This window comes from Mustelus asterias, chromosome 10, assembly GCF_964213995.1.
Source record: "Mustelus asterias chromosome 10, sMusAst1.hap1.1, whole genome shotgun sequence".
Classification (NCBI taxonomy): domain Eukaryota; kingdom Metazoa; phylum Chordata; class Chondrichthyes; order Carcharhiniformes; family Triakidae; genus Mustelus; species Mustelus asterias.
In genome coordinates, this window is record NC_135810.1 from 99,293,073 (window position 1) to 99,437,251 (window position 144,179).

At 44.5% G+C, this 144,179-nt stretch overlaps 1 protein-coding gene and 1 pseudogene across 2 annotated transcripts; both read left to right on the forward strand.

Moving 5' to 3' along the window:
* The first annotated feature begins 8,014 nt into the window (after positions 1–8,014).
* On the forward strand, positions 8,015–8,234 carry LOC144500121 (U2 spliceosomal RNA; annotated as a pseudogene).
* A 475-nt stretch (positions 8,235–8,709) lies between these two features.
* On the forward strand, positions 8,710–73,249 carry ufm1 (ubiquitin-fold modifier 1). 2 transcript variants are annotated; one of them, XM_078222300.1, is made up of 6 exons: positions 8,710–8,844; positions 10,568–10,624; positions 12,051–12,108; positions 43,974–44,013; positions 48,424–48,456; positions 72,683–73,249. In XM_078222300.1, coding segments are annotated over exons 1-6 (258 nt in total). In that variant the 5' UTR covers positions 8,710–8,842; the 3' UTR covers positions 72,751–73,249. The 2 variants fall into 2 exon arrangements, with proteins under 2 accessions (XP_078078426.1, XP_078078425.1); XM_078222299.1 differs by having other exon boundaries at positions 8,802–9,044.
* The last annotated feature ends 70,930 nt before the right edge of the window (positions 73,250–144,179 follow it).

Genomic DNA, 144,179 nt, shown 5'->3' on the forward strand with positions numbered 1-144,179 from the left:
CTGAAGGGGTCCTGCCGGAGCAGAGGGTCTTATACCTCGCCACCGGAGGCGGGACCCCACTGGAATGTGCCATGATAACACTTATAACAGGTAAACACCCTAACCCAACAACATTGTACAACCCCCACAGTAACAACACCCTAGCCCAACAGTAACATAATAACAACCCCCAGTGGTGAACCAACAATGGTTCACCACACCCCCTTCCCCTCCACTCATCTCAGGCAGAGTGGCAGCGGACCCCCCCCTTCCCCCTCACTGATCAAAGGCTTAGTGGTAGCAGACCCCCCCTTCCCCCTCACTGGTCTCAGGCAGAGTGGCAGCAGACCCCCCCTTCCCCCTCACTGATCTCAGGCAGAGTGGCAGCAGACCCCCCTTCCCCCTCACTGATCACAGGCAGAGTGGCAGCAGACCCCCCCCCTTCCGCCCCCCACCACCGCCCCCCCCCACCACCCTTCCCCCCGCCTGACCAATGCCAAGCAGAGATCCATCGGACACTCGGCACTTACCTCCTCACTAACTGGAGCGCCCGAATCGGAATTTTGTGGAGCATGTCTATTTCGCGCTGATTCCAGATGGGCGAACACGTTGGTAAAGGGGGAAGTGCCGATAAGATTGGGTGTACAGCCCATTAAATCAATTTAATTGTATGCAAACGCGGTCCTGATCGCAGCCATTTTTAGACCTTGGTAAAGGGGAAACTGGCGCAGAGGCGGGCACGGATCGCGCTACTCGCCTCACGCCCAACTCTACCAAGTTTTCGTGCCCAAAAACGGGGGTAACTTGATGGTAAAATTGGGCCCACAGTGTCCTTCCCCGACATCGCAATCATTTCACAGCCATTTCACATTGGTTTCATGTCAAACCCTGATCGTTCGCTGTTCTGAATTGAGTGCGGGGAGAGGCATTCGTTTGTGTTTGCGATTTCTTTTTCAAGGCTCTGAAACAAACCTTTCCAAGAGGGCCATCCAAAGGAGGGGTTGCTTCTGGAAGGAAGAGGTTGAAGGCAGGGTTACTTATTGCTGTGAAGAAAAGGCTCATTTCTTGACTCTTTAATTATTTTTTTAACTTTGGAGGCCCACTCCCCCAGCCCCACCCATTGTGCCTGCTGCATACATGTTAGGTGAGGTAGGGAGGCCATTATAAAGCCTCTGAGAGAAGCATTTGCTATTCTTTGTCTTAGGCATGTTTGGGTGAAAATTCTGTTTGTGAACAGAATTCCCACTCACCTGAAGAAGGAGCTTAAGGCTCCGAAAGCTTGTGGCTTTTGCTACCAAATAAACCTGTTGGACTTTAACCTGGTGTTGTTAAACTTCTTACTGGGTGAAAAGGATGCAGTATTTAACCCTTAGGAGCCTGACCCAGTAATTTTCTGATTACTTTCGAAGCCTCAAGTCTAGTTCTTGTTCAACTCGGTAGTAATTGAGTTGGAGAACTCATTTTAAACACACGAGAGACCTCAACACGGAGGTGCACATCACTCAAAGCCACCTCCACTGAAGCAGATTAGGGGTGTCACCAAAGCATCACCGGAGAGGTCAGACATCTCGACCGATTCATGGTGACCAACCATAATCTGAGAGGTTTCTTTCAAGAAGGTATCCTGCCAGCACCTTCTCAGGGCACCTAAGGAAAGACAATAATTGGTGACCTTGGCAACAATGCCCACATCTTCAGAATTAATTAAAGCAAAGATCAGGCTTTATGGAGAGTGGTTTGTGGTGTGCATCCAACTGAAAGGGCATGTGGGAAATTGGATCCTTAAGGCAAACTCAAGAGACAGAAAACAAGATAAAGAGAGAACCATTGTTCCTGCCTATTATAAAATATAGTCTATGTTTGCAACTAACCAGCCTCCCATCCATTGACTCTGTCTGCACTTCCTGCTGCCTCAGAAAATCAGCCAGCATAATCAAGGACCCCATGCAACCCGGACATTCTCTCTTCCACCTTCTTCCGTAAGGAAAAAGCTACAAAAGTCTGAGGACACGTACCAACCAACAGCTTCCTTCCTGCTACCATCAGACTTTCGAATGGACCTACCACCTATTAAGTTGATCTTTCTCTACACCCTAGCTATGACTGTAACACTACATTCTGTACCTTCTCCTTTCCTTCGCTATGTAGGGCATGCTTTGTCTGTATAGCTTACAAGATGTGGAGATGCCGGCGTTTGGACTGGGGTAAGCACAGTAAAAAGTCTCACAACACCAGGTTAAAGTCCAACAGGTTTATTTGGTAGCACAAGCTTTTGGAGTGTCGCTCCTTCTTCAGGTGAGTGGGAATTGTGTTCACAAACAGGGCATATATAGACACAGACTCAATTTACAAGATAATGGTTGGAATGCGAGTCTTACAGGTAATCAAGTCTTAAAGGTACAGACAATGTGAGTGGAGAGAGGGTTAAGCACAGGTTAAAGAGATGTGTATTGTCTCCAGCCAGGACAGTTAGTGAGATTTTGCAAGCCCAGGCAAGTCGTGGGGGTTACAGATAGTGTGACATGAACCCAAGATCCCGGTTGAGGCCGTCCTCATGTGTGCGGAGCTTGGTTATCAGTTTCTGCTCAGCAATCCTGCGTTGTCGTGTGTCAAAGACTATTTCCTCGGGTGAATGGAGCGGTAACTAGGGGGCATAACTATAAGGTTCATGGTGGGAGATATAGGAAGGATGTCCGAGGTAGGTTCTTTACGCAGAGAGTGGTTGGGGTGTGGAATGGACTGTCTGCAGGGATAGTGGAGTCAGAAACTTTAGGAACATTTAAGAAGCTATTGGATAGGCACATGGAGTACTTCGGGATGATAGGGAGGAAATAGCTTGATCTGGGTTTCAGACAAAGCTCGGCACAACATCGTGGGCCGAAGGGCCTGTTCTGTGCTGTACTGTTCTGTGTTCTATGTTCTGGTGTTGTGGGACTTCTTACTAGCTTACAAGAAACAATATTTTTCACTGTATACTGATACGTGCGACAATAATAAATCAAATCAAATCAAATGTTGAATATTCTGCTATCTGATGTAGATGTGGCTGGTCACAATTGCAAATCTGAGAAAATCATTTGCCTTTTCATTCATTCATTCATTCATACATTCATTCATTCAATAAATTCATGTGATTACTTGTCTAATTTGCCTTGTATTTGCTAGATGTGAATGCAATATGACACTCAGTGAGTTTTTTTATCAGAACATTGTGGACTGATGGTGCACACGTTCTTGATGCCTTCTAGTCATGTGCTGAATGTGCTGAAGTGATGTGTTTCCCCTGCAGCACCAAGTATTTTTTCCACTTTGTCAATCCTTCAAGCTTGGAAGAATTACATGTTTCTGGAGGAACTCTAACACTATGAACTTCTGTCATATCTAATTTCACTTGACAATCAACTTGGGTTCCAGAACATGTTGGTATGTGTTCATTTTTATTTAATTGCTGGAAATACTTCAGCAGCTCAGGTTGTCAGCTTTCTTTTGTTTACAGTGGTTGGGAGTTAGATTTTGACACCTAATAAGATTTTTAAAGGTTGGTACGTAGATGGATTCCACCTTCAAGTGAAGGGAAATCATGGGCAAAAATATGCGGCTTTAATTACAAGAAAACTGAAATGATTGGAGACAGGTCAGTCTGATCCAGCGTATCACAGACTTAATGATAAATCCAGTGGAGCTTCAGAGTGACTTAAAGGCAACTGCTGATTGTGGAGGGAGGAGTTAGCGTGTAGGGGTAGTTGAAGCAGATTAATTGGGTCGGCTAATAACTGTGAAAACATTGAAATTGAGACCAAAGATTTAGGCAACTTGTCAATCAGCTCGGTAGCAGTTGAGGTGGAGAGGCCATTTTGAAACCAATGAGAGACCTCAGCACGGAGGTGCACATCGCTCAAAGCCACCTCCACTGAAACGGTTTCGAGGTGTCAGTAAAGCATCACTGGAGAGGTCAAACATCTCTAAAAATTCATGTTGGCCAACCAAAATGCGAGGGGGTTCATTTGGGAAGGCCCCCAGCACAGAGAGACTTCATTGGATTTCTCAATAGGTCTGTGATCCATTGGATTAGTTCAGTTTTCTTGCAATAAAGCCATATATTTTTGCCAATGATTTCCCTTTACTTGAAGGTGGAATCCATCTACGTACCGACCTCTAAAAATCTTATATGGTGTCAAAATCTAACTCCCAGCCACTGGAAGGTGCAGAGGCAAAATGTCAAGGGGGTGGAGAGAATCACAAACAGACAGCCACTTGGGGCCAATGATTTGAGTGAAGGGAATGCATGGTTCATGGTGTTGTAAACGAGTTAGTTTGTGAAGGATGGAAGTAGAAAGATTTGAAAGGAGACACTCAAAGTTGCAACTTCAGATAACAAAGAAACACAAAGTGACAATTTTGAGGGAATGTGAGCCATTTCTCAGAGGTAGATGAAATAAAGTTTTGTGAACAGTTTGGATGTGGGGAGTAAAGCCAGAGGAATGCAGGTGCTGGAAGTTAGGATGGGTTCAGTTTTTGCCAAGAATAAACAATATATAGATCAACTGGAAGAGCCACGTACAGTTGTTAACCAGAAATTGGACTGGTTGGTAACAGTTGGCCACAACATAAAGGGGGTAAGTTTGCAGAGCTATGGGGAAAGAGCAAGGGTTCGGGACCAATTGTATTGCTCTTCAAGCACCCATGAAAACATAATGGGTCAAATGGCTTCCTTCTGTGTTGATTCATTAGGAACAGGAGGAGGCCATTCAGCCCATCAAACCTGCTCCACCATTCAATACAATCATGGCTGATCAGAAACTTCAATGCCTTCTACACACACTTTTTAATTCATTCATTTGTGGGACATGGGCATCGCTGGCTGGCCAGAATTTATGGCCCATTCCTAGTTGCCCTTGAGAAGGTGGTGGTGAGCTGCCTTCTTGAATCGCTGCAGTCCATGTGCTGTGGGTTGACCCACAATGCTATTAGGGAGGGAATTCCAGGATTTTGACCCAGCGACTGTGAAGGAACGGCGATGTATTTCCAAGTCAGGATGGTGAGTGGTTGGAAGGGGAATTTGCAGGTGGTGGTGTTCCCATGTATCTGCTGCCTTTGTCCTACTAGATGGAAGTGGTTGTTGGTTTGGAAGGTGCTGTCTAAGGATCTTTGGTGAATTGCTGCAATGCATCTTGTAGATAGTACACACTGCTGAGTATTGATGGTGGAGGGATTGAATATTTGTAGTTGCGGTGCCAATCAAGCGGGCTGCTTTGTCCTGGATGGTGTCAAACTTCTTGAGTGTTGGAGCTGCACCCATCCAGGCAAGTGGGGAGTATTCCATCACACTCCTGACTTGTGCCATGTCAGCTTTGGGGAGTCAGGAGGTGAGATACTCACCACAATATTCCTAGCCTCTGACCTGCTCTTGTAGCCACTGTGTTTATGTGGCGAGTCCAGTTGAGTTTCTGGTCAATGGTAACCCCGAGGAAGTTGACAGTGGGGGATTCAGTGATGGTTACACCATTGAATGTCAAGGGGCGGTGGTTAGAGTGTCTCTTATTGGTGATGGTCATTGCCTGGCATTTGTGTGGCACTAATGTTACTTGCCACTTGTCAGCCCAGACCTGGATATTGTCCAGATCTTGTTGCATTTGAACACGGACTGCTTCAGTATCTGAGGAGTCGCGAATGGTGCTAAACATTGTGCAATCATCGACAAACATCCCCACTTCTCACCTTATGACAGAGGTAAGGTTGTTGACGAAGCAGCTGAAGATGGTTGGGCCGAGGACACTACCCTGAGGGACTCCTGCAATGATGTCCTGGAGCCGAGATGATTGACCCTCCACAACCATAACTATCTTCCTATGTGCCATGTATGACCATAAGACCATAAGACTTAGGAGCAGAATTAGGCCACTCGGCCCATCGAGACTGCTCTGCCATTCAATCATGGCTGATATTTTTCTCATCCCCATTCTTCTGCCTTTTCCCTATAACCCCTGATCCCCATTGATTCCAGTTTTGCTGGGGCTCCTTGATGCCAAACTCAGTCGAATGTGGCCTTGGTGTCAAGGACTGTCACTCTCACTTCACCCCACTATCCCCAAAGCTCTTTAGTTATTTTATCTCTGTGACCTCGCTTTATGTTGGTTTGGACTGTTTAAGAATTATTGAAGAGATACAAATATGTCTAAACAATAACTGGTTTACTGGATGAACATCAGTATATAAAAGACTATAGCTGCTTATCAGTCTGAATTATGAGCTTTCTCTTTCCTGACTCTTCGTCATGCACCTCTCTTTTACATCATTATGTGGGGGATACTTCTTCTCCAGTCCCACACACTAACCCTTTCAACCTTAAACACCCTAATACCACGATGGAGTCAAAGGTAAGCCCAACGAAAATGGAAAACATCATATGATCACATCACACATTGACTATAGTGTGGGTGGCTGGGTGAAACCGGATTTATAAACTCGGCAACAAAGAATAGAAGTGCATAGATAAGGCAAGGACGCACCAAGGGCGGACTTTTACCAGCTCTCGTGATTTTAGGAGAGCCAGATGTCCGGTGAGAGGCTGAATAATTTATTTAAATATATTATAATGCTGATTTGCATGTGTTTAGTGAGCCTGGCGCACAATCATCCGGGCTCACTTGCTTTTATGACCTCGCTGGGAGAGGTTCTCTCCGGCGAAGAAAACACCTGCTTCCCATGAATGGGATATAGTTGTGTTGGCCTCGCCGGTGGAATTGGAGACTATTGAGGCCCCCGTGTGGAGGCCAAGGGCAAGGGGTGGGGCCTCTTGGGCAGTGCCAGCCTGGCGGTGCAACACTGGCACCTTGGCATTGCCAGCCTAGCAGTTGGGCAATGCCCACAGGGCACCTGGGAAATGCCCACTCGGCAGCAGGGCAATGCCCACTATGGGGGGATGAAGGGGCTGGGAATGAAGGGGGAAGGCATGAAGAGGGCGGGGCATGAAGGAGGTGGCCTGATCAGGGGGGGAAGGTGGGCCTGCTGCCACTCTGCTACGGGATAGGATCATGGGGCAGTGCATGATCGATCTGGGCAGTGGTGGGAGCTGTGGGGGCTCAATGCCCATGCATTGTGGGGCTCACGATTGACTGCGGGCCCCCACGATTGCAGGGGGGGAGCTGGTTGAGGCTGCCTGCAGCAGCAGAGGCCAGACAGCTCTCTCTCTGTCTGTCAGACTCCTGCTGTTACAGTTGTGCGTATGCAGCATCAGAGATCTGCACTTGCGCAATAGCTCCCTCTACAGGCTGGCTGGCGAGTTAAGCCCAGCAGTAGTGGGAAGCAGTCTAGCCCATTTTTTCAATGACTAATTGCACAAGATTGGGCGTGGAAACTTGCCCAAAAAATGGATCAAGAACTCTCCCACTTTCACGCTATTGGACACTTGGAATCATTCTTGTGAAATTCTGCCCCAGGACTCTGGAGGAAAAGGAAAGGGCAATAATGGAGGGCTGGGAGCCGAATGGCTGGCTTCTGCACTGTAGGATTCTATTATTCTATGGGAGTGTTCTGGTGGAGGTTTTTTTTTATTCATTCGTGTGACATGGGTGGCGTTTGCTGGCCAGCATTTATTGCCCATTCCTAACTGCTCTTGGAGGGCAGTTGAGAGGCAATCACATTGCTGTGAGTCACATATAGGCCAGACCAGAGGACCAGAGGACAGCGGATTTCCTTTCCTAAGGGACATTAGTGAACCATAGTTTTTTCTGTCAATCGACAAAATTGTTCGATGGTCAATAGTAGATTCTTAATTCCAGATTTCTTTTGTTATTGAATTCAAATTTAACCATCTACTATGGTGGGATTCAAACTCAGGTCACCAGAACAATAGCTGAGTTTCTGGATTAATAGTTTAGCGATAATGCTACTAGGCCGATGCCTCTCTAAATACTGCAGGTGTGAAGGGAGTGGTCGCAAGTTTGAAGGAAAAGAGGGGATTGATGGAGTTGAAAAATGGTATGGCTAAGAGTGGTGAAACGGTGCTGGCGGAGTTGAGGTGTGAGTAGATCAAATCGCTTCTCGGCCTTTTGGCTAAGATCAAGTGTAGTATGGTCGGCAGCCCATGGTCGGCCGCACTTGGTCGAGGTCATTAGGTCACACTGAAGCTTCATATGTTTCATATGAAGCAATTTTTTAAAGCGGCATCTCGGCCTTTTGGCTAAGATGCAAATGAGCTCAAGTCTTGGAGGAGGAGCCTCCCCCTTCTCCATTCAGCTTGGCTCATGTAGATCAGGCCCAGGACAGGGTGGTTTGGTCGCTCGCCCTGTCTTGTCAGCCTGGATCTGAAATGTCTCAACTTGTTGAGACTCTGAATTGGATTTGATTTGATTGAATTGGAAAAGTATAAAAAAAAGAAGCAGATTGTCGGTTGTAGTTCTGGCCAGTTGCGAGGCAACATCTGGAACATGGGGGGAAAGGGAGAACTGGCTAAAGAAGCAAGAGGGTGGAGGTACCCTGATTTTACAAGTCCATGTGGGTGAGTGCTGTGATGTAAGGAGGCCAGTGAACAATGAGGAACCATCCAAACTCTCCTCAATGTCACCTTGCCCTCCAGGAGGCCATTACTGTTAGCTACCTACAGAGATGCCTGCTGAATATGGGAGTTGGGGAGAAGAACACAGCAAATAAACCAAGGCGATTTTTTAAAAAATGAGGCTAACTGAATGGGTAATGTTGTTTTAACTGGCAGCATTGTTAACTCCACCCAGGTCATTCCTGTCAGGAGTTAGGGTGGACAGCTCCAAAGGGCCGGTCCTTTCTCTGAACGGTGACGTGGGCTAGCGCGTCCACTTCCGGGTGAGGCGGCGGTGGCTGCAGCAGCGGGAGCTCAGGAGGGACAATGTGAGCTGAGGGGGAGCGGGCCGGCGGGGAGCGGGACTCCGGGGAGGGGGACTCCGGGGAGGGTAGGCCGGGCGGGCCAGGGTGCTGTAGCTGCCCTGACTTTACTCAGTGATTATATTCCCGGGAGAATCCATCCTGTTGCCAGTCACAGGGATGCGCAGAGCAGTCACATCATTGCAGCAGGTTCATCAGTGCGGCAGGCAAGGTGTTAACGTGGCTGTTTGTCCCTGTCCCTCTAACCCGTGTCCCACTCTATAACCAGCCCAGGCTCATCCTGTCCATGAGATTCCCCCCCTTCCCCAGACCTGTCACCCTCCCTGCTGCCTGTACCAGCTGCTGTTGGCAGCTTAACCCCCTTCTCTGCTACTACTGCACCACTTCCAAATGGAATTGTCATCTACCCCACCCACCCCGTCCTCAACAGCCCCCTCTCTCCAGATTCCCCCCCCTCTCTCCAGATTTCCCCCCCTCTCTGTTCTCTGCTGCTGTCCCTGTCATGACCCACATTCTTGACCCTGACCATCACCTCTGGGCTCAGCTGTTCCACCCTCTACAAAAGCAATAGCAAAAACAGAAAATTCTGGACAATCTGGGCAGGTCTGACAACATCTGTGGAGAGAGAATAGAGCCAACGTCTGGAGTCGGGATGTCCCTTCATCAGCGCTGGCCAATGTTTTGAGTCAGGATGACCCTTCATCGGAGCTGTTTCAAAAACAATAGACTCCCTGTGTTGGAAATCAGAAATAAAACTAAACGTATGGATACTTGACACCCTTTTGAAAGGTCACACATGTGAAACATTAACTCTGTTTCTCTCTCCATGAGTGCTGCCTGATCTGTATTTCTTGCATTTTGTTTTGTGACTTCTTGACCTGGCCTGTCCGGCATCCCTGATAAACTTTGACTGTAACAAAACTCTGCCACCTGTCTCCTATCTCCTGTCCTTAGCTTATCCCATTTATCTCTTACTCTTCTCTTGACTGATGTACTCGTGACTCCTCACCTCCTAGTGCATTCATATTCTAATCTTTTGTTTAAATCTTTGACCAAGAAGGACCATTCTTAATTGTTATTTGCACAATTACTTGTCATCTGTGTCGATATAGCAGTGCTTAAGTATGGCCTGGGAATGAGAAGGCGCTATGTAAATGCAACCACACATTTGTGATTATTTAAAAACCATCAACAGAAATATAGATGCTAAAGCATTGTTAATAGATGCTAAAACAGTATTAACTTAAAGCATGCCACAAAAAAATTAATAAAGGAGGATACAAAAGTCTTGAGGCCACGTACCAACCGACTCAAGAACAGCTTCTTCTCTGCTGCCATCAAACTTTTGAATGGACCTACCTTGTATTAAGTTGATCTTTCTCAACACCCTAGCTATGACTGTAACACTACATTCTGCACCCTCTCCTCTATGTATAGTATGCTTTGTATAGTGTGCAGGAAACAATACTTTTCACTATATACTAATACATGTGAACTAAATCAAATTGAAATGTTATTAGCAGTAGTGTTAATATTGGTCATTGTGCAGAATGGGATCTTTCCTATAACTGATAGTTATAGGAAAGCACCAATATCAGTAACTTAACATAGATAACTCATTAAGTTAACAACTTTAACAATAATATGAATAACCTGATCATTGTAATTTAATAATGTGACCTACAGTAGCTGATGAAGACTGGCTAATTCTGTATTAATTTTTTTTAAGGTCAAAAGTCACATTTAAAATCACGCTGACATCGGATCCAAAGTTGCCCTACAAAGTGTAAGTAAGTGTGGCTGAGAATAGTCAATGGGAGCTGCTGCTCCAAAGCCTTGATACACTTTTTCATCTTCTTAGTGAATGCTTGTCGATCCATCACTGATTCATAAAATGTTTGGAGCTGTTTTTAAAAACAGTCTCCATTGACAGTGGTTTGGGGAATGGTTTATCTTTTTAAGTTACTATTTTTATAAACAAGAGCACTATTTGTAACTTTTGTCCTTTTTAAAGTATTTATGTCAGTAATTGTGCTATGGAAATGTTTTTGTTTTGAACATGTAAACACTATTGATCATTTTGAACACATTATCATGCTTTTCTTTAAATTGAAGGACAAGCTTTTAATTTAAAAGCACTATTTGTATTTCAGTAAGAACATTAAAATTCATAACCAGTGGGCTATTGGGTCTCTTTGTAGTCCATGTGTTGGGTTAAGTGTTCAGGCAATGGATGGCTGTGATAGTGGTTGTAATACCCATTTATATTTATATTATATATATCTTTTATACAAATACATTTAATTCTAATTTGCAGTACATTATAACCTTGTGTATTCTGGTAAGGTGCTGTTAGTATAATTTTCTCTGGGATTTAAAACACTCAGAAATTATTAATAAAGGACAGTTTTATGATTTTCTAACACGTACCCGACAGAGAAAATCTCCATATCCCCCCAACAGCTGCTGCTGCTGCACTGTCTTCAGTTTTAGCCACTCTACATTCAAAGTTGTCAGAGAGATTTAGTAAGTAACAGGTAACTCCAGAATTCTGCTCTTATGTTATGCTAGTGCAGAAAAGAAGAAATAATAGGAAAGTAAAACAGATCAAAAATGTGGGAACTGGTAGATGTAAACCGCTAATTTTGTATGATTGTGTGTGTGAAACTGGATGATGTGGGGTGTGAGCACTTTGAGTCATGCCATACACTAAGTGTAGTGTTCTTGGGGGTAGCAGCTGCCTTTGGACCTCTGGTTCCCAAAACTTTCCACCACCAGGGTTTACTCTGACCTCGTCCTTGTCTGTTTTAAGCTAATTGATAGAGATTGATTGATTGTTATCATTCATCAACATTTTTCAAATCTGATGACAAAAACGAGAATAGCCGCAAAACTTAAATTTTTTAGAATGTCCTCTGCATTAATTTTAGTTGAGTCAAGAAAAACTTAACTGGACAATTTGGCTTCAGCGCTGGTGTATTCCCATACTCTGAATGATCTTTGATTCCACCCAAAATTCAGCAAGATCCAAAATCCGGCACGGCCTGGGTTCCGAGGGTTGCTGGTTTGGAGACACTGTTCCTGGATTGTAAACCTTTCCCCCTTGTTCATTTCCATGCATAAACTGTCTCAGTCCAGCTACTTGAAAAATAAGTGGAATTTTAGTCCTGTTCTGGTAGTAAGACAGAATTAATGATTGGTTGTGTTTTCAGATTGAGTGTACCGGAAGTCACACCTTTCACGGCAGTTTTGAAGTTTGCAGCCGAAGAGGTAAGCAGATCAGTGCGTGCGTGATAGAATCATCAAACCGTGCAGCACAGACGGAGGCCATCTGGGACATCGTGCCTGTGCCAGCTCTTTACAAGAACTGTGCAGTGGTCTTATTCTCTTGTCCTTACTCCGTAATTCTGCAAATGTTCCCTTTTGAAGTGCATGTCTAATTATCTTTTGAAATTTTCTATTGAATCTGCTTCCATCACCAATTTAGACACAATAACTGGATTGTCAGATTCCTGCTGTAGTTTATTTATGGACAGAGAACACTTCAATACTTTTTTATATACTGATCAATTTTGTATTGGAAAAGCACAGTTTTCCATCATGCTTCATTTTTTAATGTAAATGTGCTCTCTCAGTCACTGTGACATTATACCCTCATTTGTGATTGTTTTGAAATCACCTAAATATCTGCTCTAATTGCATAACCTTTAGGAATCCCTTCACTTTCTCCCCTCCCCTGCACCCCCCAGATTTCATGTCTCTTCTACCCTGAAAAGATTAGCTGTTGCTGTTAATGTAAGTATTTAAATCAGGGTAATGTACAAATCTGTAATCTTACAAAGTGAAATTTTACTAATTATATCCTGAATTATGCAACATAGTTTGTTATTGCAATACATTTTAGAATCATAGAATCCCTACAGTGCAGAAGGAGGCCATTTGGCCCTTCGAGTCTGCACCAACAACAATCCCACCCAGGCCCTATCTCCATAACCACAAGTATTTACCCTGCTAATTCCCCTGACACTAAGGGACAATTTAGCATGGCCGGCCAACCAACCTAACCCGCACGTCTTTGGACTGAGGGAGGAAACCGGAGCACCGGAGGAAACCCACAAAGACACTGGGAGAATGTGCAAACTCCATGCGAGACAGTGACCCGAAGGCTGAAATTGAACCCAGGTCCCTGGCGCTGAGGCAGCATTGCTAACCACTGTACCACAGTGCTGACCATGACCTTGAGGTCAATTAATATAATGTGTTTGCATATTACCCTTTCAAATATCAGACTTGGGTCTAATCCTCTCCAAGCAGCTGAGCTGGGAATTTTCCATGGTTGTAAGGTTCAAGAACGAAAAGAGTTCCAGCATCTCTCCTGCAACCCTGGATAGGTTATAAGATAAAACTTGTCACCCTATCAGTAGTTCCTCCCACATCTCCAGCTCCTTTATCACTAGTTCCCTTTTTATTTTATCCCCATCAGTGTTCCTCTGACCATTCCTCTGATTGCTTCTAAACTTCAAATATGCCTTTGAAGCTTAGCCTTGACTGATTTTCACCTGAGCCAGAGGTCATGGGTTCAAGCATTTCTCCAAAAAACAGACTGTAGTACAGAGAGAGTGCTGCGTTGTTGGGGCTGCTGTTTTTCAGACAAATCCTTATGCGGAGGTTCCACTTCTCCACTCAGGCAGATGTAAAACATTACGTAGCTCTGCTCAAAGAAGAACGGGGGAGGTTTGTAATGTCTTGGCCAACATTTATCCCTCAACAAATACGATGAAAATAGATTATCGGATGATTTATTTCACTGCTGTTGTGGGTCTTATAGTTTGGTTGCTGAATTTCCCCATGTTATAACACTTTGAAAGTGCTTCACCAGCTTGAAGTGCTTCGGGATGTCCAGAGGTTATAAAAGGCAGTATCTTATGAGGAGTGGTTGAGAAGGTTGGACCCAGACTCATTGGAGTTTAATCTTATTGAAACAAAAAGGTTCTAAGGACATTTGACAGGATTGGTACTGAGAGGATGTTTCCCCTCGGGGAATCTAGAGCTATGGGGCACCATTAAAAATAAGCATTTGTGATGGAGATGATGAGGATTTTTTTGTCTTGGAGAGGTGTTAGCCTTTGGATATCTCTTGTCTTGGAATTGAAAGGTGGAGCAAAGCCTTGCTCTGCTCCTATTTCTTAAGTGCATATGGTGTTCTGTTGTTTTAACCTAAGATCTTCACCTTAGTTTATGTACAAAATAGACATATTTAGGACTTCAGTGCATGAATGACTCCTTTATGGTAAACTTTTGCTCTCCCTGAACTTAATATTACAGAATATCTAGAAGTTCAGGAACAGACCATTCAGCTTTCATAGCCTTTGGATAACAGAAGAATGATCCTCTTAACAGACCTTGTAGTTGATGTTGAAAGAAAAAAATAAATAGTGGCAAAAGATTAATAAGCTATTATCGCTTGATGACAGAAAATTTAACTTTCACCTCCCGAATGCAAAAAATGAAGGTTATGACACTTGACTAGCTTGTTGAATAACTCTTATCTGTACCAGAATTCATAACACACAACTTAAATGTGTAGTTGAGTCCCCATCCATCGGCACTTCTACGTAGGTTGTGGCAGAATTAAAGAGAAAGAACTGAGCTGTGAGCTGCTGAATATGTTTCTCTGTTCAGACATGAGACTGTCCATCAACCCTTAGCTCTAGAGATGACTTGAGGATCTTAATGCGGTTGATATGTCGATTAACAACCAAAAGATGAGTCTAATTACATGCTAATTAGATTAAAACAAACTTTGATAATCCAACCATTAAGAATGATGATACCTGTTACTTAGGCTTGTAACATTCTGCAGTGTGCAATCTCCACACAGTCACCTGGGTCCCTGGCGCTTTGAGGCAGCTGTGCTGACCACTGTGCCTCTGTGCTGCCCATGTAGTGTAGTGTTACGCTGGGACAAGAAAAATAGAAGATGATGTGCACTGGTATTTTTTGGAGAGCATAGTATATCTTACATAGCAATCAGCTACTTTACAGGTTGATGATGTGGGCACCTTTAAAACATTTGTTTCTGATGGCCGTGGGCCAAATGGATTGCTATGGTGAAAGATGGTACTTTAATGTTGCTCGCTGAACTGTAATCTGCAAGGTATTGTATAAATTCTCCACCAGTAATCTGCCCCTTCGCTTGATAAACATGTCTGATTAATTCTGGGGCAAACAACTTGCAGAGGTGACTACAACACAAGTTAGAGATTTTAAAGAATATCTACACTAATAACAATTGGCATATTTGTTCTGTACATTCTGTACAGAACGTTAGAATATTTTGTTCCATATACAGGTCCTGATGTTGAATTCACTACTAGATGGTAGAGTAATTTATACATGAAGCTGATCATTACTCACTGACCCAATTACAAAAGGATTAAGGTTGTTAATATCTTGTTAGTGTGAAATCTTTCTAATTATTAATATACAAAAAGCAAAGGGATCCTTTATTTCAAACAGCTGTACATTTAAGACCTGCATGTATAGACATCAGGTCTGATGGGATTGGGCGATTGTCAATTGTACATTTTGTACTGATTATTTTGTTAAAGTCTTGAAATGTCACCTGTGCCATGCAGCAAGCAATCACCAATTCCAATGTACAGAGGATAAGAGATGGCTATACTTGAATGAGTCATTATATAGTCCACGACTTTTAAGTCAAAAGTTCAAACATAATTTCCACCTGACATTTCAGACCTGAAATTTTTAAATGTTCATTTTGTAATAGCTGAAGTAGAAATGGAAGAATACTTAATTTCAAAACAAAGCCCTAGAAACACTGTTTGTGGGACCAGGGCAGGAAGATTACGCTCAAGTATAATTAGCATATGTGGACTTAGATGTTAACTAAATAATACTTCAAGTTCCCTGCCCAGTACAGGCATCTTGTGTTGTAAACTTCCAGGCAACGCTTTTAAAAATTGGACATAAAGACGCTGTTGAAGTGTTTGCTGCATATCCTGGTGACTTTTGACATTTGAACTACAGACTGTGTCAGGTCTCTGGTGTATACTTACTTAAATAGGACGTAGGTGAAAGTACTGCTCAGCCATCTGTGGAATTCGCACGTCTCGTTGTTTAAAGGTGGGCCAACACTTTAAGACTATGGAGCATCCAGACTGCCCGTCTCCATGTTTCATACTGGAAGAAGAGATCGAAACTCCATTACTATCAACTGCTCATTATATCACAATGTAATGTGATATCTGAACTAGACTGGGTGGGACTTGATGTTAATCCACCAGTCATGTGATTGAAGCTGGTTTCAGAGACTGCACCTTTATTACTCCAGGACCCAGCAGATCCACACAACCCATCAGTTGTCAGCCAGTCTGAGAACAAGACTCTGAAGTTGGAACAGGTCAAGTACTTTGGCTTTTTGATGACTTGCAGCTAGTTTTAAAGTTCACTTGAGAATCAACCTCCTAGATATACGACCACAAGAAACTTTGCAACCTGCTGTGAACACTTTGCTTTACAAGGTCCTCACTTCAACTGTAAATCGTCAAATCAGTTCCAGAAACCACAGGCCTGTTCAAGGTTTTGAGGTATAAAACCCTTCTAACTAAAAAAAACTCTGGGTCCTCAGTTGTGCTTGACCTACAAGGTATGCAGAACAAGTATTTATGAATCTAGTAGAATTTAATAAGTAAGATTTTACATTATACTTAACAAGAAGCAGTGCAGACAACATTGAAGTTTCTCATCTCTCAAGATTCCAGTTCTTGATATTGCCTTCACAGACAATATCCTCCTCTTTGTCTTAGAAGCAATGTTGAAATGTGTCCAGAAGACTCATACCCCAGAAGCCATGGTATCACTGCCAACAAAGACTGATTTTCCAACTTTTATCCCTCAGTCTCTGATTCCTCCTCCTTTATTTGGGAGCAGTCCAAGTTCGTCTCTTCTGTTGGCTATAGGGTAGAAATCATCTGTTGTCACCCAACCTCTATAACTAGAGTCATATAGACCAAAGACAGGTATTCATCCCTTTTTCCCTGATTTACCTCGGAGTGCATCCCAGGGTACTGAAAGAAATGTCAGTGGTAAAGTGGATGCGTTAGTGGTTATTTATCAAAATTCGTTGGATTCTGGGGTAGTGCCGGCGGATTGGAAAACGGCTAATGTTACGCCGCTGTTTAAAAAAGGAAATAGACAAAAGGCGGGTAACTACAGGCCGGTTAGCTTAACGTCTGTAGTTGGGAAAATGCTGGAATCCATCATTAAAGAAGAAATAGCAGGCCATCTGGATAAGAATGGTTCGATTAAGCAGACGCAGCATGGATTCATGAGGGGAAAGTCGTGCTTGACGAACTTGTTGGATTTTTATGAAGATATGACTAGTGCGGTTGGCAGAGGGGAACGGTGGATGCGGTGTTTTTGGATTTCCAAAAGGCATTTGATAAGGTGCCTCACAAAAGGTTGCTGAAGAAGATTGGGTCACACGGAGTTGGGGGTAGGGTGTTAGCGTGGATTGAGGATTGGCTATCCGACAGGAAGCAGAGAGTCGGAATAAATGGGTGCTTTTCTGGTTGGCAGTTGGTAACTAGTGGCGTGCCGCAGGGATCGGTACTGGGGCCTCAACTATTTACCATTTATATAGACGATCTGGAGGAGGGGACTGAGTGTAGGGTAACAAAGTTTGCAGATGACACAAAGATAAGTGGAAAAGTGAATCGTGTGGAGGGCGTAGAAGATCTGCAGAGAGATTTGGACAGGCTGAGTGAGTGGGCGAGGATCTGGCAGATGGAGTATAACGTTAACAAATGCGAGGTTATTCACTTTGGAAGAAATAATAGCAAATTGGATTATTATCTAAATGGAAAGAAATTACAACATGCTGCAGTGCAGAGGGACCTGAGGGTCCTTGTGCATGAGACGCAAGAACCCAGTCTGCAGGTGCAACAGGTGATCAAGAAGGCAAATGGGATGTTGGCCTATATCGCAAGGGGGATAGAATATAAAAGCAGAGATGTCTTGCTGCATCTGTTCAGGGCATTGGTGAGTCCGCAGCTGGAATACTGTATGCAGTATTGGTCCCCTTATTTGCGAAAGGATATATTGGCCTTGGAGGGAGTGCAGAGAAGGTTCACCAGATTGATACCAGAGATGAGGGGTGTTGATTATGAGGAGAGACTGAGCAGCTTGGGTTTGTACTCGTTGGAATTTAGAAGGCTGAGGGGGGATCTTATAGAGACCTATAATAATGAAGGGGCTGGATAGGGTAGAGGTGGAGAGACTCTTTCCACTTAGAAAGGAAACTAGAACTAGAGGGCACAGCCTCAAAATAAAGGGGGGTCAGTTTAAGACAGAGTTGAGGAGGAACTTCTCTCTGAGGGTGGTGAATCTCTGGAATTCTCTGCCCACTGAAGTGGTGGAGGCTACCTCGTTGAATATGTTTAAATCACGGATAGATGGATTCCTGATCGGTAAGGGAATTAGGGGTTACAGGGATCAGGTAGGTATGTGGAACTGATCCACTTCAGATCAGCTATGATCTTATTGAATGGCAGGGCAGGCTCGAGGGGCTAGATGGCCTACTCCTGCTCCTATTTCTTATGTTCTTATGTTTGCGTTCCATTGCAAATTGTATTGTGAAAATCCACACTCGTCGGAACACTGTTCAGGTACACTGAGGGAGAATTTTAGCATGGTCAACGCACCTAACCAGCACATGTTTTGGACTGTGAGAGGAAACTGGAGCACCTGGAGAAAACCCACGCCGACACGGGGAGAACGTGCAGTTTCCACACACCTGGGTCCCTGGTGCTGTGAGACAGCAGTACTAACCGCTGTGCCATTGTACTGTCCTTTCCTGAACACCACTGCATTTATCATGCCTGATTGACTATTTTGACTTCAGGAACTGATTTTGAATTTCATCCACTCATTAGTTTTTCAGAAAAAAAATGACATTCATGTAAGTTCTGTAAAATTGTATCATTATCCAAATTCAATTGTCTGAGTTTACGAAAGATGTTGTCACTATCAAACTCTTGAGAATTCACATATCTTTTTCAGAATGTGAGTTCATGGAGTTTTGTTAGTAAGTGTGTTGATTGAATACTTTGCTGTGTCTTAAACTTCTGTGTATAAAAAAATCTACCAAATAATTTAGCCTTTTGCATTGGATGATCAGTGTTCCAATTTTCACATTCAACAGAGACAAAAAATGTGTTGGGCAATCTGCATGATCGCCTGGTGCTCCGGTTTCCTCCCACAGTCCAAAGATGTGCGGGTTAGGTGCATTGGCCTTGTTAGATTGCCCCTTAGTGTCCCGGGATGTGTAAGTTAGAGAGATTAGTAAGGTAAATATGTGGGATTGCGGGGATAGGGCCTGGGTGTGATTGTTGTCCGTGCAGACTCGATGGACTGAATGGCCTCCTGCACTGTAGGTTTTTGTGTTTCAATCCACAGTTAGGAGACAGTTCTTTTTCTTCAGCATGTTAACACAACAAGAGGAGGGTTTATTCTAAATAGCCATGATTTTTCCACTCACTTCTGGTCTGTAAGCAGGCATTTCTGATTAGATTTCCCAGTTTTATAAATGGTTTCGTTTTTTCCAACCCCTCCGTTTTGGTATGATCCAGTTTCTATTAATAACCGCATAGCAAACTTCAGATGGGGTAAGCTCAAAGGGTTAGTTTATTTGCGCACACGCAAACATGGGAGGACGATAGCGACATTGTCTCTGTTTCATTCGTACATTAAAAGAGGGGATAGAAAGAAAGATTTCCAGGACAAAGAACACAGAGTAAAGAATTATTGTTTCACATGAGTCCTTAATTAAAGTCCAATGGTGCTGATTTTGACAACCAATGGTGAATAATTCACTTTCTAATAGTTTTGACGTCTACGATGAGGGAGGCATGCTGAAATGAATCTGTCTTATAGGCAATGGTACAAAAGATCTCGCAGTGCCAGTAGAAACAGTGTAGATGGGGCCAGGCAGTCAAACCTGGGCAGAGCCCCGTTTCTGTGCTGCTGCTCGGTAGATGGAAAGATGGCAGACCAAGCTTTGCAATCAAGTAGGACACGATAACTAATTCTCCCAGCTAGAAATTCAAGTTGCGTGAATCGCATCTCTCCACACCACCTTTGACATGTATTCCATGTCTGACTCTCAGGTTGTTGAACGCCCCAGCCATTAAGAATTGAAGGGAATGTTGCAGGGCGCTTTGTCCTAGCAGACTAGACGACTCCGGTTGGTCAGCCTGGGTTCTGAAATGCAGATGGCCTTTATGGGAGGGTCGGTAGCAGCTGGAAGGATTGGCACCAGGGAAGGCTGATGGGAAGGTCGATGAGCGGGAATGTCGGCATCAATGGGAGGGTCCACAAGAGGGAAGGCTGGCAGCGACCAGAAGCATCAGCGAGAGGAAGAGGCTGCTCCAAAATACCAATCCGATCACATGACCCTACAGATATGGCGCAAAATGACATTAAAACAACTCCTGATGCTAAAAAGAAAATACTGGAAAATCTCAGCAGGTCTGGCAGCAGCTGAGCTTTGACAAAGGGTCATCTGGACTCAAAACATCAGCTCTTACTCTCTCCTTACAGACCTGCTGAGATTTTCCAGCATTTTCTCTCTGGTTTCAGATTCCAGTAATTTGCTTTTAACTCCTGACACTAAATGCGAATAACCGACCATATTATAGCAGAACAAATTAAAACAGGGCAGTGCAAAGCAGGGACTTGCTATATTTGGAAATTTAAAATCCTGTGCTTGGTTAATTAAAATGCTGAGAATACAAGATGTTAAAATACTCTTAAAAGTTATGCCAGCTCATTTTTAAAAAGTGATTCTGTTTCACTGCCTGGTTCAAGTCGATTAAAACATGGTTTTATGTAAAACCAAACTGCTGGCTTCAAACTCAGTAGCGAAGTTCAGACCAGTGATGATTTCAAACACAAACACACAGGGTGCTGGTTATCAATTTAAAAGAAAATCAAAGCACATATAGCTGGCAACACGCATCATAAGATTGTAGAGTAAATTCAATAAATAGGATGATGCCTATTATTTTAAAATTCCATTTTATCAAACACTTGTGAAGATAGTTCAATGAAGAAAGTTAAGGATCGATGTTGCACAGAATTTCAATCCCAAAGTAACAGCTTTGCTTCAGAAAGTGTGTGTGGAGATTTTAAAATCCGACGAGTTGAATTTCAAGGTCGCAAAAACAGAAAATGCTGGAAAAACTCTGGGCTAACAGCATCTGTGGAGAGAGAAAATAAGACCATAAGACTATAAAACCATAAGCAATAGGAACAAGAGTAGGCCATTCAGCCCTTTAAGATCATGGCTCATCTAACACTCACTAAGTCCACTTTCCTGCCTCATTTCAATAGTTTTATAAAAATTCATTTATGGGATGTGGGCATTGCTGGCTAGGTCAGCATATATTGCCCATTCCTAGTTGATCCTGAGAAGGTGATGGTGAACTGCCTTCTTGAACCCCTGCAGTCCCTGAGGTGTGGACGCACCCACAGTTCCAGAATTTTGAGTCAGCGACAATGAATGAATGGTGATATATTTCCAAGTTAGAATAGTGAGCAACTGGGTTCATGGTCATTAGACTTCCTAATTCTAGATGTTATTGTTTTTAAATTCCACCATCTACCGTGGTGGGATTCGAACCCAAGTCCCCTCAGCATTATCCTGGGCCTCTGGATTACTAGTTAAGCGACAATACCACTATGCCACTGCCTCCCCCTAATCATATCGCCCCTCTATTTAAATAGAGTTAACTTTTCAAGTCTGCATGACTCGTCAGACCTAAGGAGAGGGAAAAAAAGTTTTGGATTTATATACTGTATAAGAGTGGATGGAGTCGCTGGAGCATAATAGAAGGTTTGATTGGTGAGAGCTAGGAGAGATTGCAACAAAGATGTGTAAGTCACAAGACGGAGGAGACATTAATGGCAGGAGAAGGTGCTAATAGTTAAAGTTAAGATATCTAAGTGTGTTAGAATAAAGGTCACTGCTCAGTAAAAGCAAAACTAAGAACAAGTAACAGATGGTCTAGTTTGCATTGAGACAATAGAATGTTTGGCATATAAAAAAGGTCAAGATGGAGGAGAAAGGTCACAATCCAAAGTTGCTGAACTCCATGTTGAGTATTGAGAGTTGTAATGTGCTGCACCTCTGATTGGTGTTGGGCCTCACTGGAGCATTGCAAGGACTGGCATGTGGGCATGAGAGCAAGATGCTGGGTTGGGGTCACATCTTATGTGAGGTACATATAATTAACAAGCAAACTGCACGATAAATGGCAGATATAACAGGGCATATTCCAGGATTGCTCTACAGACCATTCAAGCATCAGTAAACACTGAGTTAACGAATCTTGTTGAAATTTTGTCTCCTTCACAAGGGATCCTAACTTTTAAAGATCAAGCCTCCAAATTACCTCGCAACTGCTCCAGCCCGGACTGCCTCAATGAATGCACATCTCCCAGGGTTTCAGTTTCATTCTCCTGGATTGCCGAGTCTATACTCCAGCCTCTATTTTCTCAATTTTTGCTCTGTAATAACTGACTAACTTCAATGGCACTATCCCTGGACTTCAAAGCACCAATGCTCCCAGTTATACCAAGAGATAAATGGCTCGCCGGGCTTCTCCTGAGGCTCAACCTTTTCCAGCTAAGAGCCAATGATTTTCTGTCACCGCTCTAGAACTTCTCCTGGGCCCCAACTGTATGGAACTATTGAACAGCTCCTGGGACTTCTGAGCCCCAATTACACAAAGCAACCTAACAGCAGCACATTTGTTGCCTGGAGCAGCGCCTTTCTCCCTACTGCAAGATGCTCAGGAACCCCTGCCCGAACCTTCTTAAGCTCTGCCGTTTCCATGGCACATTGCCTTTCAAGGCTGACTTTTTAAATTAAATGTAGTTCTAATTTCCAAAACAAACCAAATCTCCATCATTTCTTTGCCAGCAGTGTAGACCCCTTGTTTTCAATTCTCCAGCTAAGTAGGCCCACCTGCTGTTTTATGAACCCCTTTCCTAGCTGTTAAGTCAACATAGCCCAAACCTTTCAGTGCAGTAGACTTCAAGCTGCTTTAGTTACATTTGCTACAGTTAATTTTAATCTTTGCAGAATTAAAAAAAAACCTCTAAACTATTACTATGAACTAGGTATTTATGACAAGATGGACACCACTTATTGCTTCCCAGAATGCTGCAGAGCAGACTTCAGGTAGGACATGCAGGAGACATTAAATAGCATGAGGCAGCAAAAAGTTTGGCAATCTTGTCTGATGCAGAACAGGCTCTGGCTTGCAACAACTCCCTCCATTTTTGGTATTAATGCCACAGAAAGAAAATAAATGGAACTTGTATATATCCTTGAAGAAACTTTCCAGACCTGCTACCAATTATTACCTAAGGTCATCTTGCCTCACTCCATGATTCTTTAGAACTATATTGCTCAGATTATGCAAGACGCTAACCATTTTACTCCATGCAATTCACTTTGCACCATGTGGCTAACTTCAAAATAAAATAAATCCGTCGCAAGAACACAATTATTAGGAGCAGAGCTAAGCCATTTGGCTCCTCGGGCTGCTCTGCCATTTGTTAAGATTATGGCTGATCTGATTGTGGGCTCAACACTTCTTTCCTGCCTGAACCCATAACTCTTGATTCCCTTGTTGATTAAAAGTTTTATCTCACTCAACCCTAAAAATATTCAGTTACCCAGCTGCACTGTGCAAGAGAATTTCACAGATTAACAACCCTCTGAGAGAAAACATTCTCCTCATCTCCATCTTAAATGGGAGACTCCATAATTTTTAAACTGTGTTCCCATGTTCGAGACTCCTCCTGTCCTTCTGGAGCAGTTGCACCCCAGCAGGACTAATATCATCGCAGGAGTATTATTTGCTAATACTTTTGGGCAGGGGAATGGGAAGCTGAGTTTGTTGAGAGGGGGGGGAACAAAGATAGCAATGAAAGACCAAAAAGTAGACAGCAAAAATGGAAGGCAGAAGAAATGAGGGTTAGCAGCAAACAGGGCCATAGTACAAAAAGAGGAACCAACTCGGACACTGTCCTAGATTTGACATTGTGCAGTGAGAAGATGTTAATTGATAATCTTGTGTGGGATCTTTTAGGGAAGAGTGGCCATAACATTAAAAGTTTTCATTAGAGTGTAGAGAAGTCTGATCCAAAGCTAGGGTCCTAAATTTAAACAAATGATCTATGAAGGAAAGATTTTTAAAAGGCACTATCTGAATGTACAGGGCATTCGCAATAAGCTGATAGATATAAAAGGGTATTCGATATTTAGGGAAAACAAGCAAAATGGAAAAGGAGGTAGAGTGGCGTTGTTAGTAAAAGATGACATCATTCTGATAGTGAGAGGATGGCTTAGAAAATCAAGATGTGGAATTGGCCTGGGTGGAGTTAAGAAGCAACAAGGGGCGAAAAACATTTGTGGGAGTTGTCTATCGACCTCCAAACAGTAGTGGTATGGTAGGGGACAGTGTTAAACAGGAAATTAGAGATGCTTTAACAAGGGTGTTGCAGTAATCATGGGTGACTTAAACTACTGGGCAAACCCATATTAGCAATAAAACTAGGCAGATGAATTCCTGGAAATTGATATTTTTTGACCATAATATTGAGGAACCAACTAGGGAACTATTCTAGATATTGTGCAATGAAAAGGAGTTAATTGATAATTTTGTGCGGGGTCTTTTAGGGAAGAGTGGCCATAACATAGAAGTTTTCATTAGGGTGGAAAGTAAAGAAGTCTGATCTGAAGCTAGGGTCCTAAATGTAAATAGGGATCAATGAAGGTGAGCTGACTAAAATAGATTGTGAGACTTCATTAACAGGCATAACAGTGGATAGGCAATGGCTTATGTGTAGCGAGCCTGAGGATTGAAAGCAGTTTAGAATTCAGCAAAGAAGAACCAAGAGATTGATTAAGAGGGGGAAGAGTAAAGTATGTGAGTAAATTTGCAAGTAACATAAAAGCAGACCATAAAAGCTTCTGTAAGCTTCTGTTCTGTCTTCATGGAAGACATGAATAACTTCCCAGAAGTGCTGGAGATCCAAGAGTCTAGTGAGAAGGAGGAATTGAAGGAAATTAGTATTAGTAAAAAAGGTAGTGCTGGAGAAATGAATGGGACTAAAAGTCGATAATCTACAGCCCAGGGTACTAAAGGAGGTGGAGAGAAGATGGTGGATATGCTGGTTGTCATCATCAAAATTCTGTAGATTCTGGAACAGTCACAGGAGGTTGGACAGAGACCAACGTAACCTTGCTCCTTAAAAAAGGAGGAAGGGAGAAAACAGGGAATTACAGACCAATTAGCCTAACATCAGTAGTAGGGAAAATGCTAGAATCTATTATAAAAGATGTGATAACAGGACACTTTGAAAATATCAGTGGGATTAGTCAAATTTGACATGGATTTAAGAAAAGGAAATCATTTTTGACAAATCTTCTGGAGTCTTTTGAGGCTTTAACTAGCAGAATAAATAAGGGGGAACCAATGCATGTGGTGTACTTGGATTTTCAGAAAGCTTTTGAGAGTTCCACATTAGAAGTTAGTGTAGAAAATTTAAGTACGTGGGACTGGTGGTAATATACTGGTACGGGTTTAAATTGGTTAGCAGACAGTAAATAAATAGTGTAGGAAATGGCAGAGGGTGACTAGTGGGGTCCCACAGGGATCGCTGCTTGGGCCCCAGCTATTCACAATATACATCAATAATTTGGGTAGGAGAGCCAATTGTATATTTCCTAGTTTGCTGATGCCATGAAACTTAGTGGACATGTGAGTGGTGAGGAGGGATGGTCTCAAGTTGTGATTGTCCAGTGAGTGGGCAAATACATGGCAGATGCAATATTACGTGGATAAGTGTGACATTATCCACTTCAGTGGGAAAAACAGAATGGTAGAATATTATTTATATGGTGATAGATTTGGAAAAGGTACAAAGGGACCAGGGAGGAAAGGAAACATCCCTCACATTATCTACCCTGTCAAGTCTCCGCAAGATTGTTTTTGATAAGACCGCCTTTCATTCTTCTAAACTCTAGCTGGTACAGGCCTAGCCTGCTCAACCTTACCTCATAAGCTAACTCCTTTAACACAGGAATCAGTCCGGTGAATCTTCTCTGAACTGCTTCTAGTGCAGTTATATCCTTAAGTATAGAGATCAAAACTGCCCACTGTACTCCAGATATAGTCTCCATAAGCCCCTGTGCAGCTGTAGCAACACATGCCACCTTTTATATTCCATTTCCCTGGCACTTAACACCAACATTCCATTTGCCTTCCTAATTACTTGTACCTACATACTAATCTTTAGTGATTCATATACCAGGACAGCCAGATCCTGATGTGCCATAGAGTCCCAAAGCGACTCTCCATTTAAATAATTTTCTTTTTAATCTTCCTGCCAAGTGGACAAGTTCACATTTTTCCACATTATACTCCATCTGCCAATTTTCTGCCCACTCACTTAACCTACTTTGGCAGTTCATCTTGATATTCTTGTGTTTCTGAATAGAAACCATAGTTGTTTCCTTTAAGCTATACATATTTGAAAAAAAAAATCAAGGTACAGAATGATTGAGTACAATTTAGCACAAGTGAATGGAAAGGTAAATGTCACTCTGTCAGACAGTAGTGAAATTCTGTACCAGAAAGATGATCATTCCCAAAACTGCACAGTTTTACAGCTAGGGAGGAGGACTAAGCAAAATTATACCTCCTAATAATTCCAAAATTTTGAAACATAGGAGGGGTTTATGAGCAAATTAATAGCTCTTCTAATTTTCAAAGAATTGGACCATTTGTGAGTCAATGTTGGGCCATAACTTTTTCGGAGGCAATCAGCGTTAAATTGTCACTCTGTACTGATTTAACTGTACTAAAATTCTTTAAGTGCCTGTCTCACCCGACCTTCCTGACTCAGGCTGGTGAGATTTGGGCAGTACACCGGGTCCCCGGCTCCAGCATCGAAGTGTGAAAGTGGGGTGAAGGGGGTCAGCACTAGCTGACGTCAAGCAGGTGCTTTTAAAGGTATCATTAAATTAACAGGCCAGGGAGAAAGTAAGTATCTAAGGTAAGTTGTGGGAGTCAGGCATTCAGAGGGGTGTAGGGATTCAGATGTTTGGGGGGGTGGGCACGGCGAGGTGGCGCTGGACCTCTGGGGGTTGGGCGGTTCGACCATTTGGGAAGGTGAGTGGGCGAATTGGCCATTCAGGAAGGGTGGGTCGGCCATTTGGGAAGGGGGTGGGGGGTGGGGGGGTTGTCATTCAGAAATGGGGTGGGGGAAGCCACCATTCAGAATGGGATTGGGGGCTCAAGTGGGATTGGGTTGGCCATTCAGGAACGCGGGTGGGGTGGGTCGGCTACTTGTGGGGACTGGGGGGGGGGGTCGGCCATTCAGGGGGGCTGGGGGTGGAGGGGTAGTGGATTGGACATTTGTGTGATGGGAGGGTGGAACATCAGTGGTAGGGTGTCAGGCATTCGGGGAAGGGTTGTGATTATGCATTGAAGAGGATGGGGCAGGTTGGGAATCGGGAGGCTGGTGTGGGTCGGATATTTGGGGGGAGGTTCGAGGAGTTGGACATTTGGGGGGAGGTGCGGACGGTGAAGCTCAGGTCAGTGGATAGGGTTCAAGGTGGGGGCTTCTGCAGCACTGGGGCGGTGGGTCTTGGTGGATGGGTATGGTTGAGGGGGAATGGCATTTGTGTGGGATTGGGAGGTTTGGGATGGGGGTGGGCAGAGGAATCCTGTGTTGGTGGGGATCGCTGGTGGGAATACCGTGAGGGGTGGGTTGCTTAGTTGGGGGGCTGTACCTGGGTGTTCTCTGGGGTTTTGGAGTTTGGGGGCTGTCCCTTGTAGGGTTCAGTCTGTTTGATAAAGTTACAATGAAGTTAGAAGTAGGTTTATTTCTTCTAACTCGCAGTAACTATGAATGTAACACTGGCAGAACTATCCAAAGTTGGTGATTAGATGATTCCCAGCCCAGGGCAGTTGTCCAGGAGAAGTTAGCATTTCTGGACAATTGCTGGGTAAACCCTTAACCTGGAAACATCCCCAAGGGATTCTCCAACACATTCTTGGTGTAGCCCCTCACCCCCTCTCCAAATCCAACATTGGGGAGCTAGGAAGTTATGGGCCATTTCTTCTGCTTTTAAATGGCATGGCCTACTTTGAGTTGCAGTTGTTGAGGTGGCTTTAGTCTGAATTGTATGGTCACGGTGGGGTAGTTTTGAAAAATAACTTGATCTTTTCTGGTAGCATTGGAGCAAGACATGGGATCTGTGTGCGCTGAATATTTAGTTTATTTAGAGTTGCAAATTGTGAATTTGTAACTATGTGTTAAAGGCTGTAATGAATAGTTCCACCTCTCTCATAAATGCTTCTCACTTGAATTGCCCATTACTATTTACCTCGTTACTATGACATACTGCAGCTGCGATCTTGTTTAAATTCATGTCAGAATGAGCAAGTGTGTTTTTTTTTGTGTACACCAGTAAAAAAAAATACACAATGCAATGATCGACAAAAATATCAATCGCATGCATTAGACATATTGGTAAATTATTTGCTCTCAAAATTATTAATGGGTACAGTATAATCTAATTTCAGAATATCTTGCTGTGTTCAAAGATGATGTGTTTCAAAAACAAATGATCAATAATAAGTGTTCATTTTTTTTTGTTAATGGTGCCTAGATTTTGTTTCTCGGAATTATGTTACCCTAAGTGTGCACTACCTAATTAAATAGTCTCAGGAAAAAGGTTAAGTATTTTGCCAGCCTGATGACTGATTCTGGGTTAATTTGAGCTTTTACTTATCTGCGATGCTGCAGGCTTATTCCAAGCTGACAGCAGTGACCTTATCAAAAAGTAATGTAGTCAAACCTGGATTAAATTCTATTTTTGCTGGTGGGGTACAGTGTTTGTATAGCGGCATAGTAAGCTGCTTTGACAGCAAAAACGTTAAACTTAATAAATGGGTTTTGTACCAGAATCACACATGTGCACACCGGGAGTGCTTTGGGTACGAGGAGAATCTTTCAGGTTTGTGCGAATTTGGTCCATTTTTTTTTCCTTTCCACTCGTGGAGAATTAAAATTTCTTTCTGGAGATTTGTTGCTGCGTTCGTAATGCTCGGCTCCAGTCTGCTGTGGTGCAAAATCACAAGCACAAGTTCTGAAACTTCCCACTTTAAAGATTATTTGAAGCAAAAAAATGCAGCGAAGGCGTCCGCCACATCTTAATTCAGAAAAATAATATATGTAAAATCCATCAAAAGCTAAACATGAGAAAATTATAATTGCAAAATGATAATTGCAAAATAATTATTGAAATTTGTCACTTTTTCATCAATGTTTCTGAAGTAAGCTGCTTGTCTGGTGATTGATTTCCACTTTGTGACTTTTATAATTCGTTAGTGAGCTTCAATATTTTTCTTTAATGAAGTATTCGGTTTAGTTTAATTTGTGCGGCTTATTTACTGCATTTGCGTAGATTGCAAAGTCAAGCATGAATGTTTTAAATAGCTGAGTGGAGGACACTGCAAACTGTGTGGCCCCCTATGTTTTCTAACTAGCTGGAGCACCAACAGAGAGTCACAACAGACCCATTATAATCACTTGCAGCACATCTGACCATCCACATCTAGAGCAATTGATCTTTACCTACAAATGTCAAAACCAGGGTGTTGGACTGCCGACAGAGTACCTCAGATCCCACTGCGAGAGAGCTGTGGAAAACCAGACTTTTTTTCCCCACGCTGCAGCAAACTTTGACCCCACCCCACCCAGCGCAAATGTGGCAAAGGTGGTTGAACCCACCCAGGAAGAACCAAAGACACTTGCAAATGAGGTAGAATGTTTAGCTATGTATTGTACCTGGGATCAGGCCATATGTCTGGCCTGCAAACGCGGTATAGAGATGGTGTACATCCATGATCTTGTTGAATGGCAGAGCGGGCTATATGGCCTACTCTTATTTCGTTTGCTCATATAGGTGAGCACACATTTGATCTCATGGAAAATTTAAATACATCAGCTTTGGTTCACAAATCAACTAATTATATTATTCAAAAGCAATGGTGATTAAAGTGATTTAAGCTTTATTTTCCTCTTCATTAAATTTGAAAGGAAGAAAATAATTTGCATTCTTATAGTGCCTTGTCAGGCTGCCCCAGAGCATTTTACAGCCATTGCAGTGCTTTTGAAGTGTAGTCACTGTGATAAGGTGGCGAGACCAGTTTTATTACCCATTTTGCTGCTCCAGCAGTGATCAGCTTACTTGGTACAGTTATTTGACAGCTCATAGAACCATAGAATCCCTATAATGCAGAAGGAGGCCATTTGGCCCATCGAGTCTGCACTGACCACAATCCCGCCCAGGTCCTATCCCCATAACAGTACTTATTTACTCCACTGACCTCCTAACACTAATGAGCAATTTAGCATGGCCAATCAACCTAACCCGCACATCTTTGGAGTGTGGGAGGAAACCGGAGCACCCAGAGGAAACCCACGCAGACAAAGGGAGGATGTGAAAACTCCACACAGTGACCCAAGCCAGGAATTGAACCCGGGTCCCTTGTGCTGTGAGGCAGCAGTGCTAACCACTGTGCCGCCCATGCATTTATGCTGAATTCAGGACAAATTCCAGAAGATCTGAAACAGCCTCAACATGACTTCATCTGTTAAAAGAGATCTAGTGGATAAACACTTGAAAAACAGTGGTTCTTAAAGAATAGAAACACTGCTAAATTAGAGATTTGCTTTGGAAAGACATTACTTTCATCGTGGAAGTGGATATGTGATTAATGTACATTGCTCAGAAAGCTATCAACAACTAATGTAGTGGCATCTCTACAAATCCAAGTATCGCCATAGAAATTAATGGTATCTAACATGCTCATTCATGAACATACACTTTGGAAATCCACCCTTAGGCAAGATGTTCCTTGGGGCTGAGAGAGTTTATACCATGAATACCTACCTGTGTTTTTCTCAGAGTTTGGGTTTTAGTTTGATGGATTTCTTTTGGACAAAGTGAGCTCAGAGAGTGTATGAGGGGAGATAGGAGAGAAATCAGAGAAAGGTACAAGTTCAGGACTAGGGAAGAGGGACAACCTTCGAGGAAATTCAGCCTGGCAGGCAAGGTGAAGGAACAGAAGTGGCAGAGACAGCTGATTGGATGGTCTTGCTCTTGGTGACAAATAAATTCAGGAGTTGCTTTTGGAGGTGAGGGTGGAGGAGATGGGAGAGGAGTTTAAGAATATGGTTTGCAAAAGAAGCCAGCAGTTACCTTTGCATTCAAGATGATCCTAGAATAATAAACGGTTTTCACAGACAAAAAAAGGTCCAGCAGACTTGGTCTCTTGAAAAAAGAATGCTGACCTAATAGGGCTCTTTAAAATTATTGAAATGTTTTGATCGCATGGATACACATTCTTTCTCTTGTAGGGACGAGCAAACCTAGAGGTATATAAAATGCACCCAGCCTTTTTATTTTCAGATTTTAAAAAACTGAATTCCAATTCTTGCGTTGCAATGGTGGGGATATGTTATCCCTTTGCGACATGTTCCGAGGACATGGGGTCAGATTTCACATGTGCCCTGTCCAACACTATCTATCCGTCACTTCTTGCGACATGCCAGCTGCCTCTGTGTTGGCAGTTTGCTTACCTAGCATCCAGTCATAAATGAACTGGATTCTCCACCAGGTCAGCATTGGGAAGATTGCAGCCTCGATCTTTGGTTCATACCCTGTTCACTACTAGTTTAATTCCTCTCCCTAGCAGATTGAGCCAAACTGTTCACAATTTCAACGTGCTATTTGCCCTTGAGCTGAGCTCCTCATTTACAGAAAGCAAACTTTTTGGAGGCATTTACTGATTTCCCCCCCCCCCCCCGCCAACCCCAAAATAATGTTTGAAGGCAGGTAGTTTTTTTTTGTTACCCTGCGGCTTTAAATTTTTTGTTGCAGTGTATTGTATTTTCCTACCCCTTTCATACCACCCCCCCCCCCAAAAAAAACTACCAAAAACCATTCCTGCCCCTAGTTGCACAGAATGTGGAGGTGGTGTCCTGCAATGCTTCTGATTATTATGTGTTCCTCGGCAGCATTTGCAAGGACTGTCACGACTGCTGACCATTTTTTAACATTGATTCTAACACGACCGGTTTGTGCAGCTTTTCATCTTTTGGGAATGGCTTAAAGTTCACACGCGGCTTGTGTCATGAATCACAAATATTGAACAGCAGACGTTCCCACTTTAATACAGAATCTACACTTTTTTAAATTGATTTTTGTTTTAAGTTGCTCGCCACATTTGAGTGCGCGAAGCTCATGGACGTCTTCACCACACAGGCTTAGCCTAATTGTTCAGCGGCCTTTGCCGCATCGCACATTTTAGAATGGGCTGAAATGTTTTGAAGGTTAGGAGGAGGCCGGCCTGGACAGCTTTGGACTAGTCAAACCACGTGGTGCCAAAGACTTGATGAGGGTTTCAGCAGCCGATGGGTTGAGGCATGGTTGAAAGCAGGTGATGCTACAGAGGGGCGGCACAGTGGTTAGCACAGCTGCCGCACAGCACCAGGGACCCGGGTTCAATTCCAGCCTTGGGTCACTGTCTGTGTGGAGTTTACATGTTCTCCCCATTTCTGCGTGGGTTTCCTCTTGGTGTTCCGGTTTCCTCCCACGGTCCAAAGATGTGCAGATTAGGTTGATTAGCCATGCTAAATTGCCCTTTCGTGTCAGGGGGATTAACAGGGTAAATGTCTGGGATTATGGTAACGGGGCCTGGGTGGGATTGTGGTTGGTGCAGACTTGATGGGCCAAATGGTCTCCTTCTGTACCGTAGGGATTCTCTGATTCTAGGGGGAAATAGCAGAACCTTCATGGTGGCAAGGATATATATACTTTTTCCTTCTCTTAACCCCATTCTGCCCCCATTGTGAGCTCGTGGTGCAATATTTGGAGAAATGTATTCAAATAGCGAGCGGAACTCATGGTCTTTTTGCCGGTCTTAAATTGCGGGGTTTTGCTAGCACACTCTTTCTCACCACCCCCCACTCCACCCTCCCCCCCCCCCCCCCCCCACTCCACCCCCACCCCCCCACTCCACCCCCACCCCCCCACTCCACCCCCACCCCCCACTCCACCCCCACCCCCCCCACTCCACCCCCACCCCCCCCACTCCACCCCCACCCCCCCCACTCCACCCCCACCCCCCCCACTCCACCCCCACCCCCCCCACTCCACCCCCACCCCCCCCACTCCACCCCCACCCCCCCCACTCCACCCCCACCCCCCCCACTCCACCCCCACCCCCCCCACTCCACCCCCACCCCCCCCACTCCACCCCCACCCCCCCCACTCCATCCTCCCCCCATTCCTTCAGCATTTCTTTCATTCATCTAGTATTCTTTGAACACCGGAGACATCAGTATTCCTCATTTTTATATTTTACTTTTAAAAAGGAAAATCAGGCCAAATATGTTCCTGTTATATTAAGCAGCAGAGGATGAGAGTTAAGACATGGGCTGCAGAGTTTTATGTTGTCCTCAACTCTGCGGATGATAGAATGTGGGAGACCAGGAGTGTTTTGGAGTAGTCAGTTCTCGAGCTGCTGAAAGTGTGAATGAGAGTTTCAGCAGCAGATGAGCTGAGATGGGGGTGAAGTTGAGAAATATTAAGGAGATGGAAATAGCAGGTTTTAGTGAAGCACAAATGAGGTGGGAAACTCATTTTGGGATCATATATGACACCAGGGTTGTGAACAGAACTTTCAGGAAGAGGGGATCGAAAACAACTGTTTCATTCTGATTTAAATGGAGGAAATTTTACATCCAGTACTGTCTTTAGGTGGCACCTTCCAAACCCACGACCTCTACCAACTAAAACGATAAGCAGATACTTGGAAACAGCACCCGGAAGTTCCCCTCCAAGCCGCTCCCCATCCTGGCTTGGTAATATGTCACCGTTCCTTCACTGTTACTGGGTTAAAATCATGGCACTCCCTCCCTAACAACGCTGCGAGTGCACCTACATCACATGGACTGCAGGGGTTAAAAGCGTTCACATGAAGTTCACAACCTTCTCGAGGGCAATTGAGGATAAAGAATAAATGCTGGCTTAGCCAGCGACGTCCACACCCTAATGAACGGACAAGTAGCAATCTGATAATTTAACAGCAATGGAAGAGTTGAGAGAAGCGATGGTGAGGTAGGGCTGGGTGTCATCAGCATACATGTGAAAACCAAAGTAAATGCAGAACTGTACATTACTCAAGCATGCTGGAAAGACTCCGAGCAAGAAATGATTGATTAAAAACTCTCCCTCTCACCGCCAGGAAAAAAGATTGTGGAGATTGCATAATATCAAAAAGGTTGCAGAAAAAAAGATTAAAGATCAGCAAAGGATCACAGAGAAATTTGGAAAAAGACGAGGAAATAAGAAATAGAGCAGGAAAACATCCTACAGCAGAAGTTAGTTTTCTAACATCTGCCAATACGCAGCGGAGTGTCGGCAGTATAAGAACAATGGCAGTCATTTCATAGAACATAGAACATTACAGCGCAGTACAGGCCCTTCGGCCCTCGATGTTGCGCCAACCTGTGAAACCAATCTAAAGCCCATCTAACCTACACTATTCCAATATCATCCATATGTTTATCCAATGACCCTTTAAATGCCCTTAATGTTGACGAGTCCACTACTGTTGCAGGCAGGGCATTCCACACCCTTACTACTGAGTAAAGAACCTACCTCTGACATCTGTCCTATATCTATCACCCCCCAATTTAAAGCTATGTCCCCTCGTGCTAGCCGTCACCATCCGAGGAAAAAGGCTCACACTCCACCCTATCTAATCCTCTGATCATCTTATATGCCTCTATTAAGTCACCTTTTAACCTTGTTCTCTCTAACGAAAACAGCCTCAAGTCACTCAGCCTTTCCTCATAAGACCTTCCCACCATACCAGGCAACATCCTGGTAAATCTCCCCTCAATGCTTCCACATCTTTCCTATAATGCGGCGACCAGAACTGTACGCAACACTCCAAGTGCGGCCACACCAGAGTTTTGTACAGCTGCAACATGACATCATGGGTCCGAAACTCAATCCCTCTACACACTGTACGCCTTCTTAACAACCCTATCAACCTGGGTGCCAACTTACAGGGATCTATGCACATGGACACCGAGATCTCTCTGCTCATCTACACTACCAAGTATCTTACCATTAGCCCAGTACTCTGTATTCCTGTTACTCCTTCCAAAGTGAATCACCTCACACTTTTCCGTATTAAACTCTATTTGCCACCTCTCAGCCCAGCTCTGCAGCTTATCTATGTCCCTCTGTAACCTGCAGCATCCTTCCGCACTGTCCACAACTCCACCGACATTAGTGTCATCCGCAAATTTACTAACCCATCCTTCTGCGCCCTCATCCAGGTCATTTATAAAAATGACAAACAGCAGTGGCCCCAAAACAGATCCTTGTGGTACACCCCTAGTAACTGAACTCCAGGATGAACATTTCCCATCAACCACCACCCTCTGTCTTCTTACAGCTAGCCAATTTCTGATCCAAACCGCTAAATCACCCTCAATCCCATGCCTCCGTATTTTCTGCAATAGCCTACCATGGGGAACCTTATCAAACGCTTTACTGAAATCCATATACACCACATCAACTGCTTTACCCCCATCCACCTCTTTGGTCACCTTCTCAAAGAACTCAATAAGGTTTGTGAGGCACGACCTACCGTTCACAAAACCGTGCTGACTATCCCTAATCAAATTGTTCCTTTCTGGATCATTATAAATCCTATCTCTTATAATTCTTTCCAAAACTTTGCCCACAACAGAAGTAAGGCTCACTGGTCTATAATTACCAGGGTTGGCTCTACTCCCCTTCTTGAACAAGGGGATAACATTTGCTATCCTCCAGTCTTCTGTCACTATTCCTGTAGACAATGACGACATAAAGATCAAAGCCAAAGGCTCTGCAATCTCCTCCCTAGCTTCCCAGAGAATCCTAGGATAAATCCCATCCGGCCCAGGGGACTTATCTACTTTCACACTTTCCAGAATTGCTAACACCTCCTCCTTATTAACCTCAATCCTGTCTACTGTATCTCAGTATTCTCCTCGACAACATTGTCTTTTTCCTGCGTGAATACTGACGAAAAATATTCATTTAGCGTCTCTCCTATCTCTTCGGACTCTACGCACAACTTCCCACTACTGTCCTTGACTGGCCCTAATCTTAGCCTAGTCATTCTTTTATTCCTGACATACCTATAGAAAGCTTTAGGGTTTTCCTTGATCCTACCTGCCAAAGACTTCTCATGTCCCCTCCTGGCTCTTAGCTCTCTCTTTAGGTCCTTCCTGGCTAACTTGTAACTCTCAAGCGCCCTAACTGAGCCTTCATGTCTCATCTTTACATAAGTCTCCTCCTTCCTCTTCACAAGAGATTCAACTTCTTTATTAAACCACGGTTCCCTCACTCGACCACTTCCTCCCTGTCTGACAGGTACATATTTCTCAAGGACACGCAGTAGTTGTTCCTTGAACAAGCTCCACATTTCAATTGTGCCCATCCCGTACAGATTTCTTCCCCATCCTATGCATCCTAAATCTCGCCGAATCACATCATAATTTCCTTTCCCCCAGCTATAACTCTTGCCCTGCGGTATATACCTATCCCTTTCCATCGCTAAAGTAAACATAACCGAATTGTGGTCACTATCACCAAAGTGCTCACCTCCAAATCTAACACCTGGCCAGATTCATTACCCAGTACCAAATCCAATGTGGCCTCGCCTCTTGTTGGCCTATCTACATACTGTGTCAGGAAACCCTCCTGCACACATTGGACAAAAACTGACCCATCTGAAGTACTCGAACTATAGCGTTTCCAGTCAATATTTGTAAAGTTAAAGTCCCCCATAACAACTACCCTGTTACTTTCGCTCCTATCCAGAATCATCTTTGCAATCTTTTCCTCTACATCTCTGGAACTTTTCGGAGATCTATTGAAAACTCCCAACGGGGTGACCTCTCCTTTCCTGTTTCTAACCTCAGCCCATACTACCTCAGTAGACGAGTCCTCATCAAATGTCCCTTCTGCCACCGTAATACTGTCCTTGACTAACAATGTCACACCTCCCCCTCTTTTACCACCTTCCCTGATCTTACTGAAACATCTAAATCCCGGAGCCTGCAACTCCATTCCTGTCCCTGCTCTATCCATGTTTCCGAAATGGCCACAACATCAAAGTCCCAGGTACCAACCCATGCTGCAAGTTTACCCACCTTATTCCGGATGCTCCTGGCGTTGAAGTAGACACACTTCAAACCACCTTCCTGCCTGCCGGTACACTCCTGCGACCTTGAAACTTTATTCATGACCTCACTACTCACATCCTCCTGTACACTGGAGCAACAATCCAGGTTCCCATCCCCTTGCTGAATTAGTTTAAACCCTGCCGAAGAGCATTAGCAAATTTCCCCCCCCCCCAGGATATTGGTACCCCTCCGGTCCAGGTGAAGACCATGCCGTTTGTAGAGGTCCCACCTACCCCAGAATGAGCCCCAATTATCCAGGTATCTGAATCCTTCCCTTCTGCACCATTCCTGTTGCCACGTGTTCGACTGCTCTCTCTCCCTATTCCTCTGCTCGCTAGCACATGGCACGGGTAACAAACCAGAGATAACAACTCTGTTCTAGTTCTAAGCTTCCACCCTAACTCCCTGAATTTCTGCCTTACATCCCCATCTCTTTTCCTACCTATGTTATTGGTGCCTCTGTGAACCACGACTTGGGGCTGGTCCCCTTCCCCCTTAAGGATCCCGAAAACACGATCCGTGACATCACAGACCCTGGCACCTGGGAGGCAACACACCAACCGCGAGTCTCTCTCGTTCCCACAGAATCTCCTATCTGTCCCCCTAACTATGGAGCCCCCAATGACTAATGCCCTACTCCTCCCCTCCTTTCCCTTCTGAGCAACAGGGACAGACTCTGTGCCAGAGATCTGTACCCCATGGCTTACCCCTGGTAAGTCGTCCTCCCCAACAGTATCCAAAACGGTACACTTGTTATACAGAGGGACGGCCACAGGGGATCGCCGCACCGACTGCTTCTTACCCCTTCTAACAGTTACCTAAGTATCTTCATTTCTAGGAGTATGAACCTCCCTGGAGCTTCTATCTATAACTATCTCTGCCTCCCGAATGATCCTGAGTTCATCCAGTTCCAGCTCCAGATCCCTAAGACGGTCTTCAAAGAGCTGGAATTGGGTGCACTTCCTGCAGGTGTACTCAGCCGGGACACTAATGGTGTCCCTCACCTCAAACATCCCACAGGAGGAACATTTCACTGCCTGCACTGACATCTGGCTCTGATCTTCAGGTCGTCGTTGGCCTCTGGTATAGTACCAGAAGATTGGAGGTTAGCGAATGTTGTCCCATTGTTTAAGAAGGGGAACAGAGACTTCCCCGGGAATTATAGACCGGTGAGTCTCACTTCTGTTGTCGGCAAGATGTTGGAAAAAATTATAAGGGATAGGATTTATAGTTATTTGGAGAGTAATGAATTGATAGGTGATAGTCAGCATGGTTTTGTGGCAGGTAGGTCGTGCCTTACTAACCTTATTGAGTTTTTTGAGAAAGTGACCAAGGAGGTGGATGGGGGCAAGGCAGTGGACGTGGTATATATGGATTTTAGTAAGGCGTTTGATAAGGTTCACCATGGTAGGCTTCTGCAGAAAATGCAGATGTATGGGATTGGGGGTGATCTAGGAAATTGGATCAGGAATTGGCTAGCGGATAGGAAACAGAGGGTGGTGGTTGATAGTAAATATTCATCATGGAGTGCGGTTACAAGTGGTGTACCTCAGGGATCTGTTTTGGGGCCACTGCTGTTTGTAATATTTATTAATGATCTGGATGAGGGTATAGTTGGGTGGATTAGCAAATTTGCTGATGACACCAAAGTCGGTGGTGTGGTAGACAGTGAGGAAGGGTGTCGTAGTTTGCAGGAAGACTTAGACAGGTTGCAAAGTTGGGCCGAGAGGTGGCGGATGGAGTTTAATGCGGAGAAGTGTGAGGTAATTCACTTTGGTAGGAATAACAGATGTGTTGAGTATAGGGCTAACGGGAGGACTTTGAATAGTGTGGAGGAGCAGAGGGATCTAGGTGTATGTGTGCATAGATCCCTGAAAGTTGGGAATCAAGTAGATAAGGTTGTTAAGAAGGCATATGGTGTCTTGGCGTTTATTGGTAGGGGGATTGAATTTAGGAGTCGTAGCATTATGTTGCAACTGTACACAACTCTGGTGCGGCCGCACTTGGAGTACTGTGTGCAGTTCTGGTCCCCACATTACAGGAAGGATGTGGAGGCTTTGGAGAGGGTGCAGAGGAGGTTTACCAGGATGTTGCCTGGTATGGAGGGGAGATCCTATGAGGAGAGGCTGAGGGATTTGGGATTGTTTTCGCTGGAAAGGCGGCGGCTAAGAGGGGATCTTATTGAAACATATAAGATGATTAGAGGTTTAGATAGGGTGGATAGTGATAGCCTTTTTCCTCTGATGGAGAAATCCAGCACGAGGGGGCATGGCTTTAAATTGAGGGGGGGTAGTTATAGAACCGATGTCAGGGGTAGGTTCTTTACCCAGAGGGTGGTGAGGGATTGGAATGCCCTGCCAGCATCAGTAGTAAATGCGCCTAGTTTGGGGGCGTTTAAGAGATCCGTAGATAGGTTCATGGACGAAAAGAAATTGCTTTAGGTTGGAGGGTCACAGTTTTTTTTTTAACTGGTCGGTGCAACATCGTGGGCCGAAGGGCCTGTTCTGCGCTGTAATGTTCTATGTTCTATCCCTGCTAACTTCCCTTACTAAGAAATGAAAGAGAAAAGAAGAAAAAGAAAGGAAAAAAAAACTCACCTGCTCTCACACCGAGTCCTTTTTTTTTAGGTTAGAGGAGGGGCAGTCCAAAGATGTGTGGGTTAGGTTGATTGGCTGTGCTAAAATTGCCCTTTAGTGTCCTGAGATGCGTAGGTTAGAGGGAATAGCGGGTAAATCTGTAGGGATATGGGGGTAGGGCCTGGGTGGGCTTGTGGTCGGTGCAGACTGGATGGGCCAAATGGCCTCTTTTTGCACTGTCGGGTTTCTATGATTTCATGCTGGCTGACTCTTAGCTGCAAGCTAACCCTAGGAAAAACATTTTCACTTCACTGGTCAAAACAACCAAGGGTCAGACTCGGGTTAAGCCAGCCTCACTTTGGTGCGGAACAGTACACTTTTTTTATTAACATGTTTAATGCTTTGTCCTTGTTAAACTGTATAAACTTTGGTTTATTATAAGCAATGCCAGTTTGTTGGCAATTATAAATGTATATGAAGGCTTTATTTCATTCATGAGATGTGGGTGTCTCTGGCAAGGCCAGCATTTGTTGCCTATCCCTAATTGTTCTTGAACTGAGTGACTTGCTAGGCCATTGCTGAGAGTTTGGAGTCACATCATAGAAACCCTACAGTACAGAAAGAGGCCATTCGGCCCATCGAGTCTGCACCGACCACAATCCCACCCAGGCCCTACCCCCATATCCCTACAGATTTACCCACTAATCCCTCTAACCTACGCATCTCAGGACACTAAGGGGCAATTTTTAGCATGGCCAATCAACCTAACCCGCACATCTTTGGACTGTGGGAGGAAACCGGAGCACCCGGAGGAAACCCACGCAGACACGAGGAAAATGTGCAAACTCCACACAGACAGTGACCCAAGCCGGGAATCGAACCCAGGTCCCTGGAGCTGTGAAGCAGCAGTGCTAACCACTGTGCTACCGTGCTGCCCGTAGGCCAGATTGCATAAGATTGCCGTAGGCCAGATTGCATAAGGATGGAAGATTTCCCTCTTCAAAGGACATTCATGAATCAGATGGGTTTTTAACAAAACCAAACGAGAGTTTTCAAGGTAATCATTACTGAGACTAGCTTTATATTCCAAATCTATGAATTAAATTTAATTTCCATTGGCTGCCATAGTGCGATTTGATCCTCTTTTCCCTGAGCATTAGCCTAGGCCTCTTGATTACTAGTCCAGTGATATTACCGCTGTTTGATTTGATTTATTATTGTCACATATATATTGGTATACAATGAAAAGTATTGTTTCTTGCACGCTATATAGACAAAGCATACCATACATAGAGAAGGAAACGAGAGAGTGCAGAATGTAGTGTTACAGTCATAGCTAGGGTGTAGAGAAAGATCAACTTAATATGAGGTAGGTCCATTCAAAACTCTTGGCATCAGGGAAGAAGCTGTTCTTGAGTTGGTTGATACGCGTCCTCCGTCTTTTATATCTTTTTCCCGATGGAAGAAGGTGGAAGACAGTATGTCCAGGGTGCATGGGGTCTTTGATTATGCTGGCTGCTTTTCTGAGGCAGCACCAAGTGTAGACAGAGTCAATGGGAGGCTGGTTTGAGCGATGGACTGGGCTTCGTTCACGACCCTTTGTAGCTTATTGCGGTCTTGGACAGAGCAGGAGCCATACCAAGCTGTGATGCAACAGAAAGAATGCTTTCTATGGTGCATCTATAAATGTTGGTGGGAGTTGTAGCTGACATGCCAAATTTCCTTAGTCTTCTGAGAAAATAGAGGCATTGGTGGGCTTTCTGAACTATAACATTGCCATGGAGGGGCCAGGACAGGTAGTTGGTGATCTGGGCACCTAAAAACCTGAAGCTCTCGACCTTTTCCACTTCGTCCCTGTTGATGTAGACAGGGGCATGTTCTCCACTATGCTTCCTAAAGTCGATGACAACCTCCTTCATTTTGTTGACATTGAGGGAGAGATTATTGTTGCTGCACCAGTTCACCAGATTCTCTATCCCATTCCTGTACTCTGTCTCGTGATTGTTTGAGATCCAAGCCACTATGGTGGTCGTCAGCAAACTTGAAAATTGAGTTGGAGGGGAATTTGGCCACACAGTCATAGGTGTATAAGGAGTATAGTAGGGGGCTGAGAACACAGCCTTGTGGGGCACCGATGTTGAGGGTGATCGTGGAGGAGATGTTGTTGTCTACCTTTACTGATTGCAGTCTGTGCGTTAGGAAGTCTGGGATCCAGTTGCAGAGGGAGGAGCTGAGCCCCAGACCATGGAGTTTGGAGATTAATTTTGTGGGGCCTAATGGTGTTGAAGGCTGAACTGTAGTCAATAACTAGGAGTCTGGCATAGGTGTCCTTGTTATCTAGGTGTTCCAGGGTTGAATGTAGGACCAGGGAGATGCTGTCTGCTGTGGACCTGTTGTGGCGGTAGGCAAACTGTAGTGGATCCTGGGAAGCTGGAATTGATTCATGCCATGACTAATCTTTTGAAGCACTTCATAATGATGGATGTCGGAGCCACGGATGATAGTCATTAAGGCACGCTGCCTGGCTTTTCTTTGGAACTGTGTCATCGTCTTGAAGCAAATAGGGACCTCTGATTGTTGTAAAGAGAGTTGAAGATGTCTGCGCATATCCCCGCCAGCTGGTCCGTGCAGAATCTGAGTGTTTGTCCGGGTTCCTTATCCAGGCCAGTAGCTTTCCGTTGGTTGACTTTGGAGAAGGCTGTTCTGACGTCTGCAATGGTGACCTCGGGTACAGTTCATCTGAGGCTTCCAGGGTAGAGAGCATGCTCTCACTGACCTCTTGCACAAAAAAGGCATAGAATGTGTTGAGCTCATTCTGGCTTCTCTGATTTGCTCTTACTTGGGCTTTTTGACTCAAATCATCCATTTATTGACACCAGATGTTAGTCAACTTGCATCGTGGAGTTGAGCATGCATCGAATGTGTCACAAGATCAGTGTGTCATTCTGCTGTCCTCTCCATATAGTGTTTGACTTTTCTGTTCTATATCTAGTCCTATCTGTGTCAGCATTTCATGAGGTATTTTCCCATTTGGGGGACATCGCCGCCTTGGGTTATTAATGTTCAATTCCATGGCGTAGATGTCAATGACTTCTACTAACATTGCTATTGCCTGCTGGCCCTTTCTCAATACTTCAGTACAATGGTTAAAGGGCCCCACGCACCTCGGACATTCTCTCTTCCACCTTCCTCCGTCGGGAAAAAGATACAAAAGTCTGAAGTCACACACCAACCGACTCAAGAACAGCTTCTTCCCTGCTGTCATCAGACTTTTGAATGGACCTACCTTTCATTAAGTTGATCTTTCTCTATACCCTCGCTATGACACTACATTCTGCACTCTCTCCTTTCCTTCTCTTTGAACGGTATGTTTTGTCTGTGTTGCGTGCAAGAAACAATACTTTTCACTGTATATTAATACATGTGACAGTAAATCAAATCAAAGAGTTTGCTTTGTGTATATGCAAAATATTTCTCCTTGGAAGAGTCATTTTTGGCTGTTGGGGCCTCAGAATTAATTTTGCTTACATACGTTTTATGGCAAATTACGTATGGGGTGATTGCTCTGGTGGTTTGTAGTAGGTGGAAGAAAAATGGAAACAAATGGATGTGAGGTGACAGCTTTGCAACTTATTTTTACACAAGATGAACATTTTGCTCGGAATAGCAATTCCGATATTCAGTAGGCACAGATATTGTCAGAGATCCGAGCTGTCCCGGCTCTTAGTTCTGGACAGAGAATTGATAATGAGAAGCACAAAGAGGAGAGGAAATAAAATGAGAGGAATTTAAAATAAAAGACAATATTAGATAGTCTCCAATTATTTTAAAAGTTTAAATATATTCTGCTTGTCATCTCAAATATTTTAAAGTAAATGTGTTAAATTGGAGAGAATAATATAGTTAAGATTGCTGTTAATACAAAAGCCCTTTAGTGTCAGTAACAGTGACACTGATGCAACGTTTTGACTCCTACGCAAGTCAAGATATATAAACCATTTTGACGCTAACTCATTACTCATACCCAGTTTTGCATGATCTCCAGAAACCACATTAGAGGAATTAATCATTTCACTGTTTCTTTTTACAAAGATCAGATTTTTATTCATTTTCAATGTCTTCCTTTGCTTTCAGTTTAAAGTGCCTGCAGCAAGCAGTGCTATCATAACAAATGGTAAGAAAATAATTAAGCATTTTATTACAGTAACATTAAAGATGAATGTTTATTTGCCATTTTGCTCATGCTAAATCCATAATAATTGCAATACAGTGTACGTTCCACATCCTGAAATGCAATGATGCAGCATTTGAAAATTCTGGTTGCAAACTAACATCGATGTCAGTAGTTTATTAAGACAGTATTTGACATACATTAGGGCAGTGTGGGGTGCATTGAGCAAGATGGCTTTCATGCTTTTAAAGATTAACATAATGTTACAAAATTGATACAATCTGACATTGTTTTTGAAATACACCAAATAGAATGCAAATATTAAAGCTATTTTTAAAAACGTTTTGATTGCATAAAATATGCCTGTTGAATTGCTGGATAATAAATATAAATACTGATATGCTCACTTTATCTGCTATCAAGATTTTCTTCATGCTGGCTTTCCAACATTCGCCACAAAGCAGAGGAGCAAATGGAGGTTTTCAAAACATAAAATTGAAGATCTTGAAAACAATTTGCTGAATAGCTATTTAAATGTAGCAGTTTTATCAAAGACGGCATATACTAATTTTGCAGATGTATCATTTCAATCTGTACATTCCAAATAGTAACTAATTAGAATCCCTGCAGTGCAGAAGGAGGCCATTTGACCCAGAGTCTGCACTGATTCTCGACATAGCATCTTACCCAGTTACCTGATGCTGAGGCAGCATAAAGCCATAGAGATTTACAGTATGGAAACAGGCTCTTTGGCCCAACTTGTCCATGCCGCCCTTTTTTTAAACCACTAAGCTAGTCCCAATTGGCCGCGTTTGGCCCATATCCCTCTATACCCACCTTACCCATGTAACTGTCTAAATGCTTTTTAAAAGACAAAATTGTATCCGCCTCTACTACTACCTCTGGCAGCTTGTTCCAAATACTCACCACCCTCTGTGTGGGGGAAAAAAAATGCCCCTATGGACCCTTTTGTATCCCTCCCCTCTCACCTTAAACCTATGTCCTCTAGTTTTAAACTCCCCTACCTTTGGAAAAAGATGTTGACTATCTACCATATCTATGTCCCTCATTATTTTATAGACCTCTAAGTTCACTCGAAGCCTCCAATGCTCCAGGGAAAAATGTCCCAGTCAATCCAGCCTCTCCTTTTCCTCCTTTCCATCAAGTCCTGGTAGCATCCTAGTAAATCTTTTCTGTACTCTTCCTAGTTTAATAATATCCTTTCGTTAATAGGGTGACTAGAACTGCATACAGTATTCCAAGTGTGGCCTGACCAACGTCTTGTACAACTTCAACAAGACGTCCCAACTCCTGTATTCAATGTTCTGACCAATGGAACCAAGCATGCTGAATCCCTTCTTCACCACTCTGTCCAGCTGTGACTCCACTTTCAAGAACCTATGAACATGTACCCCTCGATCTCTTTGTTTTGTAACTCCCCCCAACCCCTTACCATTAACTGAGTAAGTCCTGCCCTGGTTCGATCTACCAAAATGCATCACCTTGCATTTATCTAGATTAAGCTCCATCTGCCATTCGTCAGCCCACTGGCCCAATTGCTCAAGATCCCATTGCAATCCCAGATAAACTTCTTCACTGTCCAGTGCTAACCACTGTGCCCTACTTAATTCTATATCACCATCTACTGTTCTTTCAGAAGGCAAGTTGTGCTTGGAGCCCAAAGAAGTAGGGGAGATCCTAAATGAATACTTTGCGTCGGTATTCACAAAGGAGAGGGATGTGTTGACTGGGAGTGTCTCGGAGGGGAGTGTTGAACCGTTGGAGAAAATCTCCATTACAAAGGAGGAAGTGTTAGGTTTGTTAGAGAATTTAAAGACTGACAAATCCCCAGGGCCTGATGGAATCTATCCAAGGCTGCTCAGGGAGACGAGAGATGAAATCGCTGGGCCTCTGACGCAAATCTTTGTCTCGTCACTGGACGCAGGTGAGGTCCCAGAGGATTGGAGGATAGCTAATGTGGTCCCATTATTTAAGAAGGGTAGGAAGGATAACCCGGGTAATTATAGGCCGGTGAGCTTGACGTCCGTGGTGGGGAAGTTGTTGGAGAAGATTCTTAGAGATAGGATGTATGCGCATTAGAAAGGAATAAACTCATTAACGATAGTCAGCATGGTTTTGTGAGAGGGAGGTCATGCCTCACTAACCTGGTGGAGTTTTTTGAAGAAGTGACTAGAATGGTTGACGAGGGAAGGGCCGTGGATGTCGTCTATATGGACTTTAGTAAAGCGTTTGACAAAGTCCCTCATGGTAGGCTGGTGAAAAAGGTTGGATCTCATGGGATAAAGGGGGAGGTGGCTAGATGGGTGGAGAACTGGCTTGGTCACAAAGAAGTCTCACAACACCAGGTTAAAGTCCAAACCTGGTGTTGTGAGACTTCTTACTGTGCTTACCCCAGTCCAACGCCGGCATCTCCACATCTTGGTCACAGAAGACAGAGGGTGGTAGTGGAAGGGTCTTTTTCCGGCTGGAGGCCTGTGACTAGTGGTGTTCCGCAGGGCTCTGTATTGGGACCTCTGCTGTTTGTGATTTATATAAATGATCTGGAAGAAGGTGTAACTGGGGTGATCAGTAAGTTTGCAGACGACACAAAATTGGCAGGACTTGCAGATAGTGAGGAGCATTGTCAGAAGCTACAGAAGGATATAGATAGGCTGGAAATTTGGGCAAAGAAATGGCAGATGGAGTTCAATCCTGATAAATGTGAAGTGATGCATTTTGGTAGAAATAATGTAGGGAGGAGCTATATGATAAATGGCAGAACCGTAAAGGGTGTAGATACGCAGAGGGACCTGGGTGTGCAAGTCCACAGATCCTTGAAAGTGACGTCACAGGTGGAGAAGGTGGTGAAGAAGGCATATGGCATGCTTGCCTTTATAGGACGGGGCATAGAGTATAAGAGTTGGGGTCTGATGTTGCAGATGTATAGAACGTTGGTTCGGCCGCATCTGGAATACTGCGTCCAGTTCTGGTCGCCACACTACCAGAAGGACGTGGAGGCTTTGGAGAGAGTACAGAGGAGGTTTACTAGGATGTTACCTGGTATGGAGGGGCTTAGTTATGAGGAGAGATTGGGTAAACTGGGGTTGTTCTCCCTGGAAAGACGGAGGATGAGGGGAGACTTAATAGAGGTGTATAAAATTATGAAAGGCATAGAACAAAGAACAAAAAACAATACAGCACAGGAACAGGCCCTTCGGCCCTCCAAGCCCGCGCCGCTCCCTGGTCCAGGATTGAATCCTGAATCCAGGATCCCCGCCCAATTTTCCAGCCTATCTACATACCAATATTCTATCCACCGAGCTGTCCCCCACAGCTACGATGCTTTGTTCATTACAACCTATTAACTCACCCCCACCCCCCCATTCCAGACCATGTGATCTCCAGGGAGAGGCGAAAACCCAGAGTGAAAAACCCCAGGGCCAATATGGGGAAAAAAAAATCTGGGAAATTCCTCTCCGACCCCCTGAGGCGATCGAAACGAGTCCAGGAGATCACAATGGCCCTGATCGGAAAATGCTTCCCAACCCTAGTCATTTCCACTTCCACGAGAAACAAGGAACAATTAGCCCGCGCCGCTCCCTGGTCCAAACTAGACCACTCTTTTGTATCCCTCCATTCCCACTCCGTTCATATAGCTGTCTAGATAAGTCTTAAACGTTCCCAGTGTGTCTGCCTCCACCACCTTGCCCGGCAACACATTCCAGGCCCCCACGACCCTCTGTGTGAAATATGTCCTTCTGATATCTGTGTTAAACCTCACCCCCTTCACCTTGAACCTATGACCCCTCGTGAACGTCACCACCGACCCGGGGAAAAGCTTCCCACCGTTCACCCTATCTATGCCTTTCATAATTTTATACACCTCTATTAAGTCTCCCCTCATCCTCCGTCTTTCCAAGGAGAACAACCCCAGTTTCCCCAATCTCTCCTCATAACCAAGCCCCTCCATACCAGGCAACATCCTGGTAAACCTCCTCTGTACTCTCTCCAAAGCTTCCACGTCCTTCTGGCATAGATAGGGTGAACGGTGGGAAGCTTTTCCCCAGGTCGGTGGTGACGTTCACGAGGGGTCATAGGTTCAAGGCGAAGGGGGGGGGGGGGAAGGTTTAACACCGATATCAGACGGACATATTTTACACAGAGGGTGGTGGGGGCCTGGAATGCGCTGCCAGGCAGGGTGGTGGAGGCGGACACGCTGGGAACGTTTAAGACTTATCTAGACAGCCATATGAACGGAGTGGGAATGAGGGATACAAAAGAATGGTCTAGTTTGGACAAGGGAGCGGCGCGGGCTTGGAGGGCCGAAGGGCCTGTTCCTGTGCTGTATTGTTCTTTGTTCTTTGTCTTTCTCCTGGAATTAGTATAATTTAAGCTGAATTTGTCTCATTACAGATGGAATAGGTATCAACCCTGCTCAAACTGCAGGTGAGTAAAGTTATTTAAATTGATAATCCTTTTGGGGCATTGTAGTTGATTGCATCAATTTTTATAATGTAATGAATTTTAATTTTTTTTAGTGGTTTCCAAATCACGACATTAATAATGAGAGTTTTTGTGCCTTGAGTATTAAAATAATTGAATGTCTAATATGGGTAGGATCATGAGATTGTACTCGATATCAAGATTGGTTCAGCTCTGGAGATACCTTATTTACAGTATTTTCCTGAGTTGTCAGTTATACTTTTAATATGTCTTCAGTGTTATTACTCTATAGATATCGGTAAGTTATAGAATATTTAGCTGTATATATTCTATTTGACCAGTTTAAATTTGAAGTAAACTTAATGTACAAAATGCATTTTGTGTATATAATGCCACTGGTTGTGTCTGGAATTAATGGCACTGTTTTCTCCAGGATCTTTAACATCATCTCAATGGAGCTAAATTATGAAATAAATCGGACTGCTTCAGCACAAGAGAGAATTTATTGCATCATGTTGTTTGACCTGGAGCATTACCAATTTATAAAACCTTGTTCTGATCACTCTGAGACTTCCAGAGAAGTTTCTGAACTTTTGGCTTGAGTTGAAAACTAGTTTGAGTTGAACCGACTTTTTCTAACATTGGAAATTCAAAGATCCTCCTGGACAATATTTTATCCTTTTAACTGTGCAGATGCAACCTGTGTACCGACGAACGTATTGGGAGACTCTCCACCAAGTGGCCTCACATTAGATGCCAATTTGATTTATTATTGTCACATGTATTGGGATACAGTGAAAAGTATTGTTTCTTCACCCTATACAGATAAAGCATCCCGTTCTAAGCATACATAGGGGAGAAGGAAAGGAGTGGGTGCAGAATGTAGTGTTACGTAGCTAAGGTGTAGAGAAAGATCAACTTAATACATGGTAGGTCCATTCAAAAATCTGATGGCAACAGGGAAGAAGCTGTTCTTGAGTCAGTTGGGACTTGACCTCAGACTTCTGAATCTTTTTTCCGACGGAAGAAAGTGGAAGTGAGTATGTCCGGGATGCGTGGGGTCCTTGATTATATTGGCTGCTTTTCAAGGCATCGGGAAGTGTAGACAGAGTCAATGGATGGGAGGCTGGTTTGCGTGATGGACTGGGTTTCAACAAAGAACAAAGAACAATACAGCACAGGAACAGGCCCTTCGGCCCTCCAAGCCCGCGCCGCTCCCCGGTCCAGGATTGAATCCTGAATCCAGGATCCCCGCCCAATTTTCCAGCCTTTCTACATACCAATATCCTATCCACCGAGCTGTCCCTCACAGCTACGATGCTTTGTTCATCACAACCTATTAACTCACCCCCACCCCCCCATTCCAGACCATGTGATCTCCAGGGAGAGGCGAAAACCCAGAGTGAAAACCCCAGGGCCAATATGGGGAAAAAGAATCTGGGAAATTCCTCTCCGACCCCCTGAGGCGATCGAAACGAGTCCAGGAGATCACAATGGCCCTGATCGGAAAATGCTTCCCAACGCTAGTCATTTCCACTTCCACGAACACCATATGAATTCCCTGCCCCCGAGACAGGCTCCCAACTATCCGCAGTCTCGCTCTGTACTGGCACCAGCAAGATGATCATAGAATGAAGCCTTGAAACGAGAAACAAGGAACAATTAACCCGCGCCGCTCCCTGGTCCAAACTAGACCACTATTTTGTATCCCTCCATTCCCACTCCGTTCATATAGCTGTCTAGATAAGTCTTAAACGTTCCCAGTGTGTCCGCCTCCACCACCTTGCCCGGCAACACATTCGAGGCCCCCACGACCCTCTGTGTGAAATATGTCCTTCTGATATCTGTGTTAAACCTCCCCCTTCACCTTGAACCTATGACCCCTCGTGAACGTCACCACCGACCCGGGGAAAAGCTTCCCACCGTTCACCCTATCTATGCCTTTCATAATTTTATACACCTCTATTAAGTCTCCCCTCATCCTCCGTCTTTCCAAGGAGAACAACCCCAGTTTCCCCAATCTCTCCTCATAACCAAGCCCCTCCATACCAGGCAACATCCTGGTAAACCTCCTCTGTACTCTCTCCAAAGCCTCCACGTCCTTCTGGTACTGGACGCAGTATTCCAAATGCGGCCGAACCAACGTTCTATACATCTGCAACATCAGACCCCAACTCTTATACTCTATGCCCCGTCCTATAAAGGCAAGCATGCCATATGCCTTCTTCACCACCTTCTCCACCTGTGACGTCACCTTCAAAGATCTGTGGACTTGCACACCCAGGTCCCTCTGCGACTCTACACCCTTTATGGTTCTTCCATTTATCGTGTAGCTCCTCCCTACATTATTCCCACCAAAATGCATCACTTCGCATTTATCAGGATTGAACTCCATCTGCCATTTCCTTGCCCAAATTTCCAGCCTATCTATATCCTTCTGTAGCCTCTGACAATGTTCCTCACTATCTGCAAGTCCTGCCAGTTTCCTGTGGTCTTGGTCAGAGCAGGAGTCATGTCAAGCTGTGATACATCCGGAAAGGATGTTTTCTATGGTGCATCTGTAAAAATTGGTGAGAGTCATAGTGGACATGCTGAATTTTCTTAACCTCCTGATAAAGAATAGGCATTGGTGGGCTTTCTTAACTATAGCATCGGCGTGGAGGGACCAGGACAGGTTGTTGGTGATCTGAACACCTCGAAACTTGAAGCTCTCAACCATTTTTACTTCGTCCCCATTGATGTAGACAGGGGCATGTTCTCCTTTACGCTTCCTGAAGTCAATGACTATCTCCTGCGTTTTACTGACATTCAGGGAGAGATTATTATCCTCGCACCAGTTCACCAGATTCTCTATCTCTTTCCTGTACTCCATCTCATTATTGTTTGAGATCAGACCCACTATGGTGGTGTCATCAGCAAACTTGAAAATCGAGTTGGAGGGGAATTTGGCCACACAGACTTAAGTGTATAAGGAGTATAGTAAGGGGCTGAGGAAACAGCCTTGCGGGGCCCCGGTGTGGAGGAGGTATTGTTGCCTATCCTTATTGATTGCGGTCTGCAGGTTAGGAAGTCTCCAGTCACAGAGGGAGGAGTTGAGTCCTAGGCCATGGAATTTGGAGATGAGTTTCATAGGAATAATGATGTTGAAGGCTCAGCAGTAGTCAATAAATAGGAGTCTGACATAAGTGTCTTTGTATTCCAGATGTTCCAGGGTTGAGTGTAGGGCCAGGGAGAGAGCGCCTGCTGTGGACCTGTTGCAGTGATAGATGAACTGTAGTGGATCCAGACAATCTGGGAGGCTAGAGCTGATCTTTCGAAGCACTTCATAATAATCGATATCAGAGCCACTGGGCGATAGTCATTGAGACATGCTTTTCTTTGGTACAGCGGTATTGGTTTGACTGCATTTGTGCTCTATACTTCACCAAAGCAGTGACAAAATATGCACAATATTGCATTACATATAGTATTGGCTTAAAGTGGAACTTTATAAACAGATGTCTCTATTAATCGGAGTCAAATTATGAACTGTAGGCCTTGATAACCAAAATGAGGTAACTAAGCAATCTCTCTGGGCATTGCTCCACCATTCATTTGTATCTCGGCTGATCTGTACTTGAACTCCAAGTACTCACTTTTGCTCCATCTACCCCTTAAAACGTTTCAACCTAAGCCTTTTATTTCTTGATCAAAAATCTGATCAATCTCAGTATTGCATGTTAGAACTGTCCCTGTGAACCACAGCCTTTTAGGAGAGAGAATTTCTACTGCTCTTTTGTATCTGCTAATGATGTAGTCTAAGACAAGGGGCTTAAAATCAACTCAGCTATTTAGAAGAGAAGACACGAAACATGTCTTACAAAGGGTGGCAGGAGTTTGGAACTCTCTCCCACAATGAGCAGTAGATGCTAACTCAGTTGTAAATCTGAGATTGACAGATTTTTATTAGCAAAGGATATTGAGGGTCATTGATTCAAAGCAGAAAAATGGAGCTAGCAGGCATGTCGGTTATAATAGAAATGAGTGAGCTTCAGGGGTGTGAATAGTCTGCTCCTGTTCCTAGGTTTCTATGGAAAAAATTCTTTGACTTTTTGCCTTTTTAATAGCTTGTTATATCTGTCTACCGGCATTTAATGACTTGTTTACTTAAAGAGCAAAGAGATTTGAGAGTTTGTTAGAGTCCACTATAAAGGGTGTAATATTAGAACTTTTAGAAATACATTATATAGTCAAACAGAGTCAGCATGGCTTCATGAAGGGAAAATCATGCCTGACAAATTTATTAGAATTCTTTGAGGTGGCAACAAAGCAGGATAGATAAAGGGGAACCAGTAGATGTAGTATACTTGGATTCCCAAAAAACATTCAACAAGGTACCCACAAAAGGCTACTTAAGAGTCCATGGTGTTGGAGGTAGTATATTAGCATGAATAGAGAATTGGCTAACTGATTGAAGACAGAGTTGGGATAAGAGGGGAATTTGCAGGATGTGACCAGTGGAGTGTCACAGGGATCAATGCTGGAGTTGCAATACGTGTTTATGACTTGGATGAGGGAAGTGAATATACTATTGCCTAGTTTGTGGATGACCACAAAATAGATGGGAAGGCAAGTGGTGAGGATGACGCACAGCATCCACAGAGTGACATAGGCAGGTAAAGTGAGTGGGCAAAAACTTGGTAAATGGTGTATAATGTGGGAAAATGTAGTTATGCACTTAGGTGGAAAGAATAAAGGAACTGAATATTATTAAATGGAGAAAGACTTCGGAAAGCTGCAGCACGGAGGGATTTGGGTGTCCTCGTGCATAAATCGCAAAATGCAAGTTTAGCAGGTAATAGGGAAGGCAATTGGAAATGGGGTTGTCTTGCTAAAGCTATACAAGGCACGAGTTAGACCACACCTGGAATACTGTGAACAGTTTTAATCCCCTTATCTAAGGATAGGTATACAATCATTCAAGGCAGTCCAGAGAAAGTTCACTAGGTTGATCCCAGGCATGGAGGATTTTTTTGTGAGGGGAGGTTGAGTAGGTTGGGCCTGTACCCACTGGAACTTAATGAGAGGTGACCTTATTGAAACACAGGATTCTCAGGGGATTTGACAGGATAGACAATGAGAGGTTGTTTCCCCTTGTGGGAGAGTTTAGAACCAGAGGGCATATTCTCAGAGTAAGGGGTTGCCCGTTTAAGATGGAGATAAGGAGGATGTTCCCAGGTATCTGCTGCCCTTGTCCTTCTAGATGATATCAGTCGTGGGTTTGGAAGCTGCTGCCGAAGGAGCCCTGGTGAGTTTCTGCAGTGCATCTTGTTGATGCTACACACTGCTGCCACTGTTCATCAGTGTTGGTGGAGGGATTGAATGTTTGTGGAGTATCACCACAAGTATTAATCAAGCGGGTTGCTTTGTCCTGGATGCTGTCGAGCTTCTTCTGTATTGTTGGAGCTGCATTCATTCAAGCAAGTGGAGAGTATTCCATCACACTCCTGACTTGTGCCTTGTATATTGTGGACAGGTTTTGGGGAGGCTGGAGGTGAGTTACCCACCGCAGGATTCCTGGCGTGTGACCTCATATAGCCACAGTATTTATATGGCTGGTTCTGTTTCTAGTCAATGGTAACCCCCAGGCCCCAAGATGTTAACAGTGGGTGATTTAGCAATGGTAATGACATTGAATGCCAAGGGGCAATGGTTAGATCCCGTTGCTGGAGATGGTCATTGCCTGGCACTTGTGTGGCATGAATGTTACTTGCCATTTGTCAGCCAAGCCTGGATATTGTCCAGGTCTTGTTGCATTCGGACATGCGCTGCTTCAGTATCTGAGGAGCCACAAATGGTGCTGAACATTATGCAATCATCAATAAACATCCCCCCTTTTGACCTTATGATGGATGGAAGGAAGGTCAACTGAAGATGATTGGGCCTAGGACACTACCCCGAGGAGCTCCTGCAATAATGTCCTGGAACTTAAATGATTGACATCCAACCACCACAACCATCTTCCTTGTGCCAGGTGTGACTCCAACTAGCAGCGGGTTTCCCCCCTGATTCTCATTGATTCCAGTTTTGCTAGGGCTCCTTGATGCCATACTTGGTTAAGTGCTGCCTTGGTGTCAAGGGCTGACACTCTCACATCACCTTTGGAATTCAGCTCTTTTGTCCATGTTTGAACCAAGGCTGTAATGAGGTCAGGAGCTGAATTACCCTGGCAGACCCCAAACTGAGCGTCAGTGAGTAGGTTATTGCTGAGTAAGTGGCTTGATAACACGGTTGATGACCCCTTCCATCACTTTACTAATGATTGAGAATAGACTGATTGGACCAGTTGGATTTGTCCTATTTCCTGTGTACAGGACATATCTGGGCAAAGTTCCACATTGCCGGGTAGATACCAGGTTGCAGCTGCACTGGAACAGCTTGACTAGGGGCACGGCAAGCTCTGGAGCGCAAGTTTTCAGTGGTATTGCAGGAATATTGTCACGGCCCACAGCCTTTGCAGTATCTAGTGCCTTCAATCATTTTTTGATTTCACACCGAGTGAATCGAGTTGGATGAGGACTGATATCTGTGATGCTGGGGATCTCCAGAGGAGGCTGTGATGGACCTTCCACTTGACACTTCTGGATGAAAATGATTCTGAATGCTTATCTTCTGCACGGATGTGTTGGGCTCCTCCATCATTGAGGATGGAGATATTTGTGAAGCCTCCACTTCGAGTGAGTAGTTTAATTGTCCACCACCATTCACAACTGGATGTGGCAGGACTACAGAACTTGGATTTGATCCATTGGTTGTGGAGTTCATTGAATCTGCTTTCCATTTAGGTAATAATTTACCTTTCTATTTTTTCTGCCAAAATGGACAACCTCACACTCATCCACATTGAACTCCATTTGCCAAATTTTGGCCCATTCTCCTAGCCTCTCCATCTGCAAAATCTTTATATCTTCTTCACTGTCTGCTATCCCACCTATTTTACTATCATCTGCAAATTTTGCTATGTTACACCCTGTCCCTGACCGCAGATCATTTATCTAGATTGGAGGACTGACCCGTGCCGCAGGGTTACATTTCGCCAGCCAGAGAAGTACCCATTTACCCCAATCCTCAATCCAATCCAGTAATCTGCCCCCAATCCCTTGCGATTTCACCTTCTGGATCAGTCTTTTATGTGGCACCTTGTCAAATGCCTTCTAGAATCCAGATATACCGCATCCATAGGCTCTCCATTATCCACCTTGCTGGTTATGTCCTCAAAGAACTCAAGGAAGTTTGTCAAGCATGATTTTCCCTTCATAAAGCCATGCTGACAATGGTGGATTGAGCTTTGCCTTTCCAGATGCTCATTCATCTCCTCAATGATTGATTCCAGCAACTTTCCCACCACAAAAATCAAGCTAACCGGCCTATAGTTTCCTACTTTTTGCCTCTCTCCCTTTTTGAATAAGGAAGGGTCTCTTCATTGTGAAGACTTCTCCCTGTTTCACCTGGATGTGTCTTCTAATGTCATTTTAAACAAAGTCCACTTCACTCAGCTCTTTGAGCATAATCAAATGGACTTTGAATGTTGCAAGGCACCGTCTGGTGATTCTGCGGACGTTAACTCTTTATAATTCGTGTTTCCTTAAACATAGGTTCACGCTTCACCAGCCCCCTCAATCCAAAAGCAGACCTTTTCTTCTGCCTGGAATATAGGCACCTGTTGTGGGTTTTCTTTCCCTAAACTCTGTCTGACGGTCCTGAGAGTCTGTGTCCAGTTTACTTTGAATTAACGGAGACAGTTTAAATGATAGCGATCTTTTAAAGTCCAGCTATCATTCTAAACAGATTCACTCCAATCTCTTAAACTCACTTTGCCATACTTTAAGCTTTTCCTCACATAATTAGCTCCCAGATAGACCGCAGTAACTGGTTGCTCTCCCTCCCCTTGCACAATCTTTTCCAATCTATTATGTCCCTTACTCTTGAACTTAAAAAAAACCTGTTTTGAGTGAATTAGTTGAATCCATGATTGTTACTTGACCTATTATACATGTTGTTATGGAATGTTTCTGTTCTAAATAACAAGAAAAAGTGTTACATTAGGCATTGCTTGTGGGCACAAAGTGCATGTCTTTCGCAAGAGTTTAAAATGCAAACACACACACAGATTAAATGTCCTTTATAATCTTTCTGGCAACAAAATAATATGAAAGCTGTTATTTGAGAAAGATCCTGCAATTTGCCATTTGTTCTGAAACAGTGTTAATGGAGTACTAAAGGTGAGACCTTGTTATCTAGATGATAATTAAATTGTTAATAGGATAATAGGTTTCCATTTCCCCATAACACTTGATTGAATGCAGTGCGAGCGATAGTCGATATTCAGTGGCCTGGATAGAAAGAAGCCTCCAGAGAAATGGATGAGGTGATGTGTACTCGGTCTAGTTTAAAGTAAATGTAATCAGAAGAAATGGAAGTTTTATTTTTAAATAAATATCGGATTAGATAAAACAGGTTGAGGCACGGTAACACAGTGGTTAGCACTGCTGCTTCACAGCTCCAGGGACCTGGGTTCGATTCCCGGCTTGGGTCACTGTCTGTGTAGAGTTTGCACATTCTCCTCATGTCTGCGTGGGATTCCTCCGGGTGCTCCGGTTTCCTCCCACAGTATAAAGATGTGCGGGTTAGGTTGATTGGCCACGCTAAAATTGCCCCTTAGTGTCCTGAGATGCGTAGATTAGAGGGATTAGTGGGTAAATATGTAGGGCTCTATGGGGGTAGGGCCTGGGTGGGATTGTGGTCGGTGCAGACTCGATGGGCCAAATGGCCTCTTTCTGCACTGTAGGGTTTCTATGATTCTATGATACTTCTGCTATATTCTCGGGACTGGATTTTGCTGTTTCCCCGCTGGCAGGTTAACGGTAGGTGAGAGTGAGGGCAGGCCCCATTAAAACCAGCTGACGGGCTGCCCACCACCTGTCCTCCCATCCCTGCCCCCAGTGGTGGGGTTGGTGAGGGGATGGCTGGCTGGCTGGCATTGGGCAATCCACCCACCATTGGGCCGGTTAATTCTCACTTAAGGGGCCCCTTTCCCATTGCTGTCGAGATTTAACTGGTGGCGGGAAAGGCCCAAGCAGCCAGCATAGCGCGTTTCCCTGTGCCAGCTGGTGATAGGGAAGCTTGGGTTCCTCTTTAACGGGCCCCTGCCCCCACCCCTCCCCACAAGCCAGTTTTCCCTCCCCCACAACCCCACCCATCTCCTCAAACCATTGGCCTGCGTCAGCCCCCTACCCTTCTCGACAGGGCCTGCCAGCTTGGCATCTGGCAAGATCTACAAACACTGACCCAAACCTGATCTAATGCTACACGCCTCTGCCTTAAGTACCTTTGATTTGACAGAAAATCTAAGGCTGCACTTGGTGTCCCCGAGGAGTGAAAATTCTACCTCCTGTCTATTCATGGCCAATTGCCATTTAGTGGCTGCGGGCAGCTGGTGTTCTCCCCAGTGGGTCAACACCTGACTTTTTAGCTGGGTGGCAGTGATCAAACTGGAATAAGTGCCCCATTGCTCTTCCAGGTTACCTTGAATGCCAGGTTGTGTGCTGCAACTTTCCAATTTCCACCGGTGCCATAAGAGGCATCAGGGTAAATTTTCCAATTAATAAGCATCTACATCTAGTGGGAAATATAGGAAGAAATTCCTTATGCCAATTTGACAATCTAGTATTTTGCCTAATGGAGTTTTTAAATAACACGGGAGATGCTTGCCAAGTCCCCAGTTGGATCATTTAAGTGAAGTCCAGATGATATCATTTGGAGTTTCACTGAATATTCTTGAGTTTATGCAGCAATGACATGGAATTATGAACCCATCCCATACAAAATGGTTTGTTAGCTTAACATAAATGATCAGGATTGCCAGTGACACTGGATTTAAAGAGTTCTGTAAGGTAACTTTGCTGTATTTTGCAGCTGCTTTTCCAGCTTTCAGATCAGTTTTTAATTCCTATTTCAACATTTAGCTCCACAGTATTGGTGCAAAGAATTTCCCTCTGGCATTCTTTTTAATGTTTTTATTCAGACCAACAAACATCTTAAGTCAGATGAAGCAAAAAAGTGACGGATGTTCTGCAGTGTTTGAAATTCTGAGAACAATTTATTAAAAGGAGCATCTCATCATCAGTATATTGTTGATTTTGTATAAAAGGAATAACATTTATCAATAGATTTTTGTCCTCAAATATGGAATGAATTGAAGTCGGCAACAGGCAATTTATTTTAAGAATAACTAATTAATCATTAGTTATATCCGTGACATTTTGTTTTAAATTTGAATTTGTATCATTTTAAGAATATTAGAAGCAGCCGGGGACCATTTGTCCCTTGGTGCCTCTCCCACAATTCACTGCAATCGTGGCTACTCTTCCACCAAAATTCTACCTTATCGCACTATCCCCATATCTCCTAATTCACCAAATATCCAGAAATGTATCGGTCTCTAACTCAAAAATGCTCAAATGCTTATCCACAGCTCTCTTGAGGAAGAGAATTCCAAAGATCACCAACCTTTTGAGTGAAGAAAATTCTCCTTTCGGTCCTAAGTGGCAGACCCCCTTATTCTGAGACTATGATCCCTGGTTCATAGTCTATAGTTCGAGCTTCCCAACTAGGGGAAATAACCTCCTAGCATTTACTCTATCAAATCCCTTAATTTTATAATTTTAAATTCTAATGATTATAGGCCTTTAGGTCCATAGGTTTACTCAATCTCCCCTCTTAAGGCAATCAATCTCCTCACCCCAGGAATTAGTCTCGTGTAATCTTTGTTATATTTCTTCTGAAAAGTATATCTTTCTAGTAAGAAAAACAAAAAAGTACATCATACTCCAGGAGTGTGTGTAGGGGGGTGTCTCACCAAAGCCATTCATAATCGTATTTAGACCTCTTCATTCTTGTATGTCAATGTATTTGTAATACAACCGAACGTACCATTTGATTTCCTAATTACTCACTGTACCTGCATCTTAACATTGTGATTGTGTACAATGAGATCCAGTTCCCTCTGAATAACAATTTCACTCATTCTCTCATTAATTAAAAGAACAGTACAGCACAGGAAACAGGCCCTTCGGCCCTCCAAAATATTAAAAAATATTCTGCTTTTCTATTTTTTCTATTGATGTGGATAACTTCACACATCTCTATATTATAGCCTACCTGCCATGCTCTTTGATTTAATTGAGCCAGCACAATCAAGGACACCATGAACCTCAGACATACTCCCTTCCACTTCTTCCATCAGGAAAAAGATACAAAAGTCTAAGATCATGTACCAACCAAAAAAGAACAGCTTCTTCCCTGCTGCCGTCAGACTTTTGAATGGATCTACCATATATTAAGTTGATCTTTCTCTACACCCTAGCTATGACTGTAACACTATATTCTGCACGATCTCCTTTTCTTCTCCCCTATGTACTCTATGGACGGTATATTTTGTCCAGGTAACGCACAAGAAACAATACTTTTCAACAAATCAAATCAAAATCTATATTATAACCTACCTGTCATATTCTTGCCCAATTACTCTTATCCTTCTGCAGCATCTTTGCCGCCTCCTCACAACACGCTTTCCCATCTAACTTTGTGTCATCAGAAAATGTGGATATATTACACTCAGTTCCCTCATCTAGGTCATAGATAGTGGTTGTTTATACCTGAAGCCCAAGCACTGATTCTTGCACTATCCCACTGGTTGCAACCTGCAACCCAGAAATGACCTATTTATGCCTACTCTTCGTTTTCCATGTGTTAATCCATCCTCAATCCATGAACACCAGTGTTGTGCAATAACCTTTTGTATGCACCTTATCAAATGCTTTTTGAAATCCAAATGTGCTGTATCTACTCATTTTCCCTTTTAACTACCCTTGTCAGTAGGTTTTTGCAACCTCCAAAAACACTTAACACTCTTTCTTAAATCTATGTTGACACTATCTAATTGCATAAAGTGCCCTGATACCACATTCCCAATGATAAATTTTATCATTATCTCTACTACTTATGTCAGGCTAACCAGTTGACTCTTTTCCCTCTTCCATCTTGAATAGAATTCAAATATATCCATGCTGTTTTGAGGAAGCATTGTAGAAATAGAATGTGTAGCTGCAAATAATGCAAAGTAATTTAATGTAGAACTCTTGCTCGCTGCGCCAATGTTTAGTGTTTATTTTCACTTGCTTGGCAGTACAAGAAGTTGAAGCACGTGCATCTTGTAAAGGTCTATGTTGCTGCATGGGCACACAAACCCTTTAGTATTTATAACCACTGCGTATTGGTGTGTGAGAGATAAGCTTATCTGGTGGTTGCATACAAAGAGCTCTGGGTTTAATAAGCAATATTAACAGTCTGAATGCCAGTCAGCTGTAAGAAAAATAGATGTGTAAGCTAGATGTTTTAGACATGAAAATAGGTCATGTAGCACTTGACACACAGATTAAAAAAAAACCAAACTGGTCAATAAACGAAGACTAGAATGTCGCAACTGTAATTTCTTTCATGAAATTTTAACCTGGCTTGAATTTTGTCATCCTCCCAATTTGCACTAATGCCATGTTTAGCTGCAGGAATAGCAAATGGGAACTGATGTGATATTGATTCAAACTTCTCAATCATTCTGGAGGCTGCCCTCAGGGGCTGATGAGCACAACTCTTTGGGACAGTGGTTTGAAAATTAGTCGAGAGACCTTATGAGAAAGCATTTTAGAAATGTGTCAATATAACTGTAATGATAAGGCAGCACATCATTTAAATAAACAATTAACTTAGGGATTGCCTAGGGACAATGAAGAGAGCAATAATTCTAGGAATGTACTAATTTGATGGTTTGTAAGTAACAAATCAAAAAATTGAGAATCAAATTAAAAAGTCGGCAGTAGATTTGGAATGTTTGCTTTTACATTTTGTATTCATAAGAATGTACAGAGCAGCTGAAATTACTATTACATTTTAATTGAGTTTCACTCCTCCGCATTTTATTATAGAGTGAATACATTATTGTACTCTTATTATTTATCATTCATATTATATTATTCGTAATGTTATGATTTGTGTTTTTAGGTAAAGAATTTCAGGCCACTTAGACTATACATTTCCCAGTGTTGCTTATTATTTCAGCATTGCAATCTTGTATATAATCAAGATATGGGTATTCTTGCTTTTTCCAGTTCTGTTTAATTTTTCCGATTGTTTTTATCTGCACGTTAAATTAATATGCTCGCACAAATTGGAGTGTTGTCCAAATGCTATTCAACAACTAAAATTGTCTCCCTATAATTAATATGCTTGGCAATGAATATTTTAATAACTTGTGTCTTTAAGTATGTTTCATGGATTCCTACAAATTAAAAGCAGTAGGTTATTGGTTGCAAAGTATGCTTAACTAAAGGGATAATTAACTAAGTTTAATAGTAAAGAATAACGTTTGCAGTAGTAGCTTCTGATTATTCAGCCTACTAGTTTCTAGCTTAATTGATGTCTTTCTCCCTCCTGTTGTACTCTGTATAAATATTCGTAATATGAATACCTTGTTTATTCCTTGTGCAGATGTGTTCAAATGTTTACAGTGAGTCAGAGGATGTTTTATATTAGTAGGAGCTGTGTAGGAAATATCAGAACTACTCATGCAGTATTTTATATTCTTTCACTGGGTCATGGTGTCGCTAGGCCAGCATTTATTGTCCATTCCTAATTGCTTTTAAGGAGGTGCCACCTTGAGCTGCTGTGGGCCGTGTGGTGTAGGCCAAACCAGTGTTGTTAGGGAGGGGGTTCCAGGATTTTGACTGTGTGACAGAGAAGGAAAAGCAATTTAGTTCCAAGTCCGGATGATGTGTGGTTTGGGGTGGAACTTGCAGGTGTTCCCAAGTATCTGCTCCCCTTTATCTTCTAGTAGAGGGTGTGGATTTTGGAGGTGCTGTCGAAGGAGCATTGGTGAGTTTCTGTACTGCATCTTGTAAAAGTGTAAAAATTTTACATTTTAATTTGGTTAAAGGCATTGCATTACCATTTTTGATTATTTTCTGTACCTGTTCATGGCACACACCATAACAGGAGACAATGTGGTCCATCATATCCATGCTGGTTCTCTCCAAGAACAACTGAGTCCTATTCTCCTGCCCTCTGTTAACCTGGCAAATTATTTCTCTTCAGGTGCTTATCCAAATTCCATTTTGAAAAGTTAGAATTCAATCGGCATCTGCCAGACTCTCAGACAATGCATTCCAGATTCTAACCATTCACTGTGTTCCTCCTTTTGTCACAGTTGCTTATTTTGATAGTCGCCTTAAATCTGTGTCCCCTTGTTCTTACCCTTTGGCAGATGGGAACAGTTTTTCCCTATGTGTTCCCTGCAGATCCCTCATAATTTTAAACACCTCTGTACTGTGGGATTCTATGAACCAAAGTGAACACAAGTTATCCTTGATCCCAAGGGTCTGGGTAAGAAGATGTCTGCAGTACGTGCATCAAATATCCACATTATAGTGAAAAGGAGAAAAATACAAGCAGCAACACAAAATAATGAATGCTAAAAAGGTGTAGAAAATCTGAACTTGCTCTTTGAAAACAATCCCAGCTTCTCCAGTCTGCTCATTTAACTGAAAGTCCCTAATGCCTGGAATATTTCTCAAGTCTTTTCTGAATCCTCTCTAAAGACGTTATGATCTTCCTGATATGTAGTGCCCAAATTTTCCATTACACTCCAGTAGAGACTGAACCAGAGTTTTATAAAGGTTTATCATAACTTCCTTGTTTTTTAATATAAATGTCTATTTCTAATGCCCAGGATCCTTTCTACCTTTTTAATCACTTTTTCAGCCTGACCTGCCATTTTCAACAATCTGTGCACACAAGTCTCTAAGTTGATTGGCCATGCTAAATTCTCCCTCTGTGTACCCGAACAGGTGCCAGAGTGTGGCGACTAGGAGATTTTCACAGTAACTTCATTGCAGTATTAACGTGAGCCTACTTATGACACTAACAAATAAACCTGAACCTAGATCTCTCTGTTCCAGCATCCCCTTTAAAAATTGTACCCTTTATTTTATATTGCCTCTTGTCTTTCTTCCTATAAGAATGTATCACTTCAGATTTCCTGCATTATATTCCATTTGTCATGTTCCTTCCCATTCTACCAGCCTGTCTATGCCTTCCTGAAGTCTATCATAGAATCATAGAAACCCTACAGTGCAGAAGGAGGCCATTCGGCCCATCGAGTCTGCACCGACCACAATCCCACCCAGGCCCTACCCCCACATATTTACCCACTGATCCCTCTAACCTACGCATCCCAGGACTCTCAGGGGTAATTTCTTTTTTTTTAACCTGGCCAATCAACCTAACAGTATTTTATATTCTTTCACTGGGTCATGGTGTCGCTCACAGTTCACAATGTTTCCAACCTTTGTGAGCTGTGTACATTTTGGACTTGTGCTTTGTACACCCAAATCCAGGTCGTTATATATCTAGAAAAGCAACAGTTTAACATGGTGTTGAATCTCAAATCTACAGTATTTGACCTGATGATTCAAGTTCAGACCTCATATTGAATTTGGTAAAAGACTTCCACTTCCAGCCATTTTCTGCACCTTTTTAGCATTCATTATTTTGTGTTGCTGCTTGTATTTTTCTCCTTTTCACTATAATGTGGATATTTGATGCATGTACTGCAGGCATCTTCTTACCCGGATCCTTGGGATCAAGGATAACTTGTGTTCACTTTGGTTCACAGAATCCTACAGTATAGAAGAAGGCCATTCGGCCCAATGGGTCTGTATCGACCACAATCTCACCCAGGCCCTATTCCTGTAACGCCACACATTTACCCTGCTAATCCACCTGACACGAGGGTCAATTTATCATGGCCAATCAACCTAACCTGCACATCTTTGGACTGTGGGAGGAAACCGGAGTACCCGGAGGAAACCCACGCAAACACGAGGAGAATGGATGTCTCAGGGACAGGACTGGATACTCCAGGTGCTGGGATTCAGATGTTTCAGGAAGGACAGGGAGGGAAGTAAGAGAGGGGGTGGAGTGGCACTGCTGATCAGGAATAGTGTCACAGCTGTAGAGAAGGTGTATACTGTGGAGGGATTGTCCACAGAGTCTCGGTGGGTGGAAGTTCGGAGTGGGAAGGGAACGATCACTTTGCTGGGAGTTTCTATAGTAACGGGGGTGGAGGAGCAGATAGGGAAACAGATACTGGAGAGTTGCAATAATAGCAGAGTTGTTGTGATGGGAGATTTTAATTTCCCAAACATAGATTGGAATATCCCTAGGGTAAGGAGATTGGATGGGGAGGAGTTCATTAGGTGTGTTCAGGAGGGTTTCCTGACACAGCATGTGGACAAGCCTACAAGAGGAGCGGCTGTACTTGATCGGATACTGACCAATGAACCTGGACAGGTGTCAGATCTCTCAGTGGGAGAGCATCTTGGGGATAGCGATCATAACTCTATCTCCTTTATGCTTGCATTGGAAAAAGAGAGGACCAGGCTAGCTAGGAAAGCGTTTATATGGAGTAAGGGGAGATATGAAGACATAAGGCAGCAAATTAGAGAAGTAAATTGGAAGGAGGTATTCTCGGGGAAATGTACTGAAGATAGGTGGCAGTTTTTCAAGGAATGTCTGTCTAGAGTTCTACAGGACAACGTTCCGAGCAGATAGGGAGGAGTTGGTAGGTTAAAGGAACCGTGGTGCACGAAAGCTATGCGGGACCTAGTCGAGAAGACAAGGAAAGCATACAAAAGGTTCAGAGAGCTTGGCGAAGATAGGGATCTAGATGAGTGTACGGCTTGTAGGAAGGGACTAAAGAAGGAAATTAGGAGAGCCAGAAGGGGTCACGAGAAGGCCTTGGCAGGTAGGATTAAGGAAAATCCTAAGGCGTTCTATAAATATGTGAAGAGTAAAAGGATGAGACGTGAAGAAATAGGGCCTATAAAAGGTGAAGGCGGGAAAATCAGTACAGAATCAGTAGAAATGGCAGAGGTGCTTAATGAGTATTTTGCCTCGGTTTTCACAGAGGAGAAGGACCTGGGTGGATGTACTGCGGGCTTGCGGTGGACTGAAAAGATTGAGTATGTGGACTTTAAGAAAGAGGTTGTGCTGGAATCTTTGAATGGCATCAAGATAGATAAGTCGCCGGGTCCAGATGGGATGTACCCCAGGTTACTGTGGGAGGCGAGGGAAGATATTGCAGAGCCTCTGGCGATGATCTTTGCGTCGTCGATGGAGATGGGAGAGGTGCCGGAGGATTGTGGATGTGGTTCCTATTTTCAAGAAGGGGAATAGGGACTGCCCAGGAAATTACCGACCGGTGAGTCTAACCTCAGTGGTTGGTTAGCTGATGGAGAAGATCCTGAGGGACAAGATTTATGAGCATTTAGAGAGGTTTAGTATGCTCAAGAATACTCAGCATGGCTTTGTCAAAGGCAGATCGTGCCTTACGAGCCTGGTGGAATTCTTCGAAAATGTGACTAAACACATTGACGAAGGGAAAGCGGTAGATGTGGGTTATATGGATTTTAGCAAGGCGTTCGATAAGGTCCCCCATGCAAGGCTTCTAGAAAAAGTGAGAGGGCATGGGATCCAAGGGGTTGCTGCCCTGTGGATCCAGAACTGGCTTGCCCAAAGGAGGCAGAGAGTGGGTATAGATGGGTCTTTTTCTAAATGGAGGTCGGTCACCAGTGGTGTGCCCCAGGGATCTGTTCTGGGACCCTTGCTGTTTGTCATTTTCATAAATGACCTGGATGAGGAAGTGGAGGGATGGGTTGGTAAGTTTGCCGACGACACGAAGGTTGGTGGGGTTTTGGATAGTCTGGAGGGGTGTCAGAAGTTACAGAGGGACATAGATAGGATGCAAGACTGGGCGGAGAAGTGGCAGATGGACTTCAACCCAGATAAATGCGTAGTGGTCCATTTTGGCAGGTCAAATGGGATGAAGGAGTACAATATAAAGGGAAAGACTCTTAGTACTGTAGAGGATCAGAAGGACCTTGGGGTCCGGGTCCATAGGACTCTAAAATCGGCCCCGCAGGTGGAGGTGGTGGTTAAGAAGGCGTATGGTGTGCTGGCCTTTATCAATCGAGGGATTGAGTTTAGGAGTCCGGGGATAATGATGCAGCTATATAAGACCCTCGTCAGACCCCACGTGGAGTACTGTGCTCAGTTCTGGTTGCCTCATTACAGGAAGGATGTGGAAAAGATTGAAAGGGTGCAAAGGAGATTTACAAGGATGTTTTCTGGATTGAGTGGCATGCGTTATGAGGATAGGCTGAGGGAGCTCGGTCTTTTCTCCTTGGAGAGACGTAGGATGAGAGGAGACCTAATAGAGGTATATAAGATGTTGAGAGGCATAGATCGGGTCGACTCTGAGGCTTTTTCCCAGGGTGGAAATGGCTGCTACGAGAGGACACAGGTTTAGGGTGCTGGGGGGTAGGTACAGGGGAAATGTTAGGGGGAAGTTTTTCACACACAGGGTGGTGGGCGAGTGGAATCGGCTGCCGTCAGTGGTGGTGGAGGCAAACTCAATAGGGTCTTTTAAGAGACTCCTGGATGAGTACATGGGACTTAATAGGGTTATAGGTAGGCCTAAAAGGTAGGGATGTGTTCGGCACAAGTTGTGGGGCCAAAGGGCCTGTTTTGTGCTGTAGTTTTTCTATGTTTCTAATGTGCAAACTCCACATAGGCATTGACCCGAGCTCGGAATTGAACCTGGGTCCCTAGAGCTGTGAGGCAGCAGTGCTAACCACTGGGTTCTGAGATGGCTTATAGTAACAATACACAATCTGTAGACTCTGCCACATGCTGAGCAACTGGTGCTCAATGGGACGTTCAGCTGAGGTCTTTGGAGGTTTGTGCATCCTCTCCGATCCCTGGATTTTGCCTTTGTCCACCTGATGAAATCTGTGTGTTCAGTGCTTTCCTGAATAAACCTTTTCCACTGTGATTAGTCCCAAGCGCGAGTTGGCAGGGGTGCTTGATCTCCCCAGTAAGCGCATCCCTGAAGATTTTCCACTGTTCTCCAGCCATGACCAAGTTTCAATTAGAACGGTTGTTTCAGGAGACTGATATCAGGCATGCAAACAACACAGCCCACACAGCGGTGTTGGTTTTAAGTGATTAGCACCTCGATGCTGGGCATTTGGGGGATAGAACAAAGAACAATACAGCACAGGAACAGGCCCTTCGGCCCTCCAAGCCCGTGCCGCTCCCTGGTCCAAACTAGACCATTCTTTTGTATCCCTCCATTCCCACTCCGTTCATGTTGCTATCTAGATATGTCTTAAACATTCCCAGTGTGTTCGCCTCCACCACCTTGCCCGGCAGCGCATTCCAGGCCCCCACCACCCTCTGTGTAAAATACGTCCTTTTGATATCTGTGTTAAACCTCCGCCCCCCCCCCCCCCCCTCACCTTGAACCTATGACCCCTCGTGAACGTCACCACCGACCTGGGAAAAAGCTTCCCACCGTTCACCCTATCTATGCCTTTTATAACTTTATACACCTCTATTAGGTCACCCCTCATCCTCCGCCTTTCCAGTGAGAACAACCCCAGTTTACCCAATCTCTCCTCATAACTAAGCCCTTCCATACCAGGCAGCATCCTGGTAAACCTCCTCTGCACTCTCCCTAAAGCCTCCACGTCCTTCTGGTAGTTCTTGCAAAAGCACTGCTGATAGCACTTCTCCATTGCTTTGAAATACCTGCTGGAGGTTATCCAATCTCCAAATCATATAGGAACACTGGGATCAATGCTGCCCAGTAAATCATGACTGCAGACATGATCAATAGCCAGAAATATTTCAGCCTCCTTGGTGCAATAAATCTATCAGTCAATTTGCTTTTAAAAATATTTTGTATACGAATGATACAACAGATGGCTAACTAGCAATGCAAAACAATTGCTTTATATCAGTTGTATAGATAGGACTGGGGCGTTTCAAAGAAATGTTGAGTGGTTGTGATTAGACTAAACTGCAGCAGATAGATTTCAGTGGGGCAGTGTCAGGTCACCCACTTTGCATACAAAACGGACAAATCAGTATATTTTCTAAATGGCAAGGAACTGTGGCGAAGCAAAGGGATGTGGGTTTCCAAGTGCACAAACCACAAAGAAAACAAGTGCACGTGTATAAATAGCAATCACTGATGCAAGCTGAATGTTGGCCTTTAATTTAAAGTGGCTGAATTGGAAAAGGTAAATTTTTGACCATAACTTATTTACCTTTTGCACCTCAGCCACTTTAAAATAAAGACCACCATTCAGTTTGCATCGGTGATTGCTGTTTGTACATATGGCACTTGTTTTTAAACTACATAATTCATTTTGGGGCATTGCATCTCAGGAAGAATATGTTGAGCCTGAAAGGGTACGGCACAGATTCATCACAATTATATCAAACCTTCATGTGTTAACTTAGTGGACAGGTTGCCTAAACTTGGCCTGTATTCCCGAGTTTACAAGGTTGAGGGTTGATGTAATCTACGGCAGAGTCTAAACAGCAAATTGGTACATCGCTTCACGTTGGTTAAACCAATGAGCCAACATCTCTCCAAGTCACCTGAAGAGAAGCTGAAGCAACAGCATCATTTCATTTGATGTTTAAAATGATAAAAGGATTTAATGAGATTAATATCGAGAAGCTAACGTATTGGTGTTGATGTTTAGCCAAGGAATCTATAATGGGAAGGGGCACAATTTGAAGTTAGAATTAGATTGTTCAAGTGCAAAATCGGGAAGTACTTTGTTACATTGAGTTGTGGAAATCTGGAATTCACTCCCCCGAAACGTTGTGCACATTGACTCATTTAACATTTTCGACACTGCATTTTATTAGGTAAGGGTCTCTGAGATAAAGGTAGATAAATTCATTTGATATACAGATCAGCCATGATTTAATTGATCCAGGCTCGAGGCTGAATGGTGTACTCCAAATAGAATATGAGAGTAAACTAGCCAGAAATATAAAAAGGATTGTAAGAGCTTTTGTAAGCATATAAAAAGTGAGTAGTTAAATAAATCTTGCTCCCTTAGAACCAGCCACAGGAGAGATTATCATGGGGAACAAGGAAATGATGGAGGCATCAAACAAATATTTTGTGTCTACCTTCACAGTAGAAGGCAAAAGTTCCAAACCAGAAATCTGGAAAATAGACGATGACCTTGGGGCTAAAAAGAGGGAGGAAATTAGGAGATTAATATCAGCAGAGATAAAGTATTGGAGAAAGTAAAGGATTAAAATCTGCCAAATCCTCATGTTGATGGCCTAAAGTGATAGCTCCGGAGACGGTGAATGTGCTAGCAATGATTTTCCAAAATTCCTTCGATTCAGGAATGGTCCCACTAGACTGGCAGCTGGCAAATGTTACACTGCTTTTAAAGAAAGGAGGGAGTGAGGAAGCAATGAGTTACAGGCTGGGTAACCAAACATTAATTGGGAAAATGCTGCAAACTATTATTAAGGAAGTCTCAACAATGCACCTTGAAAAGCATAGAATGATTAGAACAAATGAACAACTTAGAGTTTTCTCTATTATCTATCCTATTCCCTTTATCTACCCTATTACAAATGATCCTTTAATCATTTTGCACATCAAATGAAATGATGCTGTTGTTTCAACTACTCTTCAGTTTTCTGAGGATGTAACTAATAGGGTAGATAAAGGGAAACCAGTGGATATAATATGCCTGGATTTCCAGAAGGTATTTGATAAAGTGCCACACAAAAGGTTGATGGGCAAAATAAAGATTCATGGAGTGGGAAGTAATATTTTAGCTTGGATAGAGAATTGTTTTCTATCCGTTCATCAATGTGCATAAATTGGGTTTTTTCAAGTTGTCAATAGTGAATAGTGGGGTGCCACAAGATTCATCGCTGGGGCCTCAGCTGTTTGCAACCTACATTAATGACTCGAATGAAGAGACAGAGTTTTCACAGTAATGTATCTAAGTTTCCCGATGATACTAAACTAGATGGAAAGGGAAACTCTGAGGAGAACACAGGCTGCAGAGAGATGTAGACAGGTTAGTTAAGTCGGCAACAAGATGGCAAATGAAGCATAATGTAGGGAGGTAGAAAGTTATTCACTTTGTTGATAAGAAAAAAGCAGAATCTTTCTTACAAGGTGAGAAATTTGTAAGTGTTAATGTTCAAAGAGACTTAGTTTTGGTACAAGGGACGCAAAACAAGTTACCATGCAGGTGCAGCAAGCAATTAGGAGGGCAAATGGCATGTTGGCCTTTATTGCAAGGGGACTGGAGTACAAGAATTGAGAAGTCTTGTTATATTTATACAAGGTTTTGGTGAGACCACATCTGGGATAATGTGTGTAGTTTTGGTCTCTACATTTAAGAAATAGCATACTTGCACTGGAGACAGTACAGCAAAGGTTCACTAAATTGGTCTCTGGGTTGAGGAGGTTGTCTGATATTGAGAGCCTGAGGAAATTGGGTTTATAGTCTCTGGAGTTTCATAAAATGAAAGATGACCCTCATTGAAACCGCGAACATTCTGAAGGGGATTGATGAGTGGATGCTGAGAGATTGTTTCCATTGGTTGGGGTATCTAAAGCATGAGGGCACAGTCGCAGAATAAGGGACTGATCATGTAGGAGTGAGATGAGGAGAAATTACTTCACTCAAAGGGTTTGTGAATCTTTGGAATTCTCTACTCTGGTGGGTTCTGGATGCTAAGTCATTGGATACACTTAAGGCTGGGATGGACAGAGTTTTGGTGTCATGGAATGGGAAGCAGGCGGGAAGATGGAGTTGAAGCTCAAGATCAGCCATGATTGTATTGTATGGCGGAGCAGGCTCAATGGGCCAAGTGATCTATGCCTGCTCCTATTTATTATCACTGTTTTCTGTTTGCTCATCATTCGAGCTTGGACAGAATGCACGTCCAATTTGGCCTCCAAGTGGCGATAATGAGAGCTTCTAGTAGTTCAGCGCTTAATGTTGAATAAGGTTTTTTTTTACTCTGCCATGGCCCAATTTTTGCTACTTTTCATGCAGCCACAGCAATATTTCTTCATCTAACCTGAGAAGAGCACCATGTACCATGGCCGGAATTCTCCAGCCTGGCCCGCGGCTGGGATTATCCGGTCCCACTGCTGTGAGCGGAGATCAGCTGAGCCCCAAATTCTCCATTCTTGCTGATAGCGATGGGGTGCGAGATCGGAGAATTCCGGCCCACATCTGTTTGAATTGTCCACTTGCCAACAATATGCCTTTTCAGGGTTGGCTCTTTATTTTAGGGATGATTTTGTTCCAGATGCGTTTCATGTGTGGCCTGCGCACTGTGCAAGTAAGGCAATTATCAACCAGTTTTGTTAATTATAAATTGCGGTGCAGAGGGTGGAAGTCTTTAGTTTAAAACGATTGACTACCCACTCTTGTTCTGCTGATTTTACAGTTATGTAAAGTAATGAAAAAGACTTCATCATGGTCTTTAATCTTAGTTAATTAGATTCATTGTAATATTTAGATTCTATGGAAATTTTAATGCCCCTAGTTTTTTTTGAACTGAATAAAATGATTATTGAACAAAATCAAGTAGGTGGAATTCAGTGATTCATGTTACCAAGTTTTATCGCTGTTTCTTTATCAGAATGTGAAAAATTGTAAAGTAAAATTTATTTATTAGTCACAAGTAAGGCTTACATGTGAAATTCTCTGACAAAGTAGGTAAGAGAGGAAAAACAGCCACAGTGATGCTCAGTGTTCAGACGTGATGCATATTTTATATTGGAAAATAATTACGTGGTTGTCGATATTACACCACAGATACTGGTAGGCAAATATCTATTTTAAATGCAGGGCAGAAATAATATGGTACAGGTTCAAAACATAGTGAATTCAAGTTATTTAGCACATTTCAAATAGGAAAACAAGAGCATCTCTGAAATGACTTAAAACGGGATTCTCTGATCTTGTTCACCTTGCTACTGCTGTCAGCCATAACGCCATTAACTGCAGCGGGACTGGAGAATCCCAGCCATGGGCGAGGTTGGAGAATTCCAGCCTTTATTTAAGCCGCTTTGTTTGCATTGTGTTTTTCTTGGGATGTACAAAATATTAGATAAAAGTAGGAAGCGTAAACAGTTGAGACAGTCACAGCAGGTGAACACTTTGTAAGAACATTCTGTATGCTTTAACTAACTAGTTTTCCTGTAATTATTTTATTGCAGGAAATATTTTCCTGAAGCATGGATCAGAACTGAGACTTATTCCCAGGGACCGAGTTGGAAGTCATTAACTATTCGTCATCCAGAGCACCTTTTCCTGCAGAAGAAAACAATATTTATTTTTGGAATTTTTTACTCCCATGTGTCCTTGTCACTTTTAACATGCATTCCTTTAACAAAAAACTCTAGTAGGACTCCAAGGGTGTAATGAAATGGCAGTTCTTTTAAGCAGAGAAAATCTAAGAGATGCATTTAATATAAATTCTATCAGCAGTACTCTCCAAAATGTGGTCTTTAATGCAATTTAAAAGGGTCCGAGCTCAAAAGAAATATAATCCTTGAGGAGTGCTAATACCTTAAGAGTGTAGACTTTTTATGTGTATAGCTTTATCGCTACACAATGAAATTATCTCAAAGTATTATACAAAGCCTTTGTAAAATAGTTGGCATTAAATTCTTCTTGCATAGATTTCAACACATTCTAACCTTATACCATCTGCTTTCTGTATTGAAGTATGCATTCTGAAATTAAAATAAAGATGAACTGCAGAAGATACTTTATCTCCAAAATTGATTTGCTTTATTATTGCCACATGTATTAGCATACAGTGAAAAGTATTGTTTCTTGCGCCCTATTCAGACAAAGCATACCGTTCATAGAGAAGGAAAGGAGAGGGTGCAGAATGTAGTGTGACAGTCATAACTAGCGTGTAGCGAAAGATCAACTTAATATAAGGTAGGTCCAGTCAAAAGTCTGATGGCAGCAGGGAAGAAGCTGTTCTTCAGTCGGTTGGTACGTGACTTCAGACTTTTGTATCCGAGCTGTTATAAACTATGTTGGGCTATAAGTTTTCAAATGTGACATTTATTGTTTTACACTGTGTAGGAGCTTCTGCTGATAGATTATTCATTTGGGCCAGTGTATCTCACTGGGACAAAATGTTCTGAAGCAGATATAGAGTAGTTGATGAGGTACATTTTTCCTGACATCCTGTATCAGAGTTGCATTGATTGACTGAATTGTAAATGTATGTATCCGACTTGACCCTCATTTCTGCTAGCAAGAGTTCTTTCCCAGTTCCATTTTCTTCTTCAGCTTGAGGCAAACTGCTCTCCACCACGAGTGATCAAACTCGACATTTTCCTTGCCTTTATAGCACACCACCACATCAGATTGGCTGATATACCCCAAAAAGGTGAGGGCAACACACTACGGTTACCAAAGGGATGTAGAGGCTAATTTAAACAGTGATTTCTCCCCTCACCACTGGTCCATAAACAGGTGCTTCCCTCTTTATAAGTGGTGGCATATTTCCCCAACCCCTTGGTTTTTGCGTGATTCAAGTTTTTATTAATAATTCCACAGCGCAAACAAAATACAATGAACTCAAAGGGTTAGTTTATTTGCGCACACTCAAAACCCGAAGGCGGGTTCGCAACATCACCTCCACAGTCAGACAGTAGAGAGGGTTGGAGAAAAGAAGATTTTACAGTACAGAGACCACAGAGAAAAGAAATATTGGTTCATGTGAGTTCCCGAGTCTAAAAATCAAAGCCCAATACGGTACTCCTTTATGGAGGTCAGCGGGCTGAAAACCATTGCTCTAGAATTTGCTTTTCCCACGTGGTGATGACTTCACGCAATGAGATAGGCAAATAAAATTAAAGAAAAACAACAGAAAAGAGTGTCTAGTGTGGGTTAGATAAATGGGAGGCATGCATGAGTTATAGTCTTATTGCAACCCTGCTTTAGAGTAATAAATTTATTATTAATCTGGATTTGTACAATTTATGCTGTCGGCATATGTTCAGTTAATAAACTGGGCCAAAGCCAGTATACATCAACCATATATTTGAACCTTGTGTTCCACTGTGTGATAAACTGCTAGTGAGGTTATTTCATCCTTCGCCAATTTCAGAAGTGATATATGCACTTGCTTCCTGAACGTGAACAAGTTGAAAACTGCTAACCTTGTGCTAAATTGAAGATTAATGAATACGATAAATCTAAAAGGCAATTTTTAAAATGCAGGAGGCAGCAACTGAAAGAGAAAGACAATTTAGTACTTTAGATGGGAACCTTCATCAAAATGTCATGCATTTGACACAGTTTCATAATTTCCGGTTTTGACCCTGTGACCTCCAACAGCCAATGTTTTTCGATCGATCAGAAGAGTCAGCGAGCTGCACGCTCAAGGACCTGCCTGTCTTCTCAATATTTGGCAGAAGAAGAAAAGAGGCCCACACATTTACCCAAGATTTGAGTTCATTGTGCTCTATCCCACGGCAGGTCCTTGCTGAAACATATAAAATCGTGATGGGACTGGACAGGCTAGATGAGGGGAGAATGTTCCCGATTTTGGAGAAGTCCAGAACTTGGGGTCACAATCTAAGAATAAGGGGTAAGCCATTCAGGACTGAACTTCACTCAGTTGTGAAACTGGAATTCTCTACCACTGAAAGCTGTTGGGGCCAGTTCGTTAGATATGTTCAAGAGGGAGCTGGATGTGGTCCTTGTGGATAAAGGGAACAAGGGATATGGAGAGAAAGCAGGAGTGGGATACTGAAAGTGCATGATCACCCATGATCATATTGAATGGTGGTGCAGGCTCGAAAGGCCAAATGGCCTACTCCTTCACCTATTTTCTATCTTTATCCTGAACTGTTTTCTTGGCAGTTTTGTCAGTGATGGTTTGCCATTGCTTTCCACTCTCAGGAGCAGGGCAAGGAGGTAGGTCCCAAGTCTACTCCAGCCAGAACCTGGGGGAAGCAATGGCCTAGTGGTATCGCTAGACTATTAATCCAGAACTCGGCTAATGTTCTAGGCACCTGGGTTTGAATCCCGCCACAGCAGGTGGTGGAATTTGAATTCAATAAAATGTATCTGGAATTAAGAAACTACTGAGGCCATGAAACCATTGTCAATTGTTGGAAAAACCCATCTGGTTCACTCATGTCCTTTAGGGAAGGAAATCTGCCGTCCTTACCTGGTCTGGCCGACATGTGACTCCAGAGTCATAGCAATGTGGTTGACTCTCAACTGTCCTCGGGTAACTAGGGATCGGCAATGAATGCCGGCCAGCCAATGACGCCCATGTCCGAATGAATAAAATAAAACTAAGGCTGTTATTCTGAAGCACATACGAACCATAAAGCCAACTTTGCAATTCTGATTTTGTTTTTCTTGCAACCCGTTATTTAACAAGTTGAAGACTTTGAAAGGGATTTATCTCCATAAAGTAGGTAATTCAAACATTCAATTTCAGACAGATTTGTACACGTTCATTTGTGATCAAAATGACTTCATTTCTAGGCATCTACTTGGCTTGATGAACACATTAACACATGAAAAAAATGAAGATTTTTAGCTGGCCTGATTTGATTTATCGTTGTCACATGAATTAATATACAGTGAGAAGTATTGTTTCTTGCGTGCTATACAGACAACATACCGTACATAGAGAAGGAAAGGAGAGGGTGTAGAATATAGTGTTACAGTCATAACTAGGGTGTAGAGAAGATGAACTTAATGCGAGGTAGGTTCATTCAAAAGTCTGACAGCAACAGGGAAGAAGCTGTTCTTCAGTTGGTTGGTACATGACCTCAGACTTTTGAATCTTTTTCCCGACAGAAGAAGGTGGAAGAGAGTATGTCGGGGTGCGCGGGGTCTTTGTGCTGGCCGCTTTCCTGAGGCAGCGGGAAGTGTGGACAGAGTCAATGGATGCGAGGCTGGTTTGCATGATGGACTGGGCTTCGTTCACGACCCTTTGTAGTTCCTTGCAGTCTTGGGCAGAGCAGGAGCCACGCCAAGCTGTGATACAACCAGAAAGAATGCTTTCGATGATGCATCTGTAAAAGATGGTGAGCGGTCTGGAAGCAGTGGACACGAGCATCAATCGTCCATTCCAGATTTCAACTGGCAAATTGTATTCTGTCCTTTCCAGTAAGCGGAAGGTGCTTCATTGTAGCTAACAATGAACTTGAGAATTGGGTTAAAAAGTTATTAGAAGATATTGCATGAAGCAGGCTATGAGAATAAAACTCGTGTTTCCACTATAGTGACTCCGGGTTTCAACAAGCAAAGCTCTGCATCTCAAACTTGTTGAACCACTTGGATTTGGTGTTGTCTCTGCATTGCTGAGAGGGATAGCAATCTGTGCTGCTGATTCCTTCTTCCTGCTATTTCCTGAATGAGTTCTCAAACTGAAAGGTTGTTAAGCATGATCTGCTTTTTCGCAGATTCTGAGGCAATTTGCCTGAGATTTGAATATTGGAATTGAATAATTCCTCTGCAGCAGCCCCAGGATTCCAGGGCTGCAGTTGCCAGAGCATTAATTGAGCAGGCAGACCAGCTCCTTAATGAGATCTGAAGGGTAGAACCTGTCACATGGGAGCAGAGATCCTTCTCACTCAAATCCCAATGACCCTGCAAGCCAATCACATTACAGATATGCTGGTTTGTAGTGAAATAGTGTTACTCAGTTAAATGCTATTAAATGGTTAAATTGCAGCAGATGCTCCTCAAGTCTTCATAGAATCACAGAACCCTATAGTGCAGAAGGAGGCCATTCAGTCCATCGAGTCTGCACCAGTTCTCTGACAGAGTACTTTACCCAGGCCATATCCCCATAACCCCACATATCTACCTCGCTAATCTCTTTACTCTACACATCTTGGGACACTTAGGAGCAATATAGCATGCCAATCCACCTAACCTGTACATCTTTGGACTGTAGGAGGAAACCCGTGCAGAACTGCGCAAACTCCACACAGTCCCAAGGCTGGAATTGAACCCGGGTCCCTGGTGCTGTGCTAACCACTGTGCCATCATGCTGCCCTAGATGTGGTCAAGGGGCAAATGCATAAGTAGTTTGGAGATGTACAAGAATAGCAATGCAATACATTCCTGCAGTGCATATGCGACTGCTGTAAAGAGCTTACAGAGTGCCGTGTTGGTGAAAGGTGTGGGTATGCATTAATGCAAACCTGTCTTTCATTCGATAATGGCTAATTTGATAATTTGATCGGGCGGCACGGTAGCACAGTGGTTAGCACTGCTGCTTCACAGCTCCAGGGTCCTGGGTTCGATTCCCGGCTCGGTTCACTGTCTGTGTGGAGTTTGCACATTCTCCTCGTGTCTGTGTGGGTTTCCTCCGGGTGCTCCGGTTTCCTCCCACAGTCCAAAGATGTGCGGGTTAGGTTGATTGGCCAGGTTAAAAATTGCCCCTTAGTCCTGAGATGCGTAGGTTAGAGGGATTAGTGGGTAAAATATGTGGGGGTAGGGCCTGGGTGGGATTGTGTTCGGTGTAGACTCGATGGGCCGAATGGCCTCCTTCTGCACTGTAGGGTTTCTATGATTCTATGAACTTATCAAAGCAGACCAGAATAGAAGTAATGCATGCTAATGGAGTTTTAACAGATAAGAAGCATTGCTTAACTTAGTTATATGAAATTAAGTGTGGCAACTTAACTGATGCAAGAGTCAGAAAGCAAATCTAATGACATCAAAGTAAGGTTCACTGAGCATAGAAAAAAAGAAATGGAGAGTTTTTTAAAAAAGGACTCTGGGCTGAAAAAAGGCATTGGTAAAATAATAGATCTGGTCCAAATGAATAGGATGAAAAAAAGTAGCAAACAGGCTGACTTCAACAGCAGGAATTCTTCAATTCAGCAGCCTGGAGCGCAAAATAAATACAGTCCTTTAGGATGGAAAGGGAGTTCATCAAAGACTCGAGTTCCATTAATATTTCTAATTAATAGATTAAAACTATTGGAAATTTAAAAGCTAAAATAATTAATTGTTCTCAAAATTAGGGTTAAAGAAAACTGAAAAAATATGGAACGCTTGGTGGGGAGATGCAAAGGGGGATTAAAAGTGCTAACATATGTAAAATGTTAAAGACTTTGTTAAATGATTAAAGAACAATAGCGTATTTAACGTGAAAGGACTATTCAAGATTGAAGGAGGAAATTCAATAATGGAGCGACATTATAATGGGGAAATTGAATGAATTGGTTTTTGAAAATGATTGCAGGAATGAGAATAGGACTGCATGGTTAATAATGACTAGGGAAAGGTTTGGTTCAGAAGAAAATAGTGGAAGTGATGGCGTGCACCCTAGGCTGTTCATAGAAACGCAGAGAGGAGATGATACAATTCTTGTGAAAGGGTTAATAATCACACAAGTTTAAAAATCACACATAAGCTGCAAGCTAAACCTCAGTCACACAGGGAAAGCTGTGTGCAAACCACAGATCTTGATTAAAGCAGACTCAGCTAAGAGTCAAGCACAATTTAATTGAACGATGTGCAGCTGCAGTTCATGTTTGCCCATTAACACAAGGAACAATGGAAAAGGAGGTTGATATCCCATTGGTCAGAGATATAGCTATCATTGCTTGATGATATAATATGCAAAAGTTATAATTAGACGCTATACCCTTAAGTATGCATGACGTAACCTTAATCAATAACCGCGAGTGGATAGAGATAACTCCTACACCTCGATTGGGATATGCTAATTACTTGTAATTGAATTTGAAACTATATTCACTAGAACCTACTGTGGTTAGAAAACCTATCAGTGTGGTGCTCTCTACAGGGGATCTGGGACCTTTATCAACAGGACAAACAAGTGTATCTCCTTAAGCAATCCAATTAAAGAATGAGGCATACAAGCATCTGAACAAGGAACTGTTAGAATATTTAATTCAATGTCAGGTCATAAACAGATATCAAAATAAAGAGACAGAGAGAAAGATGAGATTAAGAGAGATAAGAGAAAGAAAATGTAGTGTTGAAAGCAAAAATATTTGTTTAAATATATCCAACAATAATTAAAACCTGAAGAATTGAGACTCAACAGTCGGAAAAGTAAATAGTCTCAGCCATAGAGGTTGGTTGGCAAAAATTAAGGCTTGTTTGAACTTCAATTACTCCAGAATGAACGATTCGCATCATTTGATAAAAGCAAATTACTGCGGATGCTGGAATCTGAAACCAAAAGAGAAAACGCTGGAAAATCTCAGCAGGTCTGGCAGCACCTGTAAGAAGAGAAAAGAGCTGACGTTTCAAGTCAAGATGACCCTTTGTCAAAACTCCACATCATTTTTCAGGCAAATTTACTGTGTGTAGAAGCATATAGATAGGGCAAACCAATGCAGCAGCAATATTGTGGCAGATGAACTCCTGGATTATGTTAATGTTTTTTTTAGACCGGTATGTTCAGGAACCAACTAGAGAATATGTTATCCTTGATTTGGTATTATGCAATGAGAAGGGGGTTGATTAATAATCTTGTTGTGCAAGGTCCTTTAGAGAGCAGTGACATTTTTCATTAGAATGGAAAATGAAAAAGTGCAATCTAAAACTAGGATCTTAAATCTAAACATGAGAGACTACAAAGGTATGAGGTGTGTGTTGGCTAAGATGGATTGAGAAACTTCATTAAAAGGCATGACGGTGGAGAGGCAATGGGTAATATTTAAAGTTAATTTATTAGTCACAAGTAAGGCTTACTCCAATGAAGTTACTGTGAAATTCCCTGAGTCGCCACAGTCCAGCACCTGTTCAGGTCAATGCATCTAACCAGCACGTCTTTCAGAATGTGGAAGGAAACTGGAGCACCCAGAGGAAACCCATGCAGACATGGGGAGAACGTACAAACTCCACACAGACAGTGACCCAAGCCTGGGTCCCTGGCGCTGTGAAGCAGCAGTGCTAACCATTGTGCTACCGTGGCGCCCATAAGGGATGAATGTATGTATTGCAACAGTTATTCGTTCCTTTATGGCATTAAAAAAAACAGTAAGAAGTCTCACAACACCAGGTTAAAGTCCAACAGGTTTATTTGGTAGCAAATACCATAAGCTTTCGGAGCACAGCTCCTTCGTCAGATGGAGTGGATATCTGTTCTCCAATAGTGCACAGACACAGAAATCAAGTTACAGAATACTAATTAGAATGCAAATCTCTACAGCCAGCCAAGTCTTAAAGGTACAGACAATGTGGGTGGAGGGAGCATTCAACACAGGTTAAAGAGATGTGTATTGTCTCCAGACAGAACAGCTAGTGAGATTCTGCAAGATCAGGGGGAAAGCTGTGGGGGTTACTGATAATGTGACATAAATCCAACATCCCGGTTTAGGCCGTCCTCATGTGTGCGGAACTTGGCTATCAGTTTCTGCTCATCGACTCTGCGCTGTCGTGTGTCGTGAAGGCCGCCTTGGAGAACGCTTACCTGAAGATCCAAGGCTGAATGCCCGTGACTGCTGAAGTGCTCCCCCACAGGAAGAGAACAGTATTGCCTGGTGGTTGTCGAGCGGTGTTCATTCATCCGTTGTCGTAGCGTCTGCATAGTTTCCCCAATGTACCATGCCTCGGGACATCCTTTCCTGCAGCGTATCAGGTAGACAACGTTGGCCGAGTTGCAAGAGTAGGTACCGTGTACCTGGTAGATGGTGTTCTCACGCGAGATGATGGCATCCGTGTCGATGATCCGGCACGTCTTGCAGAGGTTGCTATGGCAGGGTTGTGTGGTGTCGTGTCTTTGGGTAGGCAGTCTCCAAGACAGCCTTCACGACACATGACAACGCAGAATAGCTGAGCAGAAACTGATAGCCAAGTTCCGCACATATGAGGACAGCCTCAACCGGGATCTTGGATTCATGTCACACTATCTATAACCCCCACGACTTGCAAAATCTCACTAACTCTCCTGGCTGGGGTCAATACACACCTCTTTAACCTGTGCTTAACCCTCTCTCCACTCACATTGTCTGTACCTTGAAGACTTGATTACCTGTAAGACTCGCATTCCAACCATTATCTTGTAAATTGAGTCTGTGTCTATGTATGCCCTGTTTGTGAACACAGCTCTTCACTCACCCGAAGAAGGAGCAACACTCCGAAAGATTGTGCTACCAAATGAATCTGTTGGACTTTAACCTGGTGTTGTGAGACTTCTTACTGTGCCCACCCCAGTCCAACGCCAGCATCTCCACATCATTACTGCAGCTGTACAGGGCCTTGGTGAGACCGCAACTGGAGTGCTGTGTGCAATTTTGGTCTCTGGATATACTTGCCATGGAGGGAGCGCAGGCGAAGGTTCACCAAACTGGTCCCTGGGATAGCAGGATTATCAAATGAGACATGCATTCACTGGAATTTAGAAGAATGAGAGGGAATCTCATTGAATTGCATAAAATTCTGACAATGTTGGACAGATTTGATGCAAGGATTTATAATCCAAGTTCTGTAAAGGTGGGGACGGGTGAGGAAATGGGTGAAAAATCCTGTCTGGATGACTCTCTGAAATAGGTCCCTCTCCAGGTGGGGTTTCCAAAAGGACAGCTATCAGTGGAATCAGGCAGGTGATTCAGATACTTGGGGCCTCAACTGAGTCTCCCGTACGAGCTGAGGTTATTCAAGTACCAGAGTAAGACTCCAGTCTCTCTCGATAAGATATGCTATACATTCCAGAAGCCAGCCACCAATATATCAAACAATTCTAATACTGTCTGCCCCTTAAATACAAAATACGATCCACCCACTGTGCATTTATATTCACTGCACATTATAGAAAATACATTTTTTCTCATTTAACTTATAGGGTTTGCATTGATTACCAATCATGTCAATCAATGGGCTTCTCTCATTTCATGGTGTTTTATGTTCCTTCCATATGTTACACAGAAAAGTCGGATCATTTAAGTTATCGGAGAGTTTCTTCATCCCACTATAAATTGGGTTGCACTGTTGAAATGAACAGAAATATTCTCTCCCAATCGTTCAGATTGCAGCGAGAGTTGAGGGCTATAAGAGTGAACTCTCACAGGGGTGAATATGTCACCTTGCAAAATATTTGCAAGTCAGACCACTTTTACCAATGATGAACCCAAAACGTTGGGCAATTAAATGTGATGGATTTAATGTGGTGAAGGAACTTCGGCATTCTTCTGAGTTGTCATTTTCATCATGTCTTTTTTTTCCATTTTTCAACAGAGCAGGAAAGTGTCACTCCTTGGGTTGTCACAATTGTTCATTTTAGTTTAAAAATGTGACGCTTCAGGGGCATAGATCAGCTAGATAGTCAATATCTTTTCTCAAAGGTAGGGAAGTCTAAAACTAGAGGGCATAGGTTTAAGGTGAGAGGGGAGAGATACAAAAGGGTCCAGAGGGGCAATTTTTTCACGCAGAGGGTGGTGAGTGTCTGGAACAGGCTGCCAGAGGTAGTAGTAGAGGCGGGTACAATTTTGTCTTTTAAAAAGTGTTTAGACAGTTACATGGGTGAGATGGGTATAGAGGGATATGGGCCAAATGTGGGCAATTTGGCCTAGCTTAGGAGTTTAAAAAAAGAGGGCAGCATGGACAAGTTGGGCCAAAGGGCCTGTTTCCATGCTGTAAACCTCTATGACTCTATGACTCTTTAAAGTCAACACGGAAACATACGTTTAAATAGGTTTCCACATGATATCACTGTTACTGATCATGAAAGTCACTCCTGATATTTAAAACCCTGGTGATTATATTCGGTAAGAAGTCTCACAACACCAGGTTAAAGTCCAACAGGTTTATTTGGCAGCAAATACCATAAGCTTTCGGAGCGCTGCTCCTTCGTCAGATGGAGTGGAAATGTGCTCTCAAACAGTGCACAGAGACACAACATCAAGTTACAGAATACTGATTAGAATGCGAATCCCTACAGCCAGCCAGGTCTTAAAGGTACAGACAATGTGGGTGGAGGGAACATTACACATTTCTCCAACCTGTGTTTAATGCTCCCTCCACCCACACCGTCCGCACCTTCAAGACCCGGCTGGCCGTAGGATTCGCACTCCAATCAGTACTCTGCAACCCGATCCTGTCTGTTTGCACTGTCTGAGAGCACATTTCCACTCCACCCGACGAAGGAGCAGCTCCGAAAGCTTATGGTATTTGCTACCAAATAAACCTGTTGGACTTTAACCCGGTGTTGTGAGACTTCTTACTGTGCTTACCCCAGTCCAACGCCGGCATCTCCACATCATGATTATATTCGGTGCAATAATCTATTTATGTAGTGATAAAATCCAGAAACAATGACTTGCATATAGTCAGTGCTTTGTATAGCCCTCGGATGAGCGTCAGCTTAGCTCGGTTGGCTGGATGAGGTGGCTAGTGATGCAGAGTGACGACAACAGCGCAGGTTCAACTCCCGTATGAGCTGAGGGTATACATGAAAGTCCTACCTTCTCAACCTTGCCCCTCGCCTGAGGTGCAGTGATCCTCAGGTTAAATCACCACCAGTCAGCTTTCCCCCTCAAAGGGGAGAGCAGCCTATGGTCATCTGAGACTACAGGGACCTTATCTTGAGGATATACTAAAGTACTTTACTGTTGTTGAAATACTTTTGAAGTGTAGGCATTATTGTAACGTAAGAATTTGTGCACATTGAACTCCCACAAGACCAGGTTATCTGTTTTTATGATGTTCATTGAGGGATAAATATTGGCCAAGAGAGTTGGGATAACTCTCTCGCCCTTCTCTGAAATAGTACCTGGGAACTGTCACATTCACCTCAGGGGACAGATGAGGACTGGGTCTAACATCTCATCGAAAGAATGGCACCTCTTACCTCTGACAGTGTAGGATTCCCTCAGTACCGCACTGGAATGTTAACGTAGAATTTGTTCTCCTATATCTGAAAGTTGAACCCACAACTTTCTGACTTAGACATGCGTGTGCTACCACTGAGTCATGGCTCACACAAAAGAAGCATTAGATCTTTACATTTCCAATTCCGTAATAGCCCAGATATTGACAGCTGACAATGATTTAATATTTCCACGTTAATCCGTTAAATGGCAACCAATCAAATAATTTTCCGGCCCTTCCCACTGGTGGGATCTTCAAATCCTGCTGCTGACAACTCCCCGCACCCCCCTCCCGCACCCCCCCACGCAGGTTCCCCAGCGGCAGAGAGTGCAAGTAATCGAAAAAAAAACCATCGATATTGGTGGAACTGGAAAATCCTGCCACTAGCCAATGGCGGGCTGCCTCTCCTGTTGCAAAACACAGCATGCGGGTGTCTGGAAAATCCTCCCCCCCATGTGTGCTTGTAATGGACCTCACAAATGGTCATATCAATCATTATATGACAGATTCTCCTGATATTTTAGGGGATCTGTATTCCCCGCACTCCCAGTGGAGAAGGATGATCATGAGGGAAGCCATGGCTTCAAGTTGGCTATTTCTTGAAATAAAAGTGTGTTGGTTCTGTATATATTTGTATTTATTAAATGCATCTAATACCAATAAAAAAAATTAATATTAATAAGTATAGGTATTAAATATTGATATTGTAATATACAATCTGCTAAATTAATAATATTGCTTAGCATTCTCTGTGTTTGTGAATAAGCACAGTCCAAATTTAATCACATTTAATAGTAGCCTCTGATGTGCGATTACACCCTCAATGGTTCTCAATGTAACTTTCAAAGTGGATTAAAATTGTTTGGAGAAAAAAATTCTGAGGAAAAAACCCAAAGGAAAAATAAAGTAGAGCAGCAGCACCTGTAAAAGAGAGGTTAACAGAGCTGCCGCCTGACTTATTCTCTAATTCCAATACTTGCTCCTTCTTTACAGCACATGCGCAGCCCCTGAGCTTAGCCGCGCTGCTCTCCACCAGTCTTGCTCTCAACTTCTCTGTAAAGGTATTCCTGTAACCAAAATGTCAGCATAGGATGAAAGCAATGTCAAAGTGACACTAATTATGGATAAATGTTATTACCCCGCCAAACAGTATCTCTTCACGCAGCCATCCATCTTGAAAATGTTCCGCGGGAGTCATTCCTCGCCTAAAGGAAAATGGTTCGGGTTGTTGGAGGTAAACCGTGAAAGTCACAACACATTGCTGCAGGAGTTCCTCGAGGTAACACCCGAGGCCCAACCGCTTTGAGCTGCTTCATCAATGACCTTCCCTTCAGTGTAAGGTCAGAACTGGGGATGTTTCTTGATGTTTGCACAAGGTTCAGCACTCTTTGTAACTCCCAAGATACTGAAGCAATCAATGCAGCGAGCCACAAGAACCAGACAACGTTTAGTCTTTGGCTGGTAAACGACAAGTAAGATTTGTGCCACACAAGTGCAAGGTGGTGACCATCTGCAACAAAGAGAGAATCTAACTATTACTATCATTCAATCCCCCACCATCAGCACCCTGGTGGGTCCCATTGACCAGAAATTGAACTGAACCAGCCATGTAAATACTGTGGCTTCAAGAGCACGTCAGAGGCTGGGAAATCTGCATTGAGTAACTGACTCCCTGATGCCGCTATCTATAAGGTGCAAGTCAGGAGTGCAGTAGATTACTCTCCACTTACCAGCAACACATTAGGAGTTTGGCAGCATTTAGAAGAATTTAGGGGAGGCGATGACCTACTGACATTATCGCTAGATCATTAATCCAGAAATTCAGCTGATGTTCTGGGGACCCGGGTTCAAATCCCGCCACGCCAGATGGTGAAATTTGAATTCAATAAAAAATATCTGGAAACAAGAATCTACTGATGGCTATGAAACCATTGTCGATTGTCGTAAAAACCCATCTGGTTCACTAATGGCTTTTAGGGAAAGAAATCTGCTGTCATTACCTAGTCTGGCCTATATGTGACTCCAGAGGCACAGCAATGTGGTTGACTCTCAACTGCCCTCGGGCAACTAAGGATGGGCAATAAATGCTGGCCAACTAGCAATGCCCATGTCTCATGAATGAATAAAAAGAACCCATGTGTTAACACTCCACCCACCCAATATTCACTCCCTTCACCCGTGGCAGCAGTGTGTGCCATCTACAAGATGCACTGCAGCAGCTTATCAAGGCTGTTATGCCAGCACAGTTCAAACCTGCAATCTCTACTGCCCAGAAGAACAAGAGTAGCAGATTCATGGGTTCTTAGAGCGGTCAGAGAAGAATGGTTACAGCACATGTCCATCATGTCATGCTGACTCTCTGCAAGGGTCCTGCCTTTTACTTGTAATTCTTTTTCTTTCCAGTTGCTTATCCAATTCTCTTTTGAAACTCACAATTGAATTTATCTCCTCACCAATCTCAAGCTGTGAATTCCAAGTCCGAACCACTCTTTGCACCAAGAAGTTTTTTCCTCAGATCTTTTGCAACTCACCTTTAATTTTTGGTTCTCAACCCTTCTGTTGAGGGGAACAATACCTCCCTAACTATTCTGTTTAGATGCCCCATGATTCTGAATGCTTCAATCAAATGTCCTTTCAACCTTCTCTTCCCTGAGGGGAACAGTCCAAACTTCTCCAATCTATCTGTGCAAGCAGTCCCTCATCCCTCAAACAATCTTTTCTCAATGCTTTCACATACTGTCTGAAGTGTGGAGTACAGAATTTGACACAAAACTCCAGATGAGGCAGTGCTTATAAAGGTTCACCATTCGTACAAGAATCATAGAATCCCTGCAGTGCGGAAGGAGGCCATTCAGCCCATCGAGTCTGCACCGACAACAATCCCACCTCGGCCCGATCCCTGTAGCCCCACATATTTACCCCACTAATCCCTCTAAATAAGCATCCCAGGACACTAAGGGGCAATTTAGCATGTCCAATCCAACTAACCCGCACATCTTTGGACTGTGGGAGAAAACCGGAGCACCCGGAGGTAACCCATGCAGACACGGGGAGAACGTGCAAACTCCACACAGTCACCCAAGCTGGAATCGAACCCAGGTCCCTGGAGCTGTGAGGCAGCAGTGCTAACCACTGTGCCACCATGACGACCATTACTTTCTTGCTTTTGCACTCTATGGGCTGGATCTTATGGCTCTGAATTGGGGGGACCAGACACAACCCTCAAACCACCCCATCAACCCTGCCACATGCAAGTAAAATATAGTGTGATGATATTGGATTGACAGAATACTGCCACCACGCCAGTCTTGGATATTGCACAATGCGAGCGAGCGTGTAAATCGAAAGTCCAACCGCCATCTTTAAATCACAAATTAGCAAGCTATTGAACTAATTAAGGCGACAATCTTCTAAAAAACAAACCACCAACGCCTCTACTTTCTCAGAAGACTAAGGAAATTTGGCATGTCAGTTACGACTCTCACCAACTTTTACAGATGCACCATAGAAAGCATTCTTTCTGGTTGTATCACAGCTTGGTATGGCTCCTGCTCTGCTCAAGATGACAAGAAACTACAAAAGGTTGTGAATGTTGCCCAATCCATCAGGCAAACCAGCCTCCCATCCATTGACTTTGTCTACACTTCCCACTGCCTCGGCAAAGCAGCCAGCATAATTAAGGACCCCACGCAACCCGGACATTCTCTCTTCCACCTTCCTCCATTGGGAAAAAGATACAAAAGTCAGGTCATGTACCAACCGACCCAAGAACAGTTTCTTCCCTGCTGCCATCAGACTTTTGAATGGACCTACCTCGCATTCAGTTGATCTTTCTCTACACCCTAGCTATGACTGTAACACTATATTCTGGACCCTCTCCTTTCCTTCTCCCCCATGTACTCTATGAACGGTATGCTTTGGCTGTATAGCACGCAAAAAACAATACTTTTCACTGTATCCCAATACATGTGGCAATAATAAATCAAATCAAATCAAAGAAATTTGAGAATTATATCACTGATATATTAACAATGGAAACACACAAGAAACAAAAAGTTTTCAATTTTGTATATAAGTTGCGAAGTTTTCAAGCTTAGGAATGGGAGCAATCTGAAAAAGCTACTGAAGAATATATTTTGTGCTGTCTTTGCAAATAGGCACTCAAAATAACTCATTTACATCATGTTCACTGGTGAGCAGCCTAACTCAATGATCATCATTAATATTAGATACAGATAAGTTTCATCAGCATAAGTTATAATGCATGCACATACAGTAGCCTCAAGACTCTGGAAATTAGTTTTCAACTTTTGAAAATGACTTCATTTTACAAGAGGTTCTCTCATCTTGAAGGAATCTAACGAAACAGAATCCCTATGGAATGATTGATTTGTAAGTAATTTTGCTCGGCAGAACCTATTTAAAAATAAATCCCCGCAATTTTTATTAGCCCTGTTAATGATTTATGCAGCTTACCAGCATAATTCTGTCTATTTTAATAATCCATTTATTCCCACTTTGTACCAATTGTCCAGGACAGATTTTGCCCCCGGTCACCAATATCGTTGCTATGCATCAAGCCTCAACAAGTTCTATCAGTGTGAAGAAGTGTATCCACATATATTGCAAAGGAGGCAGGGTCAACTAACAGTAGTTCACTGCAGAAGGATGTTTGTGCTATTTAATAAGTTTAATTAACACATTGGAGTTTATTAAAAGTTTCACAGAACTTTTAGAGGTGTCAGTGAAGTCAGTCACTTCACCATACAGCACAGAGTACTTAACTAGCAAATGGTAAATGTAATTCAGCAAGGATTGGGGCATGTAAAATAATGAAGAGTGTGATTAATTGTTTTTAGCGAAGGTGTTTTTCGTACAATTAAACTCAACCTTCTGTTGCTGGTGCTAGCATTTTTAAGCATCATGACAATTGCATTAAAAATAGACAAATGCTGGATAAACTCAGCAGATCTGACAGTATCTGTGGGATGGGAAACGGAGTTAACGGCTGGAAATCTCCGACCGTCCACGCCTCACTGCCGCTGCCGGCAAGAATGGAGAATTTTATGCTCCCCGTTCACTGCAGCGGGAGCGGAGAATCCCAGCTGCGGGCAAGGTCGGATAATCATGCCCAATGTTTCAAGTCTGTATGACTTCTTCAGAACTGAAGAGAGGTAGAAATAGGACTGATTACATTGTTAGAGTGCACGGAAGAGGCGGTGCAGAATACAAGGTCAGGGATAGGTCTTAGCTAAGGACAATTGTATTCCTGCCAATGTATATTTTTCAATGGAAATCAATTTCACGTATGTATGATGCAGATGCACAGTGACATATCAAACCACTCTGAACTTTCACAGGACTGTGTCTTACGACGACTGCGCCCTGGGCAACATTAGCTTTCTCAGACAAATGGCTTTCCTAACAATTGCTTGTCAGTTCAACTCTTGAGTGCCCTTTTGATCACAAATCTAACAGAATTTAGCCCAGTGAAAATTGACTTTGGAACATTATATACAGGAAAGCTTAATGTAATGATTGTAAACACCGTTTGTGTCAATCAACATATTAAAAATTGGTTTTACACCAAGATCATTTTAACAGTTAATATAATTGAATAGTTAAAAAAAAACAGTATTCTACACATCACAAGAGTCATTGTTGCAAATCAAATTACATCTGGGTGTATTTTATTGGTTGCTAAGTGTTCTATGCAGCAAGATAATGAGTTAATTGATGCATGTGCTGCTTTTAATCATTGTGTAAAGTTGTTTTTCCATTTGTCTAATGTCTGTTTTCAATCATTAGCGGGCTGTGGCACAGCACCCACTTGAACTGAGGTCAGAAAAACTGGTCGAGTGGAAGGCCCAGAAAAAATTATATTGATGGATAATGGACATGCCACTGGATTGCTCACCCATTGGTTGGTTATTGGGTAGGGGCAAGGTTAAACGCTAAGTTGCAAGGAGTATTGGCGATAGCAATAGAGCCATAGAAAAGTTACAGCACAGAAGAAGGCCACTCGGCCCATCTTTTTAGTGAACAGTGTAAGGAATCACAAGCCTACCTTGGATCTGATCTTCTGAGGCAGGTTAGAACTCTGTTTAAAGGACACATTATGCTTGTATTCTAAAACACAGTTAAGCTATCCATGATAGCTACCGGGACTTGATGGTTTGAGTTATAAGGAGAGGCTGGATAGACTGGGACTTTTTTCTCTGGAGCGTAGGAGGCTTAGGGGTGATCGTATAGAGGTCTATAAAATAATGAGGGGCATAGATCAGCCAGATAGTCAACATCTTTTCCCAAAGGTAGGGGTGTGTAAAACTAGAGGGCATTGGTTTAAGGCGAGAGGGGAAAGATACAAAAGAGTCCAGAGGGGCAATTTTTTCACTCAGAGAGTGGTGGGTGTCTGGAATGAAAAATTAAAGTTAAAGTTAAAGCCTATTTATTAGTTACAAGTAGGCTTACGTTCACACTGCAATGAAGTTACTGTGAAAATCCCCTCATTGCCACACTCCGGCGCCTGTTCGGTTACACTGAGGGAGAATTTAGCATGGCCAATGCACCTAACCAGCACGTCTTTGGACTATGGGAGGAAACCAGAGCACCCGGAGGAAACCCACGCAGACACAGGGAGAACGTGCAAACTCCACACAGACCGTGATCCATGCCAGGAATCGAACCCGGGTCCTTGCGCTATGATGCAGCAGTGCTAACAACTGCGCCACCGTGCCACCCCCAACGAGCTGGCAGAGGTAGTAGTAGAGGTGGGTACAATTTTGTCTTTTAAAAAGCATTTAGACAGTTACATGGGTAAGATGGGTATAGAGGGATATGGACAAAATGCGGGCAACTGGGACTAGCTTAGTGGTAAAAACTGGGCAGCATGGACAAGTTGGGCCGAAAGGCCTGTTTCCATGCTGTAAACCTCTATGACTCTATGTGGCAAAGGGATAGGAACATCCAGCAACAAATCACAGGGGCCACTCTTCCATAGCCAGGATAGGTCGTCAAATCTTTTACCTGGGATAAGTTCCTCTGTTTGTTTGTAGATGATTAAACCTATCTTTCTGGAAAGAGAAGTGAGACAAGGTTGTCTGTTGACCCGATATTACTAGATGTTATCAGCAATGGATGGCATAAAGGATTAACTTGGAAAGTTTATTCCAGGCCTTTCTGAAAATTCTTGCAGCATTTCTTTTTGTCAATGATGTCCAATATAATTGCAAAACTCACTGGAGGACCATGCTTCATCATCCAAATGCTGAAATTCCCTAACACCATCCTGCAAGCACCTTCACACAAGGGCAGCAGCAGTTCAAGGGGAAGGAACCAAGGGATGGACATGCTTGGAACAACCAGGGCAAGTCTATTCCACCCAATGCCATTTAACATTGGCCTGGATTTTCTTGAATGGGTGTAATCAAAGCAAAAAAAATCTAAGTGTCAACTCAGGCAGGAAAGATGCTCTGCTGTCCGTGGCTCCACTGCCTGCTTTTCCTGCAATATTTTGATTTGATTTATTATTGTCACATATATTGGGATACAGTAAAAAGTATTGTTTCTTGCGGGCTATACAAAGCATACCAATCATAGAGTACATAGGGGAGAAAGAAGAAGAGGGTGCAGGATGTAGTGTTACAATCATAGCTAGAGAAAGATCAGCTTAATATATGGCAGGTCCATTCAAAAGTCTGATGGCAGCAGGGAAGAAGCTGTTCTTGAGTCAGTTGGTACATGATCACAGATTTTTGTATTTTCTTTCCGAACGGAAGAAGGTGGAAGAGAGCGTGTCCAGGGTGCATGGGGTCCTTGATTATTCTGGTTGCTTTTCCAAGGCAGCGGGAAGTATAGACGGAATCAATGGATGGGAGGCTGGTTTGCGTGATGGACTGGGCTACATTCACAACTCATTGGAGTTTCTTGTGGTCTTAGTCAGAGCAGGAGCCATACCAAGCTGTGATACAAATGGAAAGGATATTTCTTTCTCGTACATCTGTAAAAATTGTTGAGAGTTTGTGGTGAACCATCGTTGGTTCCCACTAGATAGTACTGAGCCAGGGTCTGGCCAGTACTACAAGTATGTATATATGTTGCTGTTGGGGTTAGGGATGGGTTGTTCTACTTGTTGCTGTTGGGGTTAGGGTTGGGTTGTTACACCTTTGTATTATAGTATTGTGGTACATCCCAGTCGGGCTCCACCTCCTGGGAGAGGTATAAAGGTCTCTGCTCTGTCTGGGACCCCTCAGTCTGGGATCGTGTATATAATTAGTAGCTGCTTTGTTACAGCAAATAAAAGCCTTTATTTCCTGAGCATCAAGCCTCGTGTGTGATAATGCGCATCAGAGTTGTAGTGGACATTGCAGTTAAGTTACAGCATACTTTTTCAAACTTCAATCTTCTTCGATAAAGGTTGTTTCCAGAATCTCAAAGGTGCCTTTGTTTTCACAGGTATGCTGACTGAAGAGGTGTCAGTTTTGGCTCAGTGGTAGCACTCACGCCTGATTCAACCAGATATGGGTTTGAGCACATAATCCAGCCTGACACTTCAGTGCAGCACTGAGGGAGTACTGCACTGCCAGAGGCACCGTCCTTTGATGAAACCTTAAACTGAGGCCCTCCCACCTCAGGTGGGCATAAAAGTTCCCGTGACAAAAATTTGAAGAGAGCAGGGTGTACTTTTGATTTGATTTGATTTGATTTATTATTGTCACATGTATTAACATACAGTGAAAAGTATTGTTTCTTGCGCGCTATACAGACAAAACATACCGTTCATAGAGAAGGAAAGGAGTGAGTGCAGAACGTAGTGTTACAGTCATAACTAGGGTGTAGAGAAAGATCAACTTAACTCCTGCTGTCTTGCTTGACAACTATTCATCAACCATAATTGAATAAATTACCCAGTCATGATCACATTGTGGGATCTTGTAACCACTGAATCTTTATCTCTCCTGCAGTAAAGTCAGAGGAGGAAGGATCACAAGGATGGATGATCCCATGGAAACATGACTAAATCATGTTCACTGCAGACTAAAAATAAAGAACAGAGGCAGCACATTTTATAAAAGACTAGTTAACTGTGTTACGTAACTGTGCTGATCGCAAAAAATATTTCAAGTTGAAGCTCAACAGTTTAAATCTTATTACTCGCAACTTTTAAAAAGATAAGTGCCACTGGTTCTTTTGAAAACGGCAGTGGTAAAACAATCCTAACACTACACAGGAGGAACATACAAGCCCAGGGGGACATTACAGAGTAACAACTCTTATCACGAGGATTAAAGGACCGAGAGACAAGGACGGAGCGGAGAATCTACAATTTTCATCTTGGAAAGCTAATTGAAAGGTACTCTCCAGGGTGTCTGTGAGATAATGACTATATAGAAATGTAGATCTGGTTCACTGCTTCAGATTAAACCACACTATTCAGAAAATGACATACGGCTGCAAATCAGAATCATAGATTCCCGACAGTGCAGAAGGAGGTCATTCGGCCCATCGAGTCTGCACCGACAACAATCCCACCCAGGCCCTATCCCCTCAACCCCACGTGTTTACACTGCTAATCCCCCAACACTAAAGGGCAATTTAGGATGGTCAATCAACCTAAGCCGCACATCTTTGGGCTGTGGAAGGAAACGGGAGCACCCGGAGGAAACCCACGCAGACACGGGGAGAATGTGCAGACTGTACACAGTCACCCAAGGCTGGAATTGAACCCAGGTCTCTGGTGGTGTGAGGAAGCAGTGCTAAGCACTGTGCCGCCCTAGTAATTAGTAAATGACAAAATTAGCATTAATGGCAAGGAATCCTTTATACCAAAATATGATACATATTAGCCAAGGCTAATAAGAACAAAGAACAAAGAACAATACAGCACAGGAACAGGCCCTTCGGCCCTCCAAGCCCGCGCCGCTCCCTGGTCCAAACTAGACCATTCTTTTGTATCCCTCCATTCCCACTCCGTTCATATGGCTGTCTAGATAAGTCTTAAACATTCCCAGTGTGTCCGCCTCCACCACCTTGCCTGGCAGCGCATTCCAGGCCCCCACCACCCTCTGTGTAAAATATGTCCGTCTGATATCTGTGTTAAACCTCCCCCCCTTCACCTTGAACCTATGACCCCTCGTGAACGTCACCACCGACCTGGGGAAAAGCTTCCCACCGTTCACCCTATCTATGCCTTTCATAATTTTATACACCTCTATTAAGTCTCCCCTCATCCTCCGTCTTTCCAGGGAGAACAACCCCAGTTTACCCAATCTCTCCTCATAACTAAGCCCCTCCATACCAGGTAACATCCTGGTAAACCTCCTCTGTACTCTCTCCAAAGCCTCCACGTCCTTCTGGTAGTGTGGCGACCAGAACTGGACGCAGTATTCCAGATGCGGCCGAACCAACGTTCTATACATCTGCAACATCAGACCCCAACTTTTATACTCTATGCCCCGTCCTATAAAGGCAAGCATGCCATATGCCTTCTTCACCGCCTTCTCCACCTGTGACGTCACTTTCAAGGATCTGTGGACTTGCACACCCAGGTCCCTCTGCGTATCTACACCCTTTATGGTTCTGCCATTTATCGTGTAGCTCCTCCCTACATTATTTCTACCAAAATGCATCACTTCGCATTTATCAGGATTGAACTCCATCTGCCATTTCTTTGCCCAAATTTCCAGCCTATCTATATCCTTCTGTAGCTTCTGACAATGCTCCTCACTATCTGCAAGTCCTGCCAATTTTGTGTCGTCCGCAAACTTACTGATCACCCCAGTTACACCTTCTTCCAGATCATTTATATAAATCACAAACAGCAGAGGTCCCAATACAGAGCCCTGCGGAACACCACTAGTCACAGGCCTCCAGCCGGAAAAAGACCCTTCCACTACCACCCTCTGTCTTCTGTGACCAAGCCAGTTCTCCACCCATCTAGCCACCTCCCCCTTTATCCCATGAGATCCAACCTTTTTCACCAGCCTACCATGAGGGACTTTGTCAAACGCTTTACTAAAGTCCATATAGACGACATCCACGGCCCTTCCCTCGTCAACCATCTAATGGAGGGAGAGAACAACTGGAATTATTAAGCAATGGTCCAGATCTTCCACCCTCTGGCTTGTCAGAGACTGGGGGCAGAATTTTCCCATCTCGCCCGCCGCAAGAATCGCAGCGGGCAGGACACAGACCATGCAAAGGTCCATTGAGACCTCAGGTGTGATTTTACGGTCTTGGGGTGAGCACGGCTGGAAAATCCCGCCCTGGATGTCCCCCATCAAGATGGACTTCAGGACCTGGCAGACATCATGATACACTGATTCTGTGGGAATCACCTGGAAAGTTTGATCTACCAACAGAGTCCAAAGATGTGCAGGTTAGGTTGATTGGCCATGCTAAAATTGCCCCTTAGTGTCCTGAGATGCGTAGATTAGAGGGATTAGCGGGTAAAATATGTAGGGATATGGGGGGTAGGGCCTGGGTGGGATTATGGTCGCTGCAGACTCGATGGGCCGAATGGCCTCTTTCTGTATTGTAGGGTTTCTATGATTTCTATGAACTGCAATCCCTGTTCCCTGGTAACCTTGGAAAATGTCTGATTGAGTTAAAGCTGGAGACTTTGGATGGTTCCAACTTACTTACCCAAATAATTACCCAGGAAATATTAGACAGAAAAGTCCTAGGCGAATTCCTGGATAACTATACAATTGACACCCTCAACTCCCTGCTGACCTCTTGACCCAGTAAGAAGTTTAACAACACCAGGTTAATGTCCAACAGGTTTATTTGGTAGCAAAAGCCACACAAGCTTTCGAGGCTCTGAGCCCCTTCTTCAGGTGAGTGGGAATTCTGTTCACAAACAGAACTTATAAAGACACAGACTCAATTTACATGAATAATGGTTGGAATGCGAATACTTACAACTAATCCAATCTTTAAGAAACAAAACAATGGGAGTGGAGAGAGCATCAAGACAGGCTAAAAAGATGTGTATTGTCTCCAGACAAGACAGCCAGTGAAACTCTGCAGGTCCACGCAACTGTGGGAGTTACAAATAGTGTGACATGAACCCAATATCCCGGTTGAGGCTGTCCTTGTGTGTGCGGAACTTGGCTATCAGTTTCTGCTCAGCGACTCTGCGCTGTCGTGTGTCGCGAAGGCCGCCTTGGAGAACGCTTACCCGAATATCAGAGGCCGAATGCCCGTGACCGCTGAAGTGCTCCCCAACAGGAAGAGAACAGTCTTGCCTGGTGATTGTCGAGCGGTGTTCATTCATCCGTTGTCGCAGCGTCTGCATAGTTTCCCCAATGTACCATGCCTCGGGACATCCTTTCTTGCAGCGCATCAGGTAGACAACGTTGGCCGAGTTGCAAGAGTATGTACCGTGTACCTGGTGGATGGTGTTCTCACGTGAGATGATGGCATCTGTGTCGATGATCCGGCACGTCTTGCAGAGGTTGCTGTGGCAGGGTTGTGTGGTGTCTTGGTCACTGTTCTCCTGAAGGCTGGGTAGTTTGCTGCGGACAATGGTCTGTTTGAGGTTGTGCGGTTGTTTGAAGGCAAGAAGTGGGGGTGTGGGGATGGCCTTGGCGAGATGTTCGTCTTCATCAATGACATGTTGAAGGCTCCGGAGGAGATGCCGTAGCTTCTCCGCTCCGGGGAAGTACTGGACAACGAAGGGTACTCTGTCCACTGTGTCCCGTGTTGGTACATTGGGGAAACTATGCAGACGCTGCGACAACGGATGAATGAACACCGCTCGACAATCACCAGGCAAGACTGTTCTCTTCCTGTTGGGGAGCACTTCAGCGGTCACGGGCATTCGGCCTCTGATATTCGGGTAAGCGTTCTCCAAGGCGGCCTTCGCGACACACGACAGCGCAGAGTCGCTGAGCAGAAACTGATAGCCAAGTTCCACACACACAAGGACGGCCTCAACCGGGATATTGGGTTTATGTCACACTATTTGTAACTCCCACAGTTGCGTGGACCTGCAGAGTTTCACTGGCTGTCTTGTCTGGAGACAATACACATCTTTTTAGCCTGTCTTGATGCTCTCTCCACTCCCATTGTTTTGTTTCTTAAAGACTGGATTAGTTGTAAGTATTCGCATTCCAACCATTATTCATGTAAATTGAGTCTGTGTCTTTATAAGTTCTGTTTGTGAACAGAATTCCCACTCACCTGAAGAAGGGGCTCAGAGCCTCGAAAGCTTGTGTGGCTTTTGCTACCAAATAAACCTGTTGGACTTTAACCTGGTGTTGTTAAACTTCTTACTGTGTTTACCCCAGTCCAACGCCGGCATCTCCACATCATGACCTCTTGACCCACCAACTCCCCCCTAACCCAACCTTCTGGGTCCCCATTACCTGACCAGGGTATGAGAGCAAGGAGGTTATGTTGGAGCTGTACAGAACATTGGTTAGGCCACAGCTGGAGTACTGTGTGCAATTCTGGTCACCTCACTATAGGGAGGATGTGATTGCACTGGAGGGGATACAGAGGAGATTCACGAGGATGTTACCTGGGATGGAGCATTTGAGCTATAAGGAGAGACTGCATAGGCTTGGATTGTTTTCTTTAGAGCAGAGAAGGCTGAGGGGAGACATGATTGAGCTGTATGAGATTATGAAGGGTTTGGACGGGGTGAGTAGGGAGCAGCTGTTCCCTTTGCTTGAGGGATCAATCACGAGGGGACATAGTTTTACGGTGAGGGGCAGGAAATTCAGAGGGGATTTGAGAAAAAAAATTAACTCAGAGGGTAGTGAGAATCTAGAATATACTGGGTGGCAGTGTAATGGAGGCCGGAAACCTTACAACCTTTAAAAAGTATTTGGATGAGCACTTGCAATATCATAATATTCAAGCATTTGGAACAAATCCTGGAAATTGGGGTTAGCGCACCATTAGTGGTAATTATTGTCGGTGCAGACTCGAGAGCACGAAGGGCCTTTTCTGCACTTTATGATTCTATGACTCCTTCCCTCTCCCCATGAATCCCCCTGAGCTGACCTGACTGCCCCTCCGAACCAACTATCCACTCACCCACCCTACCTATCATACCCACTTGCCCTACCCCCCAACTCAGCTGCCACCTTACCTGCTGTCCCCAACCCTGCTGCCACCCTCCCCACATACCCACCTATCTCAGCCACCCTTTCGCCTGGTCTGGTCTACATGTGACTTCAGAGCCACAGCAATGTGGTTGATTCTCAACTGTCCTTCAAGAGCACCTGGGGACAGACAGTAAATGGTGGCCAGCCAGTGATGCCCATGTCCCCATGAATGAATTAAGAAAAAGATCGCTGAGCTACTCCTAAGTCGCGCAAGAGTGGCCACATTTCAGAGGTTCAAAACTCTTCTTCACAATGTTCCTCACACCACCAGAGACCTGGGCTCAATTCCAGCCTTGGGTGACTGTGTGCAGTCTGCACGTTCTCCCCGTGTCTGCGTGGGTTTCCTCCGGGTGCTCCCGTTTCCTTCCACAGCCCAAAGATGTGCGGCTTAGGTTGATTGACCATGCTAAATTGCCCTTTATGTGGACAGGAAACTGTAACTATTTCCTGTGTTTATCAAAGGTAACTTGCTGGGTGACCATGCAGCAAAATCCGAAAAGGAGAGCAAATAATTGAAAGAAGAAATGCCAGGTGATAAACTAACTACGTATCCAGCCAGTTTTCTGTCCTCCCCAGGCTAATGCCAGTTGTTGAACATTTTCCTGTCCAAAGATGTGCGGGTTAGGTTGATTAGCCCTGCTAAATTGACCCTTGTGCCAGGGGGATTAGCAGGGTATATATTTAGGATTACGGAGATAGAGTCTGGGTGGGATTGTGGTCGGTGCAGACTCAATGGGCTGAATAGTCTCCTTCTGCACTGTAGGGATTCTATGATCTATGATCTAAGACTCTGCTCTTTTTTTCTCCAGTGCCATCTTCTCGACCGTGAATGAACAAGTACTTTTATCTCATGGATAAAATTGTTGAACCATTTTCTTCTAGAATTAATCTTTGTTTATTTCTTTTAGACAGAAGTAAAATATTCTAAAAATATCTTTTGTGTTCTCACAGTCTATTTTCTTTAATCAGAAGGTTAATTTGCTCAGTAGAGTGTGTGTCTTTAACGCTTGAATGCTTTTAATTAAAAGTCACTTTCCCCTATTTAACATTTCTAAAGGAATGATCACACTGCAATATGCATTAGTTCTAATTGTGGAGTATCTCCGCTACAAATACAAGTAAAGGCTGTAAATGATAAAGATCTACATCTTAGATGATGTAATGACTCCATTGCTTCTCAAATCAAATTTAGTGCAAGGCAATTCATATTATTACTTACTGAAAAAGCAACTTTCATCAACAGCTTTTCACTGGGGATTGACTACAAGCACTGGAGTAGAAACTAGATGTGGAGATGCCAGCGTTGGAGTGGGGTAAACACAGTTAACCTGGTGTTGTCAAACTTCTTACTGTAGAAACTAGAAGCAGGAGTAGGCCATTCGGCCCTTCAAGCCTGCACTTCATTCATTTTGATCATGGCTGATCATTAAATTCAATATCCTGATCCCCCCCTTCCTCCCACATCTCTTGATCCCTATAGTCCCAAGAACTATATCTAATTTCTTCTTGAAATCACACAATGTTTCGGCCTCAATTATTTTCTGTGGAAATTAATTCCACAGATTCACCACTCTCTCGGTGAAGGAATTTTTCCTCACCTCAGTCCTAAAATGTTTACACCTTACCCTCAAACTATGACCCCTAGTTCTGGATATTTTAATGGAATCAATAATGTATATTGTACACTGTCATCTGAAATGGGTGGCACAGTGGTTAGCACGGCTGCCTCACAGTGCCAGGGACCCGGGTTCGATTCCCAGCTTGGGTCACTGTCTGTGCGGAGTCTGCACGTTCTCTTCGTGTCTGTGTGGGTTTCCTCCGGGTGCTCCGGTTGCCTCCCACAGTCCGAGAGACATGCTGGTTCGGTGCTAAATTCTCCCTCAGTGTACCGGAACAGTGTGGCAACTAGGGGATTTTCACCATAATTACATTATATATTCATGTAAGCCTTCTTATGACACTAATAAATAAAGTAAAAAAAAAAAATTACCCCATGGCTCTGCAGAGTTCACAATCAGCATCAGTCTCATTGTAGAAAAAAAGGTACTTTTGTAAAACTGGGGTATGTGAGCTGAAAGACATTCACATTTGTATTAGTCATGGTGAATATGATCACTGGGACCTGTGACTCCTGGGTTTCAGTGAGACTTCATATACAGAAAAGCTTCAATCAGTCCATGTTGTGCAATCTGTGATTTGCAGATTGTATTTGTGGTCCTATTTTCGTGACACAAACACAAAACATTGCAGATGCTAGAATTCTGAAATGAAACCAGTCAATTCTGGACAAACTGAACGGGTCTGGCAGCATCAGTGAAGAGTGAAATGGAGTTGATGGCTGGGATTTTACTGGCCTGGAGTAATGAGTAGGAGTGGGTGGGTTGGTAAAAGGCCAGGGAGCTGCATTGGATGGTTCACTGATGCAGCCATGTTCTGGGAGAGGTTTCCCAGTGATAGGAATGACAATGGTTCAGCTGCCCACTTACTGGAGATGGGCGGCCCATTTGAATAAATTAAAAGTTCTCCTGAGGGCCATTTGTCTGTGTAAGGGTACTTCAAAATGGGGATGCCCTCACGCACACCTTGCTGTATCAATGGTGCCCAGGCTGTAGACCAGACAGCCCTCTGGTTGGGCCCACAGCATTGAAGGCATGTCTTGATTGGCCACTTCCTCCTGTTGCCATTTGTTAATTGGATGGCCCTGACAAAATTGCTTTCTCACTTCCCCTCCACATCCGCCACACGACCCACATGCATGGTCACAGCACCCACCTTCCTTCTCAATGCTGGGAGTATGATGATGCCAGGATTCTGTCATTATTGGCAAAATTGCACCCAACGTTCCAAGCCAGCGCCTTCTCATCAGAATTGGAAAAATTTACAAATGTAATGGGCAGGATTTTTCCACCCTGCTCCGCTGGTCGAGTAGCGTAGCGGGGCGGGAAATATGAACGAGAGGCGAAAATCGGGTTCACGGGTTCAGTTTTACATATCATGAGTGAAATTGGGACGCAATCGTCCGGGTTCATTTACCTTAGACCCCTCGCCAGTTAAGGTCCCCACCAACTCTAACAGAAATCTTTGTCTCTTCACTGGACACAGGTGAGGTCCAGAGGATTGGAGGATAGCAAATGTGGTCCCGTTATTTAAGAAGGGTAGCAAGGATAACCCGGGTAATTATAGGTCGGTGAGCTTGACGCCCGTGGTAGGGAAGTTGTTGGAGAAGATTCTTAGAGATAGGATATATGCACATTTAGAACTGAATAATCTCATTAGCGATAGTCAGCATGGTTTTGTACGAGGGAGGTCATGCCTCACAAATTTGGTTGAGTTTTTTGAGGAGGTGACAAAAACGATTGACGAAGGAAGGGCCGTGGATGTAGTCTATATGGATTTTAGTAAAGCGTTTGACAAGGTCCCTCATGGCAGGCTGGTGCAAAAGGTTAAATCTCACGGGATAAAAAGTGAGCTAGCTAGATGGGTGGAGAACTGGCTTAGCCATAGAAGAGCAATGGAAAAGGATAGGTATATACCAAAGAGCAAGAGTTATAGCTGGGGGAAAAGAAATTATGAAGAGGAGGGGAAGGTCTATCTGCTGATGGCATCATATTGGAGGTGGTGAAAACGGCAGAGGATGATTATTACAGGTCTGGGAGGGAGGAGGAGGGTGAGAGCAGAAGTGTATGATATAGATCAGATAGGGTAGAGGGCTCTATCAGCCATATATCAGAATCTCTAGTACAGAAGGTCACATCACCTGAACACATGCAATGGGATAATGGAACAGGGTCCTTACAGGAAGTTTATGTGAGGAAGATTAGTTGAGTTAGCTGTGGGAGTCCATGGGCCTATAGTGAATATTATTTGGTAGCCTCAATGCAGACATGGAGACAGAAAAGTCCAGGATGGAAAGGGAAGAGTCATAGAGTCATAGAGGTTTACAGCATGGAAACAGGCCCTTCGGTCCAACTTGTCCATGCCCCCCTGTTTTTGCCACTAAGCTAGTCCCAATTGCCCGCATTTGACCCATATCCCTCTATACCCATCCTACCCATGTAATTGTCTAAATGCTTTTTAAAAGACAAAATTGTACCTGCCTCTACTACTACCTCAGGCAGCTTGTTCCAGACATTCACCACCCTCTGTGTGAAAAAATTGCCCCTCTGGACACTTTTGTATCTCTCCCCTCTCATCTGAAACCTATGTCCTCCAGTTTTAGATTCCCCTATCTTTGGGAAAAGGTGTTGACTTTATCTATTCCCTTCATTATTTTATAGACCTCTATAAGATCGCCCCCTGAGCCTCCTACACTCCAGGGAAAAAGGTCCCAGTCTATCCAGCCTCTCCTTACAACTCAAACCATCAAGTCCCGGTAGCATCCTAATAAATGTAAGTTGGAGATGAATCATATGAAGGCAAGAGAAGGGTGGAGATTTGAAGCAACGTCAATGAAATTCTCTAATTCAGGGTGAGAGTAGCAAATGACACTGAGACAGTCAGCAATGTATTGGAAAGAGAGATAAGGGAAGAGGGGAATGTTCAAACACCCAAGAAGGCAGGAATAATGAGGGCCCACCTGGGTACCATGCCAACATCTTCTATTTGGAGGAAGGGAATAGGGTTGAAGGAGAAAGTGAGAACAAATTCAGCCAGGTGGAGGAGGATGGTGATAGGTGGAGACGGACTTGACCTCAGTTCAAGACAGAAGTGGAGAGCTCTCAGACCATCGTGGTGTGCTCCAGGGGTGTAGAGCCACCTGATGGTGAAACAAGGTGGTCAGGGCCAGGAACCTGGGAACAGTTAAAGTGACAGAGGATCATAGAATCCCTACAGTGCAGAAGGAGATCATTTGGCCCATTGAGTCTGCACCGACCACCGTCCCACCCAGGCCCTATCCTTGTAACTCCATGTATTTACCCTGCTCATCCCCCAACGCTAAGGGACAATTTAGCATGTCTAATCCGCCTACCCCGCACATCTTTGGAGTGTGGGAGGAAACCGGAGCACCCAGAGGAAACCCATGCAGACACGGGGTTAATGTGCAAACGCCACACAGACAGTGTCCCGAGGCCGGAATCGAACCTGGGTCCCTGGCGTTGTGAGGCAGCAGTGCTAACCACTGTGCTACTGAGCCATGTACTGAAGAGGCACAAATGTAAGTGGGGAAGGGGGTGTGGTAAAAGTAATTTTTTCCTCTCCTTACAGATACTGCCAGACCTGCTGAGATTTTCCAGTATTTTCTCTTCTGGTAAAAGTACTCAAGATTAGAAGAAATGAGCTCAGTGGAGCAAAAAGAGATTTAAAAAGATTTTTATGATCCCTGCGGTACAGAATAAATTATTCCTATGACTTTCTGGTCCACTCAGGAAACAGGAGAGGATTTCTCAACTCAGGTAGTTAAGTATTCCTTAAAACCAATCACGTCAGAGGATACCTAATATCTGTTACCTTTGGTTTTGATCTGGATAAAAGTAATCTTTCCTTTACCAAACTGACAGATGATAATGCTTAATTAACCAATTCCTAATGACATTTTTAACAAATAAGCTCATTCACAGAAAGGTCAACAGTGTATCGCAGGATTTTTTTCGATCAATGTATCTTACAATGGACACTTAAGATGGCCTTAAGATTGTGATAATAAGGAGATGGGCTGAATTCACAAGGGGCAGATCTGGGCAGTGGCTGCAAGCTATGCTTATCCACATGAATATCTCAGACCACTTGCCAAATCCTGGAACATCCGCTGTTGGTGAACATCCAGGCAATTTATGCTGTGATGTGTTTGAATGTTTCAGCATGATTTTGAAAGACAGTCCAGCATTCCTTTCTATTAGTACTTTGGGAGGTAAAACAAACATTAGGGAAAGGGAGCTTTGTCTCTATATATGATCAACAGGTCTAGCGAACTGTATAAATATTTAGCCTAAGTACTTAGAGCACTTTAAACAAAGCTTGTAGCACAGAGGCGAAGGTTGGAAAGATTATAAACAGCACCTCTGTTATACATACAAACTTTATTACATAAGGATCATCCAAAGTTATTTCAGAAGTATAAGCTTTTCAACTTCAGGGACATTCTTGAGGGTGATGAACATGGCAGTCGAACAAGGGGTCTGAAGGGCGGGAGCTGATCACTGCAGATCTGGTGTTATTTTTCTGACATTAGAGAATATTCTCAGAGGTAGTTGGTGCCTGCCTCTGATTTACCTTAAATGGAAGATCCAATCAGTCACTGCTTGTCATAAAAAAAACATTCATATAAGAATGTTTTGGGCAGCATGGTGGCACAGTGGTTAGCACTGCTGCTTCACAGCACCAGGGATCTGGGTTCGATTCCCGGCCTCGGGTCACTGTCTGTGTGGAGTTTGCACGTTCTCCCCGTGTCTGCGTGGGTTTCCTCTGGGTGTTCCGTTTTCCTCCCACAGTCCAAAGATGAGTGGGTTAGGTGCATTGGCCATGCTAAATTGCCCCTTAGTGATCCGGGATGCGTAGGTTAGAGGGGTTAGTGGGGTAAATATGAGGTGTTACGGGGATAGGGTTTGGGTGGGATTGTTGTCAGTGCAGGCTCGATGGGCCGAATAGCCTCCTTCTGCACTGTAGGGATTCTATGATTCTAAGAGTCACAAGGAGTTATTGTCACCAGATTCATGACCCTTTTATTGTGACACTAACCAACAAGAAATTCACTAACGTTGGCATTTCCTGGGCGGGCTTGGGTTAAAGGTTTACAACTGACATGTTCATAGGCTGACTGGTTTCCAATGGAGAAGAGATAAGTTCAATCCTAAAGAAGAAGGGGAAGCTGGGAAGGGACCAATTGGTTATGGCCGAGTTATCAAAAGATAACTAACCTATCTGGTGCCCTCAAGCCTAAATTGGGGCGATAGTTATCCTGCAGGATTGTAAACATAGCCACAATGAGTGCACCAACAGGGATATGCTCTACAATCCAGACATTGTGGAAGATGTAAAGTCAAGCAAGAAGAGCAGGAGGGTTGAATTAAAGTGTAAATAAAAGAGAGAGGAATTAATCACTGTCAGCGTCAGGGCCCCTGAAATGAAAAGCAGGATAATTGATATAGCTTGAGACACAACAGAACCAAAAGTAGACTGTCAAAAGAAAGCCCCATAAACTAAATAAAAGCAAATGACTGCGGATGCTGGAATCTGAAACCAAAAGAGAAAATGCTGGAAAATCTCAGCAGGTCTGGCAGCATCTTGAAGGGTCATCTGGACTCGAAACGTCAGCTCTTTTCTCTACATGAACTAAAGGGGAGTTTGGAAGTGTGAGGCTGTGGAAACTTGCAGATCTATGAATTTTAGAGCTAAACCCTTTAAGCCACTGCCGTTTTGTTTCCTGATGATTATGTAATTTTCTTAAACCACTTAATGAACATCGATGTTTGAGATCATTTGAATCAAATTTTGGGCAGGATCTTCCGGCCGCGCTCGCCCCAAGACCGGAAAATCCCGTCCGAGGTCAACGGACATTTGCATGATCCTGTCCCACCCGTTACGATTCCCGTGGCAGGTGGGACGGGAAAGTTCCAGGAATTTCACAGCAACTTCATTGCAGTGTTAATGTAAGCCGTGCTTGTGACTAATAAATAAACTTTAACTTTAACTTTGTGTTTGAACTGATTTAAACTGTCAATATTCCCTGGGCCTGTATATTCCCTAGGAATATTGCACAAAAACGTTGAACTTCCTTAGTTCATTACCCCTTTTAAAAAATCAATATTGACCGGAATTGTCCGGCCGTTCATGCCGGTGGGATTCTCCGATCCCGTCGGCAGCGCAACGCCGCCCGTGGCTTTCCCCCCGGCATGGGGTGACATCAATGGGAATTCCCATTGACAGTGGCGGGATCAGAGAATCCTGCTGCTGGCAAACAACCTCCTGCTGGCGGGAAACACGTGGCTGGGAGACCGGAGAATATCGCCCAGTTTCTAACTTAGAACATAGAACAGTACAGCACAGAACAGGCCCTTCGGCCCACGATGTTGTGCCGAGCTTTATCTGAAACCAAGATCAAGCTATCCCACTCCCTATCATCCTGTTGTGCTCCATGTGCCTATCCAATAACCGCTTAAATGTTCCTAAAGTGTCTGACTCCACTATCACTGCAGGCAGTCCATTCCACACCCCAACCACTCTCTGCGTAAAGAACCTACCTCTGATATCCTTCCTATATCTCCCACCACGAACCCTATAGTTATGCCCCCTTGTAATAGCTCCATCCACCCGAGGAACTTACATGAATGTTGAGTATGTGTTTAAGATTTTGCACCGAGAAGGGAAAACACTTCTTTAAATGTAATTTTTAAATTAAGGACTTGGTGTAGATTTATTTTGACTGGGACTGTTTGTGCAATAGTAAACCGGAGGCTTTGGAGAGGCTACAGAAAAGGTTTACCAGGATGCTGCTTGGTTTGGAGGGTATTTGCTACGAGGAGAGATTGGACAAACGTGGGTTGTTTTCACTTGAATGTCGCAGGCCGAGCGGGCGACTTGATAGAAGTTTGCAAAATGATGAGAGGCATGGATAGAATGGATAGCCGGAGTCTTTTTCCAAAGTTAGAAATGTCAGTTACTAGGGGACATTTCCCATCAACCACCACTCTCTGTCTTCTTACAGCTCGTCAATTCCTGATCCAAACCGCTAAATCACCCTCAATCCCATGCGTCCGTATTTTCTGCAATAGCTTACCATGGGGAACCTTATCAAACGTTTTACTGAAATCCATATACACCACATCAACCGCTTTACCCTCATCCACCTCTTTGGTCACCTTCTCAAAGAACTCAATAAGGTTTGTGAGGCACGACCTGCCCTTCACAAAACTGTGTTGACTATCCCTAATCAAATTATTCCTTTCTAGATGATTATAAATCCTATCTCTTATAATCCTTTCTAAAACTTTGCCCACAACAGAAGTAAGGCTCGCTGGTCTATAAATACCAGGGTTGTCTCTACTCCCCTTCTTGAACAAGGGGACAACATTTGCTATCCTCCAGTCCTCTGGCACTATTCCTGGATGTGGAGATGCCGGCGTTGGACTGGGGTAAACACAGTAAGGAGTTTAACAACACCAGGTTAAAGTCCAACAGGTTTATTTGGTAGCAAAAGCCACACAAGCTTTCAGAGCTCTAAGCCCCTTCTTCAGGTGAGTGGGAATTCTGTTCACAAACAGAGCTTATAAAGACACAGACTCAATTTACATGAATAATGGTTGGAATGCGAATACTTACAACTAATCAAGTCTTTAAGAAACGAAACAATGTGAGTGGAGAGAGCATCAAGACAGGCTAAAAAGATGTGTATTGTCTCCAGACAAGACAGCCAGTGAAACTCTGCAGGTCCACGCAACTGTGGGAGTTACAAATAGTGTGACATGAACCCAATATCCCGGTTGAGGCCGTCCTCGTGTGTGCGGAACTTGGCTATCAGTTTCTGCTCAGCGACTCTGCGCTGTCGTGTGTCGCGAAGGCCGCCTTGGAGAACGCTTACCCGAATATCAGAGGCCGAATGCCCGTGACCGCTGAAGTGCTCCCCAACAGGAAGAGAACAGTCTTGCCTGGTGATTGTCGAGCGGTGTTCATTCATCCGTTGTCGCAGCGTCTGCATAGTTTCCCCAATGTACCATGCCTCGGGACATCCTTTCTTGCAGCGTATCAGGTAGACAACGTTGGCCGAATTGCAAGAGTATGTACCGTGTACCTGGTGGATGGTGTTCTCACGTGAGATGATGGCATCTGTGTCGATGATCCGGCACGTCTTGCAGAGGTTTCTGTGGCAGGGTTGTGTGGTGTCATGGTCACTGTTCTCCTGAAGGCTGGGTAGTTTGCTGCGGACAATGGTCCGTTTGAGGTTGTGCGGTTGTTTGAAGGCAAGAAGTGGGGGTGTGGGGATGGCCTTGGCGAGATGTTCGTCTTCATCAATGACATGTTGAAGGCTCCGGAGGAGATGCCGTAGCTTCTCCGCTCCGGGGAAGTACTGGACAACGAAGGGTACTCTGTCCACTGTGTCCCGTGTTTGTCTTCTGAGGAGGTCGGTGCGGTTTTTCGCTGTGGCGCGTTGGAACTGTTGATCAATGAGTCTAGCGCCATATCCTGTTCTTATGAGGGCATCTTTCAGCGTCTGGAGGTGTCTGTTGTGATCCTCCTCATCCGAGCAGATCCTGTGTATATGGAGGGCTTGTTCATAGGGGATGGCTTCTTTAACGTGTTTAGGGTGGAAGCTGGAGAAGTGGAGCATCGTGAGGTTATCCGTGGGCTTGCGGTACAGTGAGGTGCTGAGGTGACCGTCCTTAATGGAGATGCGTGTGTCCAAGAATGCAACCGATTCCGGAGAGTAGTCTATGGTGAGTCTGATGGTGGGATGGAACTTGTTGATGTCATCATAGAGTTGTTTCAGTGATTGTTCACCATGAGTCCAAAGGAAGAAAATGTCATCGATGTATCTAGTGTATAGCATCGGTTGAAGGTCCCGTGCGGTGAAGAAGTCTTGTTCGAACCTGTGCATGAAGATGTTGGCATATTGAGGTGCGAATTTGGTCCCCATGGCTGTTCCGTGTGTCTGGCTGAAGAACTGGTTGTTGAAGGTGAAGATATTGTGGTCCAGGATGAAGCGGATGAGATGTAAAATTGCATCTGGAAACTGGCAGTTGTTGGCGCTGAGCACTGAGGCCGTTGCAGCAATGCCATCGTCATGGGGGATGCTGGTGTAGAGTGCCGAGACATCCATTGTGACGAGGAGCAGTTGAACCAGGACATAGGGCAGTTGAACCAGGAGCACTCCTCGTCACAATGGATGTCTCGGCACTCTACACCAGCATCCCCCATGACGATGGCATTGCTGCAACGGCCTCAGTGCTCAGCGCCAACAACTGCCAGTTTCCAGATGCAATTTTACATCTCATCCGCTTCATCCTGGACCACAATATCTTCACCTTCAACAACCAGTTCTTCATCCAGACACACGGAACAGCCATGGGGACCAAATTCGCACCTCAATATGCCAACATCTTCATGCACAGGTTCGAACAAGACTTCTTCATCGCACGGGACCTTCAACCGATGCTATACACTAGATACATCGATGACATTTTCTTCCTTTGGACTCATGGTGAACAATCACTGAAACAACTATATGATGACATCAACAAGTTCCATCCCACCATCAGGCTCACCATAGACTACTCTCCGGAATCGGTTGCATTCTTGGACACACGCATCTCCATTAAGGACGGTCACCTCAGCACCTCACTGTACCGCAAGCCCACGGATAACCTCACGATGCTCCACTTCTCCAGCTTCCACCCTAAACACGTTAAAGAAGCCATCCCCTACGGACAAGCCCTCCGTATACACAGGATCTGCTCGGATGAGGAGGATCGCAACAAACACCTCCAGACGCTGAAAGATGCCCTCATAAGAACAGGATATGGCGCTAGACTCATTGATCAACAGTTCCAACGCGCCACAGCGAAAAACCGCACCGACCTCCTCAGAAGACAAACACGGGACACAGTGGACAGAGTACCCTTCGTTGTCCAGTACTTCCCCGGAGCGGAGAAGCTACGGCATCTCCTCCGGAGCCTTCAACATGTCATTGATGAAGACGAACATCTCGCCAAGGCCATCCCCACACCCCCACTTCTTGCCTTCAAACAACCGCACAACCTCAAACGGACCATTGTCCGCAGCAAACTACCCAGCCTTCAGGAGAACAGTGACCATGACACCACACAACCCTGCCACAGAAACCTCTGCAAGACGTGCCGGATCATCGACACAGATGCCATCATCTCACGTGAGAACACCATCCACCAGGTACACGGTACATACTCTTGCAATTCGGCCAACGTTGTCTACCTGATACGCTGCAAGAAAGGATGTCCCGAGGCATGGTACATTGGGGAAACTATGCAGACGCTGCGACAACGGATGAATGAACACCGCTCGACAATCACCAGGCAAGACTGTTCTCTTCCTGTTGGGGAGCACTTCAGCGGTCACGGGCATTCGGCCTCTGATATTCGGGTAAGCGTTCTCCAAGGCGGCCTTCGCGACACACGACAGCGCAGAGTCGCTGAGCAGAAACTGATAGCCAAGTTCCGCACACACGAGGACGGCCTCAACCGGGATATTGGGTTCATGTCACGCTATTTGTAACTCCCACAGTTGCGTGGACCTGCAGAGTTTCACTGGCTGTCTTGTCTGGAGACAATACACATCTTTTTAGCCTGTCTTGATGCTCTCTCCACTCCCATTGTTTTGTTTCTTAAAGACTGGATTAGTTGTAAGTATTCGCATTCCAACCATTATTCATGTAAATTGAGTCTGTGTCTTTATAAGCTCTGTTTGTGAACAGAATTCCCACTCACCTGAAGAAGGGGCTTAGAGCTCTGAAAGCTTGTGTGGCTTTTGCTACCAAATAAACCTGTTGGACTTTAACCTGGTATTGTTAAACTTCTTACTATTCCTGGAGACAGTGACGACATAAAGATCAAAGCCAAAGTCTCTGCAATCTCCTCCCTGGCCTCCCAGAGAATCCTAGGATAAATCCCATCCAGCCCAGGGGACTTATCTATTTTCACACTTTCCAGAATTGCTAACACCTCCTCCTTATTAACCTCAATCCTGTCTACTGTATCTCAGTATTCTCCTCGACAACATTGTCTTTTTCCTGCGTGAATACTGACGAAAAATATTCATTTAGCGCCTCTCCTATCTCTTCAGACTCCACGCACAACGTCCCACTACTGTCCTTGACTGGCCCTAATCTTACCCTAGTCATTCTTTTATTCCTGACATACCTATAGAAAGCTTAAGGGTTTTCCTTGATCCTACCTGCCAAAGACTTCTCATGTCCCCTCCTGGCTCTTCTTAACTCTCTCTTTAGGTCCTTCCTGGCTAACTTGTAACTCTCAAGTGCCCTATCTGAGCCTTCACGTCTCATCTTTACATAAGTCTCCTTCTTCCTCTTCACAAGAGATTCAACTTCTTTAGTAAACCATACTTGTCAAGGACACGCAGTAGCTGTTCCTTGAACAAGCTCCACATTTCAATTGTGCCCTTCCCCTGCAGTTTCCTTCCCCAACTTATGCATCCTAAATCTCGCCTAATCGCATAATAATTTCCTTTCCCCCAGCTATAACTCTTGCCCTTCGGTATATACCTATCCCTTTCCATCGCTAAAGGAGTTCAGTTACTAGTGGTGTACCGCAAGGATCTGTTTTGGGGCCACTGCTGTTTGTCATTTTTATAAATGACCTGGATGAGGGCGTAGAAGGATGGGTTAGTAAATTTGCGGATGACACTAAAGTCGGTGGAGTTGTGGACAGTGTGGAAGGTTGTTGCAGGTTACAGAGGGACATAGATAAACTGCAGAGCTGGGCTGAGAGGTGGCAAATGGAGTTTAATACGGAAAAGTGTGAGGTGATTCACTTTGGAAGGAGCAACAGGATTACAGAGTACTGGGCTAATGGTAAGATACTTGGTAGTGTGGATGAACAGAGAGATCTCGGTGTCCATGTGCATTAATCCTTGAAAGTTGGCACCCAGGTTGATAGGGTTGTTAAGAAGGCGTACAGTAAGTTAGCTTTTATTGGTAGAGGGATTGAGTTTTGGAGCCAGGAGGTCATGGTGCAGCTGTACAAAACTCTGGTACAGCCGCACTTAGAGTATTGCGTACAGTTCTGGTCGCCGCATTATAGGAAGGATGTGGAAGCATTGGAAAGGGTGCAGAGGAGATTTACTAGGATGTTGCCTGGTATGGTGGGAAGGCCTTATGAGGAAAGGCTGAGGGACTTGAGGTTGTTTTTGTTAGAGAGAAGAAGGTTAAGAGGTGACTTAATAGAGGCCTACAAGATGATCAGAGGATTAGATAGGGTGGATAGTGAGAGCCTTTTTCCTCGGATGGTGTTAGCTAGCATGAGGGGATATAGCTTTAAATTGAGGGGTGATAGATATAGGACAGATGTCAGAGGTAGGTTCTTCATTCAGAGAGTAGTAAAGGCGTGGAATGCCCTGCCTGCAGCAGTAGTGGACTCGCCAACATTAAGGGCATTAAAATGGTCATTGTATAAACACATGGATGATATTGGAATAGTGTAGGTTCGATGGGCTTGAGATTGGTTTCACTGGTCGGCGCAACATCGAGGGCCGAAGGGCCTGTACTGCGCTGTAATGTTCTATGTTCTATAGGCTTAAGGCAAAAGGGGGAAAGTTTAAAGGAGATGTGAGAGGCAAGTTTTTTACACAGAGGGTGGTAAGTGCCTATAATGCACTGCCCCAGGAGGCGGTGGAAGCAGATACAAAAGCAACATTTAAGAGACATCTTGACAGATACATGAACAGGCAGAGAATAGAACGATATGGACTATGTAGAGGCAGAAGGGCTTGAGAAAGGCGTCACATGTCGGTGCGGGCTTGATGAGCTGAATGGCCTGTTCCTGTGCTGTACCGTTCTTTGTCTTTTGTTTAAAAAAAGATAAGATTGAGCTTTAGAGTTACTGCTGCTATCGTGCCTGGTAGCTAATCTCAACTTTCCAAAGCACTCTGATTTGATTTGGTTTTTGAAAATGTATTTTCTCAATTTCTATTCAGCATTTTTTTGCAAAGAGAGAGAAAATGCCTGAAGAATGATAAGGCAACTTCACTGGGCTTTTGTAAGCTTGCGCTATTTTGATGATATTATCAGTTATGAATTATAATTAGGTTAATAAAACAGGTTAATAAAAGATTTGTCTGAATTAAATTGAAACTATTGTGGTTAACAAACTTATAAAATTGTGGAAGGCTGATTCTCACTGCAGCCACAATGAAATTCTGGTTATTATAAATTGAGTTGAGGTCTCTAATAGGTCTAAAAATTACAGTTTTAACATTTTTAACTGTCTACTGACTTGAAGTAGAAACTATTATCTCTATTGGAACCTTGTAATTGGATTGGTACTAACTAAATGTAAAGTTAATCACTGAGGAAGTTTTAGAGATAAAATGGCTTTGAAAAGAAGTAAATTGGAATTTGGTTCCTTTCATGTGAAGTGACACAATGTTCGCATTTGAAATATTTCGCAGTCTTCTTATAAACCCGCCACTCCATTGTTGGATGTAACTTTATACATTGGGCATTATTACATTTTAGGTTTCTCAGTTTATAAATTGATAAAATTAATCTCTTCGATTGATGACTTCTATCAGGTCACCCCCTCAGCCTCTGATGTTCAAGTGAAAACAAACCAAGTTTGTCCAATCTCTCCTCATAGCTAATACCCTCCAAACCAGGCGACATCCTGGCAAACCTTTTCTGTACCCTCTTCAAAGCCCCTGGTTTACTATTGCACAAATAGTCCCAGTCAAAATAAATCTACACCAAGGACCCGGATTCGATTCCCGGCTTGGGTCACTGTCTGTGTGGAGTTTGCACGTTCTCCCCGTGTCTGCGTGGGTTTCCTCCGGGTGCTCCGGTTTCCTCCCACAGTCTGAAAGACGTGCTGGTTAGGTGCATTGACCCGAACAGGCGCTGGACTGTGGCGACTAGGGGAATTTCACAGTAAGCCTTACTTGTGACCATTAATAAACTTTTTTACTTCACTTGGTCTCTCAGAGCCACATTCTGTTTTTCTTTTAAATAGGTGACCACTGTTTTCCAAAACAACAATAGACTTCGATGGCATAGAAAGAGATCTGTCAGTTTTACAAATTTATTTCCAGACACTGACAAATATCAAGGGTGGAATTTTCCCCAAAACATTGCCATTTTGGGCGGGAAAACCAGTGTGATTGCCAACACCAATCACAATCTTCCCAGACTTAAGTCAGTTTTTGGGAGAGGGGCAAGTTTTGCACAGGTTCTGAGAAGGGCGGGGCCTAATGACATCGTCATACCCGGCTTCACGAAGATCAGGCACTGTTTATAAAGGATGCCCCCATCTCAAGGTGAAATTGAAGATTCCTCTCCCTGCCCCCACGGACATCGAGACCTTCCTCCCCTCACTGAAGGCATGTTACCCCAACGCCTCAGCAGCATCGGCGCATTACAACCCTCCCAATGGGTCCCACTTTGTGCCCTCTCCTTCAAGACCCCCTTCATGCTCCCTTCTTCAAGACCACTTTCATGCCCCCACCCATTTCATGACCCCCTCAGGCCCCATTCCCCCCTCATGTCCCATTCTCCCCTCAGGCCCCACTGCATCCCGGCAGTACCCACCTGGCTGTGCCAACCAGGCAATGTCCACTTGGCCCATCTGACAGTGCTTACCTGGAGAGATGGGCACTGCCCAGACATGTCCCCCACTACCCGGGGGCTTCAATGGCCTCTGATTCCTCCCTCCCTGCCCCACCCTGACATGGCCATCATATCTGATCACCATTTGTGGAGACCAGTAGCGATTCTCGCCAGGTCCCCGATGTGTCTGAGGGTCGGAAAATCCCGGGAGCAGGGAGAATCTGGCTTGAAACTGATTAAGTGTATTTAGATGTTTATTTAAATGCGCGGTGGCGAGGAGAATCACAATGTGGTTCCACCCCGGTGTGTTAAACATACCACTTAACCCGTGATTTTCTGACCCTGCGCAACCCCAACGTGATCTGCGCCGAGCGCGACGGGGCTGGAAATTCGTGGCCAAAGTGCTCGGGCCTAATTTTCACGGTCCCACAGACTGGACTCAGGCACATGTTGGGAAATTAAATGTCCGCCGAAATAAGGAAAAAAACTGGGGCCAGATGGGAATTATGTTTTCTATTGTTGGTAATGTAGAGGACAACAAAATCCTTCCAGGGCTGATGAAAGAGATCATTTGTAATGAATGGGTTGTGCTGAATTGAGTGAGAGGAAGTGATTCAGGATGTACAATAAATGCAAGAAATCATATCCCCCGATGGAACTTCCTTAACATTCTACCAGTGAATGTCAGCAAAATGGAGGTGTCGATAGTAAATTGATGGCTTTCTCCTGGGAATGTCTGTGTCCTTGCCTATTACTAATAGCATTGCATTTAATAAATAACCCTGCCACTACCCAAGACATTGGGACTACGCAGGAGGAGATGAAGAACTGACTGTACTATAAACAAAGATTGTAGCACAGAGACAAAGACGGAAAAGATCTTAAGTTGTACCTTAGTTAAATATACAAACTACATCTGATAAATGTACAGGCCATGGCAGCATTACAGAATGAGATTAGGAGCTGGGTGCTCTTGAGAGTAAGAAACAATGCAGTCTCACAATGGTCCTAAGGACGGGAGGTTATTAGAATCATAGAATCCCTACAGTACAGAAGGAGGCCATTCAGCCCATCAAGTCTGCACCGACCACAATCCTACCCAGGCCCTATTTCTGTAAACCCTCATATTTACCCTGCTAATACCCCTGACACTAGGGTCAATTTAGCATGGCAAATCAACCTAACCCACACATCTTTGTGGGAGGAAACCGGAGCACCTGGAGGAAACCCACACAGACACGGGGAGAATGTGCAAACTTGACACAGGCAGTGACCCGAGGCCGGAATTGAACCTGGGTCCCTGACGCTGTGAGGTAGCAGTGCTAACCAGTGTGCCACCGTGCCACCCCAGGACTGGTATTGTTCAGGGCTGTATTAATCCAGGGCTGGTATTGTTCTGTGTGAACATTAAAGAGGATTCTCAGAGGCAGTCCGAGTTCCCAAAAACAAAATCAACCCAGAAAATGCTGGAAACTCTCAGAGATCGGGCAGCTTCTGTGGAGAAGGGGAAGAAAATCAATGGGCTGAACTTTTCAGCAGGGTGGCAATCCCGCCACTGGGACTGGAACCGGGTGGCGCGGACATTTGCATGCGGGGTGGCCTGGGAAGAGCGGTTCTCTGGTGCCAGCCAATTAAGTGTCTCAAGCAGAAGCCACATGGCTGGGAGCACCGGCATCAATTGGTGCCAAGTGGTGCCAGCACTCTTTGGAATCCTTGCAGCTGGAAAGAAGCCTGAGAAGAATGGGGGCGGAGCGGAGGCAGGGGTACTCTCACGGCAGCGGATGCGCTCGGACAGGTACAGGTTTCCCTTGAAAGGGAGGAGGGGTGGATGCCTGAGACCTCTTGGAGCTCCTTTCCAGATGCTCCTTGTCTGGATACCTTTCCTCAGCTCCTCTGTGGGAATCTCCGAAACATTGAACACGAATGTTACGTTGTTCATTTCCTGATGTGGCAAGTCCAAGTTCTCCTGGCATTTCTTGGTGAGCTGTTTGAATTTTAGCAGCACCCAGGCTCCTGCAAAGGATTTAATAGCCGGGGGAGAGCACCACATGAAGCATCCCCCATGTCTGACTGGAATCGGGTAAATGATGCAGTGATGAGAGTGAGAGATCCCACACATCCCTTCAGTGGAATAAAAGAGGTGTAGATGTTTAATGTCACATGACCTTCAGCATTGGGTGTCCATCGTATGGTCCTCAACTTGTCTTCCATCACTGCCCTGTGACAGCCTCCCTGGAGAGGGACACTGCAGCTCTGACATCTATAAGTAGTTGAACTGTGGTCTGTCCAACCTCTCTGGTGAGTAACACCTTCTCCATGTGGTAGGCTGCTTGCATGCTCATTTCAGTCTATCCCCTCCACTCTGTACCTGAGACGAATGCTGCCCTTCTGGTTGCTGCTGCCCTGCTGCCCATTGCTGCAATTGCCTCCCTCCTTTTCACTGCTCCTTCTCACATGGTGGAACCAAACCATGAACGAACAAGGCCTTAGATTTGCTCAGGGCCTTCTTCCACATCACCTTGCACCCGTAAGTGCCAGTGTTGATGTGCCGCCCTGGTGGTATATCTCCCTCTCCGCCCAATGATTTGGACCTTCGCTCTTTCTCTTCCAGTGCCCAATGCCTGCGCTGTCCTATCCTCCCTGCCTGCCAGTGTTCATGACGGCTGCTGGTTTCAGCCAGAAATGAGCTCCCACTAGCTCACCACCTCATTATCCCTGGTGAGCCTCTGAAACTTTGTGGTTGACCCAAAGACCTGGAAACATGATGGGTCCTTCGAATCAGCTGGACAGAGTGGAGAATTTTTCCGCGGGGTATCAGAGAGCCAACGTCACATAAGTTCTGAGCTGAAGTGAAGAAGTGGAAATTGAGAGAGGAAAAGACAAGAGAGAGAGAGAGAGAGTCTGGTGCTGGCAACAATCGGAGGTGAAACATCAGGAGAGGTCAGGACAGATTTAAGAAGGACTGAAAGGGCAGAAAGCACCAGAAACTGAATGGAGGGAGGAATGGAGTGTGCAGAACCCAGTGAATGGAGAGAGAGAGATCCCTACAGCTCCTCATGGTCCAGGGTTAATTAGAATCATAGAATCATAGAATCCCTACATTACAGAAAGAGGCCATTCGGCCCATCGAGTCTGCACCGACAACAATTCCACCCAGACCTTATCCTTCCCACCCCACGTATTCCCCCTGACATTAAAGGGAAATCCCACCCAGACCTGTTTCCCGTAACCCCAAGTATTTACCCGGCTAATCCCCCTGACCTACACATTTTGGGACACTAAGGGGCAATTTAGCATGGCCAATCCATATAACCTGCACATTGTTGGACTGTGGGAGGAAACTGGAGCACCCGGAAGAAACCCACGCAGACACAGGTAGAATGTGCAAATTCCACACAGACAGTCACCTGTGGCCGGAATTGAACCCGGGTCCCTGGCACTGTGAGACAGCAATGCTAACCACTTGGTCACCATGCCACCAGGAATTACCCTCCTGTGGTCCTCCTGTCATGCCGGCCGCTTTTTGCAATATGCGCATCTGGCATGACGATGTCAGGTTGCCATCCCAATGTCTTCCCACTTGACCTTCTGCCCCTTCCGTCTCTCTATCCATCTCCAAAGGGCAGGATCAATTCAGCCCAATGACCTTTCATCACCTGACTGTCATTTATTTTAAATGAAAGACCGAGTCAGCAAGTCTTTGCGATTTGAAACCACCTGTGCCTGAATTAGAAGCAGAGATAATGTCACTGGGCTAACACCTCTTTGCTGCAACAGGAAGCACTAACAAGCTTCGAGTGGTGTTGGGGCAAGGAGAGGAATGACTAAAATCTCCTGGCCACAGTCTAAAACATCCTGCTCGAAGTTGTAATGCAAAATACAGTTCTGGGGTCAGTGACTAGGCCACCATCTGTGCTGCAATCGATTGGTCAGTGATCTCACAGTAATGTAACCTGAATGAGGAGATCCTAGACCTTTTTAATTTTACCTGTCTCGAGTGATGCTGGTGCCAAGGATGCAGAACATTGCCAATGATTGAGATGTGGTAATGACATTGATGATGTGTTTTAAAGGTTAGTAATGTAGGAACAGCAAGGATCCAGATATACCAATGAGAAAAACAACCAGATACCCAAGTGAAATTCATTGAAGAATCATGCAGCTCCAATTGAGAGGAAATTGTTATCTACCTGGACTAGGTTGGAAGTGATCCAGGACTGATCCAGGAATGTCAAACCCATTCTGATGTCTGTTCCATTTTTTATGTTTGTCTTTTGACTTCAGCAGAAAGATCAAGTGTAATTACTCTATGGATTGCACGATTTTGGCCCAGGTCTTCTCGTTTCTGGATCACCAAAGATGGCCGAAGTCCTGACAAGCTGCCCCTGTGGGATTTGTCTGGAAAGTTTCAACTTCTGGTGGGCAATTCCCCTGCTCTCTAAGACTTTCCGAAAAAGTCTGAATTAGAGCCAGATATTTCAGACCGTTCCAACGTACTTACCCGGATTTTTCTCTAGAAATGTTAGAAAGAAAGCTCCTGGATCAGAGATTTTCTGCCGTTCAAGCTGCTGGGATCTTCTGGTCCTGCCGATGGTGCACTCCCGCCGTGGGTTTCATGGCAGTGAGGGGTGTATTCAATGGGAAACCCCGTTGACATCATGGGACCAGAAGATCCCACTGCCGGCCAATGTTGGACCACCTCTGCCACCACGAAATATGAGGTGGATTGCGTGGAAAATCCCACCTACTGTATAACTCCTGGGTAACTATACAACTGACCCACCCCCCCATCATGCACACTGACCCCCTCACCCCAACTCCCCACACAACCCCAATGATCCCCCAACAACTACCCCCCAAGCTGACCTGACTAATTTTGACCACCCAACTAATCCTCTGACTCAACCCGGCTACCACAGACCCAACCATCAGCAAACTTGAAAATCAAGTTGAAGGGGGATTTGGCCACACAGTCATAGGTGTATAAGGAGTATAGTAAGGGGCTAAGGACACAACCTTGTGGGGCACCGGTGTTGAGGATGATCCTAGAGGAGGTGTTGTTGCCTATCCTTACTGATTGCGGTCTGTGGGTTAGGAAGTCTAGGATCCAGTCACAGAGGGAGGAGCCGAGGCCCAGGCCACGGAGTTTGGAGATGGGTTTTGGAGGAATAATTGAAGGCTGAGCTGTCGTCAATAAATAGGAGTCTGACATAGGTGTCTTTGCTATCCAGATGTTCCTGGGTTGAGTATAGGGCCAGGGAAATGGCGTCTGCTGTGGACGTGTTGCAGCAGGAGGTGAACTGTAGTGGATCCAGGCAATATGGGAGGCTGGAATTGATTCGTGCCATGACTAACCTTTCAAAGCACTTCATAATGATGGATGTCAGAGCCCCACCGGATGATAGTCATTAAGGCCCGCTGCCTGGCTTTTCTTTAGTACAGGAATGATTATCGTCTTCTTGAAGCAGATAAGGACTACCTCCCTACCCACCTCATCCCATCTCATACCCACTTCCCTCATCCACCTTACCACATGTGTCTCACCTCTCTACTCACACAATTACATTGCCCATTCACTCATTCATCCATGAGCCATTCACTAATATTCATTCTGAATATTTAGCCACAATTTATGGAAGCTAGTGCTGTACAAAGTGAATGTGCCGATTCTCTTCACTGCTGTCTGCATGGCTTTCTGTGCTGAGGGATTTCTCCTGCATCCTGATTGGGAATCTGACCTTTTTAAACTTTTCCAGGTAAGTGGGCAGTTTTTGATCTGATCGGCATCAGATAGAACAGTTCTGACTCTGATTGGAAGATTTGGGCCATTATTACGTAGAATTACACAGAATATATGGCACAGAAATAGGTAATTTGGCTGAACCAGTGCACGCTGGTGTTTATGATTCCCCCGAGGCTCCTTCCATCTTTCCTCACTTCGGTCTATCCGCATATCCTCCTATTCCTTTCCCCCTCATGTTATTGAGCTTCCTGTTAAATACATTGCTGGTGACATTTCGCAATCTTACCACTTTTTGACATTTCACCTGAATTCACTATTGTGTTTAATGGTAACTATTATGACCTCTAGTCTTGGACACCCTCACAAGTGGAAACACTTTCTCCACATCTGTCCAATCAAATGTATTCATAATTTAAATATGAAGGCCCTCAGTGACGAGCCTGTTCATCTCTGCTGATGAATGTAACCTCACAGTAATGGCATTATACTTACAAAAGTACAAAAATAATAGAAGAACAAAACTACATGTTCTGTATCTGAATGCACATAGCATTTGAAAGAAAATGCTACTGGTGGCATGGTGGCACAGTGGTTAGCACTGCTGCCTCACAGCGCCAGAACCCGGATTCGATTCCCGGCTTGACTATGTGGAGTTTGCACGTTGTCCTGTGTTTGCGTGGGTTTCCTCCGGGTGCTCCGGTTTCCTCCCACAGTCCGAAAGACGTGCTGGTTAGGTTGATTGGCCATGCTAACTTCTCCCTCAGTGTACCTGAACAAGCGCCCAAGTGTGGCGACTAGGGGATTTTCACAGTAACTTCATTGCAGCGTTAATGTAAGCCTACTTGTAACACCAATAAATAAACGTGAAACTTGAAACAAATGAGCTGAGGGCACAAACAAAAATAAACATGTACGATCTGATAGCCATTACCGGGCCTGGCTGCAGGATGACATAGATTGGGAACTGAATATTGAAAGGTTCATGACCTCTCGGAAGGATAGGAAGCGAGGAAAAGGTGGAGGGGTGTCTCTGCTAATTAATGACGGTATTAACGCATTAGAGAAGGATGACCTTAGTTGAGGAAACCAGTCAGTAGAAGCAGTATGGGTACAGATGAGAAATGATAAAGGCAAGAAATCACTTGCAGGAGTGTTGTACAGGCCCCTGAATCACAATTACACAGTAGGTCAGAATATCAGGGAAGAGATAATGGGAGTTTGTCAGAAAGATAGTGATCATCATGGGGGGGTTTTAACTTACATATAGACTGAAAACATCAGATGGACAAGGATGATATAGATGACCAGGGGCGATTCTCCCCAAAAGAACTAAGTGCCCAACGAGTGGGAATACGAGAGTTTTTCCTGTCCATTTTTTCAGCGAGCTTAGTTTAATGAATCTCCGGGACTCTGTGCGTCACAGAGTCCTTAATGTGATTTACTCCGGTAGGGGGACGGAGCCTGAACCTGCCGAAGAGGCTGGAATCAGCACACTGAATGGGCCAGTACGCATGCGTCGTCTTGTCAGTGGAGAGATCAGCACATACGCACTGGCACCCCCATCACAGCCTCCCGATTGCTGGCCTCTTGATTGCTTCCCAAGTCCCCCCTCCTGATTGCAAACTTCCCCAACGCACCCCCCCCCCCCCTCCCGCCCACCTATTCGTCGGCCTCTATGACAACTCCCTCAATCACTTGTTCCCCCAACCACCACCGCCCCCCCCCACCCCAGGCCAACCTGATCGCCAGCCCCCAATAGCCAGCCCCAATCCCACTCCCCCTCCCCCTCATCCCTGGGGACAGCCCTTGACAACCCCTCATGGCCAGCCCGATCGCCTCCTCCCTCCCAACCCCAACGATCCCTCGTGCAGTGTGCATAGCGAGTCCCCCCACCCCACCACCAAAATCGGCCCCCCAGTAGGCCCCGCCCCACCAGTAGGCCCCATGACTCCAGTAGGCTCCCCTCAGGCCCCACCCCTTTTGTACTGCCCCGTGCCCAGTGGGCACTGCCAGGGTGCCTGGTGGGCACTGCCAGGATGCCATTTTGGCACTGCCAGGGTGCCAAGTTGGCTGTGCCAAGCTGGCACGGGGGCACCCCTGCTTCCCCTGACCTTCCGGTAGTAGCCTCTATCCCCATCAGCGGGGTGATCACGCCTGGTTCCTGTTGATGGGACCAGCTTTAATCCCCATTGGTAGGAAGCTCTCCCAGCAGGGTGGGAGAAATTAGCAAGCCGGGGGATACACCATCCCTAGCAGCTAATGATGTGGAAATGTGAATTTCCATTTTGTAATCAGCCTCACGCTGATTTCTGACGTGAGGCTGTTTATGTAAAAAAAAAATGGCCTGGGAGACTGGCTGGGCGCCGGTCATGACTCTTGCTGCAGGCTCCCCTGGCCCAAGAGGTTCGCAGAATGTTTTCGGGATATATCTTAGAACATCACATTCTGGAGAGTGCAAGCTATATCAGACCTGATGCTGTGCACCGAGGTAAGATTAACTGATCACCTCATAATGAAGGCACCCCTGGGTAGCGGAGATCATAATATGGTTACATTTCACATTCAGTTTGAGGGAGAGAGCTTAATAAGGGCAATTATGTGGGAATGAAAGCAAAACTAGCTAAGTGAACTGGCAAATGAGGTTAAGGGATAGTTCAGTAGAAATACAGTGGCAGACATTTAAAGGGATATTTCAGAATAATCTGAATAGAAGCATGCCAACAAAAAAGAAAAGTTCCAAAGGGGGGACCCACATTCTATGGTTAACTAAAAATATTAAAGACAGTATCAAACTTAAATAAAGGTATATAATTGTGTAGGGGAATGGGCTAACAGGAAACAGGGCACCCATAATGGATCTTCTGGTTGGTGAGGTGTAACATGCGGTGTGCCACTTGTTACACCTTTTTACAATTTATATAAATGATTTGAATGAAGGGACCAATGGTATGGTTTCTAAAATTGCTGATGATATAAAGATAAGTAGGAAAGGGAATAGTGAGGAGAACATAAGGAGGCTACAAAGAGATATAGATAGGTTAAGTGAGTGAGCAAAACTCTGTAATAATGTGAGAAAATATGAAGTTGTCCATTTTGGCATGAAGAATAAAAGAGAAGCCTATTATCTAAATGGTGACAGATTGCAGAGCTCTGAGGTATAGAGGAACCGGGGTGTTCGAGTGCATGAATCACAAAAGGCTGGTATGCAGATATAGCAAGCAATTAGGAAAGCTAATGAAATGTTATTGTTTATTGTGAGAGGAATTGAATATAAAAGTACCAAGTTATGCTTCAATTATACAAAACACGAGTGAGACCTCATTTGAAGTACTGTGTACAGTATTGATCTTCTCATTTAAGGAAGGATTTAAATGCATTGGAAGAAGTAGAGAGAAGGTTTAGTACGCTAACACCAGGAATGGGTGGGTTGTCATTTGAGGAAAGGTTGGACAGGCTAGGCTTGTATCCACTGGAGTTTAGAAGAGTAACTGGCGACTTGATTGAAGCATATAAGATCCTGAGGGATCTTGAAAGGGCAGGTGTGAAGAGGATGTTTCCTCTTGTGGGAGAATCTTGAACTAGGGGTCATTTTGTGGGGGGAGGGGGGTACATGCCACAGATTGGGGGGTGGTCCCGATGTGCATGGGGGGGACGGTGGGAAATCTCCCACTGTGAGATTGAGGCGGTCTCTTACAATGGTAGCCAATCGCCTTGGTTCACTGGCATGTTTAGGCCCCGTTCCTCCCAGGACTGACATGTAGCTCACCACTCTGCCAAATAGTGGGATGATTGGGGTCTGGTCTGCACCGAACAGACCGGCGCAAATCGCTCCAATTTCCTCACCGTTATGACATAGTCATGTTTTGGGAAAATTGTGGCTGAGATCTCCTCATTTTTCTTACCAAGGTGCATCACCTTACACAACTAACCTCTGTTACAATTAATTCGTCAATCATAAATTAATTCAACAAGATTCTCAATGTCTTGTAATTTGTTGTCACCAGTGTGAACTACCCCTTTCAATTTGGTGTCGTCCATAAATTTGGCAATTGTTTTGATTCCAGTGTCATAGAGTCATAGAGTCATAGAGGTTTACAGCATGGAAACAGGCCCTTCGGCCCAACTTGTCCATGCCGCCCTTTTCTTTTTAAACCCCGAAGCTAGTCCCAATTGCCCGCATTTGGCCCATATCCCTCTATACCCATCTTACCCATGTAACTGTCTCAATGCTTTTTAAAAGACAAAATTGTACCCGCCTCTACTACTACCTCTGGCAGTTTGTTCCAGACACTCACCACCCAGTGTGTGAAAAAATTGCCTCTCTGGACCCTTTTGTATCTCTCCCCTCTCACTTTAAACCTATGTCCTCTAGTTTTAGACTCCCCTACCTTTGGGAAAAGATATTGACTATCTAGCTGATCTATGCCCCTCATTATTTTATAGACCTCTATAACAAAGAGCAAAGAACAAAGAACAATACAGCACACATGCGCATAAGATCACTCCTCAGCCTTCTACGCTCCAGGGGAAAAATTCCCAGTCTATCCAGCCTCTCCTTATAACTCAAACTATTAAGTCCTGGTGGCATCCTAGTAAATCTTTTCTGCACTCTTTCTTGTTTAATAATATCCTTTCCAGAGTGACCAGAACTGTACACAATATTCCAAGTGTGGCCTTACCAATGTCTTGTACAACTTCAACAAGACGTCCCAACTCCTGTATTCAATGTTCTGATCAATGAAACCAAGCATGCCGAATGCCTTCTTCACCAGTCTGTCCACCTGTGATTCCACTTTCAAGGAGCAATGAACATGCACCCCTAAATCTCTTTGTTCTGGAACTCTCCCAACTATTAACTGAATAAGTCCTGCCCTTGTTCAATTTACCAAAATGCATCATCTCGCATTTATCTAAATTAAACTCCATCTGCCATTCGTCAGCCTACTGACCCAATTGTTCAACATCCCGTTGTAGTCTGAGCTATCCTTCTTCACTGTCCACCATGCCACCAATCTTGGTGTCATCTGCAAACTTACTAACCATGCCTCCCATAATCCCATCCAAATCATTCATATAAATGACAAATAACAGTGGACTCAGCACTGATCCCTGAGGCACACCGCTGGTCACAGGCTTCCAGTTTGAAAAACAACCCTCTACAACCACCCTCTGGCTTCTGTCATCAAGCCAATTTTGTATTCATTTAGTTACCTCATCCTGGATCCCGTGAGATTTAACCTTATGCAACAACCTACCATGCGATACCTTGTCAAAGGCCTTGCTAAAGTCCATGTAGACAACATCAACTGCACTGCCCTCATCTACCTTCTTGGTTACCCCTTCAAAAAACTCAATCAAATTTGTGAGCATGATTTTCCACTCACAAAATCATGCTGACTGTCCCTAATCAGTCCTTGTGTCTCTGAATGCTTGTAGATCCTGTCTCTCAAAATACCTTCCAACAACTTATCCACCACAGATATGAGGCTCACTGGCCTGTAGTTCCCAGGCTTTTCCTTGCAGCCCTTTTTAAACAAAGGCACATTTGCCACCCTCCAATCTTCAGGCACCTCACCTTTGACTATTCAAATATCTCTGCTAGGGGACCTGCAATTCCCTCCCTAGCCTCCCACAATGTCCTGGGATACATTTCATCAGGTCCCGGGGATTTATCTACCTTGATGCGCTTTAAGACTTCCAGCACCTCCTTCTCTGTAATATGTACACTCCTCAAGACATCACTATTTATTTTCCCAAGTTCCCTAACATCCATGCTTTTCTCAACAGTAAATACTGATGAGAAATATTCATTTAGGATCTCATCCATCTCTTGTGGATCCATACATCGATGAAGTTATTGATCCTTAAGAGGCCCTACTCTCTCCCTAGTTACTCTTATGGCCTTTATGTATTTGTAGAAGCTCTTTGGATTCTTCTTTGCCTTATCTGCCAAAGCAATCTCGTGTCCCCTTTTTGCCCTCCCAACTTCCCTCTTAACTCTACTCCTACACCCCCGATACTCTTCAAGGGATTCACTTGATCCCAGTGGCCGATGCATGTCATGCGCCTCCTTCTTCTTCTTGACCAGGGCCTCAATATCCCGAGTCATCCAGGGTTCCCTACTTTTTCCAGCCTTGCCCTTCTCTCGAAGGAATGTGCTTACCCTGAACTCTGATTAACACACTTTTGAAAGCCTCTCACTTACCAGACGTCCTTTTGCCTTCCCACAGACTCCCCCAATTAACTTTTGAAAGTTCCTGCCTGATACCTTCAAAATTGGCCTTTCCCCAATTTAGAATTTTAATTTTTGGGCCAGACTTATCATTCTCCATAGCTACCTTAAAACTAATAGAATTATGGTCACTGGTCCCAAAGTGATCCCTCACTAACATTTCTGTCACCTGCCCTTCCTTATTTCCCAAGAGGAGGTCAAGTTTTGCTCCCTCTCTAGTCGGACCATCCACATATTGAATGAGAAATTCCGCCTGAATACACTCAACAAATTTCTCTCCATCCAAGCCTCTAATACTATGGCTGTCCCAGTCAATGTTGGGAAAATTAAAATCTCCAACTATTAACACCCTATTTTTCTTGGAGCTATCTGTAACCTCCTTGCATATTTGCTCCTCAATTTCCCACTGACTATTTGGGGGCCTATAGTACAACCCTATCAAAGTGATTTCCCCTTTCTTATTTCTCAGTTCAACCCATACAGACTCAGTAGCCGAACCCTCGGATATATCCCCTCTCAGTACTGCCGTGATGTTTTCCCTGATCAAAAGTGCAACTCCCCGTCCTCTTGTACCTCCTGTTCTATCTTTCCTACAGCACCTGTACTCTGGAACATTGAGCTGCCAGTCCTGTCCCTCCCTTAGCCATGTTTCAGTAATTACTATAATATCCCAGTCCCAAATACCCATCAATGCCCTGGGTTCATCTGCCTTGCCCGTCAGGCCTCTTGCATTGAAATAAATGCAGTTTAATCTGGACTTCCCTTGCTCTCTGTCTTGCTTTTGCCGATCTGTCTGGTACTAGGATTACTGACACTGCCTTTACTACTTAATGTGCTCTCTTTAACTTCTGTGCTGTCCTCAACCTTCTCTTCTGTCTCCCTATTGCTTTGGGTCCCACCCCCGTGCCAAACTAGTTTAATGTAAATTGTGAATAACAGCGTATTATAACCTGTTTCTTGTCCAAACGTCAGTTTCTTAGGGCCCTATTTTACCATTGCCTCGCGCCCGTTTTCAGGCGTGAAAATGTAGTAACGTTGGGTGAGAGGCCATTAACGTGATCCGCACCTGCATCCGCGCAGATTGCCACTTTACCGAAACCCGGGAATGGCGGCGATCCGCTTCGCGCCCAAAATGGGCGCAACGGCGATTTAAATGCATTTGCATGCATCTAAATTGAATTAATGAACTGCCCGCCCAACTTGATCAGCATTTCCCCCTTTACCACCACGTTTGCCAATCCGGAACCGCGCCATAATGGACCTGCTAAATAAAAGTCTGAATCGGGCGCTCCAGCTGCTGAAGAGTGCGTTCAGAGCTTTCAACGGCTCTCTGACTCAGATCGATGGTGGGGGAGGAGGGAGGCGGGTCAGATCATTCTCTGGTTGGGGGAGGAGGGAGGTGAGGCCAGATTGTTGTCTGGTTGGGAGGGGAGGGCAGGGGAGAAAGAGGAGGCGGGTCAGATGTATCCCTGGGGAGGGGGGGAGAGGGCCGATCGTTGTCTGCTGGGGAGGGAGGAGGAGGCGGGTCAGATGTTCCTCTGGAGCGGGGAGGGGGTGGTGAGTGAGGCCAGGCCATTCTCTGGGGGGGATGAGTGAGGCCAGATCATTGTCTGGATGGGGGGGGGGGGGAGGTGAGGCCAGATCGTTGTGGTGGGGGGGGGGGGGTGGTGAGTGAGTCCAGATCATTGTCTGGGGGGGAGGAGGAGGGAGGTGGGTAAAATGGATCTCTGGTGGGGGGAGGGGGGGGGCGATGGATATCTGGTGGGGGGGGCAGATGGAGTTTTGGTGGGCGGGGTAGATAGATCTCTGGTGGAGGGGCAGGGGGGTCCACTGCCACTCTGCGGGCAATCAGTAGAGGGGGGATCGGTCTGGGTAATGGGGGAGTGGTTAAGGGGGACAGTGATGTGTGTGGGTAGTGGGGTGGGTGGATAAGGGGGACAGTGGTATGTGTGGGTGGTGAGGTGGGTGGATAAGGGGGACAGTGATGTGTGTGGGTAGTGCGGTGGGTGGATAAGGGGGACAGTGATGTGTGTGGGTAGTGCGGTGGGTGGATAAGGGGGACAGTGATGTGTGTGGGTAGTGCGGGGTGTAGATAAGGGGGACAGTGATGTGTGTGGGTAGTGGGGGGGGTGGATAAGGGGGACAGTGATGTGTGTGGGTAGTGGGGGGGGTGGATAAGGGGGACAGTGATGTGTGTGGGTAGTGCAGGGGGTGGATAAGGGGAACAGTGATGTGTGTGGGTAGTGGGGGGGGTGGATAAGAGGGACAGTGATGTGTGTGGGGGGCCATCGCTCCCACGTTTCGCTCCCGGGCCGCTTTCTCCACTTTCTGCGGCCCGGGAGCGATCTGACACGGGCGCGCTTTTTCAAATACTTTTCTAACTGCGCATGCGCAGCTCAGAACTCCGATCGTTTCGGCCGCGCTAAGCCCCGCCCACAGCGCGAATGGGACTGGAGATGGCTGGATGCGTATGGGGGTGCCGGAAAGCAGATTTCTAAGTCGGATCTGCATTACGCCCAGATTCGGCACTTAGAATGAAAGTGGTAAAATCAGGCCCTTAGTTTCCTCATGTTCTTTTATCTGGATCTACAAATCTCTCACCGTAAGTTACAGAATATTTTTGCACAACTGAGACATTAGAGCCACCTCATGGCCATTAGGCTCCCTGAATCTTAACCAATGGAACAGCTTAAAATGGTTTTACTCGGCAATGGATAGCTTTATGTTAACCATTACTGAAATGCATCATGATTTATGAAACATGTCGAACAGTCGGCATACGTTCAACAGTACATTAATTCCTTAGTGCACTATCGTTAACCTCTTTGGCTCAGGATTTCCAATTCTCCACCAATGCGTGTATAAAAGATGAAGAGAACATAATAAATTACGACAGCACATTCTTGGCAATGCCGTTAAATAACAGCAAATAAAGAATACAAGTTGTACTGTAAAGAAGTCCCATTTATGCATTGACTAAGCTATATTATCTCATTTGGGTTGCATATGAAAGTAGATATGAGATGAAATTAAAGCACAGCTGTTCAGTTTTATTCAAGCTATCATGGAAAGTAAGACACAACATCACAGGAAATGGCTTCAGGGATAGCAAGGGCCTTTGTACAAATGTGTACGCAAAGCAATCTCGGATCCATTAGTTGGTGCGGACATTGCATTTAGTGCTGGCTTCTATGTTGGGCATTTTGCTACATGGAAAATGCTGTGCCCGGAATATACCGATCTATAATATATAATGGCTGGAATAAATGAACACCCAACAACAGAGAGCTGGAGTTTTGGAAATTTCAATAGAGAAGGACACAAATAATTTTTATGCCCTGGTAATTCTGGGTTAGATTTTTTTTTATTGAAGTTTATTTATTAGTGTCACAAGTAGGCTTACATTAACACTGCAATGAAGTTACTGTGAAAATCCCCTAGTCGCCACACTCCGGTGCCTGTTCGGATCACTGAGGGGGAATTTAGCATGGCCAATGCACCTAACCTGCACACCTTTCAGACTGTGGGGGGAAACCAGAGCACCCGGAGGAAACCCACGCAGACACAAGGAGGACGTGCAGACTCCGCACAGACAGTGACTCAAGCCAGGAATCGAACCCGAGTCCCTGGTGCTGTGAGGCAGCAGTGCTAACCACTGTGCCACCATGCTGCCCTTTGCTGTCTAGGTAGAAAGCTGGTGGAGAATGCTGTCGACCCTTCTTAACCTGCATGTTTCCATGGCAGCCTATGTAACTGTGACCGTGGTGAACAATCCCTCTTCCTTGTAATTGGTCTGTGGCCTTTTATGTGGTTGACCGCACCCCCCCACCTGAAGTGCGTCTCCATTGTTGCCCAGCTTGGTGAGACTGCCCATGCCCTGCTTCTATTCCTATCTCTCCAGTTGTAGCCAGAGAATCTCTTGCAATGTCTTGCTTCCTGGCTCTCACTCCGTTACCTCTGGAACAGAGGGTTTACCCTTAGCCCCCTCCTTCTCTTCTGCATACTCCTGGTGAGTAACGCCTTCCAATCAAATTTGATCCATTTGAATCAAATCAAATTTGAGGGAGATGGTGGCACAGAGGTAATGCCACTTTACTACTTATCCAGAGCCCCAGGCGGATGCTCTAAGGCATGGGTTCAAATCCCAGCATAGCAGCTGAAGTAGTAAATTTGTAATATAAAGCTAATGGTGACCATGGAACTATCACTGATTGTTGTAAAAAGCCATCTGATTTGCTAATGCCCTTTAGGGAAGGAGTTCTGCCATCCTTACATCTAGCTTAAGGGCCTGATTTTACCATTGCGTCACACCCGTTTTTGGGCGTGAAAACGTGGTAAAGTCGGGCGTGAGGCCATTAACGTGATCTGCACCCGCCTCCGTGCAGATGCCCACTTTACCAAGGCTCGGCAATGGCCGCAATCCAATTGGCGCCCGAAACGGGCGCAATGATGATTTAAATGCATTTGCAGAGAATCTCTTGCAATGTCTTGCTTCCTGGCTCTCACTCCGTTACCTCTGGAACAGAGGGTTTATCCTTAGCCCCCTCCTTCTCTTCTGCATACTCCTGGTGAGTAACGCCTTCCAATCAAATTTGATCCATTTGAATCAAATCAAATTTGCATGCATTTAAATTGAATTAATGACCTGTCCGCCAAACTTTATCAGCATTTCCCCCTTTACCATCGCGTTTGCGTGTCCAGATTCGGCACGAAACAGACATGCTCGGCAAAGGTCTGTTTCGGGTGCTCCAGCTTCTGAAGAGGTAAGTTCAGAACTTCCAGCGGCTCTCTGACTCAGATCAGTGGTGGGGGGAGCGGGGGGAGGCGGGCCAGATCATTCTCTGGTGGCGGGGGGTGGGGGGGGGGGAGGAGGAGGCGGGTCAGATGTATCTCTGGTGGGGGGAGGGAGGGAGGGAGGACAGGTCGCTCTCTGGAAGGGGGGGGAGGGCAGAGGGAGGCCAGATTGTTGTCTGGTGGGGGGCAGAGTGAGGGGGGGGGAGGGGTGGTGGAGGGGAGGGGAGGTGGCCCCGATCATTCTCTGGTGGGGGGGAGGGCAGAGGGGAGCCAGAGCATTTTCTGGTGGGGGGGGAAAGCGGGTCAGATGTATCTCTGGTGGATGGGGGTGAGGGAGGAGGGAGGCCCGATCATTGTCTGGGGATGGGGTGGGGGAAGCCTGAACTTTCTCTGGGGTTGGGGGGAGGCCCAATCATTCTCTGGGGCGGGGGTGAGAAGGCCCAATCATTCTCGGGGAGGTGGGGGGCCAGATGGATCTCTGGTGGGGGTGGGGGGGGGTGGGGGGGAGGGCAGATGGATCTCTGGTGGGGAGGGGAGGGGCAGATGGATCTCTGGGGGAGGGGGAGGGTCAGATGGATCTCTGGTGGGGGTTGGGAGGGCCAGATAGATCTCTGGTAGGGAGGGTGGGTGGGAGGGCCAGATGGATCTCTGGTGGGGGGGGGGGGGGGGGTTGGGGGGGAGGGCCATATGGATCTCTGGTGGGGGGGGGTGGGAGGGCCAGATGGATCTCTGGTGGGGGCTGGGGGAGGGCCAGATGGATCTCTGGTTGGGGGGGAGCAGGGGCAGGGGGGTCCGCTGCCACTGTGTGGGCGATTGGTGGGGAAGGAAAGGGGGCAGAGGGTCGCAATCGGTTTGGGTAGCGGGGGGGGTGGGTGGATAAGGGGGACAGTTATGTTGTTGGGGTAGGGGTGATGTCTGTGTGGACCGTTGCTCCCGCACCACTTTATCCGCTTTTTGCGGCCCAGGAGCGATGTGACAGTGGCGCAATTTTTAATTTTTTTTCTAACTGCGCATGCGCAGTTCAGAGCTCTGATCATTTCGGGCGTGCTAAGCCCCGCCCACAGGACAATTGGGACCTGCAATTTCTTTTTCAGGCTAAGTGCATATTGGGGCGCCTGACAGCAGATTTCCAAGTTGGATCTGAATTGCGCCCAGATTCAGCACTTAAAATGAAAATGGTAAAATCAGGCCCTATATGTAACTCCAGACCCACAGTAACGCCTCTGAACTGTTCAGTTCCAGGACAATTAGGGATGGGTAACAAATGCTGGCCTTGCCTGCGATGGCTGCATTCCATGAAAGCATAAAGATAAATAAATAAATATTGGAAAGACAAAATCATTGTCTGCATGCAGTCCCCACCACAAACTCCTTTCCCTAACTAATGCTTCCATCCCTATCCCCGGACAGTGTTCTGGGCTAAATCAGATTGTATATAACCTCACTGTTCTAGTTGACCCGGAGCTCTCCAACAGGTTGACAACCTACCTCCGCCTACTCAACAACATCCATCTTCAACACTGCCCTAACCCATTGCTTTATTATTTTTGGAATCCCTCGGTCTCCTGGCTGGCCTCTTCCTACAGTACCACTCCTGAAATCATCCAAAGCTCTTCTTCCCAAACTCACACAAAATCCCACACACTCATCGCCCCCTCAGTCTGTTGAACTACATTAGATCCCAGTCCAGAAACACCTCAATTTTAAAATTCTCCTCAACGTGTTCCAATCCATCCATAGTTCCACCCACCCCAATATCTGTAAACTCCATCAACACCTGCAGGATGTCCATACTCCTCAAATTCTGGCCTCTTGTGCAGTTGCAGTTACTATGTTCAACAAATGATGGCCACATCTTCAGCTGCTAAATACTCAAGCGCTGGAATTTGATATGTAAACCCAGCTACCTCTCTGTCTCTCCATCCTCTATTACTGGCCTGCTTAAAACTACCTCTTTGATCAATTATCTGTCGTCATTATCTGTCATCCTGTCACCGCTTTCCAAATGCTCAGTTATTACATCCTTAATAATTGATGCCAGCATTTTCCCCACCACTGATGTCAGGCTAACCAGTCAAAAGAACAAAGAACAAAGAAAAGTGCAGCACAGGAACAGGCCCTTCGGCCCTCCAAGCCTGTGCCGATCATAATGCCTGCCTAAACTAAAACCGTATGCACTTACGGAGCCCGTATCCTTCCATTCCCATTCTATTCATGTATTTGTCCAGTTGTCCCTTAAATGCTGCAATCGTACCTGCTCCCACCACCTCTCTCGGCAGCGCATGCCAGGGAGGAGCTACACGATAAATGGAAGAACCATAAAGGGTGTAGAGACGCAGAGGGACCTGGGTGTGCAAGTCCACAGATCTTTGAAGGTGACGTCACAGGTGGAGAAGGTGGTGAAGAAGGCATATGGCATGCTTGCCTTTATAGGACGGGGCATAGAGTATAAAAGTTGGGGTCTGATGTTGCAGATGTATAGAACGTTGGTTCGGCCGCATTTGGAATACTGCGTCCAGTTCTGGTCGCCACACTACCAGAAGGACGTGGAGGCTTTGGAGAGAGTACAGAGGAGGTTTACCAGGATGTTGCCTGGTATGGAGGGGCTTGGTTATGAGGAGAGATTGGGGAAACTGGGGTTGTTCTCCTTGGAAAGACGGAGGATGAGGGGAGACTTAATAGAGGTGTATAAAATTATGAAAGGCATAGATAGGGTGAACGGTGGGAAGCTTTTCCCCGGGTCGGTGGTGACGTTCACGAGGGGTCATAGGTTCAAGGTGAAGGGGGGGAGGTTTAACACAGATATCAGAAGGACATATTTCACACAGAGGGTCGTGGGGGCCTGGAATGTGTTGCCGGGCAAGGTGGTGGAGGCGGACACACTGGGAACGTTTAAGACTTATCTAGACAGCTATATGAACGGAGTGGGAATGGAGGGATACAAAAGAGTGGTCTAGTCTGGACCAGGGAGCGGCGCGGGCTAATTGTTCCTTGTTTCTCGTTTCAAGGCTTCATTCTATGATCATCTTGCTGGTGCCAGTACAGAGCGAGACTGCGGATAGTTGGGAACCTGTCTTGGGGGCAGGGAATTCATATGGTGTTCGTGGAAGTGGAAATGACTAGGGTTGGGAAGCATTTCCCGATCAGGGCCATTGTGATCTCCTGGACTCGTTTCGATCGCCTCAGGGGGTCGGAGAGGAATTTCCCAGATTTTTTTTCCCCATATTGGCCCTGGGGTTTTTCACTCTGGGTTTTCGCCTCTCCCTGGAGATCACATGGTCTGGAATGGGGGGGTGGGGGTGAGTTAATAGGTTGTAATGAACAAAGCATCGTAGCTGTGAGGGACAGCTCGGTGGATAGGATATTGGTATGTAGATAGGCTGGAAAATTAGGCGGGGATCCTGGATTCAGGATTCAATCCTGGACCGGGGAGCGGCGCGGGCTTGGAGGGCCGAAGGGCCTGTTCCTGTGCTGTATTGTTCTTTGTTCTTTGTTCTCTCTGTGTTAAAAACTTGCCTCACACATCTCCTCTAAACTTTTCCCCAGGCATCTTAAACCTATGTCCCCTAGGACTTGACTTTTCTACCCTAGGAAAGAGCACCTGACTATCCAATAATTCCCCGTTTTCTCTCTCCCTCCTTTTTTAAAAAAGTGGGGTTACTATAGCTACCGTCCAATCTATTGGAACTCTTCCAGAGTTTATAGAATGCTGGAAAATGATTACCAATGCATCCACTATTTCTTGGGTCACTTTCTTAAGTACCTGTGGCGAGGAAAACAGGTTTGAGATCTGTGAACTTCCATTAGATCTTAGAAATACCTGGTTGTTTCACTCCATATATTAGGTTCAGGCCGTAATGGTGCTATTATTACACAGTGGATATTTTTCTGTACCAGCAGATAAAGGGATAGCATGAATCAACTCACAAACAAGCAAGATGCTCAGTCCATTCATGGGAGTGACTGACTTCACTGCATTCCAGAATTTCTAACAGTCCGTAAAGGAACTTTATTGTAAATCAATGGACACATTCAAAACCCAGGATGGATGTTCTGAAGTAGCTTCTTGGAATCATTCATCCACCCAAACATTTACCAATAAGAGGATTTATACCAGAAGTATTAATCAATGCGAGCAGGGCTATGGAGCATGTGGGGGATGGCAGATAAGAAAAGGACAACAATGCTATATGGATTCAATTTTGAAATACCTTTTTGTCGTTCTTCATCGCTTTTCATGATGCTGTAGAACAATTACTTCCATCTAAATGCCGGAGTTCATTGTAGCTAGATAGCAGAACTCCTTCACACAATGTCTGTCTCTGCAAAGCGATTTTCCATAATGCATTTCTATGAAGAGAATTCAAGCTCATATCAATTTAATTAAAAAATCCATCGCAGCGTTTCTGCTGGACCAATCTAACAGAAAGAGGGGTCTTTCACACAGAATCTATTGTATTACTACGCATGCAGTCTGGCTCATTTTTTAATCATTACTTTTCAACTTAATCTATTATATGCTAAGTCCTGCCACTGCTGAGTTTTCTGACTCGGTCAATTCCATTGGTCTGCCCGTTACACGGGGCAAAATTGATTGTGGCCAGTAATGGGTACATAATGCTCAGCACACCCTTGAACCAGAGAGGGAGGTGGAAGACGCCTCCTATATTGGTCCTTGGGCTTTGCAGGAACACAACTTCCTTTGGCTTTACCACGGGCACTAATCACAAGATCAACCATTCGTTTTACTCAAGTATTTTCTGTCACTGTGCCACTCTGATTATACCTGGATGAATCTTCAGTCACTATTCATATGCATAATTTTCAATCTATCTCTGTCTTTAATCTTTTGAGAATATAATTACTGATTTTTTAAAAAAAACACATCCATCCAAATATCCATCATCCTCTGGCAAAATATGAAAGAGGAAATGAATAATAGACTCCTAACCCATTTCAGCCATAACCTAAATTAAGAAATGAAGCTTGAATAATGTTATTGAACATTTTAAAAGTTGGGAATTATAATAGCCTAGTTCATACGCAATATATTGCAAATTAATCTTTCACAATTGGGCTTTTAATTGAGATGATCGCTGTTACTAATGTGAGTCTGGGCTGTACGGATTCCTATTTAAAGTGGAGCAGAATGTCATTAAGTTTAACATACAGCTCTAGCTGGGCACAATCGCTGCAGCTCAGAAAACATGATAATGAAGTTGAAGATTAAAAATGTGCTCTATGGAAATCGTTCATTCATCTTCCAACGATAGAAAACTCATCTTTTGATGTGATAGTTATCCAATGTTCAGCCAATTTAACACTTTTTATAAGAATATTACCATTCATTTAAAAAATGAACATTTATATAGATTTATATACATTACATAGACGATGCAAACAGAAAGTGCCCAATCGGTAGGGTAGTCTAAAACAAGAGGACATAGTTTAAGGTGAGAGGGGAGAGATACAAAAGGGTCCAGAGGGGCAATTTTTTCACACAGAGGGTAGTTAGCATCTGGAACAAGCTGCCAGAGGTAGTAGTAGAGGCGGGTACAATTTTGTCTTTTGAAAAGCATTTAGACATGGGTAAAATGGCTATCGAGGGATTGGGCCAAACCAGGCAATTGGGACTAACTTAGTGGTTAAAAAAAAAGGACGGCATGGACAAGTTGGGCCGAAGGGCCTGTAAATGCTGTAAACCTCTATGACTATGACTCTATGGCACAATTCCCTTTGAGGTAACAGGTGAATAAATTTAAATGTTTCGAGCAGTGCAGTGGGCCGAGAGAATCCCCCATATGTTTCTTCAAGGTTATTGGCTAAACTTTGATCACACTGTTCTATCAAGTTGCTTGTTTCGACTGCCTTTCTCGTGCATTACCTTCATTGCATTGAAGTTCGTTTCTAAAGGTAAAATATTGGTGTCCATCATTGATGAAAACTGGAACGTAACTGAATTAACATAAAGAGAATATTGCTTCAATATGCACAACGTTACCTCAGCTAAATCTATCGTACATGTTCTATCAACTGATAAAACAATTTAATGTCCTTTACTCTGACATTTATATTGGTCAATTTTAAACTTAACCACTAAAGTTACTCCATTATTAAAAAGAACTTAAATGTTTCCTTCAATGTAAAATTTAACATGGATCAACAGCAAAATGTATCACCCTATGGGGGATTTAGCAAAACAAATTAGGAAGACCCAAGGTTCAATTTTGAACTGTTGTTGCAGCAAGTCCTATTTCCTTTGTGATTCCATGTGTTTTGCTGTGTTGGAGTGCGGATAACTTACACTAAAATCTGCATTAAGGCCAACACTGCAATGGGCCCTTATTGCAAACTGGAATGTTTTCTGCAGGGGAATCAAGCCAGTTTTCTGATTGACTGAGAGCCAAACCTCAAATACTTCAATTGCTTCTAACTCAATTTCACGACAAGAGGGTCATTTGAGAACATTGGGCAGAATTCTCCCATTTTGATACTAAGTGCCGTTGCGCGGGTGGGAACATGGAGTGTTTCCTCCTGCAAAGGCTGGTGAGAAAACACACTAAATCTACCAGCCCGACCTCATTATCTTGCACCCAGATATTTTGTGCCGTATTCAGTGGTGGGGCAGGCCTGGGTGGTACCTAACTTTACTGACCCACTACTGAGGAAAGAAGGTGGACCGCCTGAAAATGAAGATAGCTCTCCAGGAACATTCTGAGGCTTGAAGATGGACCCCTTCCTGGACACCTAATCTGGAAGGTGCACCTGCAAATGCTTCCCTGATCCACTGCTGTCCAGTGTCAATGTTGCAGGCAGCTTCCATCCTGAACTCCAGAGGCAGCCCCAGGGTGGGATATTCTGGTCACGCTTGCCCCAAAAAAGGAAAATCCCGCCCGAGGTCAACAGACCTTTGCACAGTCCGCCCCGGCCTGCTACGATTCAAGTGGCGGGTGGGGTGGGAAAATTCCCCCACCAGGCTTTGTTCAGGTGAATCCTCAACATCTACACACCATGTTGCTCCAAACATGTCTTTTCTGACCGGCATTGTGGAGAATCTAGCGCGGGGGGACTCAAACCTTCATCTGCCTCCCATTAATGGGATGCAAAAGAAGTTCACGCCGGCTTCTGGTGGGTTTTCCGACCCGCCAAGGCAGCCACCAATAGAAGAATCTGCTGGCAGGGGCTTGGGAGTATCCCATCCATTGTGGGGGAAAGAGGAATTGGAGCAAGTGAGGTGAGTGACTGACATTTTAAAGTAAAGCAGGGAATTCAGTCTGTTAAGGAGGATGTCACTTCCATGGAAGACGCTTGACAGACTTGTTTACTTGTAATATAACACTAAGGCCTGAGGTGAAGAGAGATTTGGAAATCAAAAGAGAAAAGTTAAAGCAAGAGAACAGTGTGGCAATTCAGGTGAACACAGAGTGAGATAGGAAAGGACAGAGAGGTTAATGGTAATAATAAAAGAACAAGAAAGTCTTGCTATAATTGTACAGGGATTTTGTGAGAACATGCCTGGATTTGTGTGTGCACTTATGGTCTTTATATGTAAGGAAGGATATACTTGCACCGGAGACAGTACAGAAAACGTTAATCAGATTAATTCCTGAGATGAGAGGCTTGTCCTGTGATGAGAGGTTAAATGAATTGAGTCTATATTCTCTGGAGTTTAGAAGAATGAGAAGTCATCTCACTGAAACACACCAGTTTGATACGGTAGACATTGAGAGGGTGTTACCTCTGGCTGGGGAGTCTAGAACATTCGGGCACAGTCTCAGGACAAGGGGCCAATCATTTGGGATTGAAATGTGTAGAGATTCCTTCACTTACAGAGTTCTGAAACTTTGGCATTGACTCTTCCAGAGGGCTACGTATCTCCATTATTAAGCATATTTCAGGCTGGGATAGATAGACCTTTGTTCTCTCAGTGAATGAAGGCACACGGAGAGTGGAAAGGGAAGTGAAGTTGAGGCAGAAGATCGGGCATGATCGTACTGAATGCTGGAGCTTGCTCAATGGGCTGAATGGTCTATGAGTGCCTCTACTTTTTGTGTCCTGATTTAATTTATATCAAAAATGGAATTTCTAGAAGATTCAGTCCAAGGCTATTTTTACTACCCTGATGCACACAATCATTTGAAGTTTGCTGGTAGCTTCACTAAGACAGTAATGCGATTCTTCAGGCACGTATCTCCCTAAATAAGTAAAGTGTGTCATTGTTTTTCATGAAGATGTACGTCTCTAAGGACTACCTGGATTGCCTATACAAAATGTCTTGCAGCAGCAGCTGTTTTGTCTTTAGTTACCTCTTCAGCATGACAATTTGTACAAAAACGCCACTTACAGCTACAGTAATATGTCTTTCCAACTTCCTCATTTGCTTGACATGAAACCTTCTGGGTATATAAACACATTCACTCACCTCTTCCAACTTTACCCTCAATATCCATCTTCTTCATTACTTCACCTTCTGTACTCTTTGTACTCCAGGTATAATTAGTCTTTGGGAAGCCAATATTGAACACATCCCATGTTTCAGCATGCAGGATTTTAGTCATTACAATCGCAGCAATTGTCTTCCACTGAGACCCATCGACTCAGTGACACGATCGTGACAAAATCAGATGAGATGGGGAACAGGGTGCAGCCCTGACTGTCTCCTGTTTTCATTCAAACCATTCGAACATTTTTCTTCATGCTTCACATTAACCTTTCCCCATATGGCTGCTTTAACATTCCAGTAATCTTTCCAGCAATAGCCCAGAAACCTCTGATTCCATAGGGGATAAGTTAGACAGTCCTGGAAAACAGGCATGGGGATTGCAATGTGTGATGAATCTGCATCTGCTTGATGCAATACAGGTAGGATGGTCTGCTCATTTGCATTATCTCAATGAATACTTGGTTTATTTCAAGCTAGTCTGTGCTGCTTAAAGCTAGCCTGGGCTGCTGAAAGAGGAGGTGCATTGTGGCTGGAGCAGGCGCTGGCAGCCCAGCTCAATCTGCCCTCGGAAAGACAGATGAATGGCGAAACATGGGAAAACATGGATCGCAGGTTTTCCAACACTTCATTGGAGGTCTTAGGGGAGGAAGTGAAAATGAGGAGAGACGTCCCATACCTGCATAGAGTCAGGAGGCTCTCCACGCACTCGTTGAAAGCGCAGTAATAGCTGCAGAAACCAATGTCAAGACTCAAACCCTGAAAACCAGCATGCAATGTCACAATGTTCAATGACCTCATCTGAGTGGCCAAGGCCAGTGAATGTCATATCCTTTCAACCGCAACATTGACCTCAGCCACTGCTCAAATCATCCCATTACTCACCTTGTAGCATTCCCCTCAGTCAGAACTCACAGTTCTCCTGAGTTAGTTCATCAGCTCCAGCACAGCCAGAAAGGCACTATCTAAGTTGCTACCTCCCTTCCTCCTCCTTCCCTTCGCCTTTTCCTCCTCTTCGTGCTTCTGCTCATCATCTTCCTGGCCAATCACTAGTGGTAATTAAATATGAGGTTGTGCAGCGTTCAACAGACCACCTCAGATCTTGACAGCTGCAGTGAAGGACATTAGGCTTCAGAACACCAATGCACTCTCTCTTTCTCTCTGTACGGTATGCTTTGTCTGTATAACACGCAAGGAACAATACTTTTCACTGTATACCATTCCATGTGACAATAATAAATCAAATCAAATCAAATCAATGATTTGTGGGTGTCAGTTAGCTGTGGGGGTCAGTTAGCTTAATTGGCTAGATGGTTAGAGTATGGTGCAAAATGATGCCAACAGTGTGAGTTCGAGGCCCATACCTACTGTGGTAATTGATGGGAAGGTGATATCCTAGTGGTATTATCGCTAGATAATCCAGAGAATCTGCTAATGTTCTGGAGACCCGGGTTCAAATCCCACCACGGCTAGATGGTGGAACTAAGAAACGACTGATGACCATGAAACCATTGTCAATTGTCGGGAAAAACCATCTGGTTCATTAATGCCCTTTAAGGAAAGAAATCTGCGTCCTTACCTGGTCTGGCCTGAATGTGACTCCACAGCCACATGTGGTCGACTCTCAACTGCCCTCGGGCAACTAGAAACGGGCAATAAATGCTGGCCAGCCACTGATGCCCATGTCCCATGAATGAATAAAAAAAATCTGTTTTATCACATTTCTCCTGGCACCCCGACTCTCTGAGTGTCAACATGTTGCACGAGTGGGTGTGGATTGTACATCGGAATCATAAACCCTGTTATCAGCAGATAACCACATCTCCCAGTAGCCATGCTGGCATTAAATCAGCATCGCACACTGATTGGCATCATGATATGCCAGCTTTGACAAACCTTCATTGCATGCATGTTAACGTCTGAGCCAAGTTGGTGACTGGCACGCTACACGCCACTTTAGAACGTCAAGGGCACTCATAGCGCCCAGAAAACAAGGGCTGCTTTCCCCAATTTCCTGCCTCATTGCTTTGCTCTGAGTCATTTACCTGCTTAATGTCTACTAAAAGAGAACCAGTGGTCAATTCCAAAGTCCCAGCAGCTTTCAGTCAGCTGGCTTAATGGGCAATGCTCAGCAGCGTGCTCTCAGCCTGACAGAGTTTTACTGCTGGATGAGATATTTGATTTGATCTCCATGCTCCAAGACAATTCGCCCTGGCAGATAGAGATTGAATCAGGCTCGCAGTAGAAAAGCACAAAGGCAAACAATCCTTCAAGCTGCCATTCCGCATCTCAATGAGAGAGCTGCACAAGCACATTGTGGAGGTGGGTGTTCTTTGTTATGTTATGTCCAACATGAATTTGTTCATCGATGTTCGCACTATTCTATAATTCACCGTAAATGTTAATTAAAAGACCTATGTGTAAACAGAGATTTTGCTGGCGGGACTGTCGAATCCCTCTGTGGATTACATTATACAACCGCATGCTGTGTATATTTAACATAGAAACACTGGATAACGTATCTTCATAACCGTACTTCATTGCTTGCTAATACAATTTCTTCGTTATTGTAATCCAAATGTTTAGTCTTCTATAATGCAGTATTAAATTCTCTCAAAATATTTTTCAATTGGTCCTCCAAGTATTAAAAGTGTGTTCAAAAGATATTTATATTTCAAATACCAATGACTTAAATGTACTTACATTGCATGCATGGTTTTGATAATATTTGGATAATTAGGAGAGTTTTAAATTTAACATTTTCATTGGGAAGTATCTGCTGTGATGTTGGGTTCAGGGAGATTTCCTTTCGAATGTGAGTACACTTTGTTGGACTGGATAACATCCCTGACTTTGAGGCAGAAGTTCCAGGTTCAAGTCTCACCCTACCACTTGAAGGCTAAGGAAGGTGCATTTGTAACACACCCAGACAAGCTGAGTATCGACCTGCAAATTTGTCCATTCGCGCCAATGGCAGGTGGTAAGAGCAGGAGAGAGTTCTGTCAGAATCTCGACCATCACTAACCACAGCTCCAAACTACAACTGGGCGGCACAGTGGCACAATGGTTAACACTGCTGCCTCCCAGTGCCAGGGACCCTGGTTCAATTCTGGCCTTCGGTCACCGTCTTGTGTGGAGTTTGCACGTTCTCGCTGTCTGCGTGGGTTTCCTCCAGATGCTTCAGTTTACTCCCACACTCCAAAGATAGACGGGTTAGATGGATTGGACATGCTAAATTGACCCTTGGTGTCAGGGGGATGAGCAGGGTAAATACGTGAGGTTACAGGGAATAGGGCCTGGGTGGAATTGTTGTTGGTGTAGTCTCGATGGGCCAAATAGCCTCCTTCTGCACTGTAGGGTTTCTATGATTCTATGCTCAGGCATGTAAAAGTGCATGTTGCCACAGCAACCTGAACTCGCTGAGTGAACTGTAACATAGATGCAGCATATAATAAGGGCAAATGGAATCTTGGCATATATTGCAAAAGGACTAGATTTTAAAAGTAAAGAAGTATTGTTTCAATTGTATAAGGTGTTGGTGAGACCACACCTGGAATATTGCATCTAGTTTTGGTCTCCTTACTTGAGGAAGGATGTGCTGGCATGGGACGCAGTTGGGAGGATGTTCACCAGATTGATTCCAGGGATGAAAGAGCTGTCATACGAGGAGCGATTGAATAGCATGGGCTTGTACTCACTGGGGTTCAGAAGAATGAGGGGGTATATGAAATGCTAAAGGGGATTGGGAAGGTACACCGGTTGACTTAGAGAATCATAGATTCGCTACAGTGTAGAACAAAGCCATTCGGCCCATCGACCTGCACCGACAACAATCCCACCCAGGCCCTATTCCCATAACCCCACATATTTACCCTGCTAATCCCACTGATACTAAGGCCGGAGCTCTATCATCTTGCCCACGACGGAATTGGCGCGGGCGAGTGTCCGACAACGGAAATCTCCATTGACCTTGGGCAGAAATTTCCAGTCTCGCCAGAGCGAGGCCATAAACTCCTGTCCTAAGGGTCAATTTAGCATGGCCAATCAACCTAACCTGCACATCTTTGGACTGTGGAAGGAAACTGGAGCACCCGGAGGAAACCCACACAGACAAGGGGAGAACGTGCAAACTCCACACAGACAGTCACCCGAGGCCGGACATCTTTAAATGGTGGTTCACAATGGGGAATGAGGCCTACAACTTGGCCTGAACCTCAAAAGACTTTGGCTTGATTGGCCCTGCCGGCCGTTCAGACCTGGGACTTGGCCAGAATTCCCGAGGTCTGTAACCTCGGTTGG

What these genes read in the sequence shown, in the direction of transcription:
- ufm1 (XM_078222299.1), top strand. Translation starts at nt 8,998, where the DNA reads ATGCGCAGAGCAGTCACATCATTGCAGCAGGTTCATCAGTGCGGCAG. An exon ending in TGAAGTTTGCAGCCGAAGAG is followed by an intron (nt 12,109 to 43,973) that starts GTAAGCAGATCA and finishes CTTTGCTTTCAG; the next exon opens with TTTAAAGTGCCTGCAGCAAG. An exon ending in CAACCCTGCTCAAACTGCAG is followed by an intron (nt 48,457 to 72,682) that starts GTGAGTAAAGTT and finishes ATTTTATTGCAG; the next exon opens with GAAATATTTTCCTGAAGCAT.